Below are 144,179 nucleotides of genomic sequence, written 5' to 3'. Positions count from 1 at the left end.
CCCCCACTGTAAAAATTGTTCCAGCCCGCCCGATCTTATCTGTTTAGAGTACAGGCTCTTCGGGGGCAGGAACTGGTCTTGCAATGTACCTATGTACCTAACTGAGTAGACCCCTCTACCCTCCCCCCGCCCCGACTCTTGGTAGAGGCCTCTAGGTTTTATTGTAATATTAATACAATTTGATTATATGTTAAGTAATAATTAAATACATGAGAAAAAAGCAAATAATTAATTCATGTTCTAGGTGAAAAACAACAACAACAACAGACAAATGCAGAGCCTTTTCCTACAGCCCTTACTCACACAAGCAAATAGTCCAACTGGTTTCATCCACGGCTTGCGTGGGTAAGGATTTCTCATGGAAGGGTTTGCAGAATCAAACCTTTATTTAAAAAAAAAAAAAAGTTTTTATCCTCTTCTGATTTACTGAAATCAAGACCCAAAGCAGACCCGATTTCCCGCTAATCTTACATCCTTTACCACAAGTCAGTCCACAGCAAAATTTCATTGCCAAGTTAGGGACCCTCTGGAAAACGGAATTTATAGCGCAAATGCTGATGGAGTTCATTCCAATCGTCTAAAAAGCCCCGGCTGCTCATTCTAATAATAGCGCCGAGCCCAATTCAATACGTTCTTAATTATAACCATTTTTCATTGCTTCCTTAAGCAAACTCTCTCCTTTTTTTGTCTGCCCAGCAAAACTGTCTCTGTCCTGTCATGTGTTAAATTGATATACTTCTTGGATGCTATTTCTGCACCAGCACCACAGCCTGATTCATTGGATTCAGTACCACGTTGCCAGGATATCAGATTTCACTGCTGCTGTTGTTGTTTGTTTTAAAGTTCAGATTGTACCAGCACATCAAATGCAACGTGCAGTCAGGAACAAAACCTTGGCGGCTGTGTGGACGTAACAGAACAGATGGGCAGTGACTTGCTGCTCTAGTTGCCGGGACTTTGAAGCTAATAATAATTGTAACCATCCCTTTTCATCTCGTTTTAATCCTGGTAATCTCTTTACGCTGCATTCAGATTGTTGTTTTCTTTGTGCGCTGGGATCACTCCTCCCAGCCAGGAGATGCGCTTTTTCCTTTGCAAAGGGGCCAGCCAACGCCAAATTTTGTTATTAAAGCTTTATAACCGAACGAATTCCACCCCCCTCAACTAAAGAGAGGCCGGGCTGGGTTCTGAGGGAAGATGAAGTTCGCAAACTTCACAGCACTATGACCCCCTTCTGATAACAAAAATTATTACATGACCAGAGGAGGGGGACCGAAGCCTGAACCTATCCAAGCCCTGCTGCCCAGTTGGAGGACCTGTAATCTGAGCCCCACCGCGCTGGGCATGGAGCTCGGGCTTTGGCTTCGGCCCTGGGCCTCAGCAAGTCTATCGCCAGCTCTGGCAACCCCATTATTAGGGTCACGACCCACTTTGGGGTCCGGACCCACAGTTTGAGAACCGCTGATTTAGAGGGATGATAAGTTGTAAAAAAACCCTTCGGACGGAAGCATTAGCTGGGGTTACAACAGGAGAATGGGAAGCGGGAGTCGCTGATTCAGGCCCCACTCTGCCATGGATTTGGTTTGCAAATCTCGCATGATTTGTGGTGTTTTACATAAAGCCCCTGCTCCCAGAGTCACGTTATGATGGGAGCATCTCAGCTTTCAATGGAACCCCCGTACAAAATCAAGTTTCTAGTCCTCATTGTTAAAGATAAATGCTTGAAAATGTGGCCTCTAAAGGCTTAAAAAACCAGCAGGCCAGTACAAAGCCCGTCCGTCCCCCCCAATTTTGTTATTTTTAAAATCTCATGATTTGGGGTGGGGGTGGGGGGCTGAGTCATGATATTTGATCGCTTGGTGTTGGTAATCCTGGAATTTGGTAGTGACTGAGGGCCAGGAGCCGCTGGGTGGTCAGTGCTTTTGAGAATCTGGCCGTCATTCGTCTTTGGGGCTTGATTTTCCAAAGGGCTGAGCGCACACTTCTCCAGATGAAGACAACGGGAGCTGCAGGCCCTAAACGTTTCTGAAAATCAGGCCCTCCGTGCATCCCCACGTGGAAAATAATCCAGACCCTCCCAGGGTTGTTGTGAGGCAAAATTAATTCATGGTTTTAAAGTGCTTTGAGATCCTTGGATGAGAGATGCTCTAGAACCAGTTATCACTGGTAATGAGCCAAATTCCCCTCTCCCTCCCACTCATGCAACCCAGCGATTTCAGGGGGTGTCAGGGTTGTAACAGAGAACAAATTCTACGCTTAAGGAAATCACTAGGAATTCTGTCTGCATCTGCACTGGCCCCTTGTTGAATCCCATGTTGATCCATCCGTGGTGTGTCTAATAAACATGTTTGCTGTGAGTCTCCCTTTCTTTAATCCAGGTTCCCAGTCACCTGGCCTCATGGCAGTGCCCAGCATTTATCTGCGTGTCTGAATAACTCCTCCACAGGCTACAATACCTTTCAGATCCTCACCCCACCCAGCCACGGACAGCGTTTATCTGACTTCACATTGTCATCATCTTGCCCTTATTTCTGCAGAATCAGGGGAATTTCTTTGGAAATCTATTTACTTTGAACCCTGCCAGGAGATGTAACGAGCCGGACTGAGGTGATGTTGACAGTTCAGGGTTAATAACTGTAGGAGTAAAGATCACGGTCCTTGAGCAAACAGTTACCATGTAAGACTGGTGATCTCTCAGGAACTGTCTCTTGCTTTGTGTGTGTCCAGCACTTGGTAGAATGGGCTCTTGGTTTTGACTGAGGTCTTTGGGGGCTCCTCTAATAGAAATAAATAAAAACAAACTCCAAACTTTGGGCCTGATCCTCCAGTCATTGAAATCAATAGGAGCTTTGCCATGGACTTCAGTGGGAATGGGAATGGGACTGGTCCTCTGGGAGCAATGGGTCTTTTCTGCCCCTTTATATCTGTCACAAACCTGAGACACCAATAATTCAGCTTATTGCTATGTCCGCAAATTCCCATTGCTATAAAAACCCTTGTCCCCATAGGCCTGGGGTTTCCCGTGGATCCCTGGGATCTGCCAGGACTGGGGGCAGGCCCCGTGGGGTTTTCCATGGCACAAGACCCTCAACCTTCCACATCCCAGTGGGATCATGGGAGAGGATCATTCTTCAGGGACATCCCCTCCCCTGGAGCCTCCCCCTGCTCCGAGCCTTATTGAAGGTGGATGTGTAAAGATCTGGACCATTGTAAGCTCTTTGGGGCAGTGGATGTCGGCATTATGCACCAGTGACATTTACGGTGCTGTATCCGTGATGAATAGTAATCATATAATCCTGCAAGCGCGTGGTCATCCCAGCAGCCAATGTGTTTTTGATTTGCAACTTTAATTTGAGATTGGCTGGCTCCAAGCACAGGCTATTTACATGCTGGTTCATAAGACTCTCTGCCATCTGCCCTGGCTTGTTCAAAGTACTGTGTGCAAGCATGGAGAGAGATGGATACACCCCTCCGGTCCCCATCCACGCCTCTCCCCACCCCAGCCCCCAGCCCAAACCTCTAAGGGAGTCTCTTATAGGAACTACGGCCTGGAAATGTAATTCCAGCTGTGTTCCTCATCTGCTGAAAACAGATTATTGCCGCTGAACGGTATGCGGGAGCTGGCTGTGCATTTTTAAACGCCATTATTTCTGTTAGGGGGGTATTTCCAGTCTCCCCTCTGCCACGTTGGTGTGTAAAAATAAGAGAACAAAGGGAGGTTATTGAAAAAGACATACACAAAAGGCAGCTCATGAAAAGGGGCAATCTCACAGCAATGGGAGGTTTTAATTAATCAGATGTAAATTGGGACACGTCTTAATGTAAGAACTACTCGCAGCCGCGGCATATCAGAGGGCTGATTCACATTTCTTAAGGGGAACAAGGATGTGATTTGTGACTTCTCGCTCCTGCTGTGATCCTACTATCTTTGGTGGGGTAAACAAGCCACGAGCCACCTCGCCTTTAAAGGCAAACGGCTTACTAATAGAATACGCTGCTGTCATCCCTACATTTGATTCTATTGCAGAGTGAAGAACTGGATTGTAAGTCGCTTAGGGTACGTCTGCTGGAGGTGTGATTTCCAGCTAGGGTAGACATGCCTGCCTGCAGCAGTGCAGACTCGCCCCTGCGGCGCCTCCTGCTGGTTTCTTCTGGGAATTAGCTCATCATCCCAGGAATGCCCTCTGCAGGCCGGTGATCCGCCTTGCCGCTGGCCCCGTGTCCCTCCCACGACCCTGGTGCCCCTTTCTCTGGGTGCTGCGCCCTGGCAGTACCCCCACAGTTCTGGGTCTGCCCTCCCAGAGGAACCCCCACCCACTATCCCCACCTCGCCTCAGTATACGGCTACTGCCAGTCATCGTCTAGCCCCCGCGCCCTGGGGCAGACTGCAGTATCAGCCACTCATCCCTGGCACAGTTGGGTTTGGACCTGCTGCCTTGGCCTACCCCTGGGCTGCCTTCTGCAACCCCCAGTACCTGTTAGCCCAGTGCTAGGCCGCAGCCTGGGGCTTTCCAGGCTGGAGCTCCCCAGCTCCTCTGCCTTTCCCCAGCCCTGCTCCACTCAGGTACCCTGTCTCTAGCTCCCTGCAGCCAAGCCCTTCTCTCTGAACGCAGAGAGAGAGATTGGTTGGCCTCTGGCTCACAGCCTTTTTCTACAGGCCAGTTGTAGCCGGATTGGGGCGTGGCCCAGCTGCTGTGGCTTCCCCAATCAGCCCAACTTTTTCCCCTGCCACAGCCCTCTCCCAGGCCTGTTGTTAACCCTTTCCGGCCAGGAGCGGGTGACCACCCCGCTACACTGCCCTACCCCAGACCGAGCTAGCGTGCTAAAAATAGCATGTGGCTATGGCTGCATAGGAGCCGGGAAACGCTAGCAGCCCCAAGTACGTACCTAGGATCTCCGACGGGATCAGACTCAGGGCGGCTAGCCCACCCTGCCACTAGGGTTGCCAACCCTCTGGGATTGGCCTGGAGTCTCCCGGCATCGGCATCAACCTCCCGGTGATTATTGAGAGCCATCCAGGAGATTTTAATGGGCTATTTTAAGAAAACGACATTATGTCATGTTGGGGGGGAAAAATCTCCCGGAATAGCTTCAGTCAGAGCTGGCAACCCTCCCTGCCACCCCCGCGGCTCTGGTTACACTGTTATTTTGAACATGGTAGGTCAGTCGGAGCTAGTGCGGGTACATCTACCTGAACTGCGAATTTCACGCCCAGCGCCAGTGTAGACATACCCTTAGATCCCACAAATCAGACCACTCCACCCAAGTGGCAACCTCAGGCATTTAAGAAATCATGTGACAGCCCCTTAGCCCCCCCAAAGTGATTGTTTTTTAAATAATACATTTGATTTGCCTGCTGGTTTCTGAGCGTTTAAGGCTGCGTTCAGGCCCCATTTTCAGTCTTTCTCAACAACCAGAAGGGCTGGAAACTTTGAAACGAAAGCTGAGATTCTCACGGGCTCACGTGTCCCCAGCAACTGGGAGGTCCATGAGAACACAACTACAATGCAACTTTTGCTAACGTTGTGCAAATTGGCAGCAGTGACTCAGCCGTGGGATTGTTAGTCACTTTGAGAGCCTGACGACGATCCAATAGATTATGACTCAGGAAATCAGGTGACTGTTTAAATGCTCAACAAACCAGGCAATGCCCAGAGCCAAATGTGAAATCCGCAAATATCATTTGTGCCTGCAAAAGCAGCAGTTAAACCCCTAAGCACCTGGCTCGGGGGCAGGGCCGGCTGGAGGCGAGGGGGGAGCAGGCGGAGTCAGCACTGGTTGTGGGAAGAGCCCAGGGTTGAGGCAGCAGGGGGTGCGGGGGATGGGGGGGGAGGGGCCCGCGGCGGGGGAGGGGGGGGGGGGGGGGGGGGCCCGGGGGGGGGGTGGGGGGCAGCCAAAAATTTTTTTGCTTGGGGTGGCAAAAAACCTAGAGCCGGCCCTGCTTGGGGGTGATGACATACGATGCCTGCACAAAACCTAATGCTTGCGCAGTGACAGTTTGGCTGGGAGGAATTAAATGCTCCAAAAAAAGGTCTGCAAATTTACCCCTTCAGTTTGAGAGGCTGGGTGAAGTCTCTTTGAGAATGTAGCTTTTATGGCTACTGCGAGGTAAGTTTGGCTCTTTTTACAGCGGCTGATCTATTATTAGGGCCCTGCCAAATTCATGGCTGTGAAAAACGTGCCACGGACCGTGAAATCTGGTCTTTTACCCTATACAGATTTCACGGGAGAGACCAGCATTCCTCAAACTTGGGGTCCTGCCGCAAAAGAGTGTTGGGGGGGGGGGCATCGCAAGATTATTGTAGGGGTGTCCTGGTATTGCCACCCTTACTTGTGCGCTGCCTTCAGAGCTGGGTAGCCAGAGAGCAGCAACTGCTGGTCAAGTGCCCAGCTCTAAAGGCAGCGCCCCACCACCAGCAGCGCAGAAGTAAAGGTGGCAATGCCGTACCATGCCACCCTCACTTCTGAGCTCCTGCCTTCAGAGCTGGGTCAGGACTCCTACAGTTACAACACCATGAACTTTCAGATTTAAATATCTGAAATCATGAAATGTATGATTTTTGAAATCCTATGACCATGAAATTGACCAAAATGGACCGTGAATTTGGTAGGGCCCCATTTATTATTATTTATTATTTTTATTACCGTAACGCCTAACACCCCTAGTCATGGACCAGGACCCCACTGCGCTAGGTGCTGTACAAACACAGACCAAAAAGACAGCCCCTGCCCCCAAGAGTTTACAATCAAGCATGGGAAAAATGCTACAAAATAACAACTTGCCTTGTAACCTACTGGGAAGTCCTGGTTTCTTCTGCATTCAGACGGGAGTGGAGTTTCTGGTGTCTTACTCTGCAGCGTTAAATTGAGAGCTCATGCTGGGAATCATCAATAAAACTCTCCCTGGGAGACCATTCACTGTGAAAGAGAAGGCAACATTTGGCTATTGCGTTCGATTGTTAACTGAGCTAATCACTGGAGCTTTCCTATAAGATCTGCAGCAGAGCCTGGAGCAGAGGTGTATGCTACCTTGTGGGTGGTTTGCTTCATGTCTTACAGCAAAATGGTTCTGAAGAGGGACCTGCTGTGAGGAAACATTTTCATTTCAGAAGCTCTTCCAGAGCCTGCATCTTTCCAGTACTTTGCTACACTCTCTGTCACCAGTTCAAATCTGGCCTGGCTCCAACAGTGATGGTTGTTTGAGGCCTTGGGGTCAAGTGAGTGTGGTGGGTCTCACACCACAGCCCAGAAATCACCTCCAAAATGGGACCTGGCTGTCCCTCTTGTTGGCAGTCCCATCAGAGAGGCCAAGGCCTGAATGGGCCATGAAGGCCAGACTCCTCTCTCCCTCCCTCCAGGGCAGGGCGGAAGGACGTTGGGCCGTGCCTACATTAGCCACCCCAGGGGAGCAGTTCTGTCAGTGGTAGCAGCAGTGGGTGGCGTTGCACAGACAAGGCGCAGGCATTTGTATGGCTGGGACAGCCAACCCTGCTCAGAATAGGACCAGATGTCACAGTGGTAAATATGCCTGTGTCCCCATCTCCCCTCCCTGCAGTGCTACCAACCGGTGGAGCTGCCCCAATGATAGCGCTGCAGTGGGAGATTTCCAGCAAAGGCCTGGAGGGAAGACACCTGTGGGCCACCACTGTGTCTTTTCTGTGCACAGAGCGCTCCGGTCTCCAGGGCTGCCAGTCAGGCACCTTCCCCCAGCACGGAGTTAAAACAAAACCAGGCTCCCTCCTTGTCCCCCCAGCTGAGAGACACTTCCTTTGCCCATGGCCCAACACGCTGGCCCAGCACAGAGTGGGGGCCCGACGACCTGTATCAGGGCGCTAACCTTCACTGCAGGCCCAAACCATCTGTCATTTCCGAAGGTGCCTCTTTGGCTGGACAGGGGTGGGAAATTAGACAACTTAGCAATAGCGAGACCTCTGCATGCCGTCCCGCCCCCCACCCCCAGCCTACCTGTCTTCTTTGGCTCCGGAGCAAATCCATCTCCTGGGGAGAGCGGAGGCCTGGAGAAGGGGCGATTAATCGAGATGAGTAAAGCAAAGGCTTTGAAATACATCGGCCTGGGTGTCTTAATTTTAACGGGAGAGGAAATCCAGCAGCTGGGACGAGGCCCCAGAAAACCGAGGCAAAGTTGCAGAGCGCCCTGCCGCTTTCCAAGCAGGCCCAGACGGAGTGCTGCTAACCCAGCGCATTAACCCCAGCCTACAAGCTCTTGACAGTAAGTAATATCACATGCATCAATTACCTAATTGCTACTTTGCACGTAACCCAGGCTATGTGCAACACGGTGCCCTGTGCTCTCCAGGGTGTGATGGCTCAGCCCTGGAGTCAGACGCAAGAGAACACGCGGCTTCTTTCCCCAAACTGTTTATTTCCGACTCTGTGTGTGGTTTGCATTCACCCGTGGTTCCTGCCAGACCTGGCCCAAACTGAAGGTGTTGGGACCTGATCCTGAGCAGTGCTGAGTACCTCTCTGCCCCTGCTTCAGTGGGGACTTGGGGGTGTTCAGCACCCTGCTTAGCAATTTCAGACCAGTTTCTTGTCTAGACAGATTTTCAGGCTTTCCTTTCCAGATGTGTTAATAGCAGCAATGCACTTGGCTGGCTCCTTTCATCAGCAGATCTCCAAGTGCTGTGCAAAAATGGTGCCAATCACCCCGTCTAAATCCAAGCAACTTGTCCAAGGTCATGCAGCATGACAGCAGCAGATTGGGGAGCAGGACAGAGGTCTCCTAACCATGGTTCTCCTTCTTGAGCCACTGGCCATCTGTTCCTTCCCGTGTGTGGGCCTTTGCACTTGTGTAGTATCCACCCTGGTGGAAATGTCTGTGAAGAGCAATGTGGTGCTTTCACACACAGACCCTCTGGCTGATCAGTGTTGGCCTTTCGACATTTCTTTGTTGAATCAGGGGCTCTAATGCTCTCTATCGGCACCACAAGAACCTCTCTCGAAGAGCCACCGTCAGGTATAGGGCCGGTCCCCTAGGTTGTCATTCTTGTCTTCTTAAAAGACCCAGAGCCGCGCTAGGAGGGACACCAGCTCAGTAAAGTCAGAAGAGGAACCCATGGTTCCAGAGGAAAGACTGACACCGCCAATAAAATCTAGGAGAATCTCAAGAGTTTCTAGAATTGCAAGGAGGAAAAACAAAAATCCAGGGGAGTGAGGGTGAGGTTACAAAGCAATCTCAGAAAAAGGAGATGGTCGTAGGGTCTGAAAATAAGAGATCGCACCATGACGTAACTCCCTTTTCATCTCCTAAGTAATGCAGTTCAGATAGCCTAAGGATGGCCTGTGGTGCCTGCAGACCTAAGCAATCCTCTTTTATTTGGAAACACGACAGTGTGGTGGCATCCTGAAAGCTTGTGACTTTCACTACAAACAAAAGTACTGGCAGCACTTGATGGAAATCCCAACTGAGAAGATTTTTTTTTCCCACGGAGGTGTTTGCTGTGTGCTCCCGGCATTAATCTCAGAGGAACTGACAGTGAGACAAGAGGCGAGGTTATACAGTGGTGCCTTGACACATCTACCGCTTGCTGCTTCCCATCACGCCGGCTCCACTCCTCTGCTGTGCAACGTTTCACCTGCAAATCTTCTGATAGCACAGCCAAAAAAATGGAAACCCAGAATCCATGGCCAAGAGGAAACTGACTGTGTGAGCGCATGCTCCATGTCCAACCGCAGACAAGGGCTGCTCTGGGCTGTCAAGGTTTTCCCCAATTTGGAAGACACACATTTCTGAGCTTCGTGGAGGAAATAGGGCAAGAGGTGTTGCTATCTGTCAGGTGCCAGTCTCCCATCGAGAAGTCCCATAAACTCCTACCTATGCCTCAAAAAATCTCTTCTTACACCATCTTCTAGGCTCTCTGCATTATCCTCAATAGGCAGGAGGCTGTGAACCCGTGGTGGCCTATGAAACAACCTGGAACCATTTATATTATTATCTGTATTACTTTACAGAGCCCCAGACCATGCTAGGCAATTCACAGAGCAAACAGTGGGATGTGATCTCTGCCCCAAGAATCTCCCAACCTAATTTTAGAGTTGGTACGACGAGTGTGGTTAGCAAACTGTAAAGGAGGGTACAGGCGAAGATGAATGAGGTTATAACAAGACTGCATGGTTGCTTTGCTTAGGCAAGTACATGTATTGATGGTTCAGTTATCCTGTACTGTTAGTATTGACTCAATTCTAATGAGCAACGAGGCAGAAGTGAGTTGTAAGGAAGGGATTTTGGTGGGGAAAGGATGGTGGGGCAATAGCACGTTTCATCCAGAAAGATCTTCAGGAAATTACTTCACCCAGCACTGAAATGCAGCTGCCTCTGGGCTGGAACATGGCAGCGATTTGAGAATGAACAGCAACGGTAGATGACAACTCGGGAAGGATGTGAAAGAGACTGCTCTATTCCATTTGATAGGGCAGGAGGAATTTGGGCAAGCAGAATGTAATTAGCTGGGGCTGGAATTTAGTTATGATTCTGTGATTAACACCACTGTGCCATGGAATCTTTAAAATGACGACCGTTTGACCTTTCATCCAAAACACGGCACTTTTAGCAGCACAGGTCCTCTAACGGACACCATGCTGGGGTCAAGAATCAAGCCTGGATCTCTTCCATGGTCATAAAGAACCATGGGACCAGTGGTCGTTAGTCAAGTGAAAGGGAATGAAGGGTTAAATTTGTTCTACCATTTGTCACACCCCGTGCGCTTTGCTCATTGCAATACGTTCAGCATCGACTTCCCTGCAAACTTAGTCACGAACATATTTAGTTTGTAAAATGTGGCTTCCTGACTGCAGAGATGACATTAGCCATAAAACAGCTCAAATTGTCCCTTGGATTTAAATACGGCCTGCTGCATAAACCATCTTTTATGAATTTCACTTAAGGCTGACAAGTGTCCCTCCCCCTGTTCCCCCCACATCCTTTTAATAACATCAGCGATCTGCACAAAGCCCTTAACTGCTCTCCTTCAGGAAGCAAATAGCCTTAAGTGCACTTTTGTCATGATTACTTCTCACCACGCCGTTTAATAGGGGATTGTACTACCGAGTTCTCGGGCTCTTGATACGTCCTTATCATGTTTGGAAAGAGTCTCGGGGTTCCGTTTCCAACAGGTTTGGCGGAGGGGCACCAGTGCAGGAGACTTGTCCTTCAGATAGTGCTTGGGGCATCAGAGAGGACGTTGACCTTTTTTCATTCCACCCCATTGTCAACTTATGGTGAAATCGTTGCAGCAGCTGGGTCAGAAATCAGCAAACAGAGCTTCATCATGGGGAATTGAAGAAGAGCGCTGTGTAAACTCAAGAGCTTGATTCTCTCACCAACAGAAGTTGGTCCAATAAAAAAATGTTACCTCACCCACCTCGTCAGGGTGACCAAAGACGTTTATAACATAGGAGAGTCAGCCATGCAAGCTTCTCCCACACACGGGGCCTTCAACCTTGGAGCCGCCCCTGGGGAATTGAGGGCGGGCAGGGATTTACAGACTAGGCAGAAACACCTCCCCCTACACACACCTGAGCCCCAAACAAACCAGAACCCAGCTATTTGGAGCCATTGGTTACATCAGTGGGTGCCAACCTCTTGCAGAGAGTCATCAAAATTCCTTGCACTGGTAATGATCCCAGTTCAGCTGGCACCATGCTCTTTATGACGGGGCATGGTCAGTGAATTCCACCAGGGAAGACGCTGAGCGTAGAAGAGACCCGTGCAAAGTTTTGAAATGTGTTGGGTAATCATTTGTAGTAACAACTGTAATAACACTAATGGCTTGCCGTGCTCGTCTCCAAATAGCGATCAACCCAAAGTGATTTACGGTCAGACTGACAAGCCGTAGAGAAACGGCTTCTCCCTGCCACAGAGATCCAACGACTCTGGTAGCTGTTTAGGACAGGAAGGGAAGAAGCTGACCGTAGCAATTTGAAACGGCAGGAGGAATTAAGGGAGACAAAATACAGTTACCCAGATGGGGGCCTGGAAAGAGCCAGTTCGTACTGAAAGAGCCTTGGCCTGGGACTCAGGAGACCTGGGTTACTTTTCTGGCTCTGCCACTGGCCTGCTGGGTGACCTTGGGCATGTCATTTCACTGCTCTGTGCCTCAGTTTCCCCATCTGTAAAATGCAGATAATGCTATTTTGCAGAGCACTTTGAGGTCTACTGATGAGTGTACTGTCAGGGCTTGGTATTAGTAAGTCATCAGACATAACATCGATTAACATTTCAGAGTGGTAGCCGTGTTAGTCTGTATCAGCAAAAAGAACAAGGAGTCCTTGTGGCACCTTAGAGACTAACAAATTTATTTGGGCATAAGCTTTCGTGGGCTGAAACCCCCTTCACCGGATGCCCGTATCTACACGTATCTCCCCCTGAAGACATCACGTTATCTCCAGTTGCACGGCACCATGCTGGGACATCAGGTTGGAACCAACTCAAAGGCAAAATGTGCTGCTAGTGCCTGGAGGGGGGAGGAGGCTCCTTAGGGAGTCTCCCTTCCAAGTACAGACCTTGCGAGAGCTGACTTGAGCACAGCATCATCCGTACTGCCAGCAACAATAACTGCTGAGTTCATTGCCCCGTCGGAGCACCAACCTGCTCATCGCCAGGTCTGCAAACTTCTGCGTCACCTGGCCGCTCAACTGAAGCTGTCTCTCAGCAGCTGTTGCCGTGTGACGGGAGGAGATGATGGAAGTGGCAGGGAGCCTTTTTTATACTCAAACTCTTGGAGTTTTTACAAACCTCATTATTTTAAAACTCCATCAAAAATGTACCAGAAAATCTGTATTGCCTGCTGTTCAGTTAAAAGGTTCCCATCTTGTCATTAGCTGTGAGAAGTTGGTTGATCAGAAAAATTGTGCATCTGTAGAACAATTGCTTTCATCTTAATGCCCCTGGGCTCTCAGCCAGAAGCTCAGTCAACATTTGGCCATCTGTGCCCTCCCCCTACCCCGAGCATTAATATTTCTGGCAGCCCTTTCTCTAAGACGATTATGAGGTTGCAGCCTTCAGCGCCCGAATGGGAGAAGTGGGTTCTGAGATCCCAGCGGTGCGTCACTAGTTTGGAGTCTCAGGCCCCAGCTTTGCAGTTGCAACCACGGTCTGAGCTACCTTCGGCATCAAAGCCAGGGAGAAACATGGTTCTCTGGGGCCTACCCTCCTGCAAAGGGGCTGAGTCAATGGGATCTTGAAGTCAATGGGTGTTTGACACCTCCCAGGAGGAGGCCTGGAGGGCACATACACTGCCGCTGGGTGGTGTGATTCCCGGCACAGGTAGACAGTTTCACGCTAGCTCAGCTGGAGTCAGGGCACTGCAAAGAGCAAGGTGGCTGCTTGGCACTAGCGATGGCTTGGACTAGCCATCCCAATCCAAGCCCACCTCACCCCCGGCTAACCAGAGCAACTGGCAGCGTCACAACTTCCATGCTGCTATTTTTAGCACACTAGTTAGTGTGAGTCTGTCTTCCCGGCCTGGGAATCCCACCTCCCAGCTGCATTGTAGATGTGCCCTGAGTGACAGCCTGATCCGGTTTGATTGGTTTTTGTTCACTGCCAGGAGCCTGCATGGCAGCTGTGCGCGGGGGAGGGATCTCTCCCCTGGAGGGAGGGGATTGGCTGGATGCTGGGTACCAGGTGTAGCTGTTAATTGGATACAGAGTGTGACCCTACGAAGCTTTGAGGAGGGTCGCGGGTCAAGGTGATTTTGAGGTCTCGAGGGGATAAAAAGGGAGCCGAGCCGCAGGGGGAATGAAGGCAGATCCTTCTGGAATGGGAAAGGGCTGGCGGAAGGGAGTTCAAACAGCTCTTTCCAGAGGGAGGCGACTCTTTTAAACTAACAGACCTCCGGCTATTGTCCCAGAGTCACAGAAGAATGATTCCATCAATATCTCCCGCCTCGTGCTCACTTGATCTCTCTCTCCTCACCAGTGTCCTATAGGAGTGTGTTAGCCTGGTACCGATTGGACAAACCAGGGGCTACTGAACTGCTAGACGCAGGCAATGCAGTTTCGACATACTGCCCACCATTCACTGCTGCAAATGAAATACATCCACAATGAGAGGCCAGCGGGCTAGCTCAGAGCTTTCTGTTTTTGGATGGGGCTGCAGCTCTGTAGGAGAAGCAGGCCAGCCAATCAGTTCTCTGTTCTTATCCCCTTTTCAGGTAGAATTTTAATATCTCTGTAGGTCTTTTCTGCTATAGCCAATGTCAATCTGCCCCTCTCCAGTTTAAATTAGCACCCCCTGTTGATCACTCGGGAGGTGCAGATTCAACACAGCAGGAGCAAGAGACAGACAGATTGAAGTTAGCACCAGCTGCGGTGGCAAAATGGACCGATGGATGCTTTTAATAACTGCAAATGCTGATAGATGGTGCTGATAGAAAAGGAGTTAACATGAAGCAAAGAGAGCACTTACTTCCCATCCATGCTTGCCTGCTGCCCACTGGCTCTGCTCCTGATCACACTACTAATGCATAGCGATATCCCAGTCTTTAGCTGGAAGAACTGAAATATACAAATCGCTTGATTTAACAGCTGGACTATTGTAGCATTGCTTTGAGGTTGCTACCATTAAGAGTTAGTTAACGACCAAGGGTTTAAACCTGGTAAAAAAAACAGCCAACTCAGACACAATGAGCTGGCTAAAAACAGAGTATATTTGTTATGCCATTCAGTAAAAAACACTTTTAATGGCTCACATGGCATTTTAGAACAGCTCAAACTGAGAGAAGGTGAATTTTGCAAATGCAAAATCTTATTCATGGATTGGTGTGTTCCTAGTCTTCTAAAAATCTGTATATCAAATTTATATCCATTTTGACAGATGGGGAAACAGGTATAGAGGGATGATGTAACTTAGTTTGGCTGGGGCAGAATAGAATCAAGCTGATGGTTAAAGATTTCTATTGTGGTAGCAACAAATCAGGATTAGGGCCCCATTGTGTTGCGTGCTGTACAGAGAGAGAGAGAGACAGTCCCTGCACTAGAGGACTAACCATCTGAAAGCATCTCCAGCCTCTAGTTCCTAGACCTTGACCCCGCCAAGATATGTAAAACTAGTTGGGTTGAGTCTATTATTCCTTAAGGTTCCATCCAAAGCCCACTCAAATCAAGGGAAGTCCTTCTGCTGAAGAGATTGGATGGACAGGGGATCAGGTCTTAGGAAAGGAGCTCTTCAATTTGCATTGAAAAGGGTAAGTCCACTGCTCCATTTCCACCACACCCTGCTCACTCCAGAACCAGCCATGAGGGCTTGTCTTCACGAGGGGAAAATGGGGTGTTTAACCTGCATTAACTAAAGGATGTTAAAATCCTAGGGTAGACATGGCAAGTTGCGGTTGTAGTGGGCTCCCCCTGGGATTTGCCGGTTTGAATGTTAGTTAATGAATTAAAAATACACCTTTTCCCCTAGTGTCGACATGGCCTTCTAGAGGACGGGGCAACTCAGACTTCCTGGTTCTTACCTGGTTCTGTTTCTCTGCTTTACAAGTGTGACAAAGTGGGGTTTTATTCCTCTTGTTATGCTGCATGGGAGTCTTACTATCCTATACTAATACTGTGTGTACCTCCGTTTCCCTGTGTACTGCACCAATATTTTGGGGGTGGGAATTGGGTGTGCGATTTTTGCTGAGGCCCTGGGGGCAGGTGAGGCTGCCCAGCTGTCTGCATGTAGGCCATGGCTGGTGCCCTTCCTAACCTGAGACCCAGGAGGGGGGGTGCGACCAGGTGACACCTTTTGCCCTGGAAGCAGGACAAAGAGGAGGAGCAACAGGGGTGTTGGAGGTCGGATGGCTGGGAGCTTGGCAGTCTGCTTGCGGGGACAGGAAGAGGGGGAATCCAGGCCGTCTGGCCCAGAACTCCCCAAGGTGGACTTGGCTGAAAGTCACTGATTTCTGTGATAGCAAGCTCTGTTCTACTGAGTCCCTGTAAACTAATAAACCCTTCTGTTCTACATGCTGGCTGAGAGTCACTGCTGACTCCAGGAGCTGGGGTGCAGGGCCCTCCGACTCCCCCTGGAGTCCCGCCTGGGCGGACTTGCTGCGGGAAGCACACGGGGAGGAAGGGGCTACTGAATGCTCCGAGGTCAGACCCAGGAAGATGGAAGCTGTGTAAGCTTCTTGCCCTGGTGACAATCTGCTCCGAGAGAGGAGGCTCCCCCAGAGTGCTGACTGGCTTTGTATGGAGTAGTTCCAGAGCCCAGTAACTCTGGGACAAGCTTTTCATATTTGCATTCATGTCAGCACTGTCTAGTCTTAAAACTACCACTTATCTCATTTCCTCAATCACCTGAGCCCTCTTTATTATATTCAGCCCTCTTGCCAACCTTAGCTGTTGCTTCCTCTCTTCCTACTCTAACCCTTTTCGGGCTGGGACCAGCACTCCTTGCACACCCCAGAACCCCCAGGGATCAGGAGCTGGGCTATGGGATTTAGGACCCAGATCCAGCGGTGCTAATACCCTGCACAGAGGCGCAGCAGGCACTGTTCCAGTCGATAGGCTGGAGGGAAGGCTGCATGGTAGACCTGGTCCCTTTCCCCAGGTTCATGTGTCCGTTTCATCCCCACCCTGGCAAGTCGCTCACCCCCTGTGGCTGTAGAATGCAGCCCTCTTCCTCACCCAGAGGGCAGGGATCGCTTTATTTATTTTAAAGCGGTAATTTGCGTGTGGAACATTTAACACCTCCTAAAGACGAGGAGACACTGTCACTGCCTGTGCTTCCATGGCAACCGCCGTTTGGATGGGTTTCTCAGGGCTGTTTCATAATAATTAATACAGCATGTCCATTCACACGACCCATGTTGGGCGTGCGTGGAGCAGCCACGCTGGGGATTTACCTGCGTCACATGGAAATATTCATGCTAATGAATTAGCAGCAAGAACTTTTTGGGTGGGTTCTGGTGGCTGTGACAAGGCGGGGACACTGCATGTGACAGGCCCATGGCAGCAGTCCAGCTGTCCCTAGTGTTCAGCCATTGAAGCGAACTGGGCGCGAACCTATTTGATAACTGGGATTGGTGGGCGGAGCCTGGCAAAGCAACAAAAGCCCCACCCACTCAGGTGAGGGAGGGGTCGCAGAACCCAAAAATCAACCAATTACAGGGGGACACAAAATGAGGAAACAGAGATCAGGGTGCAGGTCCCAGGGTCAAAACAAGGGACCCACAGCCCAGGAGACGGAAATGCTGCATTGTGCTGGCAAGCATTGAAGCATGAGAAGAAAAAGACGGTTACTCACCGTTGTAACTGTTGTTCTTCGAGATGTGTTGCTCATATCCATTCCATTAGGTGTGCGCGCGCCGCGTGCACGATCGTCGGAAGATTTTCTACCCTAGCAACACCGGCGGGTCGGCTGTGGAGCCCCCTAGAGTGGCGCCTTCATGGCGCTGAATATATACCCCAGCCGACCCGGCGCCCCCTCAGTTCCTTCTTGCCGGCTACTCCGACAGTGGGGACAGGGGGCGGGTTTGGAATGGATATGAGCAACACATCTCGAAGAACAACAGTTACAACGGTGAGTAACCGTCTTTTCTTCTTCGAGTGCTTGCTCATATCCATTCCATTAGGTGACTCCCAAGCCCAACTTAGGTGGTGGGGTCGGAGTGAGACATTGCTGTGTGCAAAACCGCTGACCCGAATGCAGCATCGTCTCTGGACTGCTGCACTAGTGCATAGTGAGCTGTAAACGTGTGGACTGATGACCAAACCGCCGCTCTACAAATGTCCTGGATCGGAACTTGCGCCAGGAAAGCCGTCGAGGAAGCTTGGGCCCTCGTGGAGTGAGCGGTGAGGTGCGGTGCTGAGACACCTGCCAGGTCATAGCAAGTCCGGATGCAAGACGTAATCCAGGAGGATAGGCGTTGTGAGGAGACCGGTGAGCCTTTCATTCGGTCGGCCACTGCAACGAAGAGTTGCGTCGTCTTTCTAAAGTGCTTTGTGCGGTCAATATAGAAGGCCAGGGCCCTGCGTACGTCCAGGGAATGCAAACGTTGATCCTGGCGAGTGGCATGTGGTTTGGGATAAAAGACCGGGAGAAATATGTCCTGGTTGATATGAAATGGAGAAACCACCTTAGGGAGAAAGGCAGGATGTGGACGAAGCTGCACTTTATCCTTATGGAAAACTGTATAAGGGGGCTCGGATGTAAGCGCCCTGAGTTCAGAAACGCGCCTTGCTGAGGTGATGGCTACGAGGAAGGCTGTCTTCCAGGATAGGTACAAAAGTGAACAGGTGGCTAGTGGTTCGAATGGAGGACCTGTGAGCTTGGAGAGAACCAGGTTGAGGTCCCACGTCGGGACGGGCTGACGTTGTTGTGGGTACATCCGGTCTAAGCCCTTGAGGAATCTAACGACCATCGGGTTAGAGAATACCGAGGACGCGAGTTCCCCTGGGTGAAAGGCCGATATAGCGGCCAGGTGAACTCTGATTGAAGATATCGCCAACCCCTGCTGTTTTAGGGAGAGGAGATATTCCAAAATGAGAGGAATGGGTGCCTGCAACGGGGACGTGGCTCGTTGTTCGCACCAACAGGAGAACCGCTTCCACTTGGCCAGGTACGCGGTGCGTGTTGAGGGCTTCCTACTGCTCAGCAGAATCTGTTGGACAGAGTGCGAGCATTGCTGCTCTGCCTGGGTGAACCATGGAGCAGCCACGCCGTGAGGTGGAGTGATTGCAGGTCGGGGTGACGCAGCCGGCTGTGGTCCTGGGAGATGAGATCCGGATATAATGGAAGCGGGATCGGTGTCTGAACCGAGAGTTCCAACAGTGTGGTGTACCAATGTTGTCTCGGCCACGCTGGAGCGATCAGGATTACCTGTGCCTGGTCTCTGCGCAATTTGAGCAGTACCTTGTGGACCAGAGGAAACGGAGGGAAGGCATAAAACAGGTGGTCTTTCCAGGGAAGGAGAAACGCATCCGAGAGGGAGCCCGGAGCTCGACCTTGTAGGGAGCAGAACACGTGGCACTTCCTGTTGTCTCGAGATGCAAACAGGTCTATCTGGGGAAACCCCCACCTCTGGAAGATGGAACGTATGATGTCCGGACGGATAGACCACTCGTGCGTCCGGAAGGACCTGCTGAGTCGGTCCGCTAGAGTGTTCTGGACTCCAGGGAGGAAGGATGCTGTGAGATGGATTGAGTGGGCGATGCAGAAATCCCACAGGCGAATGGCCTCTTGGCATAGAATTGACGAACGTGCTCCTCCTTGCTTGTTGATGTAAAACATGGCCGTGGTGTTGTCGATGAGAACTAACACACAACGGCCACGTAGGAGATTGAGAAATGCTTGGCACGCCAGGCGCACCGCCATCAGTTCCCGAACATTGATGTGCAGGGCTAACTGGGGTGCAGTCCACAGGCCCTGGGTATGGTGTTCGTTGAGATGGGCGCCCCAACCCAGAGATGAAGCGTCTGTGACCAGGTGCAGAGAGGGCTGTGGGGTGTGAAAAGGCATCCCCTCGCAGACCACATTGTGATCTAGCCACCAGGTGAGGGAGGTCAGGACCGAGTTCGGGGCCGTGACCACCATGTTCAGGCTGTCCCGATGTGGACGGTATATTGATGACACCCAGGTCTGGAGTGGGCGAAGCCGAAGTCTGGCATGCCTGGTTACGTACGTGCAGGAAGCCATGTGACCCAGCAGGGTAAGGCACGACCTCACCGTGGTAGTTGGGAAGGCCTGTAGCCCTTGAATGAGGCTCGTGATGGTGCCAAAGCGGTTGTCTGGCAGGATGGCTTGTGCACGTCTGGAGTCTAGAACTGCGCCGATGAAATCTATTCTCTGGGTAGGTTCTAGAGTGGATTTGTCCTTGTTGAGTAGGATGCCCAACTCGTTGAATGTGTGCACTATCTTGTGGACGTGAGCTTGAACTTGCTCTTTGGTGCGACCGCGTACCAGCCAGTCGTCTAGGTACGGGAACACCTGTATCCCTTGCCGACGAAGGTACGCTGCCACGACAGCCATACATTTTGTGAACACTCTTGGGGCCGAGGATAGGCCGAAGGGAAGGACTGCAAATTGGTAGTGCACCGTGTTTACCACGAATCGCAGGAAGCGTCTGTGAGGTGGGTAAATTGAGATGTGAAAGTATGCGTCTTTCATGTCGAGGGCGGCGAACCAGTCTCCAGGATCGAGGGAAGGGATAATGGCCCCCAAAGAGACCATGCGGAACTTCAACTTTACTACGAATTTGTTGAGTCCGCGCAAGTCCAAGATGGGCCGTAGACCTCCTTTGGACTTGGGGATCAGGAAGTAACGGGAATAAAATCCCCTGCTCCTTAACTCTATCGGAACCTCCTCTATGGCCCCCATGGCCAGGAGCGTAGAAACCTCCTGTATAAGAAGTTGCTCGTGAGAAGGGTCCCTGAAGAGGGACGGGGAAGGGGGGTGGGAGGGGGGGATAGAAGAAAACTGGATAGCGTATCCCCTCTCCACCGTGCGGAGGACCCAACGGTCCGAAGTTATAAGGGACCAAGCACGGTGGAAGTGGGAGAGATGATCCCGAAAGGAGGGGGCTGGATCCTGGGGGATGACTGGGGCGCCGTCCTCGACCGCACCTTCAAAAGTTCTGTCTGGGGCCTGAAGGTGGTCTAGGTGGCCCCTGGTTCTGGCCGGGTTGAGGGCCGGTCCACCTTCTCCTACCACCTCGCCCTCGCCTCCGCCTCCGGGCCGAGTCTTGTCTCTGACGAGGCGGGGGGGGTAGAAGCGCTGAGGCTGCAGCCTAAAAGGTCTGCGCTGAGGGCCCGCAACATGCATCCCCAGGGAGCGCATGATTGTTCTCGAGTCCTTGAGGCTCTGCAGGCGAGAGTCCGTCTTGTCCGAGAACAATCCATGTCCCTCAAAGGGCAGATCCTGTAGGGTTTGCTGCAGCTCCGGAGGCAAACCCGAAACTTGAAGCCAGGAGATCCTCCGCATAGCGATACCCGAAGCCAGAGTCCTCGCAGCCGAGTCTGCTATGTCCAAGGAGGCCTGCAAGGAGGTCCGAGCCACCTTCTTACCCTCCTCTACCATGGCTCCAAATTCTTCCCTGGACTCTTGGGGAATCAACTCCTTAAACTTCCCCATAGAGTTCCAGGAGTTAAAATTGTAGCGGCTCAGTAGCGCCTGTTGGTTCGCCGCTCTAAGTTGCAGCCCTCCGGCTGAGTAAACCTTACGGCCAAACAAATCGAGCCGCTTAGCCTCTTTTGATTTAGGCGCTGCAGCCTGCTGGCCGTGGCGCTCTCGTGCGTTCACTGATGCCACCACCAGTGAACACGGTTGGGGGTGGGTATACAAGTACCCGTAGTCCTTAGACGGGACAAAGTATTTCCTTTCCACCCCTCTCGCTGTGGGTGGGATAGAGGCAGGAGTTTGCCATATCGTATCCGCATTAGTTTGTATCGTGCGGATCAGGGGTAACGCCACCCTCGATGGGGCATCCGCTCCGAGGATGTTCACGATAGGATCCTGCACTTCCACTATCTCCTCCGCCTGCAGGTCCATATTACGGGCCATCCTACGCAGGAGATCCTGGTGAGCCCGAAGATCTATCGGGGGGGGACCTGTACATGAAGTGCCCGCCACTGCCTCATCCGGCGAGGAGGAGGAAGATGCCTCCGGTGGTACTGGATCCAGGGGGGGGTCCTGATCCCCCTGCTCTTGGGTCGGAGCATCACCTGTACTTGGGACTATGGTGTCAGGTGGCGTGGACACGGAAGTCTCCATACCTCCTGGCGGAGGCCGAGAGATGGTGGATTCTGGGGCCCTTCTAACCGAGTGACCCGAGCGAGAGGTCGATGGTATTGGAGCCCCTTGCTCCTGGTGGTACGCCCATGGGGTCCAAAACGACCAGTGAGATGGGCCATGAGAGTGGTCCTCTGCCATCTCCTGCCAATGGCCCAAGTTCCGTTCCTCGGCTTGCCCTTGAGGGGGGTATGCCGACCTCGACAGGTCCTCCGAGGAGCGAGACACCGATCTTGACGGCCATGGCGGTGCCGAGAGAGACGAAACGATCCCCGTGGGCTGCGGTGCCGTACGGTACCGGTCCGGAGATGATCTATCTCTGCGCGGTGCCGGTGAACGGTGCCGGGACCGCGATCGGTGCCGATGACCTCGTCGGTGCCGGGAGCCGGATCTGGACCTCGACGAGGACCTGGAGTATGCCCGGTGCCGGGAGCGGCCTCTCGACGTCGAACGTCGACCGTAGCGGTGCCGAGAACTACGTCTCGACGTTGATCGGTGCCGACGATCATAGCGGTGCCGAGACGTAGAACGGTGCCGCGACGAAGATCTTGGCCGCGAGTACGACCGGTGCCGAGGTGATATTCGGTGCCGGGACTGCGAGCGGCGTGGGGACCTGCTTCGGGACCTGGACCGGTGCCGAGGTTCCAGCCCTTGCGATGGAGGGCGCATCAGGGCAGGTTTCCCCCTTGACTGGACCGGGCGAGTCAACGGTGCCGTCGGTGCCAGTGGTTGAGGTGGTGCCGGCTCTGTGAGAGCTATCAAGTCTCTCGCCGCCACGAAGGTCTCCGGAGTCGACGGGAGTTGTATTACCGCCGGTCTCGGTGGAGACGCTATCTGCACCGGACTCAACGGCCTCGGTGCCGGAGTCGACAGTGCTGGAGGCACCTGTTTCCGGTGCTCCGCCGGCGCACTCGGCTCTACCCCCGGCACTGGGGGAGCCGGCGTCTTCGGCACAGCCGCCTCCATCAGGAGTTGCCGGAGTCGAAAGTCCCGCTCTTTCTTGGTCCTTGGTCTGAAGGCCTTACAGATCTTGCACTTATCTGTTTGGTGGGACTCTCCCAGGCACTTCAGACAGGAGTCGTGCGGGTCGCTCGTGGGCATAGGTTTAGCGCAGGAGGCGCACTGCTTGAAGCCGGGAGCTTTGGGCATGAGCCCGGGCCCGCGGCCGGGGGAGAAAGGGGGAGACGACCCCCTTAGTCCCCTGGACTATTATAACAACTATAACAACTTTGAAACTACTAACTATTTAACTACAAACGCTAGAACTATAACTATAACTATAACTACAACTGTGAACAACAAACAAAGCTAGGGAGAGTGGAGGACAGCTATGCCGCGCTCCACAGTTCCAACGACCGTCAGGGGCGGTAAGAAGGAACTGAGGGGGCGCCGGGTCGGCTGGGGTATATATTCAGCGCCATGAAGGCGCCACTCTAGGGGGCTCCACAGCCGACCCGCCGGTGTTGCTAGGGTAGAAAATCTTCCGATGATCGTGCACGCGGCGCGCGCACACCTAATGGAATGGATATGAGCAAGCACTCGAAGAAGAACTTGTGTCTCCATAACCCATTCAGCCCTGGGCCTCTCAGCTTGGACTGAAAATTGCAGCAATGGATATGGATGTCAGTGGGCACAGGCCAGAAATGGGACCATTTCTGGAGCTGGGAGAATAATATGGAACAGATTTATAAACAACCCTCCCCCCCGCAAAAAAATCACAAAACCAAAACCCCCTTTTTTCTCTGGCAGTTGGTATGTACCGGGTTCCTGATTGGATGAGTCTAACTCTTAGAAGCAGGTGTCCTGATTGCAAATTCAAATATTGATGATTTGTGTGAATATTCAACTATTCAGGGACCATACCCAATGTGCATTATATGAAAAAAAAGATCCTTATGGACAAACTCTGCCTTCATATATTCCTATTCAGGCTGGAATTTGGTCTATAATGATTAGGAAGAAGCATCACAGAGATGACAAACTTCTTGTCAGTATTCACACCCTTATCTTAAAATGGGCCATTTGACTTTCAGCCAGGAACTCCTACTCAGAGGTCAGCAAATTTTGAACTTCAGTGGGAGTAGAGGATGTTCATCGTTGACAGGATTGGGCCCTACATTAATTGTTTGCAACATAGGCCAGAAAGAAGCTGTCATGTTAATCTCCAAATGGGGATAAGACAGCATAACCATCACACTCAGGATCAGATTCCAAAACTGTTGTCTAGGGACAACAGATTTATTCTATATCCATTGCTTTGTTATTGGTCTAAGGCAGGACACAGAGAGTAACCTGCACGTCCGACCACCCGCCGTCCCTTCCCCACCACCGGAGTCTGTCAGGGAACAACGTTCCACTTCTCTTGGGCGAAGCGGATCAAAGTTCCACCTGCCTTCTAGCTGCAATTGCAATGATAAAGGCAAAGGTATAATAAGAGCCTGCAGCCATACCACCTCAGGCTGTGATCGGATCAACTTTCATATGCTAAACAGGAGCAGGCTTAGTCAGTACTTGGATGGGAGACCACAGAGGAAAACCCAGATGCTGCAGGTTGCGGTGTTAAGAGAAAGTGGAGGGGGGGGGGGGCTTTGCCTTCTGAGCCATGGCCCCAGAGTGGGGCGAGGGGCAGTGGCCTTTCAGAGGAGACAAAATCCAAGGATTAAATCCATTTCAGTCATTGACAGTCCCATGGTACTGCTCACAAGCGGAGTGCGAGCAGCGGTCCCCTGGCCAAATTGCAATTTGGGTAATTACGTTCTGCCAACCTTGATTCCCCTGCTGTCTCGATTGGCTACGGCCTTCAGAGGCAATTCTCTGCCTAGACATTTTTCTGGCCTTTTTTCCCCCTGCTGACTAAACTCAGAAAAGAAATCTGGCTGTGAAGAATGGCTCAGGATCAGCCTGAAAGGCCCCGAAAAAAGGAACACTTCAGAAGTAAACTCCGGGGGGGAGGGAGCGTAGTCTTGCGGCTGAAGCACTACAATGGGAGGCAGGAGTTCTGGGTTCTGTTCCAAGCTCTGTCCCAGACTGAAGCGCCTTGGGCAAGCCACTGCGGCTCTTTGTGACTCATTTCCCCATTCATGAAGGATTGTGTGTTTATTTTATATTGCCCTTAGCATCTCCCGGCTGGCCCCCGATGCGCTAGGCGCTGTACGAACCCATTACAAATGGTAAAGAGTGTATAATCCAAAATAGCGACCGACTTCACGGAGTGTTGTAAATAGGGTGACCAGACAGCAAGTGTGAAAAATCGGGACGGGGATGAGGGGGGTAATAGGAGCCTATATAAGAAAAAGACCCAAAAATCGGGACTGTCCCTATAAAATCGGGACATCTGGTCACCCTAGTTGTAAAGTCCGTTGAGATCCACAAAGGACAGGCCTCTCTGCAGGGCAAAGAATTACTGATGTGCCAGCCAAGAGCTCTGCCTCCCCTTCCTGACCCAACTGCCTCATGCTGAGTGAAATGGTTGAGTCCAGGATGCTGGGTGATCAATGGCCAATGTAAATTAGATCGGAGAGAGGGGGAGAAAGAGACAAGAACCTGGAGCTGTGCCTTGGTAATAATTTAAAGAGGGCTGATAGAGCCTAAAATCAAACCTAAGCAATGGAAGGACCCGGCGTTATACTTGGCTCCCACGCTCAGGAAAAAGAAACCCACCCCTCTCCAGCTCAGGGAGTCAACTGGTTTTCCAGTGCCTGATAATGCCATTGCAACGGAACCATTCCCATGTGCCTATGAATTTTTGCAAGAAGAGTGCGGATAAATCTCAATCAGGCTGCATTTACTGTGTGTATTTTTAATTAAAACCTGCCACGACTTCCATTTATGGTGTGGGCAAGATCATGCCACAGGGAGGATGCCGTTTTGAAGACCAGGCCACTCCACCCCATCGCCATGACCTTGCACACGCGGTGTGTGCCAGGGTCACACCGGGGGGGAGGAGGCAGGACGCACTTCAAAACGGTGTGGTCCTTGTGTGATACCGGGCAACGCCACAGTCAGGTTTGTCTCGGTACTGGACAGAGGGCAAGCCAGAAAAAAACAGGACTGTCCGGCTTAAAACCAGACAAATGGCCTACATCCATTCTAGCTGCCAGAATCCGTCTGGACGTTTCAATTGATCTAAGACGGGAACCTTGGCTTCTATGTGATTATTCTTTGCTGTCTAGGTTAAAGTCATGGAATGAGAATGCCAAGTCAGAAGGGGTTAGAGCTGCCTGGTAGAGCCTCCTTACGAACCGCCAAAAGGTTAATCGAAGAGATCCCCAAAGGTTTTCAAACAATTTCACTGGCAATCCATCAAGGGCAGAAGCATTCCTCGGCTGAAGGGAGTTTTCATTCTGTCCCCGCTGAACGATCTCTCCCGGATTGATGCAGCGTCGTCTAATGTCACCTGTCAAAGGAGATGGGTCAGGCAGCTTCATCTGCTCTCTTCTGGGGTGCACTGTTTCCATACTGAGAGCTTGGGAGAACCTTATTGGTTTTGATTGGTGGGATAATAGCATCACCGTGCTTTTATTGGCAGACTTCCCTCTTTGTCAGCAAAGCTGTCCCTTGCACCCCTTTCTGATTCAGGCTCCTACACAAAGTATCCTGCTTAGGGCAAGAAAAAGATCAAACCACTGAATTCCTCCATGATTATTCGTATTGCCACAGTGCCAGGGGTGAAAGTAACTTAAAGGACTTACTGGTATGCTGGAGTCCTGAGCAGGGGGTGTGGCCTCATCCGGAAGAGGCGGGGCCTTTAAATACCCAGGCCCTTTAAATCAAGATTTAAAGGCCCCGGGGCTCCAGCTGTGGCTGGAAGCCCCAGGGCCTTTAAAACCACCCCCAAAGGCTGCAGAGGCGGCTGGGAGCCCTGGGGCTCAGGGGCGATTTAAAGGGCCTGGAGCTCCGCTGCAGTAGCAGCAGCTGGAGCCCCGGGCCCTTTAAATCACCGCCGGAGCCCTGCCGCTGCTACCCCGGTCGCTGCAGGGAGCCCTGAGCCCTTTAAATCACCAGCCTGGGGAAGCTGGTCCAGTCCAGCACGGCGTACTGGCTCTTGCTGGTATGCTGTACCGTATCGGCTTACTTTCACCTCTGGCTAGTGCCTTGGAGACCCATTGTGCTAGGCGCTGTACAAAGACAGAACAAAAAGACAGCTCCTCCCCCAAAGAGCTTCCAATCTTATTTCATTGCGATAATTCACATTCCTCCCGCACCTCTCCTCCTACGCTCTCAATGTGCGTTACAAGCATTGGTGGGTTAAAGCCTCCTTCCACCTGTGTCGTTCACATTTTACATCCGGGGATATTGAGGCAGAGAGAGGCGAAGGGTACTGCCCAAGGGAACAGAAAATCTGTGCTCGTGTGGAGACTCCTGCCTCCCGGGACAACAGCAGCAGCAATACGTTAGACAGCAGAGGTCCATAGCGCCGCATGCCGTGACCACGTTGTACGGCTTTATTCCGGGCATCTAAGAGCGCCATGGATTTATTCCTGAGCTGGTGGAGCCAGGTGAATCGCATGTCACTGCTGCCAGTACTCGAATGGGCACTGTCCCCACCAGTCTTTGCAGCTCGATGTGCCGGCTGGCAGTGACCAGTGATGACTTCAGTGCTCTCAAGGCCAGATCTCACTAGCCTCCCAGGCTAGCGCGTTAAAGCACAAGACCAACCTTTCCACTGTAGGCAGTCATTCTCCACAGCATGGGTCATTCTTGTCCAGGAAAGTGGAAACATCAGTAGCTGAAATTTAGACCCTCTCCTTTGAATTCTTCCAGTAGGAGCAAAGTTTGTCCTTTATGGAAGTGGTTAAGCCTTCCCCACCTCCCCCATAACCCACAGATATCCAGGCCTCAATTCGGAGGGCCCTTGCCATGCCACTCCTAGACAACATAGCTCCTCCAGGAATTTGAGCAACCTGTGGCTTCCCTGATCACAACTCCCTGAGGCCAGGTTTTTCGGATGATGGAGAGGGAGTTGGTTGATCTGCCTTAAATTCAGGCTGCTGATCCTGGTGCGTTTACGGCTGGGGAGATGAGCAGAATCTGGTGATGCCCGGCTGATCCGCTCCTGGAACTGGAACCCCATTTTCAGGTCCCCCTTTACCCAGAGCTGTGGCGAGGATCAGTATCCGGGCTGGCACATGTCCCTTTCCTTTCAGAAGCAGCTCCTCCCATCCCCTTACTGACAGCAGACTCTCACCTCTTGAAGTCCATTCTATTATTAGACTTCCTCCCGCAAAACACTGCGCTGGCTTCATCCCTCAGCTAAAATCAACATAATTTGGGCTGTTCTTGCAAGAGTTTATAAGATCGTTAACACCTAAAACCAAGCAGTTAAATGCAACTCTCTGCTCTGTTGTGAGGAATCAGGGAGATAAACAGCTGTTGTTGGGAGCAGGGGAACACCACCAGGACTTGGAAGCTTTAGAATAAAGCCTTTCCTGAAAGGATCTCAGAATGCTCTCCCCAGGGTGCCACGTTTACACAGCAGACAGTTAAAGCAGGGGAAATTAAGTGACTTGCCAGAAACCAGGCAGTGAGTGAGTGGCAGAGGCAGGAGTAGAACCCAGGTGACCATCCACCATTCTCTAGCTGCTCGGGGCACCAACTGTTGTCGCAGGAAAATCAAAACTTTGAGCTAGCTTCTTGCTAGGTCGAAAGGCCTTTTCAATTCAGCTTCAATAAAAGAAAATAGTCAAAGAAGAGTTTAAGATGACCTGCTAAACCCAGGGTTGTGAGTTCAGTCCTTGAGGGTGCCGTTTAGGGATCTGGGACAAAAATCTGTCTGGGGATTGGTCTTGCTTTGAGCAGGGAGTTGGACTAGATGACCTCCTGAGGTCCCTTCCAACCCTGATATTCTATGATTCTATATTGAAGTACTATCATGAACTGATGGCTAGTCTGTATTTGTACCCTGCCCTCCACAGGACGGAATCATACCAGCTTAACTACGTTATCGGCCCATAATGTTAACAGAGGAGATTCTCCTTTAGCTGAGGTGTTAGGCACCTGGACTTTTGGAGGAGGATTCCTGCTGTTGCCATGACGTTCTGAATGACCACAGCATGCAGCATGGTGACAAACATCAAATTCCTAGGTGGGCAGATGTCTGTCTAGGTTTTTATACCAGACTCATCACCATAGCAGAGGAGGGCCTGGATTTGTTACAACATATAGAGAAAATTGCAAGGCTTTGGTTGTTTCCGCACAGATCCTGGCTGCGAAACGTGACATCTGCTTGTGTCTTCTTCACTTCTGCCGTGTGTTAAATCAAGTTCTTTGGAAGTCGCGTGCTTTGCAGCCATTCAGGGACGCTGCTGCAGCCGCCCTCGGCTCGCGGTTCATTTCCAGGTAGGAATGCAGAATGAGGCCGCCACTGCTGCAGGAGGCACATAAGCAGATGTAATTGCGCCCACCTAATTAAAAGGGTGACCTTTCTAGTTGCAGCTGTCTTGTGGCAGAACAGCTCTCTTTCAGAGAGATCATTGTTTCGGAAGGTAGATGTTCAGGAGACCGGGGAACCCTGTGAGAGGAACCAGCAGGCCGCACGAGGAGAAGGTAATTGTGCTCTCCCCTGTTAGCACAGAAACAGTTTTTCTATTCAAGCTTGCAAATGACCTTCTCCAATCAAACATTAACTTTGCAGCAACACAATCATTAGGGAGAGTTTGTAGTCTTTAATAATTGACGCTTTTATTAATCCACAAGCTCCATTTTCAATCACAAGTCTCTCAAATTAATTTCATTGCCATTTCTGATCCGTCGGGGAGAAGCCATTTCAAGATGGAGAAGGGAGTGGGGACAGCGATAGCCCATTGCGTTTCCTAAAGGGACTGGATTCGCTCCTGGAACTGTAATTGTGTAGCTCATTAACTGAACCGCCAAACATAAGGGCAAGGATTTCTGAAGCAGAAACTCAGAGAAAGGATTACTGGCAGCCACGCCGGCCAAAATCCAGATCAAGAAAGGCCACAAACTTTCAGAGATCCGACGCTTCAGCAGTCGCTTATTATCGGCGAAAGAAAGGGAAACAGAGGGGGACATCAGCACCTGGGGGACTAATTAGCTCCTTTAGGAAGAAGGATCATCTTCTTTACAGAGCAAACCGAGAGTGGAGCGAGAAATACCCAAATGTATACTGTGCACATGTGGCACAGGTAAGTCCTACCTGCAGGGTGGCAGATAGCCTGAACTAAGCAAGAAAAGGATTTCACTACTTAGATTGCAAGTGTTTTCAAGCAGGGACTTTTTTGTTCTGTGTTTGTACAGCGCCTGGCACGACGGGCCCCTGGTCCGTGACGAGGGGTCCTAAAGGTGGCTGCAATACAAATGTAAAAGCAGTTTAATGAGCTTGTAGAGAGGGAATCACTTAGTCCTCCCTCCTTGGAGCTGGGATTGGGCAACAAATCTCCACCAGTCTCCCATGCGCTAGACCTCTTCACCATCTCCCATATGGTAGCCTATAAAAGGCCCCTTTTTCTCTCACTAAGACAGACCAGCAGCAGGGACAAGTCGCCTCCCCCCGCTCCCAGCAACAGGGCCACTAGCAGCCCCTCCAGAATCACACTGTCTGGTGCACATCAGTAGTTGCCAGGTGGTGGCCAACAACAGGGCCTTGTGCTCCCTTCCCCACCGAGGTGAAGGCAGACTCGGCTAGCTGCAGCACGCCCCAGTGACGGCAGCAGAACCTGGCTTCACCGAACAGCTGCTGTGCATTTTGCAGTGGGCTTGGGAGCAGGCAGGACAAGCAAGGACCAGGCAGAATGCAGCTAAGCTCATCTTCCCTGCCTACGGCTCTGACCTCACTTCACCATCTTGCTCTTCTTGAACCCGTCCACTGGTTCCCGGTTCTCCACCGCATCAGGTCCAAGCTCCTTGACATCCCCCCCCGGACCATCAAAATTCTGTCCCTCCCCACTTATCACCCCCTCTTCCTGCCCCAGGCGCTTAGCTGCCCCACTTGAGTCTTCTACGTTAGTCCCTGCATGTGGAACACGCTGCTCGTACTGACCTGCGAGGCCGCTCGCCCCCGGCTCACCTTTTCCACAATGCCCACAAAAAACTGGCGAATAAAAAGAGTAGGTGGAGGGGCCTTGTTATTGGAAGTGGAAGCCTGTGGAGTGGGAAAGCCATCTGTTGAAAATTCTCCCTCGTGGTTTCCTGCCGCTGCCAGGTAGAGCTGAGGTGTGTTTAACAACAACAAAGCCAAAACATAAATGGTGAATATAAAAACCGGGCACGATTCAATGTATCCACTTCCCCCCACCCTGTGTTGCTTGTCACCTAAAGATATATCAACACCGCAGTCAAGCAGGGGTCTGACTGCAGCACCTGCAGACATAGCAAGCTCAGAGCTAGATTGGCTAATCAAATAACCATAGCAGGGAATCAGGACAGCCCGGGCTCGCCCCTCGAGTGGATACCCAAAGTCTTCAGGAGGCCCTCGCTGCCATGGCTTCACTGCTATTGTTATCGGAGCCAGCTAGATCAAAGCTAGCGAGGATATGTCTATGCGTGCTGCTGTCAGACCTCGGATTGCAGGGGAGACGTTCCCTTAGATTGGAAGCCATTCAGGGCTTGGCTGTGTGCACTTCATAGATTCTAGGACTGGAAGGGACCTCGAGAGGCATATTGTGGCACTGCCAGAATACAAATAATAGGCTAGAGATTGCTATGCAAATTGACAGGTGAGGTGAATAACAGGGTAAGCAGCAGTGGTTAATGTAGGTTAAATAACTATTAAACATCAGAGGGGTAGCCGTGTTAGTCTGAATCTGTAAAAAGCAACAGAGGGTCCTGTGGCACCTTTGAGACTAACAGAAGTAGTAGACTAACTTCTGTTAGGGTACATCTACACTACAGCGGGGAGTCGATTTAAGATACGCAAATTCAGCTACGTGAATAGCGTAGCTGAATTCGACGTATCGCAGCCGACTTACCCCGTTGTGAGGACGGCGGCAAAATCGACTTCTGCGGCTTTTTGTCGGCGGCGCTTACTACCACCTCCGCTGGTGGAGTTAGAGCGCCGATTCGGGGATCAATTGTCGCGTCCCGACGGGACGCGATAAATCGATCCCCGAGAAGTCGATTTCTACCCGCCGATTCAGGCGGGTAGTATAGACCAGACCCTAGTTTCAAAGGTGCCACAGGACCCTCTGTTGCTTTTAACTATTAAACGTGGATTAGACTGAAAAAAGAAACAAGGAAACAAGTTCTATTGTATCCGTGCCCTTCCTTCATTGGTCTTTTTAGATTATAGACTGCAGGGCAGGGATCTGTCTTCCTGTTATCTGTCTGTAAAGTGCTTAGCACAGCAAGTCACAGTGACAGAAGTAAAAATGGCACCTACATCGCAGGACTTTGCAGACCTATACTTTAGCCCCTAGATAATTCTGCGTTTTTAGTATGAAAGTTGATTGGGAACATGCCCAATAATTATTGAGCAGAAACTCCCTCAGCAGCGACTAACCTTTGCCTTTGTGTTGAGAAACATTTTGTCTTTCTAAGTATTGTTGCCATTTAGAATCACAGCGTGAGAATCAGATTGGTAATGCATTACTTCATGCCATAAAAACATAGTCAAACTCATGGTTTCAATTCCTCCAGCTTCTCCCCTGTCAGTACCTAAGTGGGACTCCCGCTGCTCTCCATCACATTGCTGCATTTCCTTCCCTCCTTCTTTTGAGCTATCGTAAATCAAAAACAAATTAAAATAGAGGCACCAGAAGGCATCAAACTCTTTTGCTAATATATACATTTAGTTTTTTTCTTCTCAGTAAATTTTTTGCTGCTGCGGGCAAGTCAAGTCACATCACATGGGAAAGCCAAATAGTCTTCAAGGGAGATAAATTCCCTCATGTAGACTAGTATACAATCCCTCATGCCTGGTTCAGTAGAATACCACCTCATTAATACTTAGCACTTACCCAGGGTTCTGCACCTTTAAGGCGCTGGACAAAAACATTAACTGATCTTCCTAACATCCCCAGCATCCCCTTCCCGCCCCCAACATGAAAGGCAGGTAAGTAGATGGGGAAACAGATACAGAAAGGATAAGTGGCTTCCCTGAGATCACCCAGCAGTCAGTGAGGGAGCTGGGATTAGACTTCAGAAGTTCCTGGCTCCTAGTTCTTATTGAATGTTGGACGCAACGCTCTGCAGCCCAACATGTAACAAAGGAATTGTAACAAATCCAGAACAGATTGGACATCATAAAAATGGATTTTTAATTATAAGTCTATAGGATGAGACGATATAATGCTAAGGACTAGATTCCTGTTAGCTGAACCACTCAGTTCAACAATTACAAAGGATTATTTTAATATATATTTATAAACAAAGCCCTATTTCAAACACCTGTGTTATGTAGCTATGCAAAAGGCAGGCAGATCCCCTTTATCTACACATTTGTAGTGCCTCTGGATACCATGGTGACTGGCACCCTAGAAATCTATGGGTTTATATATACACACACAGACTAACGACCCTTGACTGCATTCTGCATAGCTGAACAACATGCACTTGAAAAATGTTCTCACTGAAAACTAGCAGAGCTGCTTGTATTTATTATGCCAGCTTTGCCCAAATAGAGTGAACTTTAAGGCCTCACCTTGTTAGTTCTATACAACACAAGGTTGGGGCTCGGAGATTTTTGCAAACGTAAGTCAGTCAAGTTTTTACATATGTACACACTCTGCCATGCAGAACATTTAACAGCAGGACGGCGGGACAATGGTGAAACATGCTACTAAACCCAGCTCTGCCACAGACTTCCTGTGTGAATCTGGGCAAGTCACTTAAAGCGAGATTTTCAGAAGAACTCCGCTTACATCCAGGCACCCAAAGAGATGCTGAGGCTCTTCTGACAATCAGACCACCATGGTAGCAATTTTGTGCGGAGCTCTTTAGAAAAATCTGGCCGTGTCTCAGTACCTCAATTCCCAATCTGTCAAATGGGAATTACTATTGCTTCTTTTGTGTGTCTTTTCAGACTGTTTTACTCTTCAACGCAGGGGCCGCTCTCTCTGTGTACATACAACACTTAGCACAAAGGGGCCCCGATTTTGGTTGAGTCCTAATCTCACATGCACTGCTGTGTTGGTGTTGCACTGAAAAGATTTTAAAGGCCTGAGTTTTGCACGATTGCACTGGAGAAGCCAGGAGTGAGCAGATGTAGATCACCCCCATAAATGCCAATAAAACCATCATACAAGAAGAACTTTGTGTATTTTTAATACTATGGAGGGAGACTATTTTTGAATTTTTTTTTTTTAAATCTCTGTACTTTTTGGCTACTCCACCTTGAAATCTGATCATCTTCATTAGCATGAGTCCAACTGGTACAGACCTTGTAGGAAGAAAATTAATTAACCCTGACAAATATTTGAAATGGATCTAAAATAGCTTTTCTGTATAAGTAAATATGATTAAACTCAATTATCCCTCAAAGCTAGAAAAAGTGCTGTATCCCATTGCAAATGGAGGAGATTCCCAGCTCCTTTCCACCTGTTTCTAGCCCTCATGATGCATGAGCTATTGGGTCTTAAAACTAGTCACTGATCCTGGATTAAATATTGCCCATTTGCACTTCTGAACAGTAACTTCCTTCTGGGGAAGGGGCCACATTTTGATGGAAACAGCAATAAGGCGGGTGGGTTTCAAAATAGCCACAGCTCTTTGAAGGCTGCCTCTGACTAGGGGGTTTGTAATGCTACAAGTTGTCCTGAGGGAGATAGATAATGGGCAGAGTGCAGCTGAAAAGGGCAGAGGTGCAAAATAAATGTGATTTATCATATGGATACTACCACTATGTATGGGAGACGTGTTTGAAATTCATCATATACAGCAATAGAATTACCAGCATTAACTATTAACTCTTCAAACAAGAGTCTATATTTGTTTCCATTGCTTTAAAAGAAAGTTTCTGACTATACAGGGGGAAGCAGTTTTTAAATCAGTACACAGCCTCATTCAAGGAAAATGTACTTATAACAAAGGTATAATCTATACACAAATCAAGGCATGGATTTACCGGACTGAATTTGACCCTCCGTCACCTCAAAAGTTTCTGTGAAATAAAATTTTGAGATGCCGGTTTAAAAAAGAAGGGAGTTTTAAAAATATTTTAGCTATTGAATAAGTGTTCATGATTCACATTTTAATCAGATGGTCTCATCTACGATAGATGTTATGGGCCCTCTTGTGGTTATTTCTGCAACTTAAAATTTCCAGTAAAATCCCAGGTTGTTTCCATGATACATGACAATCAGAGATAGGTACAAACAGCAACATTTAGATCCAGATCCAAATTTACTCCAAGTTCAGAGGTGTTCAGATCTGGGGTTTTGGTTTGTGCTAATCTCTGATAACCACCTACTACTACTGAGAGCTTCTATAACATTTTAAATCAGAAAATCTCAAAGTGTTTTACAGACAACTAAGCCTCAGAATACCCCTATAAGGTAAAGCAGTATTAGACTCATTTTACAGATAGGGAAACTGAAGCAGAGAATTTAAGTGACCTACCCTAGGACTCACAGGGAATCAGAAGGGAACACAGGAGTCCTGAATCCCCACAGTTGGCTATAACCACGAGGCAAATCGTCCTTTAGTATCAACATCAGTTTCAACTTTTCCCAAAAGCAGGGACTCCCTAAAACACAGGGTACAAAACCAAACTTTATAAGACATCTCCTTTTCCTCCTTCCATCTTCGAAAATGTGTGTGGGTCCAACTGGACAGGAGAACTCACTGAAGCAAGATCTACAGGTAAATTTATCCTGCTCTTACTTCTGCTTAGTTTTGACCATTCAAAATTTGATAAGCAATTAGATATTGGTTGGGATTAGGTCCAAGTATAATACCCTTCCTTCCCACTGAAATAATCTACCAATTCCCATGAAAGAAACAGAGTAACGTTTGAGTAAAAAAATGTTAAGAGTTCCATATGGTAGCTGTAGGCTCTAAATGTTGAATGTACACTGGATGTATCAACATTTTCTGGAAGCAGAACCTTTCTTTAGCCATGGGAATAAGTCTCTGTAAGGTGTTCTACCTAGTCAATTTGGTAAGCTCTTTTAAAGTCTGCTTGTAATTGCAGATATCAAAGTCTTTTAATGCTAAAATTGTTTGCAACCATTCTATATTGGATTAAATTCTTTTGGAGGAGAATCTAAGTAGAAACAAAGCTATTTAGAAGGAATTATGGATCAGCAAATGCTTGGAAAATTAAGATGCACCTGAAGAGTCTAAAAATTGGAAAGACTGCCTGGAAAGAAGAGCATAAAGAGATCAATTGTTGAATTAAGATTATTGAAAATTAGGACACAGTAGCAAATATGGCAGAAAATACAGCCCGGTTTAAGGCAGCGGTTATAAAAAGAATGGGAGGTTTTGAAAGTGCTAATTAATGTACTTGTAAGCATCCCTTTGCTTCATTATGGTGTTGAAGGAGGTGATCTGGTGAATTTGAAAGGCTTCCTAGACATTTGCCATAGGAACCATCAGAATTGGACTTTGCCCCAATAAACTGATACTCAGGAGAAAGCACAAGAGAATTAATCTGGATCTTTCTGTGAGACCAAGGCAGTTGATCATGTCAAAGTCGGTTTGTTGGGTAAGAAAGATACGTTTATTAGACACAAGAGGCTTAGGTTTATACTTCAGGGTACTACATGGAAACCTGAATTCATGGTAAAAAAATAATATTCTTGGAGCATTTCCAGATACCTAAAGGGAGAAGAAAGCATTTATCTACCTGAAGCTTTTATTTTGTGTAATAGAGCCATCATTATCCAAACCCAGATAAATTGTAAGGGAAGTAACTGTATTTTAATTATACAAGAAGGATCGTAGACACAATTTAAAGAGAAAAGGAATTTTCTGTAAGCAGTAATGAGGATTTCCAGAACATGACAACATGCCCCTATAACTGAGTCCAAGTGCCACACACAGGGAAAATTATACATAAACGAGCCACTTAACTTCCAATTTGATTGGATAGAGTTCTCTCCTTCCCCCTCCTTTATTAGAAATGATTTGCTTGAATGCTTTTGTGGCATTGCTACAGTAGATTATAGCAGCTCTGATTCAATTAAGATATAAGACATCTCAGATTCCCTTTTTGTAATCTATTATACATTAATTAGTATTACAATTTGCTTAAGTTCTCTCTCTTTTTTTTGGCTTTGATTCTAGAAATACTAATAAAAAGCAAGTGCAGTCTTAAAGGAAAAGAGCTGCTTCCTCTCCCACGCACTAGGCAAGAAGCACTTCTAGGTGATAAACTCTGACACTGTTTTGATAATGAACTTCAGCAGTCGGTTCATACCTGCTAGTCATAGTCCTGAAGGTATGAAGCTACGTGCTGCCAGGCTATGCCACTGGAATGCTGGCAGTATGCAAGCCCACACGGGCGATGTCAAATGAGGTGGGGGTTTTTGGTGCAAGAACGTCTTCCACCCTATAGTGACTCCCTATAAAGTTTAAGGGTGCTAGTCCTAATCTTGGAAAGTCTCATTCTCCAGAGCAATCACAATAAAATAATAATAATAATAAAAGGCACTACAGTATTGAGTACAGGAACCTTGGGTTAAACTTAGAGGCCAGCGGAAGGCCTTCTGGGGAACTCCTTACTAACTGAGATCTGAATGAGCCCAACTCTTATCATCTTGAAGCCAAAAGCCCCATCTCCGCATACACCTTTCGCCAATAGTGGCAAATATAGGAGAGATGATCAACAACAATGCCATTGCAGAAAGCAGTTTAATGAGGAATGGTTGGAAAGTATGGTCCTTTTGGCTTTAAAAACTGTCTTGAACCTAGATATTAATGTGATTGGCCCCTTAGAATTGCCCAGATCAAGTGTCAGAGACTAAGCAACTTTCCAACCTGCTTTGACCATCAGAAGAAACCCCAGGTTTTTAACATTAAATATTTTCATTGAGGCACTGACATTAAGTTGGATAGAAAAGTTTGCTTACAGCCATACACTGAAGTTCCATACTGCCAGGCTCACAAATTAAGTCCCATTTTCAGCTGCCCATAAACGGTGGTTCAGCCGAACCAATAGCTTTTATTCCTCATATTCCTCAGGGTAAGCTGTTTAATGCAGTAAACTGGAATTCACTATGCCTAATTCCAAAAGAGTTTTAAAAAGGGAGCTATAATTTATCCTAATAAAATTAGTACAATGGCATCTATGAATCAAGGAGGATAATTTCTTTCAATATACAGTATAAAATTATGTATGTTGTTCAGATTTCATTTAAAAATTCAATCAATGAGGTGCTCATCCAATCCTGAAGTACTTAATTAAATGTTACAAATAAGGTTGATAATGATTCTTTCTTCACATGATTTGGTTTCCAAGTACAGGTAAAGTTTTGTTTGGAAGTGGTTAGTGGTTTTGGAGAAATATTACATTTTACTTTGGTAAATAAATTTAAAGAGATCTGCTAAGTGCAATTTCCAACTGACCTGTCAGAATCTAAGCCCCTTCTCTAGTCTTAGTTTCTTAAATCCACTGCACATTAGCACGTTGGTCTTACAAATACAATTTATGATCAACCATTAAGCTATTCTCCACTTCAAGCAGTTAAATATTTACAGCTCAAAGGCTGGTCAATGTAAGTTTTGACTGTTTAAATGATCTCATTCCACTCACATCGCTTATCTTGGTTAAATGATATAGCTGGCAGACTTCTGCAAACAATTTCACCTTTCTTAAGTAATTGGAACAATGCAAATTATCCTTCCCAATCATCCAGAGAGAGATAGTGGAGAATTCAACTTCCACTGCAGTGCAATGTGATTTTTATCATCACAAGTTTATCTAGAGTTTATTTATAAACTTATTTTCTTTGCACACTTTGGTGGAAAAAGCCCTAAAGGAATGACACATCCCCTAGCAGATGAAAAGGAAAATGGATCAGAATTCCCCCCCCCCCGGAATAAGGGGGGTGTATTGGCATTGCAGAATGTAAAGGAGCAAGGCAAGTCTCTCTGAGGAGACCTAACTGCTGAGAATCAAAATGGGACCAAGAGCGGGAGCTCAAAGTTTGAGGGGCCTAAGAAGAATTTCCAAACTAGGACCACCTACAACAGCAGCCAAAACAAGAAGATGTACTTGACAGGCAGCTAGCTTTCCTAAAAGAAACTAACAAAGGCAGATGAAGAGGTCTCAGTATAGAAGAAGCTAGTCGATGGGTGAAAGCAACTGAAGATCCAATAGTAAAGGAACCCTTCAAGCAGATACAGCCAAAAGCTGGTTGTCTTTCATATCTTGTCCTAGACAAGGATGATGATTATACTTCAAAGTTTTCTCCATGTGTTTGAGGTCAGGGAAGGAAAAGGACTATAACAGCAAGGGCTTGGATCTGCCACCCAACCTCACAGAACATGTTGTTCTGATTCTAAAAAGAGATAATGGTAAAAAACCCTCCACACACAGAAATGACCTGCTGGGTTTATACAGCATATCAGGATACAAGAAACATATGCTCTTCTTTCTGCTTCATAAGAGTGAAGTCATACTGCCCAGATGACTTCTTACCTGGAGGAGCAGAGAAATAATGTGCAAAAAGATTAATCTAAAATTGGTAACTAAACAAAATGCACTCCTCATATCCAGCTAATCAGGTCAGTTAAAAAGGCAAAGTTTTTTGTTTTATCTGCAAGAAAATGTTTATTCTTTGTAAACCCCACAGAAAAAATAATGCAGCCAAGACCAAGTATTTAACGAAAGTAGTGCCAAAAAGGCAGCAAAATGGGGGAACCTCAACACAAAAAGGCAGTGACAATATTTCATGTTTTGCACAAAGATGAAAAACCTATGACATTTCTGAGTAACACTTTCATGGTGACAATTACACAAGATGATTCAAAAATGCAAATGACAGCAACATGCACACCTGGCTAAAGCTAGAAGTTTTATCCCAAAATAATATCTGTGATTAAAATGATGAATCTTTAATACTTCTATTTGATTGATTTTCTTGTCCTACTTCATTTTTTAAATGAGGCATACATGCCAATTAATATGAAACCTTTAATTTTTTTTTTTATTTTTTTTTAAATAGAAGAACTTTGTCCTTCCAGAGTCCACTGCAGGTTTGCAAAATCATGTTTGGTTTGTAATTTTGCTAGTTTCCAATACAATTTTTCTTCCTCCCCCCACCCTCCCCAATCTTAAACACTTCAGAAGTTGCCAGTGCAAACACTTTCTACCAATGTATAATATACATTTTTACTTAAATCTTTGTGCAATTTATGAGTTGCTTTTAAAAACTCTTAAAAACTCCTTGGCACAACAGCTGAGAAATATTCAACTCCATTTAAATTGTCAAATACAAGATGTTGTAAATATAAATCACAGCTGAATAAAATAAAAAAAACCCAGAACTGCAGATTTATTAGCCAGCTTTGCAGTCTCTTGTATACAATACATTGCACAATTCCGCCTTCACAATAACGCTTCCTATATTAATATTGTGCCTTCTCTGATGTATTATAATCAAGGCAAGTTACAGAACACTGCTGATTTTGTATAAAAATAAACAGAAGATGTAACCGTGGTTTGTAATGAACATCCAAATTACCATGAACAATTTGCAGTAGACTCTGTAATGAGCTTGATATATAAGCTAGATGACAGCGAAGGGGGAAAAAATAGTTTAACTATCAAGTTTCCTCTTGAAATGTCTTCTCCCAAGGCACTGTGAACAAGACTGTTAGCAATTCTCAATGACTAAAAACACCAATGGGAATATTTATATTTCACACAACAACCACCATCACATCATCTATTCTTGTTACTTATCCTTTTCCTTAAATGATGCCCCTTAAATTTGTTTGGTCCTTTGAGGGGTAATTAAATTATTTTCTGCAACATTACATACCTTTATTTAATATAGCTATAAATCAAAGCTTTGTTAGATAATTTAACCCTTTCACTCTAAAAACGAAAGATTTTCATCATTATCCCTTACGACTCCGATTTGCAATTTTAGCTTGATTATTTAAAAAAAAAAAAGAAAGGGTTCAGAATCAAGCAAAGCCCCGTGTTTTTCAAGAGGAAACCATGCAAGAGTACATAAAAAGGCAAAATAGGCTACTTGAAAACCAAGAGTTGTTTTTAATGCATTGGCCAAGAAAAATAAATTGCAAAGTTCTGTGAGGTTTTCTAAAAATTTACAAGAAAAACCGATGGGCAGTTCTAGTCAAATATTGATGTTCTTTTTTTCCCCCCTTTCTGTTTTAAATGACAAATACAGTCTCACACAATACAATTTTATCTTGACTGCAAGAGATACTCCTGTGCGATGCCTTCGGTCGGACAAAACTGTTGGGCAAAAAGAAAGTTGGCATTCATTTTTTCAAGGGTTGATAAACGGAGGCATTGGGATCAAGTCCAGAAGGGCTGGTCTCCACAAATTTGGAAGAGTAATGTGGGGAAACAGGACTCAGGGTGCTGGTGGCTGCATTGTATGTTATGCTGGGCATCACTGCCATAACTTCTGCTATCCTCTGTTTTAGGTCCTTGATTTCCTGGTCTTTTTGAATGATTTGCCCTGGAACAGCAAGGAGTGTCACTTAGAACAAGCAGCACATTTTCATCCACCACTGGCAGTCCCCCCCAGGCTATAGTTTGAGAAAAGCTGAGACAGAGAAACTGACTGAGCAAAACAGTCAAAGGAAATTCACAGTTCTATTCATCTTGGCAATCCACACAAATACTGGTTTATTACAATTGAACAAAAGTTAATGTAGATTTGTACTCCTCCATAACTACTGTCAGAGTTTAAACTATTAGAATTCAGTAGCAGAAATAATCTTTCAGCACAACGTTATTATCATCTTGATGTCCACGCTTCCTAAGTTTGCACTTCACTAGCACCCAGATGGAACAAGAGTATCTACCTATTAAGACTGTACTTTACTTTTTATTTAAAAAACACTTTCCTATTTCCACTCTCCATTTTTATAAATCCATTTGAGAAATGCGAAGGTATTGTTTTTCCTATTTTAAGTGTAGGATATGTTTATGGATCCTTGCAAGACCATTCTGACTATTTATAAGCCCAGGCAAAAAAATAAACCCATGACAGAAACCTGACAAATATCTACCTTACTAGTTTAAAACAAATTTGCTGCAGGCAAGTAAACTTCTTCAAGGATGCTCTGAAGAATATTAAATGAAAAATCATATTAATTTTTCTTCCTTGTTTGCACAGTAGAGACAGGTAGCTATTAGCACAGGTCTGGGAATGGGTTGGTTAGTGTTTTGCTCCCTCTTCTGGCTGCAGGGGCAGACTACAGCAGTGCACACATCCTAAAAAGTCTGTGTTCTTTCCCTCTCCTCAAAGATATCATGGTGGCCTTTTTTTTTTTTTAAATAACTAGAGAATATTTGCCACAGAGTTATTAAAATATTATGGTAATTAAGATGTGAGAACTGGGTATTAAAGTATTTGTTTATATTATAAAATTCGTTTATACTTTCTAACTTTTTTTTTTTTTTTTTTTTTTTTTACGAGAGAAGGTGGGCGAGCTCTCTTTCATTGGAGCAACTTCTGTTCACGAGAAGGAGAAGCTTTCGAGCCACACAGAGCTCTTCTTCAGATTTGGGTAATGACTTCTTTCGAAGAGTTCTGGGGTGCTCGAAAGTTCGTCTCTTTCACCAATGGAAGTTGCTCCAATAAAAGATATTAGCTCACCCACCTTGTCTCTCTAGTATCCTGGGACTGACACGACTACAACGACGCTGCATATAACTTTTTTCAAAGCTTTTCGTTGCTCTGGGTAGAGAGATTTCTACAGTATGAGGAACGTATGCATTCAGATATAACTAACAAACACCACTAACAGAGGATTTTATTGTCTTTGATTCAACAGTAGGGGGGAAATCAGGTGAATCCTCTAGGACATCTAATCCATCCCTATAGTAACACAGGGTAATCCCTACAGTATATTTTTTTACTGTTTCAGTTAATAGTAGTAGGTGAATAAAACTACTGTACTTTACCTTGGGCAATCTCAAGCTGCCGTTTTGCATCTCCTAATGCAGAGAACAGATCCAACTTAATTCTTGTCTCTGCACTCAGGCTGTTCTCTAAGTGCTGTGTTTTATCTTGCATGGCTGAAAGTGCTGACATTAACACCTCAGTATCCTTCTCATTTTCCTTGTATTTCCGCAGTTCCTGCAGAAGTAATTAAGACAAAAATGTTAGTCATTCAAACTTTAAGCATGAGATGTATAGACAAGTCTTTCTTTTTTCCCCTCAGAGATGTATAGACAAGTCTTTCTTTTTTCCCCTTTTTTACCACTGGGCCTAGTATGCTGGCAAATGGTAGTTAATTACTGCAGGTGATATTATGATATTATGTACCCTTAATTACACATGGCTTTGTACAAGTGAATAATAATACTGTACAAATAATTCAATGATGTGAGAAAAACCCATTTACTTGCCCCACCCAATCCCTCAGCTCTATGTTACTGCAACCCTTGCTCTCTCTGGAGCTCACCACCACCCTTGGAGTGCCAGCTGGGGAAGTATGAGTTGCTGACTGTGGAACATGAACAACTGATGTTTGGGATGGGGAAACAGAACCCCCAAAATTGAATTTTATGTAAAGAACTTTAGATTGTTATCTTAACTGATGTAGTATAAATGGACAAGAGATCTGCTCCAACTGTATATCGTTTAAAGCAGTGGTTCTGTACACAGAGATCTTCCAGGGGTACATCAACTCATCTAGATATTTGCCTAGTTTTACAACTGACTAGTAAAGCAAGTACAAACTAAAATTTTATACAGACAATAACTTGTTTATACTGCTCTGTATACTATACACTGAAATGTATGTACAATATTTATATTCCAATTGATTTGTTTTATAATTATATGGTAAAAATGAGAAGGTAAGCAATTTTTCCCTAATAGCGTGCTGTTACACTTTTGTATTTTTATGTCTGATTTTGTAAGCAAGTTGTTTTTAAGTGAGGTGAAATTTGGGGGCATAAGACAAATCAGACTCCTGAAAGGGGTACAGTCGTCTGAAAACCATGGGTTTAAAGTGACAATGAGTAAATGTGAAACACTGAGCTATTACAGTTGCTCAGGAAGAACCAAGATGTAACCACATTTCTAAATTCAGCTGGGGAGTGTTCTGGGCTTTCTAACTATTCCACAAATCCAGAACTCATTTAAAAGAAAAAAATAGTTACTTCGCACAAAGACAACCAATCAATAAGGCTGTAAATACAAATATTAGTATTTCACAATTAAAAAAATATTAAAAAAACTAGTATTTTTAAACAGAGAAATGTGTAAAATAAAATATAGTGGAGAAAGGCGCTGCAGAAAAGGTATTAATGAGACAACAAAACGAACATAGAGGTAACAGTTTGAAAAATGCAAAAAAAACCCAAACCCCAGTCATGATTGGTAATGACAACCTATTTTCGAAACCAACATTCTTGTAAAACAGACTGTACTTGTTTTCAGAATACCTATTTTGGCAATCCCATGGAAAGCTGGGATATATACGCTATTTGTAAAAACTCTCAGTCAGATCATGAAGATTAGAAAACATGTCAGGAGACAGTACACAGTAAAAAATATCCACATATCGAAGTTAAGGATCAGACATACAAAATTCTCAGTTCACTATCTGACTGTGTCCTTAGAAGCGTGTTTTAAAGAAAAAAAAACCTCACTCATTTGAATTTTACTACCTACTCTTGTTACAAGCAAGATAAATGAGCGTAATGAAAATGAAAGAAAAAGATATTATTTCAGTTTTACTTTGGCTGTACTGTGTCTAATCAGTGCAGTATCACTGCTTCCCCTCTATAATCCATTTCTGTTTACGTGGGGCTTTCAAGCAGCGACAGGGGAGAGGAAAACATTTAAAAAATGGGAAACCATTAACTGCAAAACAACAGAAATACCAGGTAGGTTCAGGGACAGATGTAGCCTCAGGCTCTGCTTTCAAAGTTTTTTAAAACTGGGTTGCTTTCAATCTGTTCCTTTCAACTTTTCCACTTTTACCAAAAGTTATTTAATGTTAGTAAGAACCTTATTCCTTATCAGGGAAGAGGAATCTTACAAGGGTTGACAATGTATTCCTACACAGGGACATGCAGGGTTAGAGTTTTGAGTTAACTTATCTGGATCAGATAGTTTAGGGGAAAAAAACCTACAAGTAAACAACAAGGTGGTGAGGATGTAAGAAACTATTAATCTTCCTCACCCGCAAACCCTAATGTTAGATGTGCACGACACATGTGAAGGGCTCAATTGTGCAAGATGCTAAAAGTCCCCTAGGAAGGTCCACCAACTTAACTGAGGGTTGAAACACTCAACACATTGCAGGTCTGAGCCTTGAGTGCCTTCTCATTACCTGAACTTTCATTTCTAGTTCCCGTATCTGGTCTTCTTTCAGCTTTATGTCAATTGTTAGCTTCTTGCATTCTGTCTCCAGCTCTCTGATACGATTCCGTAAAGTTTCAGTGCATTCTCCTCTGTGAAGGAAGCGTTATCAGAAAAGGGAGTGAAACAAAAATGACTCTTCTGTTATTGTCCCTGAAAGGTTCAGATCAGTCAAGTTACTATGAATATTGCTGAATAAAATGAGAAAGGAGAGTAATGGGGTTTTTTAAATGAGAGACTTTCCCTCATGAAGTTAAGACAAAAGGATGTAAAAACATTACCCAAGGTTATGCCTTAAACATTAGGAAGTTTGAGACATTTGTGAGCCTGTAGAAAAGAAACAGTAGGAATTAGTATTTCAGATATTTGGGGGCTTAATGGATTAAAGCCATCCTATGTTTATGCAGTGCCTTTCATTCTGAAGACTCCCCAAATGCTTTCCAACTATTCATCTATAGCATCACCAAAATGCAGTCACCTCTGGGCTGGAGAGTGGTAACCAGCCAGGGTACAACAATGGAGCTCTGAGGTAGAGAAGAAATTTTGTCCAAGGTTGCTGGGTCAAACCTTGATTCATATAAAAAGTACTTTGGTGTCTTTAATATCCATGCAGAACAACAGGTAGGGCCTTTGTTTTTTAAGGATGCACATAACACAACTAGTACAATGACTCTGCCTGAACCTGATCAATGTAAAGCATATACATGATCAGGATTCACCATCTCGTGAATTTACTATAGGTGTGTGCTAAGACTCAACACCCAGAACTACGGGAGGAAACATTTCCTACTTCCTCCCACTGCTTTTATGCAAAAAATTACATAAACTAAGATTCTATCCTGTGATAGGTCTTTGATTCCCCTCCCACACAAAACCGAAGTCAGCTCCCTGCAAACTCCCCCTTTATGTAGAAAAGAAGAAAGGCATTGCAGTGGCAACAGCTATAACTCAACTATATTCTACAATATATCATTAACAGGGCTCGTTTTCAAGCCTTAGATAGTTTGATTAATTCTCTAGAATCATGAAAAATGTAGACTTTAAAGGCTGTTTCCTAGTATGGGTGAAGACAAATTACATAGAGGATGCCAATATAACTGCTTTGTCTTAAAATTTTATTTCACCCATTAAAACGTTAGCTTTGTGTTAGGGATGAAAGTCGAAGTTACTGTGAGAAGGATTTTTATGATACCCATTTTCATATGCTTATACCGCACACAAAGTAATTTATTTCTAGACACTTGAATTCACTAAGACATGTCTATTGGATAGTTACCAGAATGATAAAAACAGAGTTGCTGAAATTTATGATTCTGTTTTATGGTACAAACTAATAATTTTGTGCTAGTAGCTCATGTCAGTACCAGAAACTTAAATTAAGGCAAAAATCCTCTTGTGGAGTCCCCCAGATTTGCCTTTTGCCTCTAAAGAGTCTCTTGTATCAATGATCTTTCAGGTATACCCAGTTGCCCTGAAGCACTTCACTAACTTCAGGATTCTCCTTGCAGGTAGCCTGGAAGGAGTAGACCAAGTGGCCGCTCTCAAAGATGCTATCAATACCATTTCATGGTAGCAAATGGTTATATGATACTGTCAGCATCTCCCTTGACAACATAATCCAGCGCTGGACACCTAAATCCTTCAGTGGGCCCTACAGGATCAGGCCCTTAGAGACTAAGTGCATTATCTCAGTGACTCACTCAATTGCCACCAACCCAGAGAGCAGAAATCCCAAGTGATCAAAGATTTACTTTTAGCTCATCTCAAAGAATCTGCCAATATACTACCACTTCTTTCCTCCCACTCATCCATCCCTACATGACAGATCACTACACAACACATTTTCTATATTTTAAGTGAAGATGGAGTAGCCCATGCAATTACAGTCAATTGCTTTGGGAATTACCCTATTCACACCAAACTTTTCTTGGACATTTAGCAAGCTAGAGGCCAGTTTCTATTTAGCAAGATAGTTCTTCAAAAAACTAATGGGAGCACAAGTAGAGCACCATTGAACCCCTGACCAATGGTGCGTTCTTGAATGTGTGCCACAATTCCCTTTGCTTTTTTTCTGAAGGTAAAAAAAAAACAACCCCCCCCACAATTTCCCAATTAAATACTCTATTAACATATGCCAAAGGTCAATATGTAAATTACTTTTGAAATACAAACCAAAACTCATAAGAGTTATATTAAGATAGTATGTTTTATAGGTGTTTAGAGTACTAAGATGAAAATAAGTGAAAACACGGTGGAGTTTACTTAAAATATTTTAATTATTTTCAGAATCCATTTACAAAAACAAATATTCTTCCTTTCATAAACTGTATAAATCCTAAAACAAAATATGTTCTCTTCAAACAAAGAAAATATAGTGATAAGCTAGCAAGTTTGTTATGTTTTGCAACTTAAAGGGGCACCATCAACAAGAAATCTGGTCTATTTAAAAACAGCTAAAAAAGTCAGTTTTTACATCCGTCATCACGCATGCCAAGTCCCCTGGTCATCTTCTTTCACATCACATTTTCCTATTTTTAATTATGTATTTCTCTTCCCTTTTGCTGTGTGAAAGGGCCCACAACTGACAGGGCAAACTGTATATTCAGAGGAAACTGTAAAAATGCTCACACGCAAGTGCTGCTCAATGCACCACATAAACAAAACAAATAAATCAGGTGAAATATTTTGCTCTTTAATCTTGCAATTGTAGGAATCTTTGGCCCCAATCTTGCAAGTCGCTCTACATGGGTGGACCCCTGTGCCTACATAGAGGCTCAGTGATTTCATTCTCCATGTATTTGCAGGGATCTGCTGTGCAAATCAGTTGCAGGATTGGGGCCTTAGACATTACTTTTAACTTTAGCCACTGCTGAAAAAAAGCACACAAAGTGAGATCTTTAAGTTGATGGTGTCTCTTTAATATTTGTCTGACTCTCTATCAAAGGACAACACCTTGCTTTTGCAAGTGGAATAGATAATGATCGAAAGCCATTTCAGTTTCTACAATCCCAAAGAAAAGGCTATTAAAGCAAAAATGTAGGGCAGGTCTACACTACGAGGCTAAGTCGACCTAAGTTATGCAACTCCAGCTACGTGAACAACATAGCTGGATTCAACGTACTTTAGGTCGAATTACTGCAGTGGCTACACTCTGCTGGGTTTCTCCCGTCGACTTACCTTATGCTTCTTGTTCCGGTGGAGTACCGGAGTCAACGGGAGAACGATCTGCAATCGATTTAGTGGGTCTTCTCTAGACCCACTAAAAATCGACCCCCGATGGATCAATCACCGCAGTGTAGATCCACAGTAAATGGAGACAAGCCCAGAGAATAAAACCGAGGTAAGTACCTGGTAGCAGCAGCAAATGCAACAGCACGTGCAGCAGTTGCTTCTTCCAACTTCTTTCTTTTCTTTTCCTCCATCAACTGTTTTTCTACAAAGGCTCGTGCCTCTTGCTCTGCCTTCAGTTTTTTCTCCAACTGGCTGATGGTTTGCTTGTCTTTCTGTTTCATTTGTACGGCATTATGTAATCTGAGGAGTAATAGGGACACGCTTTTTTAATAGCTTCTGGACACTTTTTTATTTTAAAGTGTGAAAAGATTCTTCCATCGTTTAGGCCACAAATTTGCCTTTCTGGACCTACTGGACCGTGCTCTCCAGACTTCAAATGGTCTTTTAAAAACAATATAGCCCTTTGCCAAAATGTAATGAAACAGCACCTGAAGATTCCCAAGGCAACACCACAGTGCTGAGAACGATCTCCAGGGTCTCTGTGGCAGCATACATTGGGCCCTATCTTAGGGGGTGCTCTGTATCTGTCGGCAGATCCCGAGCATCCTAAACTCCTATTGGCGGGAGTGCTGGAATAATTTTTTATAGTGGAGTGCTGAAAGCATAAACTACGTATTTGGTTGTTATTACTACTTCAGTAAAAGGGCTGCTACCGCCAAACTTGTCAATGACAAAATTTCCATTGACTTGAATAGATGCATGATTGGACCCAATAATAGCAGTACAAAAACCAAGGAAGAAAAAGGTCTGTTTGATTTCATCACCACTGGTGGAGGGGGGGGGGGAAGAGGAGGAGAATTCTTATTTGATAAATAAAGATATCATCTGTATGGAAAAGTTTTCAGACTTCTAAGAGGCTATTACAAAAGAGGAAGTAAAATGAGTTGTATGACCTTTAAAGCAATCTCTTAAGACATTTTTGTACATATATTTTCAATGGTGAAGACAAAATTAAGCTCTAATTCTTTAGAAAACTCATGTAACCTATGTTGCTTGCAAAGAGCTTGAAATACCCTTTAAGGTGAGGGCAAGAAATGTTCATATGATGGCCAATTTTTAACAGTATAAAAACTTGACTTCTTGGTTGAGTGTGGGTTTTATTTATTTATTTATTTTTTAAATTTACTTTATGTTGAAAGGCTATTTTAACATGAGGGGGCACAGCAGGGAAGACAGGTCACCAATTTCACTGAGGAAAAAGTTTTGATAGAGAGTTTATAGGAGTTTTAGAAATGTGTCACCTTCAACTAGAATTGAAAATGATTAGGCTACATTTGGAAAGCCACATTTCAACTTACTAATAAAATTGCCCTATGATTATTTAATCAGATGCCTTGAAGGTAAAAGGGACAAATCCGGCTTGCCTTATTCTGAATCATCTATGAACCATGGGACCACCTGTGAGAAAGTGAGGTAAATAGGATTTGCCCCAGTATCCAGGTTAGTATGCTGCCAGCCTTTAATAAAACAAAACATGCTGCATTTTCTCAGTTCATAGTCTATACACAGTTCCATGGCAAAACATACTTGTTCTGAAGCAGCTCATTTTCTTGTCGGAGCTGTCCAATTTCAGATCGAATTCCCCGCTCCGTGCTAGTCAGAGAACTGATCTGACTACGTAGCTCCTGTTCAGTTTGCCTGCTTGCCTGCAGGTCAGCCTTTAACTTTTTAATATCTTGTTCCAACCTAAGATAAGGAGAAGCATTTAAAAAAAAAAAGAATTTCAACTGTAACTCCCCAACCTTCCCAAGGCCCAAATTTTTATATTAAGTTTTTTTTACACATTTGAAAAAAAAAAGGGAAAAAAAAGAAACACAGTAAACATACCTCCTGATATTCCACTGTGTGAAACCCTTGTCCCGCCATACCCTCTCTTCCCTATCCTTTGTCATCCCTTGCTATTTTATGTGTAATTTAGGTTGCAAGCAAGAATCTGTCAATTTTATTTTCCTATAAACCACCATTGCACACCTATGATACCGAACAAAAATATAAGTATCCTTATTAAGTATAGTCCACATACTACATTACAGGGGTATTGTATGACATTTTTACATTGATAGATACAGAGGACCATGCTCAGGAATTACATCTTCAAAATGCACTGTAATAAATAAACCTATTTTTTTCAAAATAAACAAATCTCCTTTTCCCTTCCCAAACAGTATAAACATTCATAACTTTTTCAATTTTATATTTATCCTGCAAAAAAAGTAGCATGTATATTCTAGTTTCCTCATATTACGACGCTGTAACACAAATCTTATGGAATTATGATTTCTCACAGCAGAACTGAAACATACAAGTTTGAAAAGTTTAAACACTGAAATGTACAAATAAACCAATGTTTAACCTTTTTGCCAAGGTAAGAGTTCGCTTTGAAGTTACCAATGGCTCAAACTATGGCCTATTAGTACTTTTCATCGAAAAATTAATTTCTTCTTAAATCATGTAATCTGTAGAACCAAAATACAAGATGTATTTAATAAAGGCTTTATACAAAGAATAGTTTCACATCCCAACTGTTCCATTAGAAAGAGTGCCTGGAATATCTACTCGAAATCTGGTAAAGGATAAAAATACTAATCTGCATTCCAGATAAAGTAATTCAGCTTTATATTTTTCTGTGCATGTAATCACTGAAAATACACACAAAGAGATATACAGGGGTTGTGAAATCAGAAATTTACTTTTAATCCTTCCTGACCAGAGACCTTCTGCTATACATTTTATGTTTATAAATAGTATTTGATAAGGAATTGCCCAAACTGTAATTAAAGCATTTGAAACAAAATAAAAATTGTCTAATAATCACACACATTAGGTTAATATGAATGAAGCATCAGATTATGGATTTAAATTTATTCAGATTTAAAAAAATCATTTGTGTTTAAGACAATAGCAGCATATTGCATAGATAAATAAAAGATCATCTCTTACAAGTATAAGCATTACATACCAGTTAAGATGGAGCCAAATATGATTTTTAGTTACACACATGTAATTCCCATGTGCTCGGTGACACTCCATGGCTAGTTTAAAAAAAACTTTAAACAAGGCCGATCAAAACAGTGTATTATAGGTGGTTTCAATAAAAGTTGTGTGCAGAATTAATGGAAGTTCAAGTATTTAGAGGTAGAAAAGTCAATAACTTGTTAAACGAAAACTGAAGCAAACAGACCCCAGTATACAGACTAAAAGTAATAATTGCCATTTGTTTTCATGTTTTCATTTGAACCCTTTGGGGCAATAAGTGTTCAAAAAATCCAGACCTAAGTGCCAATGCAAAATTTACTGGTGGGAAGCATAAGAAAAGATTGATTCAAGGTGTTAGGAGGCTAATGGAGAATCCTGAAATGTATTCATGGAAAGTTATAAAAAATGTTAACAAAGGCTGAAACTGAGCCCAAGCGGTTTGCTGGTAAATTAATAGCAAATCACATGCTACAAGAAAGTGTGGGATCTACCATACACATGTATTCATTTCAGAGATAATCCATTCAAAGACTCAACCCCCGACTTTTTTTAGATGTATTGAGCTAAACTCCTGGCTGCATTTGGTATTGTACTAAGACGAATTTACTTGTTGATTAAATCAACCCAATCATAGTTTAACAAAAAACAAAAACAACCCCCCCCCCAGATAAACACATGCGCACACACTCCCCAATCTGACCTGCCTGCTTACTACCAGCCTATCACAAACCCACACAGTATTAAATGGACAGGACGTTCGCATTGGAGACCACAAATTATTTCAGCATCCTGTACTGGTTTAAAAAACAAAACCAAACCTCAAACACAGAAACTGAAAGATTGGCCAATTAATGGCTTATTCAGTGCAGGATTGTTATTTAAAGCACAGTTAAAGTCAGACTGGACAAAACACTACAAAATGGTTTTGTTACATGGGCATTTTTATTATGTCTAATATAATATTAGCTAGTAGACTTGAACTGCGGCACTGGTATTTCACCCTCCTCCTCTGCTGTCCTATGATCAGCTTTGGATTTAACTATCAGAGATGAATAATGTGACAAGCAGGAGACAACAGAGATTAACAGGCTATAGTATACCAACACTTAACTGGTTTTGACAGATGTTTTATCTTAACCTGAACAGTGGTTGATGGAGTAAGGTATGGGAAGAGATTGCGTATATAATGAATCAAATTCACAGGCTTTACGTTGATAAGTACCCAAAGTAATTCCATTAGAGCTCTCAAAAGCAAGCAATAATCATGAAAACAATACTTGGTCAGGGACTGCTTTAATCTGCATACAAGTATTTTCAGAAAGATTTTTTTCGTAAATGAAACTCCTCTGCTTAACTTGTTCCAACAAGATAGACTGTACTGTCTCCTCTTTTAGGAGTTTGTAATAAGTAGACAATTTTTTTTTGTAAATATCCAAGAGAGAAAGTGAAAATAGAGCACATAAATCCTGAATAAGGACCCCAGAGCCATTCCAAATATGATAACTTTAGAGACATTAAGCCATTCCTATTAGTTTCCTAAAATCATATGCATTGAGAATGCCTCAACTGAGTTGTATTAAGTTTTTTTGTGTTTACTATGGTTGCTTAGAAGGTGAAAACATCCAAAAATAAACACGCTGCACTGATTACTTGATAAAACTGTATTACAAAGTCCGTTCTGTCACTCTCCCATAATTTGTTAAACTACAAAATGCAAACAAGTTAGTTTTAACCAATGAAAAGAGTAAATTAGAAGTGAAAGACATTTCAAGACTTCCATCCTATTTTCTCAGCCGATCTTTTGATGCCTATACTAAACTAGGTATCTAAATATATTCAGGATTTTTAACTGAAGATGTGAAATGAATGATGCAGACAAATTAATGGTTGGGTAAATCCGGTAAATCCCACTTGGAAAACACCTTAATGATTGGATAATTATTAGAGCAGAAAAAAATTCAGTAAAAATTCTGATCAGCTATCTTCCTCTATTACTGCTTTGAGGTTATTAGAGGAACAGACTGGTATGCAATACACCAGCCTCTAAAAGCAACAATTATGAACCCTGAAATAATCTCACTGTCTTTACTTCGTATACATTTGTAAGCAAATTTGTTCATTATACCAGAACAACATTAAGAGTTCATCTTAACCACAACTGTATTAAAAATCAAGAAATTCATAGCAAATATGAAATCCCATCTTTAACACCTCTTGGACTAGTAATAGGGTATACCAACTCTCACCAAGAACTGATGATATAGCACTTCACTTATTCAAAGCACTAACATTAAGCTTCACAATGCCCTCGTAAGGTAGGGTGACCAGATGTCCTGATTTTATAGGGACAGTCCCGATTTTGGGGTCTTTTTCTTATATAGGCTCCTATTACCCCCCACCCACTGTCCCAGTTTTTCACACTTGCTGTCTGGTCACCCTATCGTAAGGTGAAGCATTAATACACCCCATTTTACAGATAGCTTTGTTGTGAAAGGTTAACTGACTTATCCAATGACACAAATGGAATCAAAGTCACAACTGGGATTAGAACTTGAAATTTTTAAACTTTCTGTTGGGTCCTCAGACCATGCCTTAAATCTGGAATGCCTCCTTAACTGTGGATTTCTTGGTTTTCGCATGCTTTTTTTTTGGGGGGGGGGGGGAAGTACTTCATCCATCAACTATTCCAAATGCCCACAGGAGTGTGTCTGTAACCTTGATTCTCAGATAGATAGGGCTAGTCTGGTTAAGTGTGAATGAACAAGAGGTCACAATACTTTAGTTTTACAGCGACAGAGTATTGACATTAGGCCCAATTCCTAAAGCCGTCTATAAATGGAAAGCCCCCTGGCTGCAATGGAAGTTCCACATGTGGCGAGCTTGCAGGGCTGGGTCCAAATTGAGCTGTAAAGAAAGCTGTAGGCTGCAGGACCACTACAGAACACATACAAAGTGGGCCAAAAAGAAGGAAGGGAGAGAATGTAAACAGATCTGAGGACTTCCTGTTTAGGAGATGGTGAGTGTGTCAGTTTTTCAAGCCCCATGACCTTTAATATCTAAGCCTATTAACTGGAACCGTTCTATTATTGACAGAGGTAGAAGTGTCCATCCAGAGATGGAACCACATTCATGGACTCTTGTGGGAATTTATTTTTTTTTAAATTGGGAGTATGAACCAGAGTTCCACATATACACACCCGTGAGTCAAGCTCTTACTTTAAACTGGACACAAGGACATACCCATAAAGATCTCATCACTTGTGTGTGTTTCAGGAGGAGGATGTTTGTAGCATAACCTTTTTGGAGCCAGGAACTTAACAGTTAAGTTTTACAAGTGGGCTCCAAAGTCTCAAAAACAGTTCCTTTTATCCTGAAGGAGCTTAAAGGTCTTGGGGTAATTCTTGAGATCTGACAGAAGTCTGCCCTTCATTAAGCTATTCATTATCAGCCACCAAGCTGGTGAGCTTAAGCTTCAGAGAAACAAAATTTTGATCCAACTCTGGGAGTCCCCATTGCCTAAGAAAGGTCTGTAAGGCCCACTGAGGTGAAACAGAGTCCAATGAACTACGCTCCAGCAGAATATTAGTGTTTAAAAGCGGATGGTGCTGCTTGGATTCACTATATTTATAGAATTGAGTTTCTTACTCGGCAAAATTGCTTCCTCTCTCAGCAATCACAAAACCCAGCCTACTCAGAAACCTTACTGCTACTGAGAATCTGAAGGAGCCAAGAACTTTTGACCACGAAACCTTTCCATATGAAAACTCAAACCATTAGTGATGTGTCAGTGGATAAGGTTAAATCTTTCACCAGAAGGGTGACCAAATAATTAGATTAGATGATTGACCTCCCCCACTCTGATGGAGTCAAATTAAAATATTTTTATTGTCTTGAGCGCCCACCATCTGTGATTCAAACAGTTTAAACAACTAAGTCATGTAAATTCCATGTAAGCCAATTAGATTATTAAACCCATTTTACAGTTGGAAAGTTGAAGCACAAAGGGTTCAATGACTTGCCAGACATAGCTCATTGAGCCTATGGTATTGTCAGGAATAGAATCTAGGAGTCCTAAACTCTCAGTTTCTACTCTAACCAAGAGACTTAAAATGCTTCTGAAAAATGGCCTCATTATGGGTTTTTAATGTAATGGATTGCCATGTAATGGCAACCTCTGAGCGCAAATTAGGACTTCCAGAAAGCTATGGAGAGTATTCATTCATGAAACAGAATTATCAATATTGAAAACATTACTCTGATCAAAGCATCCAAAGGTCATGGCCACAGACTTGAAACATGGCAGATAAAAATCAGTAATGCAGGAACTTGGAATGGTTAGAACAAAACAGTACAAAGAGGAACGCAAGCTTCTTTAAAAATCAATGGCTGATAAAATCTCAGGGGAATGCATCTATTGCAAAAGAAAATTGATTGAAAAAATATTTAAAAAAATAATCTGGGCAACATTTTAAAAAACAGATTTCAACTATCCCCTTTCATTACACTGTTTTTTTTTGTAACCTCAGCTCTAGTTTTAAAAACTAAGAAAGCTCTATTAATGCAATTTATAGAGAAAATAAAAACTTGCTATAGCAGTCACAATAGCATCTAAAACGTACAATTACAAAAATCTCGTTACAATGGAAAGTTAATATCTTGTCACAATGTGAAAAAACCACCATACTAAAATCTGGATACCACATTTCCTGAAATATTAAAACCAACAGCAGTATAAAAGAAAAACGGTTTCATTTTTAAAAATTATCAGTTGAATATTTAGCTACCAGATCACCTCCCTCCCCCCCCATATATATATTCCTTGTTTTCACTGCATCAACTGTGGGCCTATCCATCTTACAAAAGTTTAGTCAAAAAACATTTCTAGCTTAGAGATTTTCTCATGTAGAGAGCCAGTATATAAAGTTCTTCCCTATGTACAGGGGGAATAAAACATTTTCAGGGGAATACAAGATTTTAAAAATTCTCCCTCCGCTACCCCATCCCCAAAATAAAACACATCATCAAGGTAAACCAGGGCAATAGCAGAGAGGTATTTTTGCTGTTAGACGTGCGACTTGTGCTCTGTCTCTATTCCCCAAAGTACTTTGTATTATTGTTACAATGATGAATGACCCAATAAGGCAACATTATTTTTCCTACTACACTAGTTTCTGCTTAGGTCCCCTGCACTTTCCCCCCCTCTACTGTGTTTTCCCAGTAAACCAGGAAAATCAACAAAAGACTTATAGAGCACAATTCCTTTTGTTGCTGTACAAGCAGCAAATAGTCTTGAAACATAATTACTTTTAAAATAAGGGCTTAATTGAAGATTGTTTACCACTCTGGGTTCCTTGTCTGAGGCCTGATCCTGCAAGATACAATTTCTTGATCCCACAGACTAAAACAAGATTGGATATATCTTTCCATACTTATTTCAAATAAAAGAGGATGATCTGAAAAATAACACTGTTTCAGACAAAGGCTCCTGGATACTTACACCCATTTAGTGCATAAAATCCCTCCTTGCTTAGTTTATTTACTCGCTTTACACATTACCAAAATCTCCAAGCACCTGGGCATCTTACCCTAATTAACACTATGTAAAAAATAAAGTCTTCAAAACAAAAAACAAACAAAAAAAACTCTGAAATGCTCTTCTAGCTAATGTTACGAGACTTCATTCTGTTCCTTTTCTTGCCTAACCCGTCGTCATAAATATCCCCTGCAGTGATACTATCACTTGAAAACAACCAAATGTGATTACACTAAATTGAAGTTCCCCCACTACAAGTAATACGCTGTCATAAGTGGTTTCTTTGAGCATTTTCTATATGCCAAAAAGTTCCAGAGATAGAAACCTTAGTTCTGACTTAACCTTTTGAATTGCTGACCACTTAGAGCAATTCTGTTTTGAACAAAAGGTGTGTTGTTTTTGAATAGTCCAAGGGCTGCACTGACCCTAAGAAATGGTTTGGCAGAAGGAGCGTCAAGGAAGTTGTATAAAGGATCCTAGGAATACCTTTAATAAAAAAAAAACCCTCAGCTAGTCAGCCAAGCTAAGATATTATGCATAAAATGTAATCCAAAAGTGAAATTTGTTACCAAACCATCTTTGGACTGTTAAATGGATTTTTTAAATTAAATATTTAAATGTAATATTTATGAACAAATACAGACAGATTTAACTGTGTTGTATGTTAGCCAAAAGGTTGAAATTACTATCAAGAATCTGTCAGGTTTCTTGATGTGGAACAGTCTGCTAGGATTTGTCTTCCTTTCCCAAGTGGTGTGTGAAAACACACACACACAGACACACACAGACCCACACACACACACCCCTTTAACTTCATCATGGCTTATTCCCTGCCTAACTCTTTAAGACTGACAAATCCGGAGTAAGTGCAAATGATCAAGTATTCAAAATGTCGGGCAAGAATGACAACACTTCAGCACTATACTGTGTATTTAATATATTAAGATGTGGAAAGAAGTTCCCTCATGCCTTCCTATCTATCTATTCCCTCCCACCCCTACTCTTTTCTGCCTCTGTATGAACTCACACAGCTGTCTCCCATTCCCATATTTGTCTTCTCAAAATGTGGAAGAATTCTATTTCTGAGCTAACACAGACCATCCCATTAGCACTGAACCCATCTGTTTCCCCAAACCTACAAAACCTAAAGTCTTTTTGTAAATCTATTTGTCAAATTCAAGTTTAGTCTTCAACGGAATCTTCTTCAGGATTTCTCACAACTGAGAATCTGTATTATCAGTAAAAGCTCCGCTCCAATACCAGTTTGAGTAAAGGAGGTCATTAAAAAAAGAGAGAGGAAGAGGCAATGATAGCCCTCTTCCTTTACCTATGGCAGGGATTCTCAAACTGCGGGTCGGGACCCCAAAGTGGGTCAGGACCCCATTTTAATGGGGTCGCCAAGGCTGGTGTTGGCCCTGGGTCCCAGCAAGTCTGAAGCCCAAGCCCAACCTCCTGGGGCTGAAGCCGAAGCCCGAGTCCCACCACCCAGGGCTAAGATTACGTGCCCCCGCCCAGGGCAGAAGCCCTTGGGCTTCAGCTTTGGCCCCCGCCCAGGGAAGTAGGACTACATCCCCCCTACTGTAGTCATGTAGTAAATTTTGTTATCAGAAGGGAGTCACGGTGCAATGAAGTTTGAGAACTGCGGACCTATGGCATTGTTAGATGGTTTTGACCTATTTTATTTATGTTAGGACAGTCCACTCCCAAATATAAAAAGACTACAGGACCAAGTGGGTCAAATCCCATTTTGGGGGGAGAAACTGTGCATATTGCAGTAACTTGTAAAAATGGAAAGGCAGGAAGGCAACGTTAGATGGATAAACACAGTTTTAGGTCCATCACAGGATCCACACCATCCCTCTGGCTACAACATTTGAACATATGGGAGTTGAAAGGAAAGGGCGACACAGCTGTAAACAGCTTATGTGTCAGCCAGCACCTGGCTCCACAAATGCGGCTACCTAACACTCGGACCCCTTCTTTATGTTGCCCCCGACTCTACTCCCAGCTATGAACTCTTCAGCTTATTCCAGATCGAATTACCTCCTTCCATTCCCTGATTTCCGATGTATGTTCCCAGAGCTTCTGAGCCGGTTTATTTTTCTTGCTTGCCTTAGTCCTATTATACCTCAGTAGGCTTTGAGGATGTCCCCTACTGTAACTGATGGGATAAAAGCCTTCTGGGTTACGTTAAAGCTACTTCAGACAGGCAGCAGATTGCAAAAATAGGCTCCGGTGCTCTGGGGACATCAGTGTGCTATAGAAAATGGAAAATAACTAGAGCTAAAATACAGGAAAATATATTTACCGTAACACTTTCAAGTTTTGCTCTGAAAGTAACCCCAAGTCTTGTGAGAGCAGGGAGGAAGAAAGGGCATGAGCCATGCCCTGCTCCACAAATATTCCCCTATGTACAAATGTAGCCCAATTCCTGAAGAATTCAAAGATATCCACAAGGATAACTAACGCAAGAGTAAGCTGCTTCTCTGGGTCAATACTCCATAAGCCAGGAAACGGCACTTTGGTGGATGTCAACACTTTTGTCAAGCTGTGCTTTTAGATGCTCTTTTGGCATGCAAATAGCCAACAGCAAGTTGGGATCATTACAAAGCGGCATCTTGCTGTGGGAAAACCCAGCTTTTCTGGTACTTTTTGCACTACAGAAGAACGAAAGCTTTAGGATAGTGATTTGTACTTGTAACACAGTCCAAATCCATAAAATGGAAAGAAAACCTGCCAGTCCCCTAGAATGGATAGTGAGATGATACAGGATGCCAAACTAGCTTGCTCTGGTAGGCGTTAGGAAATGATCTGAGTCTATGATGTGTAAAGAGGTACCAGATTCGGTCTCTCCATTGGCCTGATGAATAGAACGATGTAAAATGAACAGTCTGGATGAAAGTTGCTACAGAAATACAAAAATCTCAAATGCTTTTACAAACAGAAAACAGGTCTCACAACATCCATGAGAGGTTGGGAATATCTCCATTTTACTGATGGAGGCAGAGAGAGGTCTGTATCGCAGAGCTGACAATTGCCACTGCCAGGATTAAACCCCCAGAATCCCTCTGCTGTAGCCAGCTGAACCACAACCACTCCCTTTCATTAGCCAAGAAAATGTTAATTGCAACACCTAACGACACATTTTTAAGAAAAGGGAACAACTCTAACTCCTTATCCAGAAAATTACGAGTATTGAAATAGTTAACAGTGAAGACCACCATGTCTGTAGTCTCATACAATAAGTTTCACATACATAAATTAAAACTGAAAACCTTCCTTATAAGAACAAAACACAACCACCATTTTTGGAAGATGGACATTAGGTTCTACATTTCAGTATTGTATTTGAGCTTTGGCTCGCTTATGTACTAAAGTGAATTATTTGAAATCAAGTTGTTTCTTTGGGAACAAGAACTGAAGTGTTAACAAATCCATTAGTTATTTTTGTCAGTTTTCAGAGAAGTTAGGGCAAACTGTCTTTAAGAGAAGTGAAACTCTCCTTTTTTAAGTAATGTGACACTTTCAGTTCCATGTCAGCACGTGACCTACTTAAACATTATTTTAACTAGATAAAATCTTCCAAATTTATTAACTGCTTTCCCCACATCTTTTTATTAACTTAAGACACCACAGAATAAAAAAAAATGTCCTGCCTTCAGAGAGGGGTAACAATATGCATAAAAAAAATGAGCTACTAAAAAAATTACTTTTAAATATTGTAGCATACTATGGAATATCAACTTAGAGAAAATATTAAAGAGCATGTGGTAGTTGTTTTACTCTGAAAAGTAAATCTAAAAAATGGCATTTTAGGGATTCATATTTATTGTATCTGAATAACCACCAATAATTAATAGCCACCATAAGAGGAACTTTAACTCCATCTAATACTGCTTAGTTAGTTGAGGGCCATATTTGTGAACAAAAAAGAACACAACCTGGCTTAGAGATCCCAGGGTGAGTTTGAAAGTTATGAAAAGCATCTTTTTATTTGAAAACAGAACAGAGCAGTCATTGAGACAAACAGGGACAAAACAACTGCATTTTTTTTTATAGTTGCTTTTTAGACTAGAGTCACAATTTAACCACAAAAGTTAGAAGTTTAGTCATTAATGCCACTTAAAGTGGAGAAAACAATGAATAAAAGCTTTACAATATAGGAACAAGGGCAAGGTCAAGAGAAAATAAACAGCTTGACTAATTTAAATTAAACTATCCCTCAACATGGAAATGTTTTTCAAAACAGATTTTTTTTATATATATTTAAAGACACACATTACATTGGGTCTCTGACTAAACTAGGAGTTACACACGGATAGTCTAAACAGAAGCAATAACTGATGCATTGTTCCAGTTATTTACATTGGTAATAAATAATATCAAGCAGCAGCAGCAGACAGGAAATTAGTATTTTAAAACCTCAATGTAATCACGACAACTTGACGCAAACTAACATCTGTGGCCCTGTATATAAGAGTCTCAACATATATTTAAGCACACTAAAGTATTTTGGATCTTAAAACTGGTCCCTCATGGACACATACAGAATAAAATATTTTCATACACAGGCTGGAAAGCCATATTATAATGTGGAGAATTGGTACCACTCTTTTTTCTTGGTCCCTATGATCAGTTCATTGGTGAATTGTGACTAGAGCCGGGCAACATTTTTTCAGCAAATACCACCTCTACCCCGATATAATGCGACCCAATATAACACGAATTCAGATATAACGCGGTAAAACAGCGCTCCGGCAGATCAAAACAAGTTCAATATAGCGCGGTTTCACCTGTAACACGGTAAGATTTTTTGGCTCCAGAGGACAGCGTTATATAGGGGGTAGAGGTGTAGTAAATATGCAAAAAAAAAAAAAACCTGCATTTTTGTGGCATTGAAATTATTTGCAAATTTGGGTTGAATTTTGGCCAACCTCTCTCCCAGAAAAATAACAATTTCAGAAGCGTCAAAGTGAAATGTTTCAAAACAGTTCAAATCAACATTTGAAATGTTTCATTTGACCCTAGCAAATTTTTTTCAGTGTTTTTAATTCAGCAAGGAAAAAAACAAACGATTATTCACTCAACTCTAATTGTGACATTTGGGACACTGACCAGCTCTCTTCTTTTCCTCAGAGAGCAGAAGAGGAATCTTATCTTTGTCTGGACTATATAGGCACAACTTCTACTGATGGCATTGCCATCTGCATCCCATTAACACAGGGCTGAATTTGGTTTCCAGGTAAGGTTAAGCAAGCTAGAAGCTAGCTAGTTCATTCAGTTATTCTGCGGATACTATAAGTGAGAATTGAACTGAATATTTCAAGTAAAGAAATGAGAAGAAGCCATATGAATTGGCAGAAGGTATGCCAATTAGTGGATATAATCATTATCAGAAGTGAAAAGGGTATTTTCATAGAAGTAATTGTATCCACATTCAGTGTATCTTCAGAGACAAACTAGAGTCAAAATTCCAATTACCTAAAGGTTCCTGCAGCGAAAGTGTGAGCCTGACTTGCCAATTAAATTACCCAACAAGGACTTGCTGAAGTTAGACCAGTGAACATGCAACACTACAGAAAAGAAAAAGGAGATGCTAATAGTGAGACTGGGGGGGGGGGGGGGAGAGAAGGCATAAAGGTGCTACAGACTTATTCTAACAGGTCCCTATCCCTGTTCCATCCCAATTACATGCTGTTTTCCTTCCTTCAGATGGATCTGCAGTGGCACACAGAGCTCGCACAAGGAACTTTGATTTTCTTATTTGCTAACAAGGCAGCAAAAATATGATATTTAGATGGATTTCCTACAGAAGCTAGATAGAGAGGGTCTTCTGGTACTAATCTTTTACCACGAAGCATTCAGTGTTTGAAGAGGAGTCACTTACTACTCTTTTGCCTACTACAGGATACCAAATTTGCTGCTCTCTGCTTGTTTTGGCTTAATTACAACTGACAGTTATTCTAGGCCTCGGTGCTTAAACATGATATGGAAAGAGTTTGCAGCAGGTGTTATCTTTACATTAGGTTTTGGTCTTTTTCTTTTTGTTTATTTTTTAAGGGGAAGAAGGTCTTTGTTGTTCAATAGTAGGATATCACTTTTTACAGATCAACAGTAAACATGGACCTCTTGCTGTTTTTTTCCCCTAGAAGTGTTCTGATAAACAGCACAAAAGAAGTAATTGATATGTCTGCAAATATAGCAACAACATGACTCAGCTATGGTTGATATCAAATAGGCAATGTGTGTAGCAGTGGGACCCAACTGTAGCAGTTCACTTTTTTTAACATTCACTTTTTCCATTATATTTTACAGCAGCGATTCCTGAACTGTGCTCCATGGATCACCAGTGGTTTGCAAGGCACTTGCTGTCTTTCCTTGTTCCAGCTGTTAAATCGCATTAAAAACTAAAAATACATTAAATGCTCTCCTAATATTACTTTTCCATGTTGACAACTGTCAGAGATGTTATTCGACTGCAAATCGGAGGTAAGAAACACAAAGGAACAGTCTATCCATGAGACAATTACTGTATTCAAATATACTTCATGCTATGAAAGTCTGAGAACCCCTGTAGTATGGTTAGACTTAGTTATTTCCCCAGACTGTTAGTCAGGTGGGTGGAAACAGAAAACATCAGTGAAAACATACACACGGGCAAAACACAACTTCAGTTCTGTTATTAGCTTGTATCACTGTGTAGTAAAATAGAATCTTTGATCAAAGACAGCATTATGCCATTTACCATGCACATTCTTGAAAGGTACACACAGATACTCCAGTAGAAAATACCACCACCAGGCTGCACAATGTTAACTGCTGAAGAGCCATTTTTCCCCTTTGAGGCAGGAATTTGAGAGGTTCACTTTCATTTTCTATGAAGTTTGCAACTTCCCATTTCTACCCCAACTGACAGCACTGTAAGTACCCAACAGCTTTCCATCTTTATTTAACTCTCAGATTAGCAACCATAAGGACATGTGACTTTTCAAATCATTATAGTCCATAACACAGTGAAATTAAATTTCTGTGTACTATATCCAGACCAACAAGGTAAAACAGACTTGCAGGTGGAGTGTGAATATATTCCTTCGATAATGTAGCAGCTCATGACTTGCATTCAAACCTGTGAACTGAAGATTATTATTTTTTTTTTTTAAAAGCAAGCATTTTCAATATTAGACTTTCAAGTACCATGCCACCCTTTCTGCACTGGAGAAGTAAAAGACATATGGGGCAGAACTTGATTAAAAGTGTTCAATAAATTTGTAATGTTACTTTGTACTTCTATAGTGCCTTTAATCAAAGGATTGTTAAAACACTTTATTATGCCTCACAACAACCCTGTGAGGTAGGTAAGTATACCCATTTTACAGACGGATAAACTGAGGCATGGCACGGTAAAGTGATTTGCTTACGCTCACATAGGAAATCTGCAGCAGAGTTAGCAACAGAAACAAGATACCCACCTCCCAGTCCATTCTTCTAATCACTAGGCCATGCTGCCTTTCTAACAAAGCCATAAATTGGTTTGTTAATGGTTCCTAAAAAAAGGATTCCTAATCTACTGAAAAACAAGCATGATGAGAGAAAGAGGTTGTTAGGCAATGAACATATCAAACTTACCTTACCAGTGCATCTGGTTTGCTTAGCTGGTTATTAGGAATACAGTTTTCCATTAAGTCCTTGTGTGTGCTTGGGCTCTTGCTAGTGCATTTCTGTTTTTTCTCATTTTTAGTAGATGAGGAAGGGATGCTCCCATTAGTTGCACTGTGACTGCGAGGTGAGGAGTTCACAACTCCACTGGCATTTTTGTAATTTTTGGATGAGGCAGTGCATGAGTCCTCTTTTAAGAGATTTTCTGTACTTCCAACAAGATCATTATTTAATCTTTTACTACTGATATGGTTTTCCATATATTCAATTTCTTGTATTTTAGAGTCTACTGGTTGTAAAATATTGTTATTTATTCCAAGGTTGTGTTTCTTGGCATCCTTGTCCTTTTCTTTCCCCTTTTCTCTATATTCTAGCTCCGGCAATGTTGTGGATAATTTTTTATTGGCTGGAATGCCTCCATTGTGTTGCAAAAGTACTGAGGAATCCATATCAGGTAATCCTTTGGCTGCTGCAATAGCAAGAAACCGAGATTATTAAATCGATCTGTTCTGTGGCTTCAAGAAACTGGGTATCTATTTTTTAAATAAATAAGTAAATGGCAAACCGTTTTAGTGACAACCACCATCAAGATTATATTTAGGAAAAAACATATCAAATACACTTACATAATTAAAAGTGTAATTTTAACAAACTCACTAATTTTTGGGTACAGACATAATTCTATAAGAACAAGTTAAATTGTACATACTTACTCTAAAGGGTAGAGAATAAGGGCTTGGCTACACTCGAAACTCCAAAGTGCTGCTGTGGGAGCACTCCCACGGCAGCGCTTTGAAGTGCGAGTGTGGTCGCGGTGCCAGCGCTGGGAGAGAGCTCTCCCAGCGCTGCAGGTACTCCACCTCCCTCAGGGGATTAGCTTACACTGGCACTTTGCAGTGCTGTAACTTGCTGCGCTCAGGGGGGTGTTTTTTCCACATCCCTGAGCGAGAAAGTTGTAGCGCTGTAAAGTGCCAGTGTAGCCAAGGCCTAAATACTACTAACTGAGCAGATTATAAAAGTTGCTAATTAATTGATGAACGTTAAGAGGCTATATTTAGAGAGATAATTAACTTGAAATCTAATCAATTTTAAAAGACCTGTGGTATCTAAACCTACGGTACTTTTAATTCCTCTGCCTTCAAATCCCCTCCAACCCTGCTACTTTGTGTGGTTTTACAAAATTTTTATAATTTTAAAGTATTTCTGTCCTTTGTTACTGTGTGAAAGACCTACACAATCAACTGGGGAAACAGCAAAACTGACTACACATAAAGTGCTGTCAAAAGCACAAAGATTTCCCCCCAATTTTACTTGTTACTCGTAATGATGCCAGGTTAAAAAAAAAAAGAGTCAGACAGGAGTCTGAAAGTTAATAGACTTGTTTTTAAAAAGAGGACAAGATTTTAATCTTTATCTAGGAAAAGGGGGATTTTACCAACATATTTTAAGAATATGAAATGTCTACAGATCTCCAGAGCTTTAAGATGAACGTTTATGGTCATATCCAAGTCTAACATTCCCAGTAAGTATACTGGTCTAATTGATCTCCATTTTATTACAGCAGTTAGACAGCCCAGGAAGTGTATTTCAGCATGATATAGTTATTCTTGGTGGTTAGAAACTCTGTTCTACTTCATACCCAATACCATCAACAGAGTCAGGCAATGGATACTCACTAATGTAATACACCTTTTGTACATAAAGCTTCTAGACCAATATACAAAACACAAAATAAAAAAAAAGGTGAAACTTCATGTGGAGGCTTTCTTAAAAAAATTGTTATAAAATTGTTTTTTTCCATTTTGTAAAATTAGTTTCACATTGTTTTTGGTAAAGGTTAGGGCCCTACCAAATTCATGGCCATGAAAAACGCATCATGGACCGTGAAATCTGGCCTTTTGTGTGCTTTTACCCTATACTATACAGATTTACAGGGGAACACCAGTGTTTCTTAAAACTGGGGGTCCTGACCCAAAAGGGAATTGCAGGGGGGTTGCAAGGATATATTAGGGGGGTCACAGTATTTCCACCCTTACTTCTGCGCTGCCTTCGGAGCTGGGTGGCTGGAGAGTGGCGGCTGTCGGTGAGGCGCCCAGCTCTGAAGGCAGCGCCCCATCCGCAGCAGTGCAAAAGTAAGGGTGGCAATACCATACCATGCCATCCTTGCTTCTGCACTGCTGCTGACAGTGGTGCTACCTTCAGAGCTGGGCAGCTGGAGAGCGATGGCTGTTGGCCAGGATCCCAGCTCTGAAGGCAAACCTGCTGCCAGCAGCAGTGCAGAATTAAGGCTAGAGGTACCACAACCTCTCCCCCCCCTACAATAACCTTCCGACCCCTCCACAACTTCTTTTTGGGTCAAGACCCTTACAATTACAACACCGTGAAATTTCAGATTTAGATAGCTGAAATCATAGGATTTAAAATTATAAATTTTATGACCATGAAATTGATCAAAATGGACCGTGAATTTGGTACATTTCACCTGGTGTTTTGTCATGAACATTTATGTTTAAAAACATAATAAAAAAGTAACTGTTGCCATTGTACGGTTATTCTAAGCAAGCTAATCAGAGAGGAAAGGCCAAGTTTTAAATGTCTACATTTACCAGAATAGAAAAGACCAGGTATATGAGAAATATTATTTAACTATTTCTAAAATTGAGACCCCTTTTTTCTCTACAAGGCAATGATGCAAGTGTTTTAAATAAACACAGAAAGACTTTGATAATTCTGATTAATGTCAGAGAGACCGGTTTGTTTTTTTTTTAAATCTCTTTGGGGAATTAGCAAGTAAATTAAAAGAGCAAGGATAATTATCACAAAATGTACTTTATTTCACCATTTTTTCAATTGTAATTAATAGCTCTTCATATTGTACTAGTACTTCTATTATAGTCTATTTGGTAAAAATAATGAAATCTGAGTAATACACTCACTATAGCATATTGTTATTAAATCTGAAGTGGGAAGAGTCTGGGATTTTTGGTGTGAATTATAGAAATTATGTGGACTAGTGAAGGTCTGCTTTAGCATGCACAATGTAATAGAAAGAGAGCCTGAGACATATGGGGCCTAAGGCCCAAACTAAAATCAGGCCCTGCTGATACAAAGCAGAGTCAACAAGAGTCAGGCTATGAGCAAAAGTCAGGCCCGGTTACAAAACAAATGCCTGCTTGCAACTTGGCAAGAACATGCTGGTGTTGCAAAAACACAGACACTTGTAACAGGTACTAGGCATTATGTATTCACATAAGCAGATTCCAGAAGACCCCGATACGAAGTTATGGTATAAACACACTGCCCAAAGATGGTACAGGGACACACTGACCCCTCCTAGATAAGGTCAGGAAGATAGGATCATGGATGGAGAGGTTTCGATCAAACCAGCAGTTATAAGGTATAGGTATATAACCACGTCAGAGGGGTAATACATAACTTGTTTGTAGCAGTGTATAAAGGAGGAGTAAGCAGGATGAGTGTCTTTTTCTGGCCGGGAGAAGGGAAAGTCCCACCACTCACTGAGCTGATCCATTGTCACAGGCATACACTTAATACATGTGGGGGGGGGGGGACACTAATACTGTACTTTATTGGCAGGAAACCTGGCCAAGTGCCTTTGCCACTAAACTGAGTCTGTGGTCTTCGATCGAACTTCCCAAGAAGTCTGCTGTATGGGCTATCTGGCCGAGCCAGTGCAACATACAGAGAGCACACACACGCAGCCAACAACTGACAACACACAGTATTTCTTTTAATTACTGATGGTGGCAGCAAAATACTATGTAATCAGTATAACCTACCTTCCTCTGCCTCTCTCTCTTGCCTTTGTAGCATCTGTTGCTCTGGGGGTAGAGCTTGCTGGAGAAGCTGCATGTAAAATTCATTCTCTTTCTGCACTTCTTTTTGTTTTCTTAATCGCATTTTGTAGCTGACATAACTTTTGAAGCCAAAGCCCAAAGTCACAACAGGATAGCCAATACTAGAAAGAAGACCATGTTACCAAGTTAATAAGTTGTCCAGCATGCTATAAATATATCTGGATTACACCTGTTACAAAAGACGTGATCTACAATAGTAAAAAGTCTTTTGTCATACTGATATTCATCATTAAAGATGTAATGACTTATTTATTTAGGTAGGCAAAGACACCTTTTAGACAACTGTCAGACAGGGCAACATACATCACTTAAGGAGATAAGAGAGACAACATGATCTAGAGGATTGAGCCTGGGGCTATGAGCCAGGAACTTCAGATTTCTAAACCTAGCTCTCCACTTATTTTATATATGGGCTTTGGCACATTATTTCATGCTTCAGTGCACACACTGGTAAAATGGAGATACTACTACTTACATATCCTTGGGGTAAAGCATGCAAGACCTAAATATTGTTATTAGCTAACAGGAATTTGAGCAATACAGAACGCTAGCAGATCATGCCATTAACTGTGCTAACAAGACACTTAACCAGTGGGAAATTGTCCATTGGCACGAGTATACGCCAAATGTGTTCATTTTAATTTGAGAATGGAAAAAAAGTCTCATCCACTAGCAAAAAAAGGAACCTGCTAGCAAATAAAACCGTATTAAATTGATTTAGGCTAATACTCTGCCAAAGAGGTCTTGACGAATGTGTAGACGCATGCCCATATCTATAACTGGGCTGATCAAGGCTGATAAACTAGATTCATACAAGTTTTTATATTCACAGGATTTCTAATATTTGTTTTAGGCTTCCCATCAATTTCTTTATCCCAGTGTAAGTACTTAACAGACCCTGAAATAGAGCTACCAGCAATGATATGGCACTGATGACTTCCTAGGATTAAACATACATTCACTAGGAACTCAGCTTTTTACATGCTTCAGGTGTCCTAGATCAGAAAAAAATTCAGTTGCAGCAGGTGACTTAACCATTATACAATATTTTCATTTTCTGCTTAGTAATGACACACTATGTAAATAAATTTGAGTTGCAAACATACTGCCAGAATGCATTGATTATTTGCATAAGTATCTGATGTTATCTTTGCTAATGTTTCTTTTGTGATACTGTGTAAATCTATCTGTAGCTACATTTCTAAAACTCTGATGACAAGCTGGAATGTTTTAATCCAATTCACAAGGGGGAAAAAACCTCTCAAGAACTTCTGTAACCCAGGAGCAGTGGAAGCTCCCTAAAAGTGTGTGTGTGTGGGGGGGGGGGAAGCAGAAGGGGAGGGCCCACCAGCACTTGAATCATGGCCCCCACCCCCGTGCTGCTCCTTCCTCCTGAGGCCCCATCCTCTGCATCCTTACCAGTGTGCAGCAAAAGGACGACAAAGGTCTACATGGAAGTTTTTGAGATCTTTAAATCGAATTGCTGCTTCAATATAAACAAAAAGTATCCACAGCGATACTGTTGGCAAACACACACCCCTCTCTATGGAGAAAAGACAAATACAAGCATCAGCAATACATTAAAGGCAGCAAGTACTTTAAGTTATTCTTTTAGAAGACTCAAATAAAAGGAAGTTAGTCAAGTCAGGGGTAAATATGGAATGAAATAAATACTAGCTCTTGCAAAACAAAAAAAACTAAAGATGTTTTAATTAAGAGTTTAGCTCTAAAGCTCTGCTTTATCATCTAGACTCAAACGCTAGGTATCTCAGAAAAATAAAACAGAAAGAGACATATCTGATGAGATACCTTTGCCCAAACCTCTACAATATGGATGAGCCCAAGCGAGAGAAACTGCAGAACTTTGGGGCCACGTTATAGTTTATGATCTTTGTATCAAGGAAAGGTTATTAAATTAGATTGAACTAGTAATACCCATTTAGGTACCTCTTAGTACCTGATGTGAATATGGCTAAAATAATATGAGTGGGTAAGCAGAACACTGGTTACCCAATAGACCAAGCTCCTTCCCCAAATGCAGGCAACAGTCTCCTCGACATCCGAAGAAGTGAGGTTTTTACTCACGAAAGCTTATGCCCAAATAAATCTGTTAGTCTTTAAGGTGCCACCAGACTCCTTGTTGTTTTTGTAGATACAGACTAACACGGCTACCCCCCTGATACTAGTCTCCTTGACACACATTTTAGATTAGTTGAGCATTTGGGAGCCCATGCAGACTTTTTTCTGCACTATTCTCATACTCTTTCATTTGTGCAATTAGGAGTCATACAAAGGGAGGGAGAGAACTTTCCTTGGACAGCAGAAAACAGAATTGGCCACTTGTCAATGTTATTAATCTGATATGTAGTAATTATATTATAGGCCAATTTAAGTTGTAATCGGTTACCTTAAATAATAGCTTTGTTCTTTGTCGTCCATCCATATCATCCAGCAGTAGTTTACTACACAACTTTCCATCTACATGAATGCAACTTTAGGGCATGGATTCTCAACCTGGCGGTCATGAACTTCCAGGGAGTTGTCACCACCCTGCCTGCCCACACTGCTAAATGTGAAGGGAATTCCAGCTAGATTTCAACAGCGAAGAGCCACTACTTTAGGGTTATCCAGACCTGCTGAATACAGCAGTATTTGATGGACGGTCTGACTCAGCAATCACCAGTAGGAATGCTAATGATTTATTCTGCTGCATGGGATTTAACCACAGAACTCCCATTGACTTTGCGAGTGTTTTATGAATTAATTCCACACAACTCTCGGAACATTTTAAGTGATCTCAATAGGGAAAGCTAACACTATCCTTTAAGTTACTGCTTTAGGGTTCCCAAGTCTGCTGGCAGAGGCAACCATCTTCCTGAAAAGTGACATCATTTGACAAGAAAAACTTTGGGCAATCATTTTAAATCCTAGAGTTATTTTAGGATTGTTTAAAACATTATTAAAAATGAGCAGCAACTGATTCTCAGTTTCTTCCACTGCGCTCCCACATGCTACATTAGCTAATTACAAATGATTAAAACTGTTGGCAAGATGCTGCCTCCACCAGTGGGCTGAGAAATGCTCATTGCAGTGTTGCTAACTTGTGATTTTATGACATCTTGTGCTATTTGGTGTTTTTCTTAAAGCCCCAGCTTTTTGAGGTATGTGATTAGGTGAGAATCTCCACTTTCATTAAAAAAAAGTGTCTAGCCCTCATGGCTGTAGAGAAAATTTTGAAAACATAACTTGAGTGCACCCTAAAGGATTAGAAGCCAAATACCCCCTCCCCCACAAAATGTATTTTTAAAATATTCTTAGGATTTTTAAACCAAATCATGATTTTTTTCAGTCTGACACTTTTTTAAACGCTGGGAGTCAGCAACACTGTCCTTGCAATAAAAATAGTTATTGTGACAAGTGCTTTAACCTGTAAATATCCATGATGCTAGCTAAAGTAATCTTTTAAATAAAGAGGTACACAGCATGTTCTGGTAAGCATTTTTTTTTTTTTAAACCAGTGGAAGGGGGGAAAAAAACATTTGCTTCATCATTAATCTCTCAGTTAAACAACTCTAACCCAAATAAAAAGAACAGTGCTAGTATTGTGTCACAAAACTCCAATTCTTTTTGTATTAGTGCTCCAAATTTCCTGATTTAAAAACAGTTATGCAGCAAGGTCAGGCATTCATAGCTAGTTTTTGCTGTTCTGGGGAGTCCCCTAGATACACTTTTCATGCCACTAGTTAAGGTGTCTTACTGTTTACAAAAAAAGTGCATACAAAGAAATCTCAAATACAAATCATTGGGTTAAGGTTATTTTGAAACTACATTAATTCATTCCCATAAAAAAGGGACACAAAACAGATCTGTGAAACAAACGGAAGGCACAACTCTAGCTGAAAAAACAAGTTTTAATAAATCACAGAAACTATATTTCTGAATTTTGCTATGCAATGGTAAGATTTATATTTAACTAATAAGTTGTAACTAAAAGAATGTTGACCTACCTGTGTGCCAGACATACTGTACCCATACATACGTGCTGGCAGCAAAAAATAGCCATTGTATTGGTATGAAGAGCAGACATATTATATTGGATGTGAATGCTACACAAACAAAAAATACTGAAAAGGCCTGAGAAAAGGGAAAAAAGAAAGCATCTTAATGGTTCAATTATATTCCAGAGGAAACTACCGCTTTATATGCTAAATATGAAGTACAGCGTAGATGACATCAGGGTTATTTCAATATTAAAAGGTTACTACTATTTATAACAATTTGATTGGCTAATGAAGGTTCTAACCAATACATTTACGCGACAAACAGCACACAACTCAGAACTGTGCAGGTTCTATCCACTCTGCCAGCAGGTCTTCAAACAAAATCACTGTGTGTGAACACAGCTGCAGGTAAGACTTCAACTGTACTGTTGACAGGCCTCGGCATTACTATATTATCCTCTTGATGTCAACAATGACATTTTGTGATAACACACTTACAAAAAAGGATTAGGTATGTAAACGGATGAGAACATCCAGATTATATTAATGGGATAAAAATATATAAGGATATAAATCCTGATGCTTCAGCACATAAGCCAAATCACTGACAGCAGTTCTGAAGAAACTTTCCTTGTTTCCACTGCTAGATAGGACACTGGCCTAGATGGACCACTAGTCTGATATTGGTATGATGCTTCCCATGTTCCGGGGCTCAGAATTGTGAGATCATTCCTATTCTGAGGTGCTGGAGACACTTGGCTTTTGACTTCATGCCTCATTACAGTTGAGGTGTGCAGTTATTTGATTACAACTGCAAGGCCAGCAAGATTTTGTTTCTCGCATGAACTAGCAAAAACCCTTGTTAGTACTTTGGGAAAGAAAGATGTTAAAGTCATTAAGTGATTTATAAATACCAAATTATAATTTAAAGGAATATATTCTCTTCCCATGGGCATAACTGCCCCTTTAACAGGTGCTGTGGGCATTTAAAAAGGTGAAATATACGCCTAAGATTTTTGAGATAAAGATTAACCAGTGTTGAGTAACAATTTGCATTAAAAGAATAGTTTTCAGCTACTTTTAAAATATATAATCCTTAGTAAAAAACCCCACCAATCTTTATAACTTTTGTTCACATAAAAACATATTATACTTCATAATTATTTCCCTTACTTTCAACTATGAGTTAATGTTATTAGTGGGTGGCTATTACTTATTTTTAATAATTGTGATTAAAATCCTTCATATTGTTATACTTTTCCTGTTAGGGAAGGTCAAGTAAAGTAAAACCTGGATTTTGAGCCAATTTAATTTAAAGGGACAGTGTCAAGTTAGGAGCCATGTCTGGGATTTCCCAGGGAGTTAGCGCCCAAATTTTATTGGAATTCATTAGCGCTGGGCACTTAACTCCCTAAGGCGTCTTGTAAAACCCTAGCCCATATTTTTAAACACCACATTCCTTACACAAGGAACATCCCAGATTATTTAAACAAAGAATTTAGGTTTCAGTATTTATTTTCAATTTTTAAATGGCTGCCAGATTCCTACAACAAAGGAATAAACTTGAGGCAGTTGCAGCACAACTACAAGGCCTGCAACTTTTCAGGTAGGGGATAGGGAGGAGGAGGAGTGAGAGAGAGACAGAAAGTACAAAACAAAAGACTAGCCACACAATCTAAATACTGTATCATTTTAACATAAAGCTAACTTTCACTCTACTACCAGTATCTAAAAGCTATTTCCAATAAACTGAGCTTCTTTGTTGTTTTCTTGTTGGCACCCACCAGTATTACTAATTTAAAAGACAAGAGGATCATTTTCTTTTTTTTGGTACTGGCCCCCATTACCACGGTACCTGAGGGCCTCACAATCTTTTTAATGCACTTACACTCGCAACACCCCTGTGAGGTAGGAAAGCACTATTATTCTCATTTTACTGATGGGAAACTGAGGCACTGAGAGGCTAACTGATTTGCCCAAGGCCAAATATTAAGTCTGTGGCAAAGAAGGAACCTGAATCCAGGTCTCTGAAGTCCTATGCTCGTGCCCTACCGGCTGGACCATTGTTTCTCTCAAAAGCAATGATCAGTAAACACATGCTGAATTGGTTGTATGAGGGTACTATAAACCCTGGAACTTTTCCATTGCTATGAGCCCTAGAACTCCGCCACTGTTACAGGTATTTACTATCACAACCAGAAAAATCAGTTTTCAAGTGTTTTCTTTTATACTTACCAAACCCTGGTATCTGAACGAATCGTAAACGCTCCTGATGAAAAGCCAAAACGGCCACAGATATTCAAATCTGAACTCCAGGACAAAGTCTGCCAGCAATACTAGTGCCCACACCACCAAGAATTTCAGGTACAGAAATGTACTGGAAAGAAAAAAAAGACAACTGACATTAATTTCAACGCTTCTGGTGAAGAGAGGGATGCCAACAAGAGAACATATTGTTCTGATCAAAAGAAATGTACCATATGCTTTTTTCTTATAATGGTTTTCCTGTAATGAGATTGATCACCTATAACACAAAATAGAGGCTTGTTCAAACACAAGCTGGCTTGGGCTAATGGAATCTTTAAAATTACACAAAATGCTTTTGAATTTTTGTTTTTACGAAGTGGCGGAAAAGGAAACTTTTATTGCTGTTACAAAATGCTTTAGGCCAACCTCTTTCTTTATCACTCTATCATATTTTTTATAAAGTAAAGTTTTGTAAGCAGCTCGTTTATCATTCAAATATATGTTGTCATGGCTGAAAGGCTCCAGATTTTTTCTTTTTCTCTCTCTCTCTCATATATTTGCTTGCAAAGGCCATGTAGTTTTCTGTGTTTTCCCCAAGAAAGTGCTGCAGAAGTTTGGTTCTCTCTTTCTCTCACGCACACACACAGTTATAATGTTAGCAACTTAGAACTCACATGGCATCATACAAATTAAAGACAGGCAACCAATAAGGAAGTCTGTTGCAATTTCAAACTGCCGAAGTGCTGTTTTTCATAATACTCTTTAAAGTAAAAATGTCCATTTTAAAAATGGGAATATGGAGGCACAATCATACAGGATCTGGAAGAGCCAGAAAAAGAAACCATATTTCCTGACTCTCAGTCCAACACTTTAAGTACTGGACAACACAGGTCTCAAAATATTGAGACAAACACTGAGTGAGCTCTCAAGTGCTTATTTAGGTCATTCTTACAAGTGTTACCATGTTAATTAATATGTTCTGCTACATCAATGAAGCTGGCAGAAGGAAAGGTGAAGAGTACCAGAGGCAAAGAAAATCAGAGCTCCATTATCTTGCTTCATTACCTCAAAATATGACCTCTTACTGCATTATGTTAACTTGTGTAATTATTTTATGTATATTTATACAAACAACGTAACCATTTTTTTAAACCAAGGGCTGCTCCACCATGATATCCTCAAGCAGTCACTTTCTCTGTATCACACGGTCAACAAGCTCAATGGAACTTTGCCCTGGGATGTCTACTGACAAACTGCCAAGAATTAACATGTGCAATGTTGTGTAGCACGGTCTGTCTCAAGTTTCTGTACTGTGCATAGCCATCCATATTATCTGGGAAGTTACATAAGTCTTGATAAAAGATACAGAGAAGAAAGCTTCTGCGAAGAACAAATTTACACATAAGCAGTGGGTTACAAGCAACTGAATACCGGTTAGCCCTGAAGAGTTAGTGGTGGAAATTACTAAGCTTGTTGCCTATCAGATAGATCACTTCATTCCATTTCATTAAAATTCAACAATGTTCTTATCTCAGGGTGATGAAGCAAATTATCACAGAAAGAGAAGCCATTATCGCTTACCAATTCTCTGAGAATTATTCTTTTCTAGAGCAAGGCACCACCTACGGTTTTTACTGGGCGAATTACTGAGCAATTGCACATCTTTTTGCTACGTACATCAAAGAGGATGATGCTCTGGATGCCCTCTATTAGCAACTATTTTAAACAAGACAATCCTCCATGCATCTCGGAAACCTCCAACCTGAAACCATTTCAGTAATTCTTTAAATAGCAACGCTGAAGTTTCAGATGTATGCAGCCGCGGAATGACTGTGGTGTGGAGGCAGAGTGGCACTTTATTTTTAATCTACTAACCACAACAAAAATGCTAATGTATTTTGGAAGTGATTATAGTAGTCCTGGTAGGAAATGCTAGCTTGCAAACAGGTATACAGTAATCACATTCCCACATCCATACACTCACACTTGTCTGTAAAGTGCCTAGTACTCAGCTGGTACTATACAAAGAAATACATGATGTAATTCATCCCTTTATATGAATGAAGAGATGGATTCTCTGCACTATGAATGAGTGTAAAGATACTCCAGTAGTAAGTTAGTGCAAGTTACAAGAGGAATACTCCCTTTTGTACCCATGGGGTCCAAATGAGTTAAAGCGGGGATGGGCAACCTACGGCTCGTTGGCCACATCCAGCCCATCAGACCTTTTAATCCGGCCCTCGAGCGCCATTGCCCTGGTCTGGCGCTCCCACCAGGGAGCAGAGTTAGGGGCTTGCCCTGCTCCACCCAGCGCTCCTGCGTGTTCAGGACCTGTGTGACGGGCGTGAAGGCATGCATGTTACTCCAGCTGCATAACCCAAACGCGCCTCACACGTCATCAGAGCCTGGAACATCCTAGTGTGGAAAGGGGGTTAATTTGGTTTAATTATTGTAATACATTGTTATGATGGTATATTTATAATAGTAAGTAAGGTTTTATGTTTAATTCCACTAAAATGTATCTTTATTAAATACATTTTTTGGGAATATCTCTGAATTGTTAATTTCATGAGCACTCGTGGCCTGCCATACAATTTTCATGCCCAGATGTGGCCCTCAGGCCAAAAAGTTTTTCCACCCCTGAGTTGAAGTGAAAGATGTCAGGAACGGATACGTACATTGTGCATTCCTGTGAAAAATCATACAATCTATCTATACAATTAGGTCAGATTCCAAGATTTAAGACTAGGAAAACCCCATACTTCCACCTTAATTTCTTGTCATGGTTGGGTTCATATGGTTAAATCAAATCACTATATGGGATGAGAAAGTGACATTTGTGGACCCTCTCGGTCTTTTCTGTTTCACTCCACTGTCCTTGGAGAGCAGAGAACAGTGGATATTCCCTTCTCACCTAATGTGTTACTAGATTACCTACTAAAAGTCCAGTTCTGCAACCTTTACTCACTGTGACTAGTCCCATTCAAGCGAATTAACAAGAGATTTATAAACAAGGTATATAAGAAATCTAATAGGCAATGAGGTAAGAAGCTTCATGACCTGAAACATTGTCTACCCCGGACTAAGTCAATTTGCAATGCGACTTTGCTTTTAAAATATTGTTTTTATAGTACAATTTCAAAAACATTTTCCCGTATCTATGGTTGAAGTGTTTACACAACAGAATTAAAATATTTGCATACATTTTAACTACAACTATAAAAAGATCCTAATAAAGTAATCAGAAATGCTAGTGCATGAGCCTAGGAGATTAACATTTCTTAGGTGATTGCAGCATTGCCAATAGCCTTGCACTCAAATAATGCCCTCAGAGGATAGCGAAACAGTATGACCGTAAAAATCTTAACTTTAACTTTTTCTTTAAAAAAAAGTATGTGGTAAAATGGGTTTTGGTTGTATACTATGTTTTATTCTTTTGGGGTTAAATTCAGCCTTTGAGATAGGACCTGTACAAAGACCCTCCATGACATAGAACCTCTGCAATACTGAGGTATGAGGGGGGACAGGTGTTGTGGTTGTGTAGTAGAACCTCTAAACTTTACGTGGCAGGGAAGCAGATTCCATCCATGTCAGTTCTGAATACACCAATGGATTTGCACATAAACAGATCCAACATCCAGATGCTATTATAGTTACTAGGCTGGAAAAACAGCTGTGGCAGGTGTGTGTGTGTGTGTGTGTTAATTGCTCAGGTTAAGTGTGTTATTTGAGAATTCCATCCCTGAATACTTTTATTTTTCCGTCAAGAAAAATAATGATATACAAAAATATCCATTGCCAATCCACATGTACCTGACTGCCCCATCATAGCATTGTTTGGGAAACAAAGACATTTGAACCAGTCTGTACTTTTCTGCAGCTGAAGTCCATAATAACGGACATGTTCTCTAACAAATTAGTTTTGCCAAATGTAATGCAAATCTAATAATTATTTAGTGTCTCTTCTAAAAAGGGAACACTATACACTTGTATGGGCCTCAAGAAGTACCTGCCTAATCCTATTTTTGACACTGGTGATTTCTTCCAGTTAGTAGGCCAGATGGCAGAGATTCTTAGGAGTAAGAAGAGAGTACCTGAACCCTTGCATGCCCTTGTTCCACCCAGATATGGTGTACCGACGTTTGCTATTCCTGACAAATTCTATTGTCTACGTAACAGTTTTTGCCACCCAAATCAGAGGGGCTAAATAGACAAACAGTGCTCTCACCTATGCTGATGTGCCCGTACACTTTAAACATTTCAAATAGCTATGGATGTAAATGTAAAATTAAGCTCCATTAGAAAAAAATATGCGATGACCTCTTGTTCTGGTAGGCGAATCACAATTCTGTTCGCTTGTTCTTTATGACAAAAATAATATTCCATGACGGCGTTATTAACAATATTTCTCAATTGCTCTTTTCTTTTCCTTGGCTTTGTACTATTTCCCTCTACTGCCTTAACGTTTGTACTCTTCAATCTCTGATATTTTCTGGACACTATTCTTCTTTACATTCTCTCACTATCCCTACTGTGCCCCACCTCCAATATGCTCATCCTGCAATGCAAACAGCTGGTATTCCTTTGGTGTCTAGCACCAGCCATTTATTATCCATGACCCTCTCATATTCATTGATCTTTCTAAGCACATCCACACGACTCTCCAATTTTGATAGCTGTGTCAGTATCCTCGCTTACAGATAATATTTATCACACAGAAAAATGCTCTCTCACCTTAGACTCAAATGCATCGCCCTGCACCCATTTTAATTCCCCAAGTTAGTTCTTAATATAGAAGAGAAAAACCCTCATGCTCAAATTGGTTGTAGATAATTACCCTGCATTTTAGATATTCAATTTTCTGGTCTGTTACATCATACAAAAATCTGAAATCAGTGATTTGCCCAAGAACTGACATGGGCAGGACTTTCCCTATAAAAGTGACATAGGGTCTAATTATACAGTGGAAGGCCGGAGGGAGTAAAGACAAAAGATGGAAGTGTTGACCAGAAAGGACCAGTGACTTGATCCAGTATAGCAAACCCAATAAAAAAGGTTGATTACTAGTATACTCATACAATGAACATGCAATTTTACTCCAAACCCCATATTCATTGTCTCTCCCCCTTTGGATTTTTGAAAGGAAAAAATGCAGAAAAATTAACCTAAGTGCCAGAGCTGCTCCCTTATTTGCTCATTCTTTATTTTCTCCTTACTACTCTACACCACTGCATTGTGTGGGTGCTGCAAGGTAAAAAATGTCCAAAATAATTGGTGAGAATTATATTACAATCTGCAGTGCACACAAAGTCCAAACCAGTAGCAAGCTACACTGGTACTCTATTCCTTCATGATCTGTGAGTCCCAAAGGCGGCAAAGTGAATCTTACCAGAATTGATGGCATGTTTCATTTTGCAGTCTGACACACAACACAATGGACTGGAAGGCATCTTGAGACTGGCAAAGTGCCAAATGTAGAGGTAGGCTTCAGAGAGGTGAAGTGTAGCACCTATGCAGAATTACTACAGAGCTCAGAGTCAGTCAGCAAGATCTCAAGCCTGTCTAGCTGAGTCCAGCCAAAATATTTTGCATAGTTAGAGAATATGAATGGAGATTCTCAGATGAAAAAGGTGCTTTATATGTGCAAAGGTGATTTGGGGAGAGAAAGGATACAGAATGGGGAGGGACAAGATGTGTATAAGGAGAACAGCAGGTAAACAAGAATACAGGACAGAATACATATAAATGACATGAAGTAAACAGAATGAGGCGAATATGGAAAATATTTTACAATAAGGAAGAGATCTTTGAAGAATCCAGAGAGATTTGCCCTGGTACTAAATCAGTGCATCATATGGAGAAAGTCTGCGTATAACAAGAATTAGAGTAAGGGAAGATGAAATGGAAAAGTTACATATATTTTACAGAAATTCTGGAAGCAAATGTTATACAATGGCTTAACTGGAAGCATGCATTCAGCAATGAGTATGATCTTATTGGAAAAACAGGTACAGTCAGACCCACAAAATAACTTAGCTGAAAATACCGAAGTACAGAACAGGTAAAAGTAAAGCAGGCAGAGGAACGGCAATGTGTGCAGAATGAGACACATATGCAGAGGGAAGTAATATTACCTGTAGTATTGGGGATGACAAAGTAGAACATTTAAATTTAAGCCAAATTATATTTGAGACCTGGATTTGAGTTAAGTAAAAAAAGGTAGTACTGTTGGTTTGTTACAGACCTCCAGGGCAGCTGGAGAAGGGTGAGCAGAAAATGTTTTTCCTGTTAAAGGAAGACGATTAAAAAGTGCTAGTTTAAATCATCATTGGGAAGAATCTTTATGGATTTAAAAAGAGACCATATTCCTTGAGTTAGAATGTACCATTTTTCCTTATAGTTTATTGAGCTGTCAGCATAGTCAAAGGCTTAACACTTGGATATAAGCCAAATCAGAAGTTAGTCACTAGATTCTGTGTTCTACCTATTTTATCAAAAAGTGATCATACCACCAAGAAAAGCAGCACAAAAGTATTGGACAATCAGAGGCACATACTGTCCTCACTCCACATGTGGAGCTCTCAATACTCACTTGAAGATTTCAGACATATACACATCCTCCTAAGCATTCCTTTCGCTGGCAGCCCAGGGAAATGCCTGTGATTGAGGGCAATATATGGTGTTAAAAAAAGCCAACACTGAATGCAAACAAAATGCTTTAGGGAAAGTTGTTTTGAATTCCATGATATGTAAGGAAAGTCAACTGAAGAGGAAGTTAAACCAGTCGTAGAGTGCATTTGGAATTCATCTCAAATCTTAACCAGCTATAAAACTGGCATCAAGCGTCAACATGATTAAGTAGGGATATAATGAGCAGTATCAGCAATAAAGCTGAAAGATTTTAAACAGATCAAGTAAGAATGAGACTTGGGAGGACTACTAAAAACCAAGAAACAGCAAGCTACAGAAAAAAACTTGAGAGGTAAAAAGAGTTAATGTCAAATTGCAATGAGTACTTTGATTAATAAAGAAGATTTTAATATATACATGGTACAAAGGGTAAAAGACCTGATCTATTCAAGAAAGATTGTGAAATAGGGAATAGGTAATTAAAAAAATGGAAATGCAGACTTTTGACTGTATTTCATAGAAAAATAAAAGAGCAAGTGCTTCTCTAAAAAGTTGACTGGAAGATTTAGGGGAAACACAGTACACTTAAATTGTAGTGAAGTTCTTTTAAAATGTACAGTAAATCCTGCAATACAGCACAGAACTATCACACTTGCACATAGTACTGACGGAGTCCTAGCCTATCCAGGTAATCACAATACTTCAGACGCAATGATCATTTTAGACTGTGAGATTGCACCATTGGCATCTGAAGCTTCACTTGCAGTACACAAGCACAAAGCTGCCAGCAACTGTGCCAGCACGCCACGCTACACAGCACTTAATCATGGCCTGAAGTAGCTTCAAATTGGACATGAGGAACCAAACTAAATGGGAGAAAAAGGGAAAAAGAAGGAAAATAAAAAGGAAGAAGCAGGAGAGCAACTGCTGAAAATTGGGGAGAGGGAAAAAACAAGAGGAGACCAGCTCAAAGACCGAGAGTTTAATGGCCCTTTCTTGAAGGCCTGAGGCACAAATAGCTGATTTAATGCATGGAATGAACACTAGAAAAAGCACTGTATGTAGTACAGTTACATATCACTAATTCCATATTTTAAAGGCCTTAAACATTGAAACTAATTAGTTAAGTAAAAGAATATTGCACAAGTTTTAGTGTGCAAACATAGTATTCAGTCAATGAGACAGGAAGTTTACATTTTCACATGTAAATTACAATTTGACAATTCTGATGGTCTGTTCTACAAGGTAATTATGCAGAAATAAATTCCTTTCTTGTTGCCTAAAATATATTGATTGTGGGGCTCCACAACATCTGTAAAACAGTCACTGCGGAGAGATGAGAGACTCACTAAATTTTAATTGTTCCAACTGTCTAGCATGTACTCACTAAACTTTACAGCTTCCAATCAGTACCTTAAACTACCTGAAATTTAGGTACGTATAAGTACTAACCACCATGTCCTCTTCAGAAATTTGGAAGGATAAATAGCATCATTTCATGTTAAATCTTTAACAAAAATTCAAATGCATTCCAGATGAAATTTCATATTGAAATCTAATACCTGTCTGAGTGTTATCATAAAAGGTTGGGTTTATCTGAATATTTTTATAAAAACAAACACAGGGACCATTGTACCCATCTCCTCAAAACTAGCTTGCAGTCCTTCCTTTGATGTATTCAAAACTTTCCATTTGACCATTACTTAATTTTACTTTTAGTTTAGACTTCTCCAATTTCATCCCAGATATTTAACAGTTAGGTATTATTATTAATGTTCAACCACCAAATCCAGGAATAATAACCATAGGCTATCATTGTTTGTTTTTGGTAACGTCTAGCACCGAGGGGTCCTGACCCTGGCGGGGAGCCTTCAGATGCCACTGGTACAATAAATTAAAAAATAGTGCAAGGCACATTCCAAACTACCAAGATAGAGTACTGTCTCAAATAACTCAGTCTAACAGATACAGACAGTGGTTAGTGAAAGGGGAACAACAAATAGAGATTTTTAATAAAAATCAACTAGATTCAGCATAGGCAGCAGGGCAGAAGTGGGTCTTTAAGGGGAACTTAAGTGTGAACACAGTAAGGGGTCTTGCCAATGAGCTTAGAGAGGTTAAACCACGAACAGGAGCCAAATGGAGAAATATTCATAGTGTGCAACAATTGCTAAATTCATTAATAATTTTGCAGAATCTTGGGTTGCTGAACTGGTGTAGACATAGTCAAACAGATTAAAAGCAACAATTTTTCCTTTTGAACAGTAATGGCCTCTTCTTCCTTTGTGTATGTTCTCTTTGCATACAAGGGTAAACTTCACTTTACCAAAAATGCTGCTCTGAGCATTTAGGTGAGCAGGAGTCTCATAAACGTCACTTGGTTGCTATACAAAATTGAGGAGACAACATTGCGTTATGGAAGTTTTTTGTTTTTAATAGAGTCAGGATGCATTCAGTGGTCTGTTTGTTTCACCTATCGGCTTTGGGGGCTTCATTTCATCAAACACAAAACCTACTAAGTTATCATCCGGATATTATAAAATGATTATTGCCATTTTTTAGGTAGGTCACAGATATTGCTTATCAATCTTGAAAGTTTAAGAACCCTGTCAAATCACATCAGAGACTACTTACATAATATCATGATATACTGAACTATGAGTGAAAATGGTAACCGGGAAGGGAGACAAGAGAAGGGATGAGGAAAAAGGAAAGACATTCCATATAAAGCACTTCTTGCTGATTAGGTTACCAAAGAAGCAAACCCCCCACACTAGCTTACCCTACCTCTTCCTGGAATAGCACATTGAAGCTGTCTGAATTTTCAGAACAGAAAATGTCAATATGAAATGAAAACCCTAAGTGTAAAACAAAGAATTCCACGAGAAACAATTACTACAAGAAATGTGATGCTCCGTATTGGAGATATACCTACAGCTAGCATAGCTGTGTACGATTCTTTGGAAAAGGAACCATCCACCTAATAATCCATCCCACCTCCCCCACCCCAAATCTGTTCAGATGTCAGAGAAGGTATATAATGTTGAATCTCTATTTAAAAGCAACTGATTGTAGGATTCCAGAAGGGTCTGCCTACATATAACTATTTTCCAAGAGACTGTGCTCCCTAAATATTATCTTATAAACAGAAGATGAAATTACTTTGTAACTTCCAAATGTTATTTTGCTTAAGAATAGACACTCTGAAGCAATTAATAAATATTTTGTTATTCTACTACATTTAACATTGTCCTTAGATTTTCCATCAATTTGACATGAACAAGAGACTAAACAGAGAAGTAAGCAGTAACAAATCTATATTTTTCTGAAAAATTTGTTTAAGAAATTATTAAATTAGCAAACAAGTGCCAGTATATTATTTGTAAATAAGATTTATAGGTAAGGGATTGCAGATATCAGCCAAATATAGAAATACAAAGGAAGCCTTTTCTAGTTACACTATTTCTCACAGAACAACTTTATTTTAAGCAGAGGGTCACTATAATCAGAATCACAATTTGCATATTGAAATTAAGTAAAACTCTGTGGGAATTTCATTATATCAGAGTTCACTATGAATTGATTCCCTTTTGTAAAGCTAATGTTAATATTATGCACATTTTCTCAGATCTTCAACCTACTGCATATACAGACCTCAACTGAACTAGAAATAGAAGTGAGATATTATCACAGCTCATGATTTTCAACAGTGTTTCAAGACTATCAATTTCTCTCTTACTCAAGAATTGTATAATTACTGTGTACCTGAATTTGACAGCCCTCTCTTACTAGCTCAAAAACGTTGTTTTCTCCTAATTGTTTAGGGCTTTAGTTGACAGTCTCTTGTCCACTAAGGAAGCTACCAAGTTTAATACTCAAATAAAGTATACCTTAAATTAACTGTGCTCTTTAAAATACTCTTAAGATTAAAACATGTTTTTACAAAACAGCTGTTCAAAAAGATGATCTATGGTGTTTTGATGTGTACCATATATGGAACATGTCAATGAATGCAGTTATTTCACACAACATAAAAGTCAGGTACCTTTTGCCATCTAAGTAGTACAGATATTCTTGTAATTTCCATCTTTATAAATGAATCATTATTTAAAGTTAAAGTTTAAAATAAAACTACTGCCATTTATTTAACAAGTCAAGACTCATACCATTATATGGAATGCAAGCATATTCAGAACCATTCTTGACCAAATTATCTACCTTTATTTGTTTAGCAAGTCTTTTTCTTAGAGTTTCTCACTGTTTCAGCTCCACAGTCAGAAGTTCTAATGTGGACAAGGTGCTGGCAGCTGCTGGCATTTTTTACCACCAAGTCATCTAGATTTACTCTGAGCAGTAATTACATGGACTCCATATGAAAAACGTTCCAATCTTTTCTACTAGTGGTGCAGCTCCACAATTTTAATAAAAATTTCAATAAAAAAGTTCGGTGCAGACACAGCTCTTTAGTATATATGGGTTATGCCAAAGGAGGGCAAACGCACCCTTATCAGGGAGGAAGGGGGACCAATACAGAATTTGTGGGGGAGGAGGAAGTACCACGGGCAAAAAATACCTCCTGACAACCCCCTCACCCTCAAAAAAGAGTGTCCAACAGTTACTCCAAACCACCAAAATATCTAATACTCTAACCAAATTCTCCGGTCATTCAATTTTTGCCCAAATATATTGATAGTACTTGACTCTATCTCAAGTGGAAACCCATGCTACCTATTCACCATTCCCTCTGTAAAATCATATTTCTAGCACGCACACACACACACGCACACACACTAATGAACAAAAGCCAAGATATGCTACTGTTTACAGTAAAACACCATCAACTGGTCTCTCAATCTGAGATTTTCTTGCTCTTGTTTTAATATATGACCCATGTTTATCACCAAAAAACTCTAGGAGTTTAAAGGGACACATGAACTTGCAATCTAGTAAATTTTTTAAAAATGAGTTAAAAGTCAGTGTCATGGACTGTACCTGAGGCTGCTGCCATTTTTTTTTTTATTTACCCAGCATACCTTCTGATATTTTAAAAATGTCTATCTACCCTGTTGTGAAAAAAACCCCACACAAACAGAAGAAACAGTGAAACTGACTATAAAAGCTTATCAAAAGCACAAATAAGCTGAAAAAGAAAAATATTTCTCATCTTTTTAGTTACACTAAACTTAGGTGTTTCTTATAAGATTTCATACAGAATTATGTTTTTAAATTGACAGTCACTTTAAAGAAAACAATTTGCACTAATTCTGATTAAAATAAGCCAATTTACTCTTCAAAATGCTTCTTTAAAAGTTCTATAAACTTCTGAGTATAAGATTATCATAGTAGGTGATATGTCAATTTCACTTCTTTCTAGCTGAGGTTTTATACCCTACATAAAAACCTAACTCCTTAACCTTGCTAACGTGTTAGATGCTGCTGTCCGCCAAAACTTTGCATCCACAATGCCACTTATGCAAATTCATGCTGTCAAATCGCTATGGCAAGTTATCTACAATGTTACACTTCTTGAAGTCACATTATTCTGTTCTGTTTGAGGTATGTGGAGAACTCTCCCAAATTGTTATTTCTGAACCTGGCAGTCCTCAAGATACGCACATTATGCTAAGCCCCTCACTACATCATGTAATGCAGGAGTTCTCAAATTGGAGGTTGGGACCCCTCAGGGTGTTGCAAGCTGTCAGCCTCCACCCCAATCCCTGCTTTGCCTTCAGCATTTATAATGGTGTTAAATATATAAAAATGTGTTTTTAATTTATAAGGGGGGGGGTCCACACTCAGAGGCTTGCTATGTGAAAGGGGTCACCAGTACAAAAGTTTGAGAACCACGGATGTAATGTTCTGGAAGGATAAATGTGAGGGAAAGGAGTGGAGATTTGTTTAGAGTTTTTCCTTCCCCAAGTTGCTTCCTTCAATTAGCACCAACAGGACCTTGGCCAGCAGCTCCCACCCACCCTCACCCCGGTTTATACAAAAAGGATAGGGTGTGGGGAACCACTACACAGAAACAAAACAGCATCTCAACTAAGTCTGTAGAAGGACAGGGGGAGGGTAAAGGTCTCAGGCAGCTGTTGAGGAAGGGAAAAGGGGTCAGGCCCTGAACAGGAAGAAGAAGCAATACAAGGGGGACTTTGAGGGGAAGGGAACCTCTGAAAGGAAGCATTGGGGGTGCTCTAACAAGGGTCTATGTGTGAGGGTGGGGGGGAGTTATGAGAGGTAAGGGGACAATGTGAGTAGAGAGAAAGGCCCTGAAGGGAGGAGCGTGGCTCTGAGAGGAGACAATGTGTGAGGGGGGTGGGCATGAAGAGACAATGTGTATGTGTGGGGGCTGGGAGGAGGTGAAGTATGAAAACCCCTGAAAGGAGGCAATGGGGAGGGCTGGGAGGAGGCGGGGGGGGGCCTGAAGGGAGGCGATGGGGGGCGGGCAGGAGACATTGGGCGGGAGGGCTCAGCGGTGGGATGCGAGGCGGAGTCATTCGGGCTCGGCATGGGGCAGGAGCGCCAGGAAACCAACCGGCCGGGCCCAGCGTGCGGCCTAGCGGCGGTTGCCGAGCCGGCCGGGCCCCAGCTGCCCGCGCTGAGGCCGGGGGGTGCGAGGCGCCGCGAGCCGGGCGGACGGAGGGGCTGTTCCGTCCTGACAGGCCGCGTCCCTCGGGTGGGTGGGGAGCGAGCTGCCAGGGGGAGGGGCGGACACTGACAGGCCGGGAATGGGGATCCCGAGGGGCGGGGGAGCGAGCGAGCGACGGGTCCGGCCGGGGCTAGTCGGCGCGGGGCGGGAGGGGCCGTGAAGGGGCGGCGGGGATCCGGCCGGTACCTGCCGTAGATGCCCTCGGTGATGCGGTTCCGCTTTAGCGGCCGCCGGAGTTTACTGCAGTCCGCGCTCCGCCGCTTCATCCTCCCGCCGCCGCCGCGCGCCCCAGCCCCGCTCGCTCGGACCCGCCTGGCTCACGGCGCCACCATTCGAGGCCGGGGAGATTTTTTTTTTTTCCGCTTCCCCCCCCCCTCCCCTTGGAAACAAAGAAATAAAAATAATTTCAGGGCCGTCCCTCCCCGCCGCGTCCCCGCGCGCTGACGCCGCGCCCCCGCCCCGCCTCTTCCGACCCCATCCAATCCGAGGATGACCGAATGGGATCGACGGGAGGTCAAACCAATCAACGACAGCGAGGGTCGGACGGACGGGCAAGAGAGCCGATCAAAAAGTTTGTCCCGCCCCCTCCCACGACGTTCTGGTCGCAGGCCCGCCCCCAACTCTGAGTGACGTCTCGCGGAGAGAAAGAAGGGTGAATTGACAGCACACCCTCCAATGACTTGAAGGGATTTGGTTCTCACCCCACCCACCCGGGCGTTCGCACCAGGCACGCGCCCCACATTATGAGTAAGAGCAAGGTTGACCAATCAGAGATAGAAACAAGAGTGGGCGGGACATTATCCGTTCGGAAACGGACAAAAAGAGGAATTATTCTATCTTTGACTGACATTATAGTCCCACCCCCACACGTTTTGATTGACAGCCTCACTGACTACTAGGCTATCAGGAACGCGAGAGCGAAGTCCCAGTGTCCAAAAGTAAGAGGACACAAGGTCCTTTGTCCCGCTCCGTCTGTCTCATAACGCAGCCGCCCAGGACGCCGCGTAGCCCTGCCTCTAGAGTGACTGACCGACAGCTTGACCAATCAGCGAGAAGAGAAATCACTGGCGAATGGCAGCTGAGCCGCCCAATCCCTGAACAGGGAAGGGGGCGCGTCCAGCCCTTCCAACCGTTGGACCAAAGAGGGGACCGTGGCTTATAACAGGCCAATCAAAAAGGGACGGGGACCAGGGCCTGGCCAATCAGAGGTTCCCTCCCTAGGCTTGTTGGGCCATAGGACGAGCCTTGAAAGGGTGGCAATTGTCTGGCCAATGGGAGGTCGGCAGGAGTAGGCCTGGCACTAGGGTGGTCTCGTAGGCCTGCCTGGCCAGTAGAGCCACCAGTGCCAGGTGTCAGCTGCTCCTGGGCACCCGGGGGAGCTCGATGCCGGTGCTGAGGGACCCCACCAGCCTGGGGAAGCAGATCAAGGGGGGTCTTGCTCAGTGGTTTGAGCATTGGTCTGCTCAACCCAGGGTTGGGAGTTCAATCCTTGAGGGGCCACTTGAGGGGATCTGGGGCAAAATCAGTACTTGGTCCTGCTAGTGAAGGCAGGGGGCTGGACTTGATGACTTATCAAGGTCCCTTCCAGTTCTAGGAGATAGGATATCTCCATTAATTAATTTATTTAAAACCCCCGGGGGACCGTCCCCTTTCCATTTGTTTGTCTCTTTTTTGAGCCTCCTTTCTCTGTCCGGGCAGATTTACAATATCCAGAAGAACCGGACGTGTGGTAACCCTATCCATGGATGCGCCGGGAGCTGAGGGAACCCCCCTTTGGGGGCACTGGGCGTGGCAGAGTCAGGCTCGCGCTGAGGCTGGAGATACTCCGATAATGGTGACAGGCCAAGCGAATGGAGCAATATGGTGTCCCCTGGGATAGGTCTGGCCCACATACTCCTGTTATCTATACGGAGACAAGGTGGGGTAATTACCTTGCCTGTTTTATCTCTCTAATATTCTGGGACTGGCACGGCTACACCTTATTTGTACAAGTGTTTCTAGCGCTCCCTAACGGTAACATCTGTGCGCCACAATACCCTGATTTCTCTGCAGGATTTGGAAATCACCAGGACTTTCCCAGGATTTACACTGGGCTGCTGGCATATTTTGACAGGATGTGGGGAGTTCACTAGCAGCTTGGGTCGTATGTCTATATTGAATAAAGCTGATAAGAATGAGATGAGAAGGAAGTTATACCAGCATGTAGGATGTGATGCATTAATTTTCAGATGGGTAAATTCCCAGTCCCCTTTGCTTAGTGCATATGCCTTTCCCTCTTGGCCATTCCATTGTTAACTAGTGTCAAAGATACTAGCAAATGTCTTTTTGCTCTAACCAAACAGACTGGGAGTTGGGATTACTGGGTTCTGTTCCTTGGTCTGGGTCCAGTTCTAAGGCCTTGACTGTGAAGTAAGAATGAACTTAAATTCAATTGATACAAAAGACTTCTAAAGCGAAATAAGTGTCCACGCAAGCGGCTGTATCAATTTAACTAAATCAGTCTCTAATCTCACAACTTTCTCGTGCAGTCAAGACCTAATTGAAGTCCAGATGCTGCCCTGAGATCTGTCTGGGCAGGTGGCTGGGTGAAGGCGGCTCTCTCTATGGAGCTCCTTGCAGGACTGGGGCTGTACTGTGCATTTTGGGTGAACCTCTTAAATGTTGTGCCTCCGTTTCTCCATCACTAAAATGGAGATGATAATAACATTTGCCTAAGCACTCAAGCATGTTGACTTTGACATCCTTGCGAGAGAAGTGCAAAGTATCACCTTCCCTGTGAGCCTTTCAGTGATCAGTATACAATGTGAGCTCAGTCTGCAGAGAGACTGTCCCCTCCTTCTCCTTTGAGCTGGGAACATTTTCACATAATAGCCAAATCCACTTTAAATCATACATTCAAAATGTTGCCTTTCCTTCCCCCTTGCTTGTCTTTCCCTTCCTGTTCTTCACTTTTACATTCTAGATACTTTACTTTTCTGATTTGACCTCCCCCCATCTTTTTCTCTTCACTGTTTTGTTTTGTTTTTTGTATTCTTTGTCCTTTCTTCTCATCTCTCCCTGCTGCCACTTCTACTCCCATTCTGTTTTGGTGGGTCTAGAGTGTGCATGAATCCTCTGTCCTGCTAAAGGTGGCTGATGAGAGGGAGGATTTGTGGATGTCAGTGAATTTGCCTGGCTCACCTGCCAAATGTGGGTCAGGTGGTGGCTCTACCCCTGCTATTTCCTAGTATTTACAATGTACATTTGCCTGCCTGGTATTTTTTTCTTTGCCAGTAGGTGGCTTTCTCCCCATTCATATACACTGCTTCTGTCTCTTGGGCATAGGTATGCAATATGATCACCTGCACCAATTTCACCAAAGAAGAACTTTACACACCTCCAAAATACCCTCAAGCTGCACACTTCCACTGCCCTTCGGAGATGCTATTCCAAGCTGATCTTCTCAGAAATTTTGCAGATTCCATTTTTGTGCGGCTTTTCAGTCTCTTTCAGCACCTCATGTGTAGCAATGAGATGCATAGAGTCTGATCTTGCAAGGTTCTGAGGGCTCTCAGTTCCTGGTGAAGTCTCAGTTTCTCTGATAGCTACTTCTCAAGGAATTGGGTCAAGTGTTAATGAAATTGTAAGATCTTTGTGGCAGAGACCATGTTTTTGTTCTGGGTTTGTACAGTGCGTAGCACAATAGGGTCCTAGTCTGGTCATCCTAATTATGTGGCTAAGAGGCATTGTCTGCTTAACTTTGATTGTAAAATCCTTGAGGTAGGGTCCATCTCATCCACCTCATTCTACAGCACTGAGCGCGTTGATGGCACTCAGTACATAATGTTGCTCCCCTGTTTGACCTGAGCAGTTAGCCAATATTAGGGGGTCTTGCAAGTGGTTTCTGTTGGGAGAAGAAATTGATGAGAGTTAGTATTTTTTTTTATGCACTCCTGATTATTTGTAAAGAGTGTACACTAAGTCCTATTTTCCTGATCAGAGTAAGAATCAAACAGGGAACCATTTCTTTGCTCACAGTTCCAAGCCCCTTTTCAGCAAGCACTTAACCTCAAAGCTCTCTTAGCTTTATCTCAGGGTCATGCTACAAGTGCTTCACTGCTGCCTTCTGTGGTGTTTCAGCTGCCTCTGTTATTCTCACACCTCTCCAGCAAACAATATCTAGTCACCAGTGAAAAACTTCCACTCAGATAATTCACATTCCTCACTGGTTTTGCAGGTCATCTGTGTTTTGGGTAGTGGCACCTATTGTTTCAACTATTCCATATGGGAGCTTAATTAATTAATTGTTGCTACCCACCAGCTTCAACATGGTTTCACCCAACCCCCAGCATAAGGGGTGTTAGCTCAGTTAAACTCCAACTTGGATAATTATCATGTTAAGTCTCCTTACATTCCCCTGCAGGACCATTGACTACTAGTATTGTTCTTCGCTTCCCACCCTAAGCTCTTGTGTAACATTGCTGTGATCTGTTCAACGGTTGCCGTGTTTCTTCCTAGAGGTGGCTGCATTTGAGTGGTGGGAGAATTGATTTGCGTATGTGTGCCACTAGATTCTTAAGCAGTGTGTAAACCATGGCGGGATCATTTAGGATGAATGACAGTCAGTGGACTCACACCTGGGGAAGTCGTTATTTCACGGTGCATTATTACTATTGGCTCTTGGATTACTGCATAATAAGGTGCAGGTTACTGAAAGATGTGAAAAGCATGTTGCGATTCCAGACTAGTCGATTTGTCCATCCATCACACCCAAACAGTCTTCAACCAAGCAAGGTACAGTGCTTCTTTGTGAAAAGGAATATATTTAAAGTCGGTTGAGAGCTTATAGAAATTTTATTTCTAAAATAGGCAATAATGACCCTCATTTCTATAGTATTCCTCTTTCCATAATAAATAAAAATAATTAATGGAGATATCCCATCTCGTAGAACTGGAAGGGACCTTGGAAGGTCATTGAGTCCAGCCACCTGCCTTTACTAGCAGGACCAAGTACTGATTTTGCCCCAGATCCCCAAGTGGCCCCCTCAAGGATTGAACTCACTTAGGTTTAGCAGACCAACGCTCAAACTACTGAGCTATCCCTTCCCCTGATACTCCAATACTAACAGTGGCTTGTTGGTCTAGGGAAGGCAGTAAGCAAGTCCCTGGATGGAATCGGATCACAAAGCATAAGCGTTCTGGTAGTGACATGTCCTGCCTTTCAGCCAGCTGGTAAACACATCAATCAGGAGTGGTGTTTCGGGAGCAGAGGCTGAACAGATCTTGACATCTGGAGTCTGGCAAGCTTCCTCGTTCTGCTTATCTGAGCCGAACTGCAGCGGGCAGAGGTAGAGCAACAACAGTGTGTTGCTTTTGGAATGCCCTAGATTGCATAAAATGCTGTCTGCTAACCCTGGTGTTCTCCACCTGGGGGCCACTTTTCCTTGATATATTGCTAAAAGCGAAGGGGGTCCCAGCTAGATGGGAATGCAGGGGCTTTGAGGTGGTCCCACTGTGGAAAAGCAGTTGCAATATTAGAAACGTTACTCAGGTTGTAAGCATTTGGGGGCAGCAACCCTCAGTTTGTTCTGTGCCTCGCCCAATGAGATCCTGGTCCATGATGGGCTCCTAGGCACAATGGTCATAAAATAATAATGATCATAACAAAAGGCTGAAAAGCACTGTATTAGCCCATCTTTTCCCCAGGATAGGGTTTTATATCTCCTGTGAAGGGAGGGTGCATTTCATCTCTTTCCTAACTGTTTTTTTAATGGCCTAATTTTTGTAAGGTTTCATGTAAAGCTTTGTATGTGGGAATTTAGCAGTCGAGCCCTGAAGTCCTTCATGTATCTGTCCCCAGAGAGGGGTACTTCATAAACAACATCGGGGGAAGCCTCCCCCGCATGGCCCTGCCAATATGCCTTTAAAGACCACTCTCTTCCTCTAGGGACAGAAAGGGAGCTAGGAATCCAAGACCTCTTTTCTACGACTACATCAGGCCCAGTCGTGCAAGGCATTGAGCACTCCTGCCTTGAGGCGTATTTAAGCCAATTCGCATCTAGCGCTGGATCCAGACTGAATCTGAATTTCCAAAAGATCCGTCGTGTTTGGATCTGGGATTTGGACCTAGATCTGAGGTCAGATTCTCAGCTGCGCCCTAGGCTACAGCTGTGGGAGGGTGTCGGGGGTAGTTCGGGGCTGGCCTGGTTCCTGGCATAGATTACATAGGCACATGACTGCTCTAAATGATGCTAGCTCTGCCAAAGGCTTCCAGCAGCTGGGGATCACCAGGGTTTAGAGATGCTCCAAGCATGTCCCCCTTTCCACAGCCACGCTCTGTACGGTCCAGGAGAGGAGGATGGCATAAGAGGCGCTATGGTAGCTCTACACCACCAGAGATTCCCATTCGCTGGTTAGATCCACCAGCTTTTAAGGAGGCTGTTTGCTGGAATATTGGCACAAAGCAACCCTAACTGACTCACGAACTAGGCTCCTGGATCAGAATACTTCCTTCCTCAATATGGGGAGGGGGTTCAGATTCAAGGTGACATCCTGGCTCCATTGAAATCAATGGCAAAACTCCCATGTTCCAGTTCATGCCTGTCTTTAATTATAACCCAGCTAACCGATAAGGCCCACCAGCAGTTGGTGTAGCTGGTGAAGAGGGCTCTGACACGCCAGAATTTTACCATTTAAATATACGTACTCTTGCACGTCACAGATCTACTTGACTTAACTGATGTTCGTCGCTGCGGGCTTGCACTCCTGACCTGCCTTAGATAAGGAGCTATTCCTTGCTAACGCCTCTTGGGCGTTCTTATCGCATTGAAGTTTTTATTCCCTCCTCACCCCCAACCTTCTTTTGGTTTGAGGTTGGTGGAACGTTCTTATAGAAGAAAAATATTCATGTGTGTGTGTTTAACACTAGAGCTAATGTACAATGGGTTCTGACTATCCTCCCAGTCTCCGATGTGGTCTGCCGGGGCTCATACTCTCTTTGGAAACTGCCTTTATCCTCATATTTTGGTTTTGCTTTTCAAACGAAAATGGAAGTACGCCAAAAGACCTTGACATCTATCCTGGTAAGTTCGCAAGCCTGTTGTTAAAGGTAGGGTTCAGGGTGTGCTTTTATTTGGGTGCATTTGAGCTTGTTTTGAACAGTGCTGTACATCTGACAAATATTATGGGTACTTCCCTTTAAATACTCTATTGGTCTGCACCTTCTACAGTCATTTACAGCAGGCCAAAGTGGGTGTCAAACACTACTAAATTGTGTCCTTGTGCTCCCTCACTGGTCTGTATCCACTGTTGTCTCATCTTATATGTACATTGTAAGCTCTTTGAGGGGAAAAGACCATCCTGTTCTGTGTTAGTACAGTGCCTAGCACAATGGGTTCAGGTGCAAGACTGGGGATCTTGGAACTATGATCATACAAAAATCATACAAAATGGGGGAGGGATAGCTCAGTGGTTTGAGCATTGGCCTGCTAAATCCAGGGTTGTGAGTTCAATCCTTGAGGGGGCCATTTAGGGAATCTGGGGCAAAAAAAAAAATAGTTGTGGATTAGTCCTGCTTTGAGCAGGGGGTTGGACTAGATGATCTTCTGAGGTCCCTTCCAACCCTGATATTGGGTGGGGGGGAATTGGGCTGGATGAAAGCCTGGGACAAATGAATGCACAATGTGCAGGGCAACAAATAATCAGGCTTAAGGGTTACCTAGGGAGGTGGTGGAATCTCCTTCCTTAGAGGTTTTTAAGGTCAGGCTTGACACCCTGGCTGGGATGATTTAGTTGGGGATTGGTCCTGCTTTGAGCAGGGGGTTGGACTAGATACCTCCTGAGGTCCCTTCCAACCCTGATAGTCTATGATTCTATGATTGAAATAGTGTGACAGCTAGTAGGAATGGATTTAAAATTAGTGGTGAGTCTGAGCAGTGAAGTTCAGAACTTAGATCCAACCTTCCCCAAGGATCTTGGGCTGTTCTAAGTTGGGTCTTGGTTTCTGCCCCTTACTAGGTGAAACTATTAAATAATGGGCTCCGTATTAGGCCTTAGATTTGTTATCAAATGTGTACTGGCAGGCAAAAGTAGCCCTTTTTCTTATTTAATAATACGCTGGGGATTGTCTTATGGTACCAGACTTCGCTTCTATGTTGTAAGCATTGAATCTTTTGTACACAATCCTGCATCTGAGAAATGTGTTTTTCTACATTTACTGAAGATATATGTTAGCAATTATGATAAAACATATATAGCATGTAACCTGTTTAAAGTGGTGTACAAATATTAACCCATTAATCCTCATGACTTCCTTGTAAGGTAGAGAGGTAAGTCTAACTACTCCCATTTTACAGATGGGGAAAACTGAAGTGCAGAAAGGGGATGTGACTTGCCCATGGTCATGCACTGAGTTGGGTTCATTTAATATTTTGTATGTGAGTTGATCAAAAGCCAGAAACTTGCATCCCTCCCTATACATTTGCTTTAATCCTTGCTATGAAGTGTAGAAACCTGTACATCGACATAAGAATATACCTATTAGCACATATGCTGGGGCTACCAGGCCTAGGGATACAGAGATTTATACACCGGAGATCTCCTTCCACTTCTCCAGTGGTTCCAGCCTCAGTGTTCATTCTCTTTTCTAGCCATCCTACACATGGCCCATGCCCTTCACCAAACTACCACCTTCTGCTCATTCACAGTCCTTATGACTCACTTCTTCCCTGGTGTTCACAATAAGCGAGTCAATAATCATTAATAATTATTCGTTAAAAAAACATACACTTTCAGTTCACTGCCCAGAAGATGCACATGCCATGTGATCTTACTGCTGTTCGCTATGACGCTCTGAGTACCTTTCCCAGGCCTGAAGAAGACCTCTCTGTCATTTGAAAGCTCGTCTCTTTCCTCAACAGAAGTTGGTCCAATAAGATATTACCTCACCCACCTTCTCTCTCTAATATCCTGGGGCCAGCACAGCCACAACACTCTTGTAACCCTAGTCCTTTTTCCCCTCCATGTTTGCTTCTCTCATTCACTGCGTCCCATCTAAAATCACATTGTAAGTTCTTCAGAGTAGGCACCATGTCTTTCTGGTGAAGTGCCTAGAAGGTTTTTGGATGCTGTAAAATTATGGCACAGAGAGAGCAATCTAAGGCCCAGGGGCGGCTATATGTTCTTTGCCGCCCCAAGCACGGCAGTCAGGCTGCCTTCGGTGGCGTTTCTGCGGGAGGGCCGCCGGTCACGTGGATTCGATGGCGGCTCTGCGGGTGATGTGCCGGTCCCGCGCCTTCGGCGTATCCACCGCCAAATTATTGCCAAAGCCGTGGGACCAGCAGACCTTCTGGCGCCCTGATGGCGACCGGCTTGCCGCCCCAGGCACGCGCTTGCTGCGCTGGTGCCTGGAGCCGCTGCTGCTAAAGCCTGATGCAGCAAACATTTATGTGTCTGAGTAATTCGATGTATTGGCTTCGATGAAACTACTCATTTGTGTAAGTGTCTGCAGAATCAAGGGTTTCAGATCTTTTTGTTTCAGAGCGGTAGCCATGTTAGTCTGTATCAGCAAAAACAACGAGGAGTCCTTGGGGCACCTTAGAGACTAACCCATCTTTTTTGTGAGGACCTTTCACCGGACTATTACAAATTCTATGGCATAACGTTTGGCCACTTATAGTAGTCACTTTGAATTTGTACATCAAAAAACAGGCTTGAGATGTTTCAGGGTTGACAAAGGGGGCTGGGTGTGTGTGGTTGGTGTGTGTATGTGTAAGGTGGGGTTTAAAATCAACAAGGAGCAGACACACTGCCTGTGCCTTGATAAGGGGACTCTGTTCCAAAGAAACATTTCTTAGCAGACAGAGTTGCAGTAGAGAGAAGTTCTGCTTAGCTGACTATTATCTCAAATACAGCACTCCTCCTGTAATGGTGAAAATAGGGCAATCGGCCCACTTTGAAAAGGAGAGTGTCATTGTTTTCAAAATGAAGCAAGACAAGACTCTCTGCAGATCTCGGCCCAAATTGGTTCTCGGTTACTTCTGTGCCAATCCTGCTGATTTGGTTTTGTGTAACGGAGAACAGAATGTGGCCTTTTGGTTTTACTGACTGACTGCAAGGGATCATTTGAAAGCAATTACCAGTGCTCTCATAAACATATTACTGCCTCTGTCTTTCATTGTGCTTATAAACATCTTCACATTTTTGTAACACTAAGTTTGCAATCTAAATAGACAAGACAGAGAGAAGATGGGAGGGGAAACAGAGGCACAGAGCGGGGAAGTGGAAGCCTAAGGTCACACAGCAGGTCAAAGACCGTCAGGAGTAAAACCCAGAACTCCCAAGTCCCAGTCCAGTGCCTCATTGTGTAGACCGTACTACCGCCCAGCCTCCGTTCCCAGCTCTTCTGATCTTGGGCAAGACACTAAATCTTCTTGTGCCTCACGTCCTCATTTGAAAAATTAGGATAAGACCTCCCTCACAGAGGGTGGGGAGCAGTCTGGATTAATATATAAAAGGCTTTGCCCCCTGATAAATAGTGCTCTTGAAATGCACTGTTATTATTTTATATCTCCTTTCCTGTCCCAACTTGATGGTCTCTCCTCCATCCTTCAGTCCAGCCCAGTCTTGCACCACCCTCCTTTTCCACCAGAATGTATGCGGATAACTCTGAGACAGTTATTAATTGTCAGCAGGTTTATTGACCACTGCTGTGGTGTTAATCTGGAGTCTGGTCTGCATTGATAACTTGACTGATTTATCGGTTTCTGTGCCATGCAGCATTTCAAGATGTCAACGTCCTGGTGATTTTTGGATTTGGCTTCCTCCTGGCCTTCACGAAAAGATATGGATTTAGCAGCACTGGATTCAACCTGCTAATTGCCGCACTTGGAGTTCAGTGGGCTATGCTCGTGGAAGGATTTTTGTTTAGTTCCGCAGCAGGAAAAGTGAAAATCAGCCTGCACAGGTAATTCATACATCCTAGAATGGATCATTTACTCTTAATGTCGCATCTCTGAGTGCTGCGGCTAAGGTAATTTTTCCTGTGTTTTTGGTATATTTACCCAGCAGCACCGTCACACTGGCAGGACTTTTAGTTATTTCATGGTTGGCTTTGTAATTTTAACTGCATTTTGCCATCTGTTGATCTAGTTACCTTTCTTCTATGGCTCCATTACCATAGCATCTGAGTGCCTCAGCATCTTTACCCTCACAACACCCCTGTGAGGTAGAGAGGTGTGGCTTTATCCCCATTTTATGGATGGGGAACTGAAGCACAGAGTGAGTGTATCAAATCATAGACTATCAGGGTTAGAAGGGACCTCAGGAGGTCATTTAGTTCAACCCCCTGCTCAAAACAGGGCCAATCCCCAGACAGATTTTTGCCCCAGATCCCTAAATGGCCCCCTCAAGGATTGAGCTCACAACCCTGGGTTTAACAGGCCAATGCTCAAACCACCAAGCTATCCCTCTCCACTGGTCCATCTGGCCTGTTATCCTACTTCCTGTCCTACCCATAAGCAATCACACAGCTTGTCCATATACTCCATTGTCTTACCTCTAGCAGTGGCCAATACCATCATACTGCACATTGTACATTCAAGGGAAATATTCCTCCCAGTTCCTTGAGGAGCTCAATTTATATCATGAGACATGGCGTTTGCTATCATTGTTTTAACTTGTAGCTACATATGTTGTTAATGGTCATAGAATTCATGACCTTTGCTCTTTTCTTAATGGATATCCTCTACCTTTTCCTCCCCCTCCCCCAAACAAAACAAAATCCTGCATCCATTAGCTAGTTATTGAGCATTGATTGAATTGTGGAATACTACTGCTGTTTATAGTATATGGCAGGGGTGGCCAACCTGTGACTCTGGAGCCACGTGCGGCTCTTCAGAAGTTAATATGCGGCTCCTTGTATAGGCACCAACTCCAGGGCTGGAGCTACAGGTGCCAACTTTCCAATGTGCCGGGGGGCCCACCTGCTCAACCCCTGGCTCTGCCACAGGCCCTGCCCCCACTCCACCCCTTACCACGCCCTCCCCTGAGCCTGCAGTACCCTTGCTTCTCCCCCTCCCCTCAGTGCCTCCTGCATGCCACGAAACAACAGATCAGGAGGTGCGGGGAGGGGCTGATCAGTGGGACTGCTGGTTGGCGGGAGGCGCTGGGAGTGGCGGGAGGGAAGCTGCTAGTGGGGGCTGCTGACGTATTACTGTGGCTTTTTACCAATGTACGTTGCCAAATTCTGGCTCCTTCTCAGGCTGGCCACCCCGGCATATGGCAAAGGCATTTACAGTTCCAACATCTCATCTACTGTTAAGTGTAAGAAGACTCCATTGGCAATCACAACACATGGCCAGGATACAAGCAAAATGTCAGCTACTAACTGGTACTGATTGGGTAGTATAACTATGGAACTACAGGTAGCTCCCTCTCTTCCTCTTTCCCTCTTTCCTAGACAGGAAAGGAATGGTTTTGTGCCTGAGTCACCCAATTGGGAGTCAGGAGATTTGTGGTTCATCCCCATTTCTGCCCCAACCATTCTGTGTGATCCCGAGCAAATCATTTAACCCCCCCGTGCCTCAGTTTCCCCATCTATACCCAACTCAGTTGGGAAGCTTAATTCATGAATGTTTGTAAAATGCTTTGCGGTCTTAGGATGGAATGTGCTGTAGAAGAGGCAAGCATAAATATATTCCTTCTGCTGCTGCAGCCAAATTCATTGAGTGTTGTTAGGACATCAGAGGTAAATCACCACCTCCATTCTGCTTTTTAAAAGCCTTGAAGTGTTCTTGTCATAGATTCACTTCTTGTTATATCCTTTACAGCCTTAATAATTTTGTTACGTGTATCTAAAAATGTGAAGGCACTGGGAGCAGCACAACAAACTGCCGAGGCCTTTCCTAACTGTTCTCATTTGCTCAATGCCTTCGTCTTGATTTTTGGCTTTGTTGAATTACAGCCCCGTTATTAGATATGTAGCAATAACTACCGTGTGGCAGTACAGCAAGAGTTTCTGACAGGCACTAACTAAAGTGGGATTTTGCAGGCTATGACCTGTTGGAAGATCTTGCAGGAAGTTGGCCAAAAGGTGTCATCACAAGACTCATGCTGATGGCTCAGGGGATTGGTTCACAAGATAAGGAATCCTGAAGTGCTAGGCTGGTGGGGAATTTTTCAACAATTGGGGGGGGGAGAGGGGGGGGTTGGTGAAAAATGCAGATTTGTCAAAAACAAAGCTGTTTGCAAAACAGGGCTAAGTTGGATGAATTTTCTGACTTAAAAAAAGGTTGGGGAATTTTTTCCCTAAATCATCAAAATTTAAAAATTCTCGTTTTTTGCCCTGAAATGACTTTTTTCATTTAGAAATTCAAGCTAATTTGACTGAAAAAAAGAAGAAAATGTTCAAATGGAAACAAAATGTTTCACAATTATCACAACAAAATGTTCTGCTTGACCTGAAATGGGGCGGGGGGGGGGGGGAGAAGGGGGTTTTCAGTTCATGACTATCTTGAGCTTTTGACCTTGCCCCAGTTTGAGACAGGACATTTTTTTTTTTAATTATTGAAAATATTTGCAGGATGAGAAAACCGTTTCCCAGCCAGCTCTGGCCTAGGTCTGTAGCGACTGAAGTTGTTATCATGTGACCGTCATTTTGGGGTCCCCATGTGAAATGAGACTGGTAGTTTGAGAGGAGTCTACATTCACAAAAGTCATCCTCACAAATGACAACTTTAATGGCAGACCCAGAAGAGAGACCAAGGCCACAGAGACTGAATTCCCCGTAATCCCTACAGGTGACCTCTTCTGGTCAGGGTTAAGACACGTTGGCAGGGCGATGTGAAAGCAACTGGATTGCTAGACAGTCTGGTCTGCGCAGCTCCCAGGCCAGTACCTTTCAGAAGCACTATGTTTCCTTAAATAAAAATCATCTCCTGCCCCAGCTGTGCGTGCTACACACATAAGAAAATTGTCTGCAACTACAGAGCAATATGCTCGTAGATGATTTTCCCATCAGAAGTAAGACAAAAATCTTTACCTTTGCAGGGACAATTTTTAGGATTTTCAGCACGTTCTTTCTCATGGCAAGAGGCAGGAGAAGCAGCTAATTGAAATTCCAGAATATTGTAAAGGTCAAGAACAGCCCAGAACACATCTATAAATTACAGTGTGTCTGAGTCATTAACATCCCTTGTTTCCTTGTTAGAAACTGCAAGGAGGACAAAATGGTGGACAGCCTTTTAGGAAGTGGGGAAAGGGAAAGAAATCATTCTGTGTGAGGACTGTAGGGACCTCAGAATGCCTTGTGCAAAGACCGGTGTGATCTAGTGGTTGGGGCACAGGTTGGGGAGCCAGAAATTCCAGAGCTCCAATCCTAGCTCTGACATTAGCTCCCTTTGTGGCTTTCAACAAGCCACTAAGGCCCCATTTTCCAAAAGTGACTTCTGATGTAGGGTGTCTCAGTTCAGCTTGAGGCTCCTTGGGGTTGGTGGTCAGTAGTGCTGAGCTTCTGTTGACTTCAGTCGGAGTTCTGTGTGCTTAGTACTTTTGAAAATTGGGCCCAGAGTATCTCATGTTGACACCCCAAATGGGAGGCCACTTTTGAAAATGCTGTCCTTCAATCTCTGTGTCTTGGTTTACCCAGCTGTAAAATGGGGATCTACCTCACAAGCGTGAGAATTCCATAATGAATGTCTGGAACAGTGCTGCCTACTAATGACTCTTGTTTGGTTCAATTAGTTTCACAATTAACTTTCTCCTTTTTTTAAAGCGTATTAAAGGCCAGTATAAGTGTAACTGCTGTTTTAATCTCAGCTGGAGCTCTTCTGGGCAAAGCTAACCCTATTCAGTTGATTTGGATGGCGATGGTGGAGGTGGCAGCTTTCAGTACGAGCAGATGGATCAATGTAAAATTCCTGAAGGTAGGTAACCACATTATCATATGCGCGGGAAAAGGCTTTGGGGGTTTTAAACAAACCTTTGTTTTCCTTTGGAAACATTCCCCTTTGCTGGTCTGATATTGACGCTAGACCGATAGTCCGATCTAGGCTGGTTTGCTTTGGGCCTGATCCTGCAGTTTATTGCATGCATGCAGCTGCCACTGAAATGAATGGGAGTTTGCATGTGGAAGGGCTCCGTGGCTGGGGATTCTACTTGTGTCTCACTCTGTTTACAGCACCTTCTCTCTGGCCTTCTGCACCTCATCTCTTCTCCTCTCTATCCCAGCCAACACGCTCCTGCTTTCTTTCCTGCTGCTCTGATCACATCTTCTTCCAGTCTCTTCAGTGGCTTCTTTCCTTTTGCATTAAGTTAAAGCTCCTTCAAGGCTCTGCCCAAACTTCCACGTGGCCCATCTTACTCCCACTTCAGGTTCCTGCCTAGCCCTCCCTTTGGTTCCTTCACCCATCAAATAAATAATAGTAATCATAATAATGAATTGTCCCCTTTGCTCCCTCATTCATGCTGCCCACCATGCTTGGAGCAGCCTTCCACACCCCATCCACCAATCCCTTCTTCCTTCTAACCATCTGCTTCTGGGAAGCATTTTTCCAGCCTGAGGGTATCTACACATCTCCTTGCACTAGAACTGGTACCAGTGTATTTTATTTGTCTGAATTAGACTGCAGGTTCCTTGGAGCAGGGACCATGTCTTTTTCTGAGCTGCAAAAAGTATTGTATGTACTAAGTTCTCATGAACATTATATATGAGGGTGCCTATGAAGGACACTGTATAAGTAACTGAGCTACAAGTCTCTGTACGCATCAAGGGGACCCAATGACATCTTGATACCCAGGAATGGAATATCTTTGTTGTCTGCAGGTTGAGGAACACACAAGCTTGATGCACGTTCACATATTTGGAACCTACTTTGGCTTGGCAGTCTCCTGGTGGCTGTACCATTCTTCACTGAGTGAAAGGGTTGAAAAGGAAAAGTCTAATCCGATATCTGATTTGTTTTCAATGCTGGGTAAGACATTTACTTGAACGTCTCAGTCTGTGGTGGCCAGTGGGATGAATGACTTTGGGGATTGGGAAAGGGGCATAGAATCTTTTACTGCAAAGTTGAAAGTTCGAATACAGCCCAGTGACCAAAAGTTGTTACCATCAGATGGTAATGAGTTGGTGAGCCTCAGCTCCGTTCTTAGGCTGATGGGTCCCATCATGTAAACCACCACTGCAGTGGCACTGAGCGGGTCTCTTCTTGGCAGATGCAGCAGAAAGGCCAAGACAGGTAAACTGTTCTCTCACCACTACAGGTGGCCGTTTTGCACAGATTTAACCATATTGGCAGGGGCAGTGTCATTATTAATATTTGTATTGCCGCAGGGCCCAGAGGCCCCAAGCAGGATCAAGGCCGCATTGTCCTAGGTACTGTATAAACACTTACAAAGACTAGAATCAAAAGAGAAGAAGCAGATAAAGGGTTGGGGAAAAAGATACATCACACATGCAAAATGCTCAGGGTAAGGAGCATTTTCTTCTTCTTTTTTAAAGAAATGATATTTGTTTCCATATTATTTTGATTTATATTACAAAGCTGGTCCTGCCATGATCTGTGCTGTGCCCTTGTCTCCACGGAGAATGTAAGTTCCCAGGTCTGTCAATTTGGCATCTTGTGCCAGCACTAAATTAATTTAAGATTTAAAAGAAACAACATTGAAATAGAGGCATTGATTTCTGTGGCTAAAATCAAGTGAATACTTATCTAACCTATCACTGTGACGTGTGAGCGCCCGAGTCCTTTATTAGGAGCTATGTTCTGCCCGAATGGAGTGAATGATCTATGCCGAATGTCTCCTCCGATCCCAGTAGATGGCACTGGTTCTAGCGCTCGCTACTTTTGGCTGTACACCCCAAGAACTGCTGTCAGTGGGAGGGGCTGATTCTGGGTGTTTGCTGGAACCTCACCAGGGCTCATTGGCACATGTCTAATGAAACCTGGCAGCCTTCACCCAATGTAAAAAAGGAAAAATTAAATGCTCATCTTGCTGAGTCCCCAGAGCTCTGGCTCTGCTGTATAATTCAAAGCAATTGGTATTTTAATCTAACTCATCAAGACACTGTTAAGTCTTCATTATGATTTTAGTGCCAGCTCGCTACCCCCAAGTGCTCGCTATCTAAAGTAATTATGTCTTCATGAATAATTCCTGAAAGCAACTCGGAGGTAGTGCAGACGCTCACAAATGAACCACCAAACAAGCAATTTCATAATGTGTCCAAGGCTACCCAGTGCCTAGGTCCTCCCAGAAATTCAGGGCTGAATTATGAACACTTACAACTCATAAGAATAGCCTCATTGCAGTTACTGGGATTACTCTTGCAAGTAAGTACTTTGCCAGTGGGAATAAGGGATTCACAATCTGGATCCTTCTTTCCAGCCCCACTCCTGCCATAGACCATGAATTGCCATAGTGCGAAATACCTCTAGTCCTGTGTCTTGTCTATCACAGTGACTTGTGATAGATCTGTCTAAGGAAGATGTAAAACCTCCTATTGCGCAACATTGCGCCGTGCTGGAAAAGGACGTTTGTTTCTTCCTGAGCCCCAGCTGGTGGTTAATTTATACCCTGAAGCATGAAGACTGATAATCTTTATCCTTGACAGTGTATCTGCAGATATGATTCGTATATGAATGAAATTCAACCCTCCATAAGACCTGTACACCACCTAAGTTTCACATAAGCTTTCAAAATAGAGCTTAAGTGGGACATAAACGTTGTAGGTTGTGTGCTGCACAAGAGTGAATGTCACACACACATGTGATTTGCTTCTGTAATAATACAGTACTTTGGTTAATATTTCTATTGTGTTTTGAAAACATAATCTCCTGCAGTTGTGAGTTCCATAGGTAAATGATATGAGTATTGCCACCTAGAGTGGCATGGGGAGAATGGAGGGGGCAGCCTTGAAGGCGTAAGATCCCTCTAAACATTTACGTTATTTACTGTTGCCTGGAGAACAGAAAAGTGGAAAGGGGGAAAGATACAAATGGGAGGAGAGAGGGAGGAAATAGGAAAAGGGATAAATAATTGGGACGGAGGAACTTGGGACCTTTTGGACACAGACTATCCAATAGCAACCTTGAGCGAGACTCTAGTTATTTCATGGGCATAAGGGTGACTGTTGCCTAGTCTCTGCTGACTTCACTTCAGAGATAATCTTGCCAGTCTTTTGCATGCAGGCTGTAGCAGATTATAAGTGCCCCAGCACCTGTCGTCTCTGAGAAATCGAGTACTGGGATGTGAGATAAAGTAACGCATCCACTTGACTCCAAATGTTAGTTACCAGTGGGTGATTGACGGCATCCCAAATGTGTTTTTAGGGATGTGCTCAAAGCACAGACTGTAACAAACTGCAACCATCATCTGCCTTGCTGCTTCTACAAGGGGAAGGTTCCAGGGCTCAAGATTAAGGGCAAAAAGTCATCCTGCAACTGACAGCCCTTGCTGTCATTTTCTTCCAGAAAATGAAAGAAACATGTCCTGACTCTACAGAATAGACTAGACCAGGAGGTCTCCGTAGGGATGAACTCTGTGATAAATGCAGCTTATGTCAGTTTCCCAAGGGATATGCCAAATGGAAATTATACTGCGCTTATGGAGAAGAAGCAGCTTGGAACATGATCTGCCCAGATAATATCACTTTGTTGGGAAGCCTGTTAGTTTTTCAGAGCATATCAAGGTCACTGTGCCTGAAATCCTCTGTGTGCGCCATGGGATCATCCTTTCAGTCATTCAACAGGCAGGAGGACCTAAAGTGAGCAGCAAAAGCATCTAGGGACTTTAAAGAGCCTCAACCCTGGAGACCCAAGCTCATGCAAAGGTGACTGCTGTCAGTGTTGCTGGGAGCAGAGACTAACCAGCGTGTTTTCATAGGGACATACCACACCCTGGAAACCTGCGTGTTTTAGTTATTGATTTTAATGAGAGCGCTTGAAGTTTTGCTATGAGGTGAATAGCATGTGGAATTAACTCTATATAATTCAAGCACACAGTAGAACATTAATTATCGAGTCTGCCTCAGAGTCCCCTCGGCAGTAGAGGTGGGGGAAGAGAAGATAAATCATAGCTTATCTTTAATACAGCCTATATCCCTAAATAGTCCAGCATAGATACAAAACTCCTGGGAGCAAAGCTGTGCCCTGAAATGTTCAATATATAAACTAGTGTGAATGCACCTGCTGCCCTCTACTGGATGGATTCAGATCTGTATGTGTATGAGAGAGAGAGAGAGAGAGAGAGGTTATGTTGTCTTCTGGTGGCTGGCCCACAGAGGGTAAGAGCCTTATTTGCTGGTGACTGGGGCCTGTTATTTACTCCTGGGGGAATTCTGCACCAGAATTTAAAAATTCTGCACACAATATTTTAAAGTTCTGCAAAATTCAGTATATTTTGTCAAAATAACACAATATAATCATGCTCCTGCTGAGAGCCGCAGCTGCCCGGGGCTGACGGTGGGAGCCCCAGTTGCCCGTGCCAGGCGTGGGCTGGAATGCTGGGGGAAGTCACAAATTCTGCAGGGAAAAAAATAAAATTCTGTGGGAAACATTAATTCTGCATTGCGCACCAGCACAGAATTCCCACAGGAGTAGTTTATTGGAACAGAAGGACCCAATGTTTAGCCTCACTATTTACTGAAAAGTCTGTGGCCATGGTATTTTTCCAGGTCTACACTATTTAACAGGAATGCTAATTGCTCTACTAGATCCACTTACTAGAATGGTGGATATTCAAAAAAAATAAGTCTCAAGTCTTTTATATAAAACAAAACAGAAACCCCATTTCTCCACCAAGCGGACAAAGCAAGACAACAGAAGTGCAAGCTTCTTTGTGCTAGCCTAGAAGAACCACCACCACTCGGGGGAGAGGGGAGTTCAGGCTCCATGGTTCAGGTAGTTCTCGGCATCTCTGCTGAACCTGTCAGGAAGGGAGCCAGCTAGTATCAGTTGTGCTGGTGTTCTGATACCCCTACATGAAAGACATTCTGAACATAGCCATGTTCTTTATTTTGGTCAGTACCACATCAGCTGTGTGACCAGCATGCGGTACAACAGTAAGAGGACTTGGGAGGTTTTGGCCAAGGACATCAGTGCAAATCCCTGCTGTTTCAGCAAAGGCCCTGGACCCTTTTGGGCCTCATGTTCAGAGGTGCTGAATGCTCCCATTGACTTCACTGTAGTTGTGGTTACTGTGTACTTCAGAAACCAGGCCCCTAATGCCCATGCAAAACAGACCCCAGGGTGTTGGTTTTAAAGGTCTCATCTGAAAGGACCACGCACAGTAAATTGCCTGCTGCACAAACATACTTCTTCCGGATGAAAGGCAGAATCCTTCCCATTGATATTTGAATCTGTGTTTCCAGGGAGCACAGGTATTGCAAAGCTGATGCTTAAGGACCATGAGAGATGATGAGCATCTCCTGCATTGAGGGCCCTCAGCTCTTCTCAGGAGGCTCTTGGCTCTTTGAAGGATCAGGCCCTTCCCAGCTAAGTCCCCCTTCTGGGTGCATGTTTATTCTATGGTTACTGTTGAGATGTGCAATGCAGGACTGCTGGGGAGGCTCCAACTGTAGTGACGGTTGGGGGCTGTCAGAATGGTGGAGTCCCATCAGCTGGTTCCCAATGTGGGTATTGCAGTGGATGCACTCTGTGTGATTTAGAACCCGCCAGCAGAAACAGCATGGGATGGACCCACTGGGTTTGTAAGCATTCTAATGAGGACTGCGTCTCTTTGTCTGCCAGGCACTCTCTTTCTGTGGATGTTCTGGCCAAGTTTCAACTCTGTGCTAATCGTGGATCTGATGGAAAAGCGGAACGCAATCTGCAACACGTACTATGCCATCGCTGTGAGTGCTGTGGCTGCTTTTGCACTGTCCTCCTTGAGCAGCAGGAATGGAAAAATCAGGATGGTAAGAGGAGAGCAAAGATTGCTTTGCTGAGAGACCTAGATTTTTGTTAATCTCTTTAGCAATATATTGAAAGTAAAACGGCTAATAAGCTAAAACAACACTAGCTCCTCAACAGGTTGATGATCTCTTGTCCCCGAGCAAATAGTATTGAAGATGTTAACTGGCTATCGTGCTGCAAGGGTGAAATTCACCCCCTATGCAGAGGGCCAGTTATACTCCTATTAGATCCCACTTAAGCCCTCAAAGTAGGTCTTAAGTAGTGCATGGATGTTCTGTTGCAGCAGGGTGAATTTAATCCAGTGGGTGCCATATCACTGTGTGTGTGAATTGACTTTGGTGATGTTAATCCACAGATCCACATCCATCATGCAGCACTAGCAGGAGGGGTTGCTCTTGGTTTCTCAGCTCCCATTATTCCACATCCTTGGATTGCCATGATTTTGGGTCTGCTTGCCAGCATGGTCGCAGTACTGGGATCTCACTGTTTCGAGGTAATGTCCGAAACCCCAAATCCTGTCACGCACATTTGTGTGAGGTTTTACACGCTAAGAAATAGCACATGTAGAGAATTTATAGCTAGGACTCCTGGGTTCTGTTGCCTAGTATGTGGGACTGAGAGCGAGGAGACCCGCATTCTATTTTGGGATGTGTGGCTGAAGAACTTTTCTGCTCAGTAAATACGTTCATCTCTGTATTTCTAAAACGTTTCCCTCCCCAGACATATTTGAACTCGGTGCTCAAGATTCATGACACCTGTGGCGTCCATTACACTTTTGGGTTGCCTGGATTGCTTGGAGCGATAGTCCATGTCATTCTCTTCATAATAATCAAGTGGGCCAGTTTATCAAGGTAGGTTGATCCTTTTTAGTAAGTATCATGTTTAGCTAATTGTTAATGTATTGTGCTAGAACTCAGTTTTAGAACACACATGCAGTATGCAGATAGCTCTGCATGGCCACTGTAGATTAACCCCCTTAATAACAATCAAGGACCAGATCCAAAGCCCATTAAAGTCAATGGAAAGGCTCTCGTTGACTTCGGTGGGCTTTGGCTCAGGCCCTCAACAATTAATTTTGAGTGCTGGATTGCTAAGTGGGTGATGTAGACTGCATTGGGGGCGTGGAAATGAGAGCAGAGATTAAGTGGAAGTGAGACTGAACTGGGATCTGAAGGTGAGCCAGGAACAGCTTTGAATTGATGATAAAGACAGGAAGCCATTGAAGAGGTCTGAGGGTTCAGGTGATGTGAATCCTTCCAAATGGCGACTTTTGATTGACACTGCATATGTCAGGGAATCTTGCATATTAAAACTGGCAGTAAAAGGCAAAATATTTTTTTAAAGAGGTAATATATATATATGTGGGTGCTCAGCACCTCTCCGGATCAGGCTGTGACTGCTGTGTAGTAGACCCACATCAGAGGAGAGGGTGCCAATTCAGGGGTAAAACTAGACAGGACAGAGTGCTGGAGAACGTACTTGGTGGACCACTTTGCACTAGTAGGGGGGAGTGAGGGAAGAACTAAATGTCCCAGTAGCTCTTTTAGATCTGATCCACAATTGATCCAGTCAGACAGACCTTTATTCCTTCAGAGTCCACTGACTTCATTAGGACGCTGTGTGGGTAGATCAGATTATAGGATTGGGGTTGTACATGGTCAAATTCTGCCCTCTCATGTACGCACTCAACTTCTATTCAAGTTGCTGGGCTTTGCAAGCATGTAGCAGGCAAAATTTGGCCTTAGGTTTCTGTATTAGTCTTTGGTCCGGTAGGGTGTGTTGAACCTTTCAAATGAAACTGTACAATAATGTAATGATTAAAAATAAGTTTGAATTATGTGATTCTTCAGTTAGCGAAAAGTTGCCATGATGCATATATTCAAGCAGACACATGCATAACCTTACTGTGTAACTCGGAGTCTGTAAGTGGCAAAAATTCTAGGAATATTTTTCACTACAGTCCTTTGCTTTGTGTGAAAGGTTTTTGTTTTTCATTTTCAGCCTGGGTTATCTAGCCTTGATTGAAGTTGGCTCTTTCATGTTGACGACTGCTATAGGTTTGGGAACAGGTTTCATTACAGGTCAGTATGGGAAAGCTCTTTGCAATAGCTTCGTTCTGATCTTTTTAAGAGTAGGTGGTATGCGATTATATTACATCAGCTGTCACATCAGTGTTCACTGGCTTATTGCATCTCTTGGCACCTAGATACTGTGGTGACTGATGTACTAAAAATATACATGTAGGTAGATGACTTGCTACTGTAGAAAAAGCTGTAGGAAATACTGAGTGCATTTCTTTCAGTTGCAGCAGAAAGGGGTATGTTCAGCAGGGCCAAAACAATAGCATCATTCCTATGCTTGCCAAGGTTATTTTTAACTGATGCTTCACCAGCAGCCTCCAGGTTTCAGATAGGAGAAGGGCTAGGATGGACATCTTTATATGCGGAATATTGCCTTAGCGACAGTAAAAATATATGGAGACTGTTTTCCACTCACTGAGTAAGATGCTGATTTACAGCAGCTGAGGATAGCTCCCCTGAAGGTAATAGTAGATTTTTACACCAGTTGAGGATCTAGTCATCTGGTTCTAGATCCTGGATCATCTCTCTCTCTGGTGGGATTATGGCAGTTGCAATATTTTCTACAGCTATTTGCTCCTGCTTCAGTTCAGTGAACGAAACTGCATATTGGAACCTCTGTTCCAATACTGTTCTCTAAAATGAGTGTTTCAGCCTATAATTAATATGTAACTCCTGTGCATGCTCAAATGTAATTACGAGGTTGGGCTAATCAAGCAAACTTTTAAGTATCTACTTCATCTCACTGAAAGACATGGGGAAAAAACATAAACAAACATTCTGTGTTGATCCAATCATTTAATGAGCTGGGTGTTTACATCTGAAATCTCAAGTTAACAGTGCTCATAAGCCTGTTTGCTTAATGTGCCTGGGTAGCTTTTCATATGAAAAGTTAATGATCATTTAGTTTATCCTGAAAATCTGGCATGCTGCTCACTTGGCTTTAATACATAAGTGTTAATTTTTAATAATTAAGGCCTCACTTCTGCGGGCAGAATCTTTTGCCCCCATGGAGGCCGCCTGAAATTCAAAGGGGCTCTGTATTTGTAGGGTCGGCCCAGACTAATCAGTCTGCAGGATCGGGACCTAAGACATTTTTTACATGCGTTCACTGTTTGAAGATGACTGAAGGCTGGGGAAGGGTCCAGGTAGTCCTACAGAGAGAAAGTAATAGCTGGCTTTTCTGGAAACATGGTTTTCTCCCCAAATTATGTCAGTCTTAAAGTATCTGCTGGCTAAACCACAATGCTGCATGATGGATTTAGAATCAAATATATTGCTTGCGAGGAACATTGTCTCACCTCCATGTGCTAAAGAGCGAAAAATATTCTGAGGAACATTTTACAATAATTTGTACAGGATTAGGAAATCTTTCTAGATTGTTTGGAATTGTGTATCAAATTATTCTGAACCGGGTATGTCCTGTATAGAGATGCACACAAACCCCACATTCAAATCCAGACCTGAGTATCTCCAAAGTTTGTGGGTTGGTTTCCAACCCAAGGTTTTGGTTAGGCCCATTATATGTATTAGAGACAGCAGCAAGGCTGGAGGACAATCCAGATAATTCTATTTTGCCAATATATTTTATTCTATTAATTAGCAACATAAAGGGGTTCAAAAGCATTTAAAAATAAGACAAGTGGTATTATCTTTATCTGACATTCACCTTTGCAGAAAGATTTCCACACAGGAAAGATTTGTGGGGGCATGGTTGTGATTCTGATTTCATATTTAGCTCTGCATTATATTGTGATATGTGGCTAATAAATATAATATTTACAAACAGCCCCTCCCACCCACATGTATCATTTTTAAACACAGGTTTCGTTTTAACTTTCAAACTATGGAAGACGCTGCCTGCATCAAAGTACTTTGATGACCAAGCGTTTTGGGAGGTAAGTTTTCAATTTAGAGAGAGAGGTGTGTGTGTGTGTGTGTGTGTGCGCGCAGCCCATGCTGCCATGAAGCTCTGATCTTGGTATGGATTTCTAGGTGCTAAAACAATACAAAGAATAACCATATTTCATGATAGTTTTTGAATGTCCTGGTCTAAATAGATTAACTATTTTGAGACTGGACCGTATAAATATATACCGACTTTGGATAGAATTTCAAAGTTCCTAAAGAAACTGGGTGTCCAAATAGCCTAGGTGGCTTTGAAAATCCTAACCTTTGCTTATGTGCAGAACGCCCAGAGTGCAATGAGAGCAGGGTCAGCTCCTATATGCGTTTGGTATTAAATAAGAAAAGCTCTTAAGCATATGCTTACATCAATCCCTATTCAGGACAGCACCTAAACATAGGACCAACTTTAAGCATGTGATTAAATGCTGTCCGGAAGAAAAATGCTTTCCTGAATCTGGGTCCTAAAGGAGAGCTGGCTAGAATATGGTTTCACATTGTTTTATATAGCTTTTTTTTTTTTTTTTTTTTTTTTTGCGTAAGATGTTCTGTTACAGAAATATTTCTGCATTCACAGTTTCCCCATTTGGTTTACGGATTTTGAACAGAGGGACCAGACCAAAATTACAGAAGATTAGACCAAGATAAAGAAAACATTTCCTATTCTCTGCTATAGAAAATTAATTGGCATGAGGGGGAAGAAAAGGTTAAATATCACTCCTGAATTTCAAAATGAAGAAACATTATTGCATTAGGCTGCTTTCAAGTCTTATTAAACGATACAGTATGTAAAGTCACTGGTAAAATAGTTCATTCAGCTTTTCTGCAAAGTCTTGCCTTCAACATTTTCTTTGGTAAATTACATACAATGGATCCATCCAGCTTTGACAGCTTATCCTTTTAAGATGCTTCCTGATTTTAATGAAGGGAGATATTTGTAACTCCTATTTTGAAAGTCAAAAAATAATCATGAACATTAAGGGCTTGATGCTGCAGGTGCTGAACATGCTGGTTCTGATCCAGCAAAACACTTCAGCATGCGCGTATTTTTAAGCACAAGGAATCCCACTGAGGTTCATGTTCAGGAGATGCTTGAGTGCTTTGCTGGATTGGGGCCAGCGTGCTCAGCACCTTGCAGGCTCAAAACCTCAATTAGTTGATTAGTTAAAGAAAATCCGTAGCTGCTTTGGTTTAGGCCAGCTGCTCTGACAATTCAAATGGTAAGAAACTGAAGTGTGAAGTGGAATTGAAAATAAAAGGCTTGACCCTGCAACTCCAACTCATGTGAGCAGTGCCCCTGAAGCCAATGGCATTACTTGTGCAGGGTTGCAGCAGCTGACCCAGAGTACTCAATCCTGAGAAGTGGGGAGTGCCTGGGAGTTCTAAGTACTCAGCTCTTCAAAGGGTCAGATCCACTGTGGATATTTGAGCAGCACTCTTTACTGTACTGAAGTGACTAAGTGCCTCTTGTTCACGTTAGTAATCCCGTTGAGCTGAATGGGGCTAATTATGTGAGTAAGGGGCTTGAAACATAGTGCCCATAATGTGTAACACAGACAGGATTGGTCACAGGCTTAATTAATTATAAACCAGTTTCTAAATGGCTTTATCCTGGTTGAATGTTATTTAAATCTTACTATTTGAATAATGTTTTACCTTTAAACACTTGTTTAAGGAAACAATGTAAAAAAACCTGGCGCTGTGGGAGTGAATATTAATGAACAAACTTTATTTTGTATTTTAAAGGGCCACAGTCAATATGAAAAAAATCAGTTGGTCTGAAAATGTTGTATATACGATAATTAAAAGTAATGTGCTTAATAGTATTGCCATCTGATGGCATTTAAAGCCCTAGTTCTGCATAGACTTCAGTAGGTCACCACAAGGGCCTGCCTGCATGGAACTCAGGATCAGGGTCTTAGTATATAGTTAGCCCTAATGCTGTAATGGACTCTGTGCAAGCAGATTCCTGTACCACATGATGCTCCTTGTAGGATTGAGGCCTTAGTCACTGATCTCTAGATCCTCAGAAGGTGTTTAGGCATGTGCCCACCCTGGATTTCAAGGAGTGAGGCAACTAGATACCTTTTAAGCATCTGGGTAGAGTTTCTCCTTCATTTCAGAATGTTTGTCTCACTCACAGCTTTTCAATTGCCTACATTAATAAAGAAATTGCAAGTATCGGTTGTCTTTAATCAGAGTACACTTGCTTGAAAATAAAGCAAACTGGCAATACTCTGCCATAACAGATGATCTTCTTTGATACAAGAAGAAACTTATCCTGTCCTTGATCCATTAGTTCTCAAGGGAAATGGAGTGTTACTTTTCTCATTACTCCATTGGCAGTATCAAAAGAGTTTCTGGGAGAGGAAGTGCTATTGTTCTATATTTGAGTCATGAGATGATCGCTGACCTGCTTATTTCTAGAGCCCGGCACGCCTACAGAAATTTGGCTCTGGATCTGAACTGCAATCTGCAAAGATGGTAAACAATACAGCCACATCTGTGTCTCTGCATGTAGATAGCTGTGGATATTTGCAGGGCTCTAATTCCATCAAATGTTCACAGAACTCCCATTAAAACAGATAGGAGCTGAATCTATGCAATTACTTGAGTCCATGAAGCTTAGTATGGGACCAGAACATAGAGCATGTATAGAATATAACCAATATAGTTGCCTCATCTCAGTCTTACCTAGCAGCAGTTATACTTATTTCCCTCCTAATAAGTGTACAAGATTCCAGTTTAAGCGCAATCTGTTTTTAATTTTCCAGCAGTGGGTTGAACCTGGTGCAGTCAGTATTAATTTTTTTTAAAGTGACACTTTTTAAAATGTTACTTCACATCTTACACTAACCCAAATTTTCAGATGTTTTTCCCCATTGCTCAACCAATAGTCCTAACCTTAAATACTGAAGGGAAAAGGGCTGCTCGTATATTTGCATGCGTTATGACTTGGGCTGTGAATAGTTATGGAATGAGTGCAGTAAGTGCTGGGAGGAATCACTTAACCTCGTTCTGTGCCTGAGCCTAGTGTACAGCACAAGGTAACATAGGGGCCATAGTGGTAAGTGGGGGGGCAAATGGGCAGAATTTGCAGTCTAGCCCTCAAAGGATTTTGACTCCCCCAGCTAAAGGCACATTCAAACCAAAATTACTTAGACTGTCCTGATTTATGCAGAGGGCTTGTCTGGTTCCCCCACATATATGGTTCTGGTGGAGAGGAGCGAGAATAGAGCTCACTAAAGGGAAGAGTAGATTTTAGAACTGTGGAAAATACAAAGGGGCCAAATTCATCCTTACTACAGCTACATGAACTTTAAAACTTGGCCTGTTGTCTTTAAAAGGTTTAGTTATTGAATACTTAAAGAGCCATTAGAGTATAAGATCAAGTAGTTATCTTTTTACAAGATAAATACATTAGTTCACCATTTCAATGATAATCTTAATTCTTGATTAAATTTGGATTATAACCTAAATCCATTTATAAATGTTTCTCATCTCTGAAGGAATTAAGGTTAACAGACTTAGTCCTATACAGACAGGGCATTTAATTTTCTCAGTGCTTCTAATAGATATTAGGAGCCATAGGAGGTATTGAGGAACCACCCTGAGAAGTTAGCTTAGTGACAAATTAACAGTCTTTGTACAATAGAGTTAGGGGAGAGAACTATATACACTCTTACTCAATGGAGTAACTTAACCGAATACAACTTTGTTAGTGGATGGAGAACTGCTAAGGCTTCCTTTTACACCATAAAGAAAAATGTGGTAGTTTCTTTCCTTGAAAGCCTCTGTTAGTGTAGCCCAGGGGTAGGCAACCTATGGTGAGCTGATTTTCAGTGGCACTCACACTGTCTGGATCCTGGCCACTGGTCCGGGGGACTCTGCATTTTAATTTAATTTTAAATGAAACTTCTTAAACATTTTAAAAACCGTATTTACTTTACATAGTATAGTTTAGTTATATATTATAGACTTATAGAAAGAGACCTTCTTAAAATGTATTACTGACACGCAAAACCTTAAATTAGAGTGAATAAATGAAGACTCGGCACACCACTTCTGAAAGGTTGCCGACCGCTGGTGTAGCCTATTTCTTCCAGCCTCCCGCCTCTTCAACCTCACAGCTGCACTAGATCAGCATTTCTCAGTTATTCCTTGGGGCATTGCTTCTGTTTGGTTTATTGATAGTGGATTAAGAATACATGAATACTCATGGCTCAAAGCATTTGACAGCCTCCATCCTGATTCACTCAGGAACATTATGAAGTGTAATGATACGCCAACAAAAATAGCATCATCAGGGCTTTATGTCAAGGTATGACCTGTCCAGCTAAAGTAAATGCAGACTTGAGTGAATGGTTTAACAAACACTCATGTTAAACAAGAATGCATTCTCTCACCTGTTTGGCATTGTAATTATGAGGAAAAAGTATTAAACCAAGTGATGCCTGACTATAGCAGTACACTAGAAGAATTAGATTTTGCTGATGATATTGCATCAGTTGAGCTATCATTTCAAAAAGCTAAGACCAAAAGGTGGTTCAGCATTATAAGGAAGTTAAGGTAAAAAATCAGGTCATGAAAAAATAAATTAGAACCCCAGAAAAACTCTGGTATTACATTAGAAGGCAAAGGAATACAAGAGGTGAGTCAGTTCATATACCTTGACAGGAACTAAGACTCAAACTGGCAAGGAAGCAGGTACATTTACCAACTTTAATCATAGATTTTTGATGACCAAATCTTGTTTAAGACCAAACTATGTGAATATTCAACTGAAATGTTATTTTCACCTTAACATATATATGTGAAAGCTAGAAAACCACCAGAACTATAGGCAGATATCTAAATGTTTGTGACTCATGAAAATAGTAGGTATTAAATGGAATGAATTTATAACAAATGCTGAGATTCATCAGAAAGTTCAACAACCTGTTAGCCCAGAATTATATAGAAAGGAAGATGGAAGTATCTGGTATAGGTGGTAAAAATCAAGCCAGAGCATTTGCCACAGCAGGCCTGCCCCTGGGCAGCTGGAGGAACATGTCATAGGGACCAACCACTAGAATCCCTTGATCAAACAATACTTAAAGGGAGAATTTATGGTACTTAACACAGAAAACACACAAAAGTAGCCAAGATAGACAGGGATGGTGGAGCCTTGTTTGTGCCCTAAACAACATCTGAGGGCACCAGAAGGATTCAGAAACACCTGCACAGCCTAAGGGAACCATAAAGCAAGAATTGGGTCAGATAATAGGCTCCCTACTGCTTGACAAACCTCCCCCTGAAGGATGTGCTTGGGCTGTTTGACAAGTTATTGTGTTTGAGAGTACTAGTAGGGATTTTACTGTACTTCCTTGCATGGTAAATTGTATCTTGTGTTTCGTGGACTAGTTATGCATCACTTAACAGCGCTAGGCAAAATTTCAAATAGTTTATTTGCCAAAAAAAATGCAGTTTGTAGCCCTGAAACTATTTGTGAATTTGACACAAATTTGCCAAATAAATAGTTTTGGCCAAAAGGAAAGTTGAGGAAGTGGTTGCAGCTGCCTCCCTTATAACTTTTAGCCCAAGTTTTAGGCTACTCACCTGGAATGTCGGCGATGCAGGTTCACTTCCCCCTTAGGTGGAGCAGGGATTTGAACTTCTCTCCCACCTATCAGGAGAGTGTCCTGGCCAAGCCCCAGGATACGGATATCCTGGGGCAAGTCTCGCCTGTTGGAGCTGTTGTACTTTTTATAAATAAATAGTCATAGGAACAGGGACTTAAAACTGAGGTCTCTCCAGTCTCAGGTGCCTGTCCTAATCACCCAGATACAGAGTCATTCACTCTCTTCTTTCCCTGTCCCAAAGACATTTTGATTTTTCAGAAATGACCTTGAACCAAACCCAACCTCACCACCCCCAACCACTTATTGGTCCAGCTCCTGTTTAACACGAGGACTTAAAAAGCAAATATCAATATTAACTATAACAGCACAGAGAGTACTGCTGCTAGAATAATGTGCATCTCTATGAACTCTTACACACCCATAACTATTTTTATTGTAAATTTTTGAACAGTCTCAGTATGACTAGTCCAATATTTTCATATAAAAAACAAGGCAGTGTGATATACACTGTGAAAAAGTGCCATGCAGTTCTGAAATCCAGGATATGTTTATATTGTTCAATATCAGATACAAGAAATACCATAGTTTAATAAATAAGCATAAAAATGTTTTAAAGTACTTTTTATTGCAGTTTTAGAGCTCAGATACAGTGCAGAACACTGGGTTAAATACAGCCATTATTCCTCTATATTATTTATTTGTAACAAACATTCCACAAGAGTGTCTTCCATTGTTACACTTTCCCTATTAGTTTTACATTTCAGTCAAATACGCTTGAACACAAAATCAACATTTAAGAACAGTAAAAAAAAGTTTAACAGAACAGAAAATGGAAATTTTATTGCCTCCTGATTTTATATTTTACTTTTTATCCTCAGAAATAATTCAAGAGCTAGCATTTACAAAATCGTATTACCAAAAAAAAAATAAAATAAAATCAGGTGTGTGTCGTAAAAAAAAAAAATCATAGGGCTTGACTCACTTCTGCAGACACATTCACTGCCACAAGTCTTCAGTGCGGCCAAATTTAAAGACCAGCCCTCTGTTTAAAAATAAACCAAACAGGAATAAATACATAAGCTTATTGCAAAGAATACAAGGGCCATCAACTTCAAAGAAAGCAGGCTCAGATTTCCCAGTTTCAGGAGATAAAATTTCAGATAAACCAGACTTTTGTAGTCAGTAAATTTTGGTTCTGATCCTGCAAGCCGATCCCTGTAGGCAGATCCCTGATCCCCACTGACTTCACTGGAGGTCTGTCCATATGCGCATCATTAAAAGATTTGAGGGTGGGGGTTGTCTTAGAAATAACAGTAACAGGGAATTATGAATAGATTAATTTTATATCTAATGTTCAATGTGGGCCATTAAAACTAACTAGATTTAGTTTAAAGCAGTTGTTTCCAAACTTTTTAGGCTGCATGCCCCTTTCCAAATAATGTAGTTTACTGCATAACTCCATGTGAGATAGGCAGAGGCGACACGTGAAGGGTGGAGTGCACATGGGGTTATGTGACCCCCCCCCCCAGATTTCTGCCCTCCATTTAGTAACAGCGTCTAGGTTTTCAAACAGGGGGGTGCAAAAGAATGTTCAGGGGGGAGAGTGCGGGAAGGGAGTGCCACCTCTACTCCCACTGCGCAGGGATGGCATCACCGCTCACCCTCCCGAACGTTCCTGCGTGCCCCACAGTTTGAAAACCTCTGATTCTGAGTCACACAACAGAAAGGAAATGTATACCAATGCGGCTGCAGTTTTAATTGAAAGGAGATTATAAATTGATTAGCTTGCCAAATCTTACTAAATAGAATGTGTTGTCCACTGTTACAGGATTGTTCTTACATACCACAGTTTGAAAACCACAAGTTTAGAAGGATAAACAAAGGAAAAACAGGCTTACCCAAAAAAGATAAATGCATTCTGGAAAAAGACAGCTATTCCTGGGTACACTAGTGGTTTTTCTGACAAAAGAAAAAAGAATTTCCATCAGATTTTCAGAACTATTTTCTCAACAAAATCCTTTTTCTCTCTTTCTGATATTTCAGAGACACCCAACTCCAGTATCATGTTCACAAACATTATCGGTTCAGTGCAGGAAAAGCATGTTTGGAGAGACCTGGATTAGGTTTTGTCAAATAACTTTAAGGAACCAGTTGAGTTTGATAGGAAAGCACTTATCAGAACTGAACACTAAAATACACACTAGATGATGCAAACTAACAGGAAAAGAAATATACTTGGGGGAAAATTAATAAGGACTGCAAAATTATAATGTGGCAGTTAACATTGTAAATACCTGGAAAAAATAGTTGGAAAAAAAGGTGTAGAAAATATTTTATAGCTTAATAGCAGTAGGATGAACAGGATTCCATATCCAAGCCAACGGAGCACAGTGTGGTCTTGAGGGCATTGTTGTCATTGCAGTCTCACTTAGGCATGTTTGCTATTATCTCATGACATTAGATGGAAGTTTGTCTCAGTGTATCCATTTCTATCTTTGCTAACATGATGAACCGCCACCCACCATCTGTCAGTTGCATGCAACAGAAGAGAAAGCATAAGGTCCAACCCACTGGCAACTTCACACAAGATATACAATAGCCTTCTGTTCAGAAAAAACATTTCGTTTACCAGCTCAGACGTACCTCGCTTTCTAGACCAAAACACGTATCACAAATACAATGACCCCATGGGACTATTGTCAACTGATTATTCAGCACCTTAAATGTATACAGTGGCATACAAAAATGGCACTGTGCTGAACAAATAACATTGTCCCTGCCTCAAATACCTTAGAGGAATAAATCAGTACAATACACAGAAATACACAACAGAACCAAAAGAGTTAGGAATGGTCTTACAGCTTAAGGCTGAGTTTTCAAACGTGCTTAAGAAAGTTGGCTAGCTAACTCCCCTAGGCTCCTTCAGAAATCCCAGCCTAAATGATTCATGGAGCAGATGGGTGACCACTACCATAGAAGAAGAGAATATAAAAGTTCACTTAACAGAAGATCACTCATCTGTTGTTACTCTAACTACTGTGATGCTGAAGTTTGGAATTACCTTCACCTCTGCTATTCCTGCCTGAAACTGGCTCATGCTTTTATTTGTTTATATTTTATAAAATGATCTTTTCTCCATATAAGACCCAAACAGTATCATTTTCCAATTCCCACAGGTTTCTCTACATGAGAAGTTATATCAAGTAAAGTGTAAATTTAAAATGATCATAGTTATACTGGTATAACTCCCTGTGCAGACACACCTATTCTGGCATAAGAGTGCCTTTTTCTAGTTTCATTTATGTCACTTTGGAAGTGGTTTAAGCTATGCTGGAAAAAGCTACTTTTACACTGGAATAAGAGTATCCTCACAGGGAGTTATACCAGCATGATTACATCAGTATAACTTCCTTTGTAGACACGCCCTCAGTTCTTAATGATGCCAATTGAAGGCTTAATGATACAGAAGACATTTTAACAGTAACATACACTTTAAAACAAAAACAAAAACTGGAACTGACTCTTTGAAAAGGTTATCTCCTAAAATATTACCATTGGGAAAAGTTGAGTGAAAAAGGAAGAGAAATAGAGTTGCAAGAGGAAAAAGGAATTCAGAAAAGAGAAAAATAGAATAGGATAAATACTGAAAGAAAAACACAGATGATAAGGAGGAGGACAGGAAAAGAGAAGCCAGAAAGAGGATAAAGTACAGATAGTATGGGATGGGCCTGTTCCAGTTAGTCTGCTTAGGGCACCAAATAGACCTTCTTGGAGCTGATCCTGAAAGAAGTCACTCACTCACCCATTCATTCATTATCCATTTAAAATATTATTACAGTAAACCATCAAAACAGGATGATATTAAGATCTGTATTGTATCTTACCTTTAACAACATAGCCTCCAAAGAGGATCCACATGGAAGCAATCAGAGATCCAAAAGCCATCATAAAACCAATGAACAGCCAGATGCGAGCACCTTATAAATACACATGTATATTATGTGACTTTCAATCTGCTCTTGTTTCAAAACACTTTGTACAGTATATCACATCTTTGAAGACAGACTAGCATTGTGTACAATATACAAATATACATCTTAAATCCATATTAAAAGAGAGGTTGCACGCAACAATTCTATCTGCTCTCATGCACGAGACAGCATAAATTACTACCATTGACATTTCAAAGAGCTATTAACATTATCTATAAAAATCTCATCTCTAAACTAAACTCTAATGGCAAGATACTCCCACCACTGCACAACCTGACCTAACAGGCTTTGTGACAGAGAGGTCCTAGTTACCCAGGGTTGGCGATGTAAAGAAATCCTCCCTGCAGACTGCAGAATAGCAGTGGAATCACACTGAGGCCACTATTGTATTTCCAGGGCTGCACGTACTCATATGAGTGCTGTGCTCCCCTCCACAGGAAATATTTGGTCAGTGGTGCCAGGGCCTGGTGCTTATCCTCTACAATGGGTGAAATTCACTCACAATGCATATACAGAATGTTAGAATAGCCGTTTATGGCATAGAGAGTATTTTAATTTGGATGCCATGTAAACTTACACTAAAGTCCTAGGCGGCAGGAGTCAAGAATTACAGTGATCATTTGGAAAATAGCCAATTATTAACTTATACACCAGAGCCAAAATAATTACTGTTTGGTTATACATGATTATTGGATTGTGTCAGCTGGCAGAAGAATGAAACCAAACACTATTACCATTCTTGCAAATTGTGTGGTAAAGATACAGTTATGTGAGTGACAGGCAAAACCAGTTGTGGAAACCAAGAGTAGAGATTTAACAGGACCATGTAAAAAAGGCTAGTTGTTCTCACACATCTCAAAAAATAAGTTCACTGAAGTTTACACCTGGTAAAAATGCTTACCAGTAGCACAAGAAACAGACAAATGTTACACTTTTAAATGTGCATTATAAATTAAACTATATCAATGCATTGTATTATAGCACAAACTATACAGCTATAGCTCTATGTATAATGCTATTTATAACATTTTTACCTGTTTGCCCAAGACAGCCTTCACTGTAACTGTCACCACGGACTTGTCCATTGGATACTGCATTGATCCTGCATGAATAAAACAGAATACAATTGACAAATACAGGTGAAACTATACAGAACATTCACACTTCTGAGTAATTTCTTCTATTTTCATGTACGGAAATGGTGACATCTTATTACTCTATAAATATTTTCTCCAACTGTTGCTGTGAAAAGGAGGGATAGTTAATTTAGCAGTTCAAAGTTGAAAAAAGAATGAAAGCATTTTTCAAAATATGAAGAATAATTAAATCTACCCAATTAAAAAAAGCCATACCATTTAAAAAGAGGTCAACAGGGTCCCATGTGAATATGGGGATCTTCCTATGTGTAAATTTATATCTGGGTGGTTCTCAATGTTGATTTGTGGTCTAACTCACTTGAAATGGCTAAAAAATACTCCACACTGTAATCCATAACAACCTCTCACCCTTCAACACAGCAGAAATAATGTTCAATTAACTGATGAACATAGTCCTATTTTATAGTCATAGGCCTGTGGCAGTTTAGAATAAAAGTCTGCACTTAAAAAAAAAATTAACTGCATGATGCAAGTTCTATAAAGTATGTAGGTTGTATTGGTAAAGAAATTACACCTACATTAGGAATGCAATAGTTGCTATAACTCCACAAGCATGGTATGAATGGTTGAAGTCTTCCATCTGAGGATATTTAACAGCTGCATCTATGATAATCCACCAGCCTGTAAAAAACTATTTAAAAAACAACTTAAAATACAGACATGATTATGTGCAACATCATTACAATGTTGTCTAGCAAAAATTAACATTAGTACCCTATATGAGAACTATATGAGGCCAATTTAGTTTTCATTAAAGTCAGTGGTGGTCATCTTATTATACATGCAGCACTAAATTGGAAGAAACTGAAAAAACTGAAGTAGCACATACTTACAATTTCTACAGAAAGATCATTTTAAAATAGCCTCTTTAAAATGTGGGGTGGTCTGATATATCAGCTAGTCTAAAGTATGTCATTGTAATTCACTTAAATGAAGCCCTGCTGTAAACTAGCTTTGTGGTGCATCAGAAGTTCCTTGCATGGAGTAGATAAAGGATGAAGTATGACACAGCAGTGACTAAAGACCAGCATATTGTGATAAGGCATCTGCTAAATGATCAGCTCGTAGGGCTTTCTACAGTACCAAGAACTACTGAAAAATTGTGTTTTATACTGTCGGATGGTGTTACAAAATGGTCTTACATATGTAGAAGAGACCAAACTGAATTTTAGCATTGATCTTCACAGGACTGTAACATTATTTGGTCCTGCAGACCATTTCCTTAAGTAAACTAATCCTCTTCAGGATAACTTACTTTGAAGACAACCACACAATATCCAATGAGCTGCCAGTGTGTAATACATTCACAATGTGCCCTAACAGGTTGTTCTTTTTGTGTCCTAAGCAGTGATTTTCAGTGCAGTACTGACTTGTTGCATACAGGCCAAAAGCACATATGAAATATAAAAATGGTTAGTTATACACACCAGCACACCAGCAGCAACTGATGCAATTGTATTTCGCTTTTCTCCCCAGTCAACACACTCTGAGCATCTCATGGTCTCAAGAAATCCAGACATTTTTCAGCTCTCTGAAAAACTAGAAGATGAAGCAATTTTTATTTTGTCCCCCACAAAGAGCATCTTCTCATATGTCTATGAAACAAATGCAATGCGACATGGAATTGCTATAAAGATTATGAAGATTGTTAAAAGAGCTAGAAATCATCAGCATGTCAAAAACTGTCTTCTCACTAACCATGGCAATGGCCCTAAACACAGTTGAACAAGGCAGGAGACACAATGCAACTCTTCAGGGCAAAAGAGCAATTGCCCAAAATTGCGCTCTAGGGTCTTTCTGAGGGATAAGAATGAAACCACTATCAGGCAGACCAGTCTACTCCTTCAAGGGTCTGCAGTCAGGTTAACAAAACCTAACTATCAACAGTATCAGAAACAGCTGACAAAATTCGGCATGGATCCCTGGATCCTTATCCATTGACAGAAGATCATCTACCAATACAAACATTAGTACGGTCCCTGAACTGATAGAAGACAGGGATCTGACACACCTAAATAGGCAGAGCTTGCCACACATTCTTAGATACTGGATGGGAAGATTATGAGTAATTATTTTAGATTATCAGCAACAAGTGATGTTTTTCTGAGTGATGACTGTGCCTCAGCGTCCTTTGTTCACCAGGAAATACTTGACTCCCAAGCACAGGCTGCATGCAGCATGACGCTTTCTGCATTCTGTGGATGCCCATCGCTTTAGGAACTGGGGGTTAAACTGTCCCTAGACAGTGCTCTGCAGAAGGAGGGTGAGCTGTGGTAGGACCTGCTGGCTCTCCTCACCTTCCCCTGCACAGCTGGAGAGAGGCAGCAGTGACTTGGGGCGTTGGCTCACATGGCCACAAAGCTCTGAGCCACAATGACAATCCTTCCCCCGCCCCAAGTTAACGTAGAGAATCATGCCAGTGTCAATGGTGGCCAGCTGCCCCAGGCAGACCCAGTGTCCATCAGCATCGCTCCTGATGCGGCCAATGGATGATAGTACAATATGCCAGTGTCTGGTGACAGAATATGGTTCTCCCCCCACTCCTGCCAACCACTAGCTGCATGGGGATGACCAATGGCCAGCGCCAGCAGCCCTCTGGCAGCCAATAGGATGAGAAGGCCAGTGACGTATAACCCCCAGGGAGCCAATGGCTAATGACATGCGGGGGGCAGCCAGTGGCTTGCCTCCCCCAAGTAGTCAATGACCAACAGCACAGCCCTTAGAGTAGCCAATGGCGAGCAAGCAGCCTATGGGCTCCCCCAGGACTCCCTCTCAGCCCCCCGGCTCCCAGCCCCGGGGGAGGGGTGTCTATGGGGCTCTCTGCGGCCCCCACTTACCTCAGCGCGTGGGCAGGAAGAAGGTGCAGCCGTTGGCTTAGCGGCTGGCAGCGCGCGCTCTTGTCTCTCTCAGCGGAGACCCGCCGCCGCCCCCCTCAGCGCAATAAACAAACAACCCGAGGAACCCGGATGGAGGAGAACCTAGAAAGACGTCACAGCGCCCCGACCGCCATCACACCGCGCATGCGCACCCACCAGCCCCGATCAGCTGTGTGACCATCACAAGCTCAGCAGGGGGAGGAACAGGAACTCCGTGTGCTGCCCCGCCCTCCACTCCCCGCATGCGCTGTCAAAGCTAGCAAGGCGAGGAGATTTTTCTTGCGCATGCGCCTCCAGGATATGGTACGTAAAAGGGTCGGGGAAGGCAGCCCTCCCAATGCGCGGGCGTTTCTAGTTGGCGCATGCGCTTCAGGTTCTTCTGGCCTGGGTGGGGGAGAAAGTTCTCGTCCTGCCCGCGCATGCGCCCCACTCCCCAGGTTACATAACTGGGTGGTGGTTCTCGAACCTTCTCAGTGTGGGTTAGTCTGGCAGCTCGTTAGTTGCTGTTGAGACTCCCGCGCGCGGGGTGACTGGTCCGGAGCGGCTCGCGCGCGCTCTCGCTGTGTGTGCTCGAGCTGAGAGGCGGCTGAAAGCGGGTCGGGTTTGTGCCCCTGAGGGGAGGCTGCGCCGCGAAAAGCAGTTCGGGTTCCCAGCTCCCGGTGTGGGGAGGCGGCTCGGTGGCTGCTGTGCCGGTCCGGCGTCCGCTCTACTCCCGCTATGGCGGTGACCCATGAGACAGGGCTGTCCCCACAGGCGCCGCCACAGGCCCAGGGTCCGTGTGGGGGAGACCAGGCCGCCTGGAGCCAGTGAGTTACCGAAGGAGGGGCGGCGTTGAAGGGATGTTTGTGCCGGGGGACGGCGGGGGTGGTGGTGGTGGGGAATGGGACGGGGGTGGCGGCAGGAGAAAGAGGCTCGGCTCGCGGCGGGTATGGGGGGGGGGGGGGGGGCGGGGGGGCGGCGGGTATGGGGGGGGGAGTCGGGTCGGCTCGCGGCGAGTATGGGGGGGATGGGGCGGCAACAGGAGACGGGGGCTCGGCTCGCGATGGGGGTGGTGGGGAAGAGTCGGGTCGGCTCGTGCCGAGGGGGCGGCGGGTATGGGGGGAAGGGGGCGGCGGGTATAGGGGTCTGTGGGTTGGGGGGGGGGGCTCGGCCCGCGCCGGCGGATGACGAATGTCCGTGTGTCCGTTGACACTCCCGTCTCTTGCAGGAGCCCCCGGGTGGTGCCCCAGAGGAGCCAGGAGCAGGGGAGTCCCGCGGCCCCCAGCGGTAAGTGTCTGTGGACGGCGTCTTCAGGAAATCGTCTCCTTTCACCTTGTAGTTAGCTAGGCTTGTTTCCTGGTCCGTAATGTCTTTGTTCTCTCTACGCACCAGCGTCTGTCGTTTCACCGACTGTGACTGTGCCCAGTTTGGGACAGCGCTGGTACCTTGCTCCTTGCCAATGGAAGCACCCAAGTCAGGCAGTGGAGCAGGTCCGCTTTCCTGGCAGGTGCGCTGTGCCTGTGTTCTGTGCAATGCAGAGAACTTGTTGGCACTTGAAAGATACGCCGTTCTCTGTAGACAGCACTCAGCACAGAGATTAGCTGTCATTGCAGGCTTCCTGTTTTAGGTGTGTCCTGTTCTGGGACTTGTGAGCTTGGCATTTATTTAAAGGTAAGGTGGGATATGCAAACTCATTTTTTCATCTCTATATTGACAGTAAAGGAAATAAATGTAATTGACATTAAAAATTTCATGCGTATCTGTAATGTGTTCCAGAAAGTCCTAAGATTTGCTGGATAACTTCTGTATTCAGTGAACACTAAATACAAATGCCAGGCTTGAATGGAGTTCCTTTAATCAGAAGACTGTGGCACAGTCATAGCAAAGCCAAGAGGGGATTTGAAAGGTGGCGATAGGGAAGTATTTATTCCCTAGAATGCAGTACCATTTTAATAACTAGAACTAAAATGGCTGCTGGTATATGATGGCGGCCATCTTAGCTATTCGTATTTAGTATTTTAAGTTTTCAAATACAAATACGTTAAAATTTCTGGTATTTGGCATATGAATTGATCTGTTCCCTGGCATTACATTCATGATAGTACAATTCACTGTAGTCAACTTTCTTTCAGAGGAAACTGCTATTTCACAACAGAAATGCTTTTCTTTCATTTAAAATGATCCCTTGTAAACTGAAAATAGTTTGTTGGAACATCTGTACAAGTCATACAGTGAAAATCTACACTTCATTAGCCTTAATGCCATGTAATTGTCTGCATGTGCAAATATATCTGCATATTAGCAGTATGCTTTTGAGAGAGAATTTGGCCACATTCTGAAACCATTAATTTATGGGAAATGTGTTTGATAAAGCCAGGAAGAAATTAACTAAAGAGAAAGTTAAAGCAGTAAATAGAACTGTCTAGGGCAGAAGGTAAAACTGCAGAATAGCTCTTGACCTTTTCACTTGTAGCTACCGTAAGTTTTGTGAGTATAGTAGACTCAAGTTGACCTTGGTTTGTTGGCAAAGAATAAATCTTAAACCAATTTTTTTTTCTAAACAGGAACTGAAACTGGATGTTCTAGAACATCATTCAAAACAGATACAATTTCTAAAGGCACTGTCACAGAAAAACTGCAGGCAAACAAAAAGACAGAGGATATGACAAATTACATGGATGATTTAACTCTAAGCTCACCAAAAGAGAGAGATTCTCGCTCAAAGTCCAAAACTAGTCGGGGCAGATCATCCTCAAGATCATCTAGCAGATCATCCTGCAGTTCACGATCTAGTTCAAGCACTTCAACTTCCTCAAGGAGTTGGAGCAGGTCTAGAAGCAGATCAAGATCACGAGCTAGAAGAAATAGTTCCAGAAGGTATAGAAGATATTCGAGATCATATTCCAGAAGTCGGTCAAGATCACGTAGCCTTCGATACAGAGGAAGGTACCATCCTAGAACCTACAGGAGATACCGCCGTTCTCCTCCAAGGTATAGATCACGCAGCAGGTCCCGGTCTCATGGAAGATCATGGTCTCGTGGAAGACCATATTATAGAAGATCCTTCTCAAGAAGCAGATCACGATCAAGAGGCCGAAGATACTATGGATTTGGGAGAACCATATATCCTGAGGCTTACAGAAGTTGGAGAAGCAGATCACGAACAAGATCTCGTAGCAGAACACCTCTGCGCTTAAGTGAAAAAGGTATTTGCGTTCAGCGAGTAGCAGCATACCTGCTTCATAACATGGGTGGGAAGGAATAGAACTCAAGACTGAGTCATTTGTAGACTTTTCCTGTTGCTAGATTTATATAGAATTTTAATATTTGGGGCTGTAGTTCTGTCCTAGAATGTCAACTGAAAATCTGATTTGGATTGCTTACCCCTGTTTTATGTTCTCTTTGGAATTGCCATCTTTATAAACACTACAGTTTAAAGGGGGTGGTATGTATAAATTTACACTAGTTTGGGAACATACTTTTTCCAGGGTAAACTGACTTTGCACTGGACTCAGTGTTTCTTTTTGGGTGAGTCAGTACGCCATGATTACCCTTACAGAAGATGTTTCTTCTTTCCTATGTAGATAGGAGGGAACTCTTAGAAATTGCAAAGGCTAATGCTGCAAAAGCCCTGGGAACAGATAACATAGTCTTGCCAGCTAGCTTGAGAGTCTACAGCCTATCCAAAGAGACAAATGGTGGAAAATGCAGAAGTGAAGATTCTGTGGAGTCCACTGAGGTAATTATAAACTGGAGTAATCTTGATTTTAAAGGTAAACTTTTTTCAAAACTACACTACTGATACGACATGCATGAAAAGCTGTGCTAGTCTTAATCTTTCATTGCGAAGTACCTTTAAATTTTCAAAAACTAATTTTATTATGAAATGAAACATCCAAGTTTTTAAACTTATCAAGATGTTGAAAACCTTTGTAGACCTGCTAAAACTGGAAGAGTACCTTGGAATCTTAGATGGTTGCTCTCATTATTTGCCTACCGACTTTCCACTAGTGATATGTGAGGAAGGAGAGAGAATTTTCAAACCCAGTAGGGAAGTGCCCATTATGTTGGCTGATCTGGTTTTTTTTTTTTTTTTTCCCAAAAACAATTAAAGGCTTATTTGCCATAGCCTATTTAATGGGCGTTTGTAAAGATTAATCTTTGTGCTTGATAACTGTCATATAGCCTTTTCATATGCATCAGATTGTTCCCAGAAATCCCATGCCCAGACCCCAAATGCATTTTACATACTGTATTTCTGTCTTATAGAAATCATGAATATGGTCTCCAGACATTGATGAAGAAAATCTGGTGGTAATTAAGGAACTTGTGGGCTGTAGCTGCTGTGAATTAGGGGAGGGAAAAGAGAACTTAATCAAGTTAAACTAGTTTTGCACTAGAAAGCTGTTAATGTTTGTTGCATCTGGTCAGATGCACACCTACAATAGTAACTACGTAGCAGTAGCTTATACCAAACTTGTATTTCAAAATTAAAGAAAGTAAACTTAGTAAGGGTTTCTTGGACAACTAAATAAATGGCACAGGTGTCCCTTTCATAATGTATGTAATATATTCCAGATGTTGAGAGATTACAGAAGAAGAGGCCTGCATCACTTGCAGATAAGTTTATTGTCCTTCTCCAAAGCTCTGCAGGGTGGATATGCAGAGTTTATGCACAACTTGCTGTAACATTCCATTTCAATTTATGAAGTCCATGCTTACAGTGAATTCCCTAGTTAAAGCTAAAACATGAGCATGGATATAAGGTTGTACATTGACACAATTATGTTGATAGAAATACTAAACATTTCCCATTTGAGTTTTCAACACTGATCTGTATGTGCATTCTAATACTTTACAGTTTAAAGCCACTATTGATCTCAATAGTTGAGACAAAACGTACACTAGAATATTCATACTCTAGTGAGTTTCCTTAATTCACATAGAATATGTGACCCCGTTTAAACTCTGTGCCTTCTCCTTTAGCAATCCAGAAGACTAACAGAAGATGTAACCAAAAGTGGAACTGAGAGCTCTCCCGCAATGAAAGGCTTATCTTTCAGCCCTAATGTAAGTGCATATTTCTAAGATAGGAAATATTGATTTCCAGCTTATTCTTTCACATATGTAGTACATTCGATCTAACCTTGGAAGTCAGTTGGGTTCAACTTATTACCCTCTTTAATAGCCCTCCATGTATAATATAGTTGGGTAATTCAAGAGAAATGCGGAGTGTAGGGATATAATTACTGAGGCCTGGTCTACACTAAGGAGGGGGATCGACCTAAGATACTTTGACTTCAGCTGTGCTATTCTCATAGCTGAAGTTGCATGTCTTAAGTCGACTTACCTCGCGTCCTCATGGCGCGCGGTCGACTGCCACCGCTCCCGCCTCTCGCCGCAGTGGAGTACAGGAGTCGACGGTAGAGTGATCGGGGATTGATTTATCGCTTATACACTAGATGTGATAAATCAATCCCTGATTGATCACTACCCGCCAGACTGGCGAGTAGGGAGACTGAGATTAGGCTCTCCAGAGGCAAAAGCATTTAGATTTGTAAGCTGTAGTGTTGTGGACCTTCCAACTTGTACAACTGGTCACTCAAGTTAACCAGAAGTTAGGGAAAAGCAAATTTGGCTTCGTTAAATCTGGGTTATATAGCAAGCATCATTCTCATCTTCATAAATACAAAGTTGTGCTATGGCAATTTAAAATTACAAATGCAAGCTTCAGTGAAGCTTTTATTTTTCATTTCTTTACCTGTGTGTATTGAGTTCAGTATTCCTGGATTCATTCTAAAAAAAAAAAAACTGGCTTTCATAAACTACAAATAGTCGTCTAAAGCTGTAGGTAACAATTGTGGACACTTTTGACCTTTTTTCTTTTCTTAAAAAAAAAAAATAAAATATTCTAAACTTTTTTTTCTCCTCCAGAACACAATGGCAAAGCCAGTACTCCAGAAACCAGCAAGTCTCTCTGTTAAAGAGACAGCAGTATCCTTGGGAAAAGAAGATACAAAGAGAAATCCCTATGGGCAATGGGCTCCAATGAAGGAGGAAAACAGCTTATTTAACCTTTCACCTAAAAGCGCACCCTTCCGAGCACGCTAGCCCCTTTCACTCACTGCCCTGTGAACTATTGGCATTATGCATTACTTCCAGAAGCGAGGTCTGAAATTCTCTTATCCGGTTGAATATTTTTGTTAAGTATTTAAAGAGGTTAATTTTGACATGTTAGATTTTTTTTTCCAGATCTGAAAACACAGCACAATGACCCAGAAACTACAAGTGGGAATCTTAGGTATATATTTGTAAATACTTTTTTGTATCACTAGAATGGAGTAGAAATTACAGGTGGGTAACTTCTTCTCAATGTTACTGTAGTAGCCACTGTTCTGAACATTTGTAATGCATTATTTAAGTAAAACGTCTGTTTTGTTCTTTAGGGCCCATGTAATAATTCAGTTGAACTGTGAAGTTGCCCTCTTTGTTTCTAGTCTGAGCTCTGTAGGTGGAAATTGGCCTTATGTAATTAGCTTTGAGTGAATGGTGAAGTACTAAAGAGCAAATAGGTAATAATCAGATGGTCTCAATAGACTTCAGATGTTGGAGCAACTTGATTTCAAGTTGAAAATGTTAAATACGTATCCTGCTGTGAGTGATTCTCTGGAATACACTTTCTTAAATCTCTCTGCAGATGTTTGCATTATGATTGTATGATTGTTGTGCAGGAATCCTTACACAGTTATGGCCCAGTTGTGCATGTTTAATCTTAAGGAATCAGAGTCCCACTATATGTTGCTTTCTATTTGGACTTCTAAAATTGACACTTAAAACTTAATCACAGTTCTTCTTGTTGGTGATAAGTCTTAAAAACAAGCCTTGAACTAAATCACCATTACTCAGATCTAAAATAGTAATCATAAAATTTACTCAGATCCCCTGGACTTCAAAGCAGTAAGGATATATTGATGTGAGGAAGCTTACATTATCCTAATTTGTTTCCAGTCCTGATCCTATACCAGTGATCTACACATGCCAGCTTGACATTTGAAGCATTGATGTAGAAAGTGTGAGATCAAGTAATACTTCCTTAAGGCTTCATAACATTTACTGTGGTTTTTTTTTTTTGGGGGGGGGGGGGGGGGGGGGGAGAACGAGACTGACTAAACTTGAATTCATGTAAAGGGTTTGCACAATAAAACTTTTATTGAATATTCTGGTGTGGAAACTTTTTTAAAAAGTGTAATGTACTCTTTCCCTAACTAGTAGTAGCTGTTGCTTTATCAAGGCAGTGCAAACAAGTTGTAGTCTTAGTTGCATTTCCCTTGGCTCACCAACTCTTAGTCTGTGGGGGAAAACTAGTGTTATACAAGGAGAAATATCCCAGTGCTGTTGTCTTGGTTGGGGAAGAAATATCTTCAGCAAAAAATACCAGTTCAAATGGAATAAAACAAGATGCTGTCACTCACATTCTACAATGAATAGCCAGAGGAAAGAATGCTTAACTTCTGAATACAGTGTGGGGAGGAGCAGCTTTACTGCACCTCCCACCTGTGGAAGCCACAGAAATAGAAAATTCATAATGTAGAACAATGGCAAAATCAGTCATTGCTTTAAAGTAGTGCAACTTAATACAGGCTATAATCTTTTCTAGGAGGTCAGACTAGGTAATTTTGGCCTCCAGTCTGAATTTTTAAAACAAGCAAAAGTAGTAAGGTGAATGGCAAAAAGGCAGGTTAACTTCTTGTTAAGCCTACCTACTGCTGTGAAGGCAGAACTAATCATTCATTAAAAAAAAAAAACATGCTTAGCCAGTGCTGCAGTGTAACAATGTCTGTATTGTTTACACAGGGGCAACTTAAAGGCCCCCGTAAGTTCACATCTTTAGTGTCCACAGGGGGGATTTGAGCATAGTACTAGTGAGCACTGCAGTGTAACCTAAAGCTTGTATGACTAGCAGTGCTCACTAAAGTGCTGAACTGTAACTCCCCCTGTGAGTGCTAAAGATGTAAACTTAAAGTGACCTTCAAATTCATACCTCCATTTTGTGTGTGTGTGTGTTGGGGGGGGGGGGGGGGGGGTAGTGCCGCAGTTGGGGGGGCCCTGCTATTCACCCCTCTTAGGCCAGGGGTAGTCTATTTTTTGGTAAGGTCCAAATTCCAGAGAAACTACTACAGCACTGTAGATGTGTCCATGATCTACTCTGTAGGTATGTGCAAAAAAAAAACCCTCAAGAGCACCACTTAAACAGAGGCTCCTGTTCTATAGGTATGTTTTCACTGATCACCCTCAAACTTTAAGGGTTCTTCTCCCCCCCTTGTGGGAACTGTAATCAGCAGCTTTTGCCAACTATTATAGAACAGTGAAAAGCAAAGAGGAAAGGCTGTCAAAGTGGGTGGATTGCTCAACTGCTGTTGTGTAGTAGCAAGTTTATAATGATAAATGATACTGCATCTGGAAACAAAGTCCAGTTCCTCATAAGGGTTACTGTAGTCATACTCCACTTCCCTTTATTTTTTGGGTGTGTGTGTGAAGAGAAGCTAGGGTCTCCTGTGATTGCAGCTAGAGGTATAAGGTCTGCAGCTGATGCTCTGCCCTAGAAGCATCCACTGAGGAATGTAGCAGCTGCAAGTGACCCAGGCACCCACAGGCCTTGTCTAGACTAGAAAGGTATTGCCTGCTTATACCAACAGTTATTTTTGCTCCATAACTTAAACCAGCTCCCTGTACAAAACAAGCTATGTAAGCAAAAGGTCTTTCTGGGATATAACTGCACAGAAAGGGGCTGATAGTAAAACTTTAAGCACAGAGCAACCATAAGGGCTCAATCAGCCTTTTGCCAATTAATGCAGGTATTTTCTCAAGCCCTCTGTTCCATCTTCCACTACAGGTTCCTCAACACTAAGGCCTTGGCTACACTTACCCGCTAGTTCGACAGCTGGAAATCGAACTTCTGGGTTCGACTTATCGCGTCTAGTCTGGACGCGATAAGTCGAACCCGGAAGTGCTCGCCGTCGACTGCGGTACTCCAGCTCGCCGAGAGGAGTACCGCGGAGTCGACGGGGGAGCCTGCCTGCCGCGTGTGGACCAAGGTAAGTTCGAACTAATTCGAACTAAGGTACTTCGAACTTCAGCTACGTTATTCACGTAGCTGAAGTTGCGTACCTTAGTTCGAATTAGGGGTGTAGTGTAGACCTGGCCTAAGGTTAGAGTTTAGGTTCTCACAGGCCTACAGAGGTGAATTGGACCCCGATATTTCCCATACCATGGACCCACATTCCCCAAATTTTGCCCCTTCATGTTTGCAAGAACAGCATCCAAAAGGTAATTTGAGTGTAAATCAGCATCTCAGTTTACAGACCACTTGAGACTGGTCAAACCTGCAACATATTGAAACAAACATTACTGTACAATTGCTTTTATACAATACAAACTTAAAATGGAGTTTTGTCTGAAACAGCCACTCTGTCAAGTAGTAGATTTCCAGTATCTTGTTGCAGAGTAGTCTTACCTTGAGAGTTGCCCTCCCCTTATCAAATTCTTTCCAAGGAGAATTGGACAAGAAGTTCTGTCTGTTGAGCCAACATGTCAGAAGAAACAGCTATCTCCCCCATAAAGATGTGAAGTCTTGCTGCTTTAGCAACCTGCAGAGCTTTATACCTAGCTGAAGAGCTTTCTATATACACAGCACATGCTCCCACGTTTTAATTATAGCATGGTAGGTGAGAAGATACAATTGTAATTAGCTTTGCTCTTATAAAGATGGGGAAAATTGCAGCAAAGTTAAACTTGCCCAGTGTCTCACAGGGAACATCTCAATTTTAATGCAACTCCGTTGAGTAAAAAGAACAGGAGTACGTGTGGCACCTTAGACACTAACATTTATTTGAGCGTAAGCTTTTGTGGGCTACATCCCATTTCTAATGCCACAAGTACTCCTGTTTTTTCTGCGGATACAGACTAACAGGGCTGCTACTCTGAAATCTGTTCAGTAAGACTACCAAAATTCAAGGTTACATATTTGCTCCACAATAAGGATATCAGTCATCTGGTTTTTACTCTCTGCCCACTTCTCCATCCCCCCAAAACAAAACCACTAAACAAACTTCCACACATTTACTACTAGTGTGGAAGAAACAAAAAAAAGTCAGGCATGTAGTTCTGTGTTTAATACTCACAACTACTTTACAAAATCTGAATCAAACAAACAAAAAATACATTTATGTAACTGCAGGGTATGATCTGAGTACCAACCCTTTTGAGGTTTGCTAAATGTACAAAAACTAGCCACCATTGGAAGGGCAAGCTATGTACAGCTATGATACCCAATGTCATTCAAGCATTTGTGCAATATACATTATTGGATTTAAAAAAAAAATGGCAAAGTTTATATTTGCACAATTAGCATATTGATACAATTTAAGCCTTTCTGCAAAACATGCCTAGTTTGTACTGAACAATTTAGCTGTAGAACTGTGCCTCTCTTGGGATGTGAAAGATTAGACAGCTGTTCCTCTCTCCAAGTTCTGTTTAATTTCTGCTGTATATTTCCCATAGAACCTTTCTGCTTTCTTATTGAATTTGGCATTTCTCTCATTAATGTAATCAATATCCGCATCATCATTATAAGCACGTCGTCGACTGTATTTTTCACGTTTTTCAATTCTGTAAGAGAATTACATTAATATTTTCAGACCTGATGTACAGAAAACTAGTTATTAGAATGAATACATTCCTATATCTACAGTAAAACCCATCACTATTAAAACTAAGTGGAAATTACATACACCACTGGATGTATTTCTTCAGTGAAATTGATTGGTATTTGTATTGATTGCCTGTTTTGGTTACATTGGAAACTGCAGGTTAATAGCAGAATGGGGGTTAGATGTTGCTTATGCCTGCACATGAAATTTTTCCCTTTTGGGGTCTAATCCTGCAGGATGCTGAACACCCTCAACTCCTATTGTTGAGGGCACTCAGCACCTAACAGAATTGGGCCATGAATATCTATCCTTGAATTTTTACACTTGCAAAGCTATATACCCACACAATGTGAAATCGAAGCATAAGTACTCAGAAAAAAATTAAAACTTAAATTGCAGTTCTTAAAGTGAAATGAAGAGGAGAGTGCCTACTTCAGTCACCTTCTAAAATTTCTTGTAAGATTGACTATCTTCAGATGAATTTTAGGTACTTGGTCAGGTAGTTTTAAAGGAAATAAGCGGGGACACTGCTTTTTTCTATGATTAAGAGATGACAGGAGAAAAGTTAATGGGAAATAGCACTATTTTTTGTTCCCATTATGAGAAAAAACATTTTCATTACATTTTATTGGAATCTGATGTCCAGTAATTAGGGTAAATATACCAAGGCATTCCATTATCTTTTTAGTCTTATAAAGTACGATTATTGGACATCATTGATATTTTCTAACTGGCTACTGATTGGTGCCAGGATTTTGCTTCAAAATACTTTCTGATGTACCCAATGAAAATCAACATGTAAAATAAAATAGGCATGGGCATCTATTGTGCAGCAACAAGTTCTTTCAATGTGTACAGAATTGCATAAAAATCCTGTATCTAGAGACTAGTGTACAGATTCATAAATAGGGCAGGCTATACTGACCGTATACTTAAATACATGGTTTTATGCAGAAGCTACCAGACACAACAAGTTATGCTTGTACTACAGCAAACAAAATAGCAAAAGCACCGCATGTTATGAATGCAATGGTTTGATATAATTAGGACCATCTTATTACTTACTGTTTTTCAAGATCTGTAACCATTCTATCAACCCCTTCTTTACATGGTACATGAGTTCCATGAAGAAGACTGTTTGCTGTTGGATACAATTCTTCTCCACTGAATGAGAAAGAGGTAAACAGTAAAAAACAAACTTTGTCAAATTAGTAATTTTTTGTACGTAACAACTGTTTTATCAAAATAGAACAGGGACAAGATAGAGAACACGAACTAGCATATTACAAGTTACACATCTACAGTATCATCCAGGATATAACTCTTATGGGACCTTGACAGAAGGCCATTTGTATTGCAATGCACATAAAAGAATAGACAAGATGAAATATGTTTGAATTACATGAACTAAAAAGAATTTTCAGCCTTTTTAGACACTAGTTCATCAAAACAATTCATATTTACAGGTAATGTCATTTAAAAAAAATACATGGGTCTGCCAAAAAGAGAAACTTACTTTTCTTCTCTTAGCTTTTCGTATTTTTCCATGTCAGGTTTGATCTGCTTGGTTAACCTCTGATACTGGCGCAACTGAGCAGCTGCATAATCTTTAGAATAAAATGGATTGCAATTAACAGAAGGCCTTTTCTGTGTGGCTCAAGTTTTAGTGAAAACATATTTAAAAAGATTAAATATTTGTATCCCCCTAGCCAAGCCCTGAAAAATAAAATTAAGTTGCTTACCTGAAAACCCTAGGTCTGGATTTTTTCTCTTCTTTTTCCTTTCCCATCTTTCTGCATCCTCAGCACTGATTTCTAACAACTTCACCCGCTCGTAATCTTCTCCTTTAGAGGCACATTCCTAATATAAACATACAAGCAATTCTTAAATTTTTAAAGCATAACAAAAAAGCAGTAGACAAGATTCGTAGATTAGAGATATTTTTCCTAATTTTATTTACACTGTAAATTTGATAATACCAGACAATCTCACCAAGCATCCTAGTCTGATGCTGGATGATTTTTTAAATTTTTTTGTTTTTAATTTTTATATATAGCTACACACATCTAAGAAGATACAGTCCCTACCCAGGGGTACTAAACTGATCCTGCAGAGACTTATGGACATGCTTAATGTAATGTACTACTGGTAGTTGTACTGAAGTCAATGCAACTATTCACAGCACATAGTGTTAAAATCTTTGCAGGATAGTGTCCTAAAATGGAAGGTTATGGTTGCAATCAACATTTACATATGTTATACCTTCTTCTTTTCCTCAACCTTCAGTTCCCATTCCAGTCGAGCCTTTTTTGCTTCCCAGTTTGCAGGCAACTTAAGTCTTTTATCTTCTTCCACAACTTCCTGGTGATTTAGCTTGCGAGCTTCATTCTAGGAGTAAAAGTTTGTCACTGAACTCACAGAAAATGGCAATATACAATCATAAAAGTCAGAAAGCAGAAGAAGCCTATTAAATAATTTAGTCCACCCACTTGCAGCAGCACGTTCTCATATTACCCCCCACCACCACCGAAAATGCCTGTTATTAAAGTTAATGTTTAAAGTCAAATTTACACAAAGTTAAAAGGGAGGGTACTGTACACCTGGGGTCAGACTTGGGTTATGAGGGATTAGAAGTTTCGGTTACAAGGTTCTCAAGAAACATACAAGGCACATAACCATCATAGACCCAGACTGGGGTGCGGGAGTTTTTAAAACATCAGTGGATAAGTGGGCTCGGGTACGCCACCCATGGAATGTATTTAGAGTCCAAGTCAGTAGTGGTGTAGTGCATAAGTACATGCGTGGGGTGCGTCCCTTGGTTCGTCAGGGAAGGAAGTGGGTTATTTCCCTGGCTGACAGTTTAGATTACTTGACCCGGTACTGGCTGTGTATATGTCTGTGGACCATCTGATGGTGTCGGACACCATGAGCTGTCTCATGAGCTGGGTGTAGCATCAACTGACGCTCTCAGTACTGGCTCGTGGGGGTCTACTGCACATGATTTTAGCCAAAAGGCTGGTAAGAGATTAATCTAAACATTGTGATTTCCACCCACTGATATTTAAATTAAATCAAAGCAGTTATTTTAGGGGAGTTTGAAATTACTTTCACCCCCCCCCCAGTGAATTTTGTATAACAGAAAGTGACAAGATAAGTGTCCCATTGACCTTATTGGCACACAGAAAAGGAACATTTAGAACATTTTGTAAAACTGTCTTAGGTCCTCTGACAAAAGCCTTTTTGTCTACCCTGAGAAAACCCGTATTGTCTCCCCCAATATATGATTTCCCAGGTGAGAATTCAGAGGAATTAAATGCTAGAATTTATTTTTGTTTGTGGAATTTTGCATGGGGATGATTAGGATTCCCCCTCCCCTTTAAGGACCTGTTACCTTTTTTGGTTTTAAAGGTACCTTCAAATAATTGCTGCAAAAAGAAGTCTGTGGCTCAGATACCCCAAACTGCAAACAAAACCCGGCTACGAGCACGACTGGCCTACCGTCCTGGCCATTTGGCAGCACAGGCTATATTACCCTTTTCATATGGAGCTCTCTGAACTTCCTCAACCTCTCCTCCCTCTTCTGGGCAGCCAACTCCTCAGCCGCAGTGGGCGCAGATTCTTCGTCGGAGCTGGCAGAAGAGGCCTAGAACAACAAACGTGAAATGATTGGATTGGATTTAAAAGAGGGAGGTTTGCATCCCTGGCTCGAGAGCACAATGTTTTGAACCAGGGTATTAGAGACGGTGCCACCATCTCCCTCCAACCTACCCCCAGACTCTATCCCACACCTACCCTGCCCCTTCACCATCCCACTCACCTCCCCAATACAGCCCCGACCCACAACAGCCTCCATCTCCAAAGATACCCCCCTCCTTCTCCAGACCCCTTCCCTCTCCGCCCAGCCCTCTAGCCCCTAGGAAGCGCTGCCAGGCGCCTCACCCCTCCGTGCGGGGCTCCATCCCCCTCCGCCGCCATCCCCCTCGACGTAGTCAACACAAGCGGGCAGCCACTGCTTAACTTCCGGGTTTCTCAAGTCGCTTCCGGCCCACGCACCACCCACGGAGGAAGTGACGCTGATGCCCTGCCCGAGGGTTGCGTTAGAGCCCCCTGTCTGCGGCCAGAGCGCCCTCTGCAGCCAGGAGGGATTAAGGGCAGGGCAGGGCCTGAAGCCAGGGATGGGAGGAGAGGAGATGGTGGGAAGGGAGAACACACAGAGAAGGGGGGAGGGGAGGAGGCAGAGCAGGAAAGAACCTAGGGACAGGGGTGGGTGGGAGAATCCCTCCCATGCTGTTCATAATGGCTGGAAGAGCCGTCCCCTGTTGGAGGGGGTGACCCTGGCACTCCCAAACCAACCAGGGCGAGCCCCCCACATGTATGGGGGAAACACGCTGCCATTCAATCCCACAGGGCCCTGCGCTGCCCTGTGAAGCTGGGCGCACCTCAACGGCGGCTGTTGGAACCACAGGCCCCGCTTGGAAGTTTGGGCCTAGGAGACTTGTCCAAGGTCGCACAGCAAGGGAATGTGGGAGATCCAGGGCCAGAACTTGGCAATTCCTGCTCCACCCATTAGAGATGGAGTCTTGCTCGCAAGAGATGCAATCAGATGCCCAGACACGTCACACGTGAGGTCCTGCTGCCTTCTTGGGGAACAGTGACTTTTGCATCTCATCAGCGGGTTTCTTCTTGCGGGCAGGTCCCTGTCGGAGATGGCAAATCGGATGGAGTGCTGCACACACCTGTCAGACAGCCTGATTTGAATACGCAGCACGTTTGCAGTTGGGTAACACTTTACAAACAAACAAGATGACCAGCCTTCTCTTCTGTGCAAGCTTTATCCAGGACAAATGACTTGAAACAACCTAAGTGACCTAATGAAAAAGTACTATTAAAATAGAATTGAATTCCACTTTGAACCATAAAAATGTCATTTCCAATAGTACCAGGAAAGCATCCATCCTTATAACTGCCTGCCTGATATTCTGAAGAGACTTTAAGTCCTGTAGCTTTTAAGGCTGTGAGGGAATCCATCAGCAAGCTTCCCCTTGACAGTACTCTACCAGGTATTAGTGACTAATTGATGTATTACAACTATAGACTTGCCCACAGGGGACAGTTGAGCAGACTGGTTGCACGGGATGAATTCTCTGCATGCCTCTGGAACCTTATGCATTTAAAGAGGGAGAATCAAGAGCCAGTTTCTGGAAATGACATGTTTATTCAGGTTGATGAACATGCAGATGTGGTTGATATTATGGAAAAAATCAGTGGTGTTGGTTTTCCAACCTAAGGATTTTGCTGGAGACTGAAAACCATTATTAAACATTTTTTCCCATGCGAATTTTAATGCTCCCGAATAGTACTGGCTGAAAGTCTTGGAGAATGCAATCCTCTGTTTACCCATAGATCAGATACGGCAGTAATGCAAGTTTGCACTGTCCTGCCTTTGTGCCTTAACCCAACTATAGAAGTATCAGATCTAAAGGTAAGCGCTTGTTTTCAGTCTTCATAGCCCATTCATTGGCCTTTCCCCTAAGAGTGCTAACAAGGGCACTAATCAATGCCAGTAGCAGAGGTGGATTCTGTGGCATAGACACTTGTCTGCCTGAGACTAGACTGAAGCCCATCAACTCATTAGACCCACAGAACAGCCACCACATAGTGCCTACTTTTGTACCGGCAGCTCCAGTGAAAGCCTCCGTATCCCATTACAAACACTGCCTAACCCATCCCGGCTGTAAACATAAACAACACTGGATATAGCTACTCCAGCTTGTTTTGGCTTGCAGCTCATCTAAAATGTAAACCTCTATTAAATACAGAGGGCAAGATCCTCAACTGGTGGAGATCAATGTAGCTTCATTGATTTATAGCAGCTGAGACTCTGGCCCATAAATGCAAGACACTTTATGATACGTAGTCAATAACTTAGAGAACTGTGCAAGTTTATAGAAAACAGAGACTAACCAGCACAAAGTTCGGGAGGAGAGAATGGTAGCTTAGCTAGGACAGTGATCAGCACAGTTATAAGAACCTAAAGAGAGAAATGGCCCATGTGAAAAAATATTGTAATATTCATAGTAATTGTTCCAGGTTATTGCTAGAACAAGACTTAGTTCTAGAACAATACTTAGTTCTTGCAAAGGAGCTATATACTACTGTGAACTGTAGTGCTTATTGCAATCTGTAGATTAGCTTTATCAGGGAGGGGAGAAATGGACTCTAAAGCCAAGGTACAGGGTGAAGGAGGGAGTAGGGTGACCAGACAGCAAGTGTGAAAAATCAGGACAGTGGGGCGGGGGTAATAGGAGCCTATATAAGAAAAAGCCCCAAATATCAGGACTGTCCCTATAAAATCAGGATATCTGGTCACCTTAGGAGGGATAGCTCAGTGATTTGAGCATTGGCCCACTACACGCAGGGTTGTGAGTTCAATCCTTGAGGGGGCCATTTAGGGATCTGGGGCAAAAAAAAGAAATAGTTGGGGATTGGCCTTGTTTTGAGCAGGGGGTTGGACTAGATGACCTCCTGAGGTCCCTTCCAACCTTATGATTCTATGAAAAGATGGGTCATGGCAGTAGAAAGATGACAAAGTTGGGTACTGGCTAGGGTTACCATATTAAAACATTTAAAAGAGAGAACACTCCACAGGGCTCTGCCCCGCCCCCATTCCAACCCCTTCCCCAAAGTCTCCGCCCCCTCACCTGAGCACCCCGCATTCCCCCTCCTCCTCCCTCCCAGCCATGCAAAACAGCTGCCCGAGCGCTACCGGCTTCACGGTTTGCCGGGCAGCCCCCAGATCTCTGGACCCTGTGCCTCCGTCCGGGCACTTCCCCTCCGGGGGCGCAGGGTCTGGAGGTCTGGGGACTGCCTGACAAACCGTGAAGCCAGTAGCGCTCGGGCAGCTCGGCTCTTACAGAGCTGAGGAGTCAGGGAGCAGCAGCATTCGCCGGAGCCCACTCTAAGGTA

At 43.0% G+C, this 144,179-nt stretch overlaps 5 protein-coding genes across 6 annotated transcripts; 2 read left to right on the top strand and 3 right to left on the bottom strand.

The window, feature by feature from the left end:
- Nucleotides 1-39,381: 39,381 nt before the first annotated feature.
- MACO1 (macoilin 1) lies at nt 39,382-88,394 on the bottom strand. Its single transcript, XM_034753994.1, has 11 exons — nt 88,198-88,394; nt 74,724-74,865; nt 72,495-72,621; nt 69,907-70,030; nt 68,410-68,588; nt 64,580-65,078; nt 49,972-50,130; nt 48,502-48,684; nt 45,125-45,245; nt 42,741-42,915; nt 39,382-41,286 (listed from the first exon to the last, which is right to left on the bottom strand). The coding sequence occupies exons 1-11, from the start codon at nt 88,275-88,277 to the stop codon at nt 41,084-41,086; spliced, it is 1,992 nt and encodes a 663-aa protein (XP_034609885.1). The 5' UTR covers nt 88,278-88,394; the 3' UTR covers nt 39,382-41,083.
- Nucleotides 88,395-94,740: 6,346 nt separating this feature from the next.
- On the top strand, nt 94,741-115,060 carry RHCE (Rh blood group CcEe antigens). Its single transcript, XM_034754225.1, has 10 exons — nt 94,741-95,072; nt 98,767-98,953; nt 102,761-102,911; nt 103,811-103,958; nt 108,732-108,898; nt 109,252-109,389; nt 109,617-109,747; nt 110,898-110,977; nt 112,799-112,872; nt 113,457-115,060. Exons 1-10 carry the CDS (start codon nt 94,931-94,933, stop codon nt 113,481-113,483), a joined length of 1,245 nt encoding a protein of 414 aa, XP_034610116.1. The 5' UTR covers nt 94,741-94,930; the 3' UTR covers nt 113,484-115,060.
- A 4,046-nt stretch (nt 115,061-119,106) lies between these two features.
- Nucleotides 119,107-126,697, bottom strand: TMEM50A (transmembrane protein 50A). The gene is made up of 7 exons (XM_034753757.1): nt 126,487-126,697; nt 125,077-125,188; nt 124,168-124,280; nt 123,527-123,594; nt 122,385-122,477; nt 120,399-120,459; nt 119,107-119,542 (listed from the first exon to the last, which is right to left on the bottom strand). Exons 2-7 carry the CDS (start codon nt 125,167-125,169, stop codon nt 119,497-119,499), a joined length of 474 nt encoding a protein of 157 aa, XP_034609648.1. The 5' UTR covers nt 125,170-125,188; nt 126,487-126,697; the 3' UTR covers nt 119,107-119,496.
- Nucleotides 126,698-127,104: 407 nt separating this feature from the next.
- RSRP1 (arginine and serine rich protein 1) lies at nt 127,105-133,196 on the top strand. Of its 2 annotated transcripts, XR_004643573.1 has the most exons (7): nt 127,105-127,331; nt 127,733-127,791; nt 129,069-129,710; nt 130,089-130,243; nt 131,491-131,574; nt 132,439-132,673; nt 132,757-133,196. XR_004643573.1 is itself a non-coding variant. In XM_034753756.1 (6 exons), exons 1-6 carry the CDS (start codon nt 127,243-127,245, stop codon nt 132,613-132,615), a joined length of 1,206 nt encoding a protein of 401 aa, XP_034609647.1. In that variant the 5' UTR covers nt 127,105-127,242; the 3' UTR covers nt 132,616-133,196. The 2 variants fall into 2 exon arrangements, 1 of the variants encoding a protein (XP_034609647.1); XM_034753756.1 differs by having other exon boundaries at nt 132,439-133,196.
- Nucleotides 133,197-136,654: 3,458 nt separating this feature from the next.
- Nucleotides 136,655-141,273, bottom strand: SYF2 (SYF2 pre-mRNA splicing factor). Its single transcript, XM_034754248.1, has 7 exons — nt 141,153-141,273; nt 140,746-140,856; nt 139,476-139,601; nt 138,956-139,073; nt 138,730-138,820; nt 138,279-138,377; nt 136,655-137,172 (listed from the first exon to the last, which is right to left on the bottom strand). Exons 1-7 carry the CDS (start codon nt 141,186-141,188, stop codon nt 137,007-137,009), a joined length of 747 nt encoding a protein of 248 aa, XP_034610139.1. The 5' UTR covers nt 141,189-141,273; the 3' UTR covers nt 136,655-137,006.
- Between the last annotated feature and the right edge of the window lie 2,906 nt (nt 141,274-144,179).

Source organism: Trachemys scripta, chromosome 20 (genome assembly GCF_013100865.1).
Source record: "Trachemys scripta elegans isolate TJP31775 chromosome 20, CAS_Tse_1.0, whole genome shotgun sequence".
Lineage (NCBI taxonomy): Eukaryota > Metazoa > Chordata > Testudines > Emydidae > Trachemys > Trachemys scripta.
Note: the sequence above shows the minus strand (reverse complement) of the source record. Positions and strands in the feature narration are given on the sequence as shown.

Coding starts and splice junctions, on each gene's coding strand:
- RHCE (XM_034754225.1), top strand. CDS start 94,931: ATGGGTTCTGACTATCCTCCCAGTCTCCGATGTGGTCTGCCGGGGCTC. Junction 109,390..109,616: donor TGGGATCTCACTGTTTCGAG/GTAATGTCCGAA, acceptor TTCCCTCCCCAG/ACATATTTGAACTCGGTGCT. Junction 112,873..113,456: donor ATGACCAAGCGTTTTGGGAG/GTAAGTTTTCAA, acceptor CTGCATTCACAG/TTTCCCCATTTGGTTTACGG.
- RSRP1 (XM_034753756.1), top strand. CDS start 127,243: ATGGCGGTGACCCATGAGACAGGGCTGTCCCCACAGGCGCCGCCACAG. Junction 127,792..129,068: donor GAGTCCCGCGGCCCCCAGCG/GTAAGTGTCTGT, acceptor TTTTCTAAACAG/GAACTGAAACTGGATGTTCT. Junction 130,244..131,490: donor ATTCTGTGGAGTCCACTGAG/GTAATTATAAAC, acceptor CTTCTCCTTTAG/CAATCCAGAAGACTAACAGA.
- TMEM50A (XM_034753757.1), bottom strand. CDS start 125,169: ATGTCTGGATTTCTTGAGACCATGAGATGCTCAGAGTGTGTTGACTGG. Junction 123,595..124,167: donor GCAACTATTGCATTCCTAAT/GTAGGTGTAATT, acceptor TTATTCATGCAG/GATCAATGCAGTATCCAATG. Junction 120,460..122,384: donor TGGAGGCTATGTTGTTAAAG/GTAAGATACAAT, acceptor TTCTTTTGTCAG/AAAAACCACTAGTGTACCCA.
- MACO1 (XM_034753994.1), bottom strand. CDS start 88,277: ATGAAGCGGCGGAGCGCGGACTGCAGTAAACTCCGGCGGCCGCTAAAG. Junction 65,079..68,409: donor AGAGAGAGAGGCAGAGGAAG/GTAGGTTATACT, acceptor TTGCTATTGCAG/CAGCCAAAGGATTACCTGAT. Junction 45,246..48,501: donor GCATTTGCTGCTGCTACCAG/GTACTTACCTCG, acceptor CTTCCTTCACAG/AGGAGAATGCACTGAAACTT.
- SYF2 (XM_034754248.1), bottom strand. CDS start 141,188: ATGGCGGCGGAGGGGGATGGAGCCCCGCACGGAGGG. Junction 139,602..140,745: donor GAGAGCTCCATATGAAAAGG/GTAATATAGCCT, acceptor TTTTACTCCTAG/AATGAAGCTCGCAAGCTAAA. Junction 138,821..138,955: donor TCCAGACCTAGGGTTTTCAG/GTAAGCAACTTA, acceptor TTTATTCTAAAG/ATTATGCAGCTGCTCAGTTG.